The sequence below is a fragment of the Nyctibius grandis genome, chromosome 4 (assembly GCF_013368605.1).
Source record: "Nyctibius grandis isolate bNycGra1 chromosome 4, bNycGra1.pri, whole genome shotgun sequence".
Lineage (NCBI taxonomy): Eukaryota > Metazoa > Chordata > Aves > Nyctibiiformes > Nyctibiidae > Nyctibius > Nyctibius grandis.
The window spans coordinates 83743205-83865100 of NC_090661.1; the positions used below are offsets into that span (position 1 = coordinate 83743205).

General features: G+C 46.1%; 5 protein-coding genes across 14 annotated transcripts in view; 3 read left to right on the forward strand and 2 right to left on the reverse strand.

Moving 5' to 3' along the window:
* SCD (stearoyl-CoA desaturase) overlaps positions 1–13906 on the reverse strand; it is an 18098-nt gene extending 4192 nt beyond the window's left edge. The window contains exons 1-3 of the mRNA XM_068398664.1: positions 13838–13906; positions 9746–10031; positions 2889–3019 (exon numbers count right to left, since the gene is read on the reverse strand). Coding sequence (XP_068254765.1) covers positions 2889–3019; positions 9746–10031; positions 13838–13864 — 444 coding nt within the window. The 5' untranslated portion in view covers positions 13865–13906. The remainder of the gene's footprint in view (positions 1–2888; positions 3020–9745; positions 10032–13837) is intronic.
* A 21993-nt stretch (positions 13907–35899) lies between these two features.
* On the forward strand, positions 35900–56789 carry PKD2L1 (polycystin 2 like 1, transient receptor potential cation channel). Its single transcript, XM_068397434.1, has 15 exons — positions 35900–36194; positions 40137–40250; positions 41609–41736; positions 45697–45953; positions 46829–47053; positions 47414–47642; positions 48010–48180; positions 48904–49085; positions 52072–52192; positions 52847–52945; positions 53717–53838; positions 54166–54283; positions 54515–54651; positions 55424–55571; positions 56577–56789. The coding sequence occupies exons 1-15, from the start codon at positions 35900–35902 to the stop codon at positions 56787–56789; spliced, it is 2559 nt and encodes an 852-aa protein (XP_068253535.1).
* Positions 56790–67480: 10691 nt separating this feature from the next.
* LOC137662144 (broad substrate specificity ATP-binding cassette transporter ABCG2-like) lies at positions 67481–86852 on the forward strand. Of its 3 annotated transcripts, XM_068398235.1 has the most exons (17): positions 67484–67715; positions 68796–68939; positions 69995–70278; positions 70853–70912; positions 72209–72323; positions 74696–74848; positions 75621–75778; positions 76879–77030; positions 78217–78333; positions 79167–79432; positions 79982–80064; positions 80447–80536; positions 81844–81968; positions 82336–82490; positions 83103–83192; positions 84424–84536; positions 85452–86852. In XM_068398235.1, the coding sequence occupies exons 3-17, from the start codon at positions 69995–69997 to the stop codon at positions 85597–85599; spliced, it is 2109 nt and encodes a 702-aa protein (XP_068254336.1). In that variant the 5' UTR covers positions 67484–67715; positions 68796–68939; the 3' UTR covers positions 85600–86852. The 3 variants fall into 3 exon arrangements, with proteins under 3 accessions (XP_068254337.1, XP_068254336.1, XP_068254335.1); XM_068398234.1 differs by lacking the exon at positions 68796–68939; XM_068398236.1 differs by lacking the exons at positions 68796–68939; positions 81844–81968; positions 85452–86852 and having other exon boundaries at positions 67481–67715; positions 84424–84520.
* Positions 86853–87181: 329 nt separating this feature from the next.
* Positions 87182–109370, forward strand: BLOC1S2 (biogenesis of lysosomal organelles complex 1 subunit 2). 5 transcript variants are annotated; one of them, XR_011048087.1, is made up of 8 exons: positions 87182–87301; positions 88027–88143; positions 89018–89137; positions 89628–89732; positions 90269–90317; positions 90883–90997; positions 94056–95315; positions 109303–109370. XR_011048087.1 is itself a non-coding variant. In XM_068399789.1 (5 exons), the coding sequence occupies exons 1-5, from the start codon at positions 87250–87252 to the stop codon at positions 90298–90300; spliced, it is 426 nt and encodes a 141-aa protein (XP_068255890.1). In that variant the 5' UTR covers positions 87182–87249; the 3' UTR covers positions 90301–90814. The 5 variants fall into 5 exon arrangements, 1 of the variants encoding a protein (XP_068255890.1); XR_011048089.1 differs by lacking the exon at positions 109303–109370 and adding an exon at positions 91851–91976 and having other exon boundaries at positions 94056–95473; XR_011048088.1 differs by lacking the exon at positions 109303–109370 and having other exon boundaries at positions 94056–94128; positions 94751–95473.
* LOC137662981 (cytochrome P450 2H1-like) lies at positions 105991–120109 on the reverse strand. 4 transcript variants are annotated; one of them, XM_068399787.1, is made up of 9 exons: positions 120101–120109; positions 112281–112392; positions 111301–111450; positions 109532–109701; positions 108953–109129; positions 108383–108524; positions 107924–108111; positions 107325–107466; positions 105991–106834 (listed from the first exon to the last, which is right to left on the reverse strand). In XM_068399787.1, exons 1-9 carry the CDS (start codon positions 120107–120109, stop codon positions 106653–106655), a joined length of 1272 nt encoding a protein of 423 aa, XP_068255888.1. In that variant the 3' UTR covers positions 105991–106652. The 4 variants fall into 4 exon arrangements, with proteins under 4 accessions (XP_068255888.1, XP_068255885.1, XP_068255886.1 ...); XM_068399784.1 differs by lacking the exon at positions 120101–120109 and adding an exon at positions 113884–114060 and having other exon boundaries at positions 109541–109701; positions 112281–112443; XM_068399785.1 differs by lacking the exon at positions 120101–120109 and adding an exon at positions 113884–114060 and having other exon boundaries at positions 112281–112443.
* Positions 120110–121896: the final 1787 nt, after the last annotated feature.

Below are 121896 nucleotides of genomic sequence, written 5' to 3' on the forward strand. Positions count from 1 at the left end.
TTTTCTTTCCTTGGAAATCAAATAGTCTTAAAATGAAGGCCCCTCTTTAGAAATAAACACACCATTTCAATGACAATTATAAAAAATACCCCCCCTTCAGCCCCATAACCATTCTGTTAAAGCTGCAAAATCAATACAGTTTGGAAAAAGTCAAAGCTTTCATCATTTGTATGAAGAAATGATTGTTTTGGACATTTTTAAGAACAGATTTTAATGAGCCTGTACTCATTCCTTTACACCAAGATTCTGATGTGCTTAAAACCATGTATTACACCATCCTAGAAAACATGAAACAGAGATCCAAGCACACCTCTGTTGCCTGTATTACACAAGACGCTCCTTAATCTCATAAGTACATAGGACTTTTCCTCAAAACACGTTGAAGGTAGGACAGCAGCTTAATCATCCCTATTTCTTGCCCAGAAAGATCAAGTGACTTATCCACACAGGGAGCCTGTAGCAGAGACACAACTCCTCGAGTCCCTCTCAAGTGCTGTAACCACTCCTACTCCAACTGAGATAAAATGATTTACCTGCAGGCCATGCAATAAGGCAATGATAGACATGGGTCAGGATTCAACTCTCACTTGTTTCCAAATATGGGGAACTGCTGCCTTCCTTCCAGCCAAATCCTGAGCACCTCCAAGTATCACCAGCCCTCACTGATGTAAGCTGGAGCTTTGTCACTCAGCATCCCCTCAGAAGAGGGTGGCCCAGCAGCCTTCCTTATCCAGTAAGCAGAGAAGTACAGCCAGTACCTATCCTGGAAATGTTCACCTGTGACTCGAAGTCTCTCTTACATTCCAGACCCTACACAGCATCACGTAACGTGAGAAAACCCAGCCTGAAAGCTGACAGAGAGCTTGGGTTTACACATCTGTGGTGGCTTTCCTTGTCTCCTGGAAACCCTTCTGCTGGAGGTAGGAGGCACAAGTTTGGAAAGAGACCATGCACCCCAGTTGGAGCACCTCATCCATCATACCCTGTGCACAAACACAGATCAGGGTCTCAAAGTTGAAGAGTTAGAATCTTGACCCAAACTTTAGCACATATCTTTTCTACAGACCTTATTTTGGAACCACCTCTAAACTGCAACCTTGTCTGAAAATCATGGCTTTGTGAGACCAGCAAGAAAAGCCTAGGAGAATGCCTCCTTCCTTGGGAGTTTCCAGCTACAGGCTATAACAAGGAGAGCTTCTGCTGTGCTGCAGCTGCCTGGTCTTGTAGGTGGAAAACTCGACTAGGGGCAAAATTCCTGAATTCCCTGAAATCACAAGCCATAGATCTCTGAGCAGCTAACAGGCATTTTCTGGAGGATCTCAGATAAGATAATCTATAGTCCTCTCTGGCCTTAAAAGTTACCAGTCTAATCTTAGGAGCTGCTGCCACTAAGAGGAATGAGGTAAATCGAAAAGTAACGTTCTCTTGATCTCATTGAAAGTAACTATTAAAAAAAATCCACGGGGAATGGTACTAAATTTTCAGTAAAACTTTGGATTAGTTCCTATTGAACCTGAAATATCTGTCTGTCTCTCATCTTTGTCTATTCCTATCCCCTACAGCAACAGCTCAGCAAATTCTTTCCCCCTCTGCCCTATAACCCTGTGAAAGATGGTTTTTGTGTGGGACTAGCCACAATCTATCCTGTTCCCTTGCTGAGTGCTGGACCAGTAGCTGGAATCAACAGCTTGGTCCTTCCTCTTCCTCATGAAAGACTCTGGTTTGGTACTAACAGAGAAGAGGGAAGTGAATCATGTTTTAGAAAGGCTGAAAAAATCCCCACTCTGTTCTGATTACATGTCAACAAAGTGATATCCTTTATGGCTACACAGGGGGGAAAGGGAGATAATGTCTCTAAAATACCTGTTCCACTTGGGCTTTACCCTTCCCCCATACCTCAGCTGGAGAATTACTTAGGGGCACAGCACTGATACTTTTCCATTTACCTTCTTCTAGCAGAAAGTGCTGCACCCTGCCACCCTCGCGAGTATTTTCTACACACGAGCAAGCCTGCATGAAGTCCCTTCAAGTACAGTTGGAGGATGGAGTGCTGTTAGAGCTGCCTCACAGCAGCAAACCCGAGAGACCACAAGGATTTTTCTGTGGCATGCTAATCTGGGTTTTCACTCTAACTTCTTCTAAAGGGCCATCTCTGCTACTTTCTACAGTCCCTAAGGACTTCCCTATTTGTTTGCTTTGTGGACTGTTAAGTGCTCTCTGAGTGGTTAGGCAATACCCTGAGGTGCTTATCAGCTGCCTGCAGTCATTTGTGCCACTCTGAATGGGCCCAACCCTGCCCTCCTTGAAACATCACTGACCTGGGATGACTCTCTGGAAGCCAGTGGTGTGACTTATAACAGGGTTATTCCTAAACATCCCTCTTCCGAACCAGAGAAGCATGCCCCTAACTGCAAAATTTCAACAAGTTCTTGGTCTTTCTGCGGCAGCAAGTTCCACAGCCTGGCTCCCTGGGCTGTGCAATGTCTCCCCCCTTATCAGCCGTGCAGCAAGAGGAGGGTGAGGCAACCCGAACACCAGGAGAGCACTTAGCACTTCCACACCTCTTTCACAGGACCTGGAGCAAGCACAGGGAGACTACACCTCGAGGGAAGGGTACATTCCTGCTTTGGAGAGTTTTCCTACCCCTGGTCTTGGCAAACAGTCCTCTTTCCACCCAGTTCATCTCAGAGTCACCCTTTCACGACACAAGGTGAAGACAATGAGATGGACGCTAGCACCGCAGCGTTAGATGGAAAGGGCAGGTTGTTTCCTAACAAGAGGCAGTCGGAGAGAGGAACCTCTCCATCATCTTGTGCCCCATATCTGAGACAGGGATTCAGGGAAGCACTTCCTTCTGAGGACCAGTGGCACATTGAGAAGGTGCTTACCTGGAAGGCCACAGAGTTTGCAATAGTCAAGAAGATCCGCAGGGGCAGCGTGGCTTTGTAGGACCGATGGCTCCATAGGCGGTGAGATCCAGCTGTTATCCCCAGAGCACTCACCATGAAACACAGAATGGCTGAAGAGGAAAGGAAGGTGTTGGAGCAGTTAGAGCAAGTCAGCCGGCAGCAAAGTTTCAGGCAGAGCAACACAAAGGCAGGCCACCCCCCAAAACTGTATAAACAAGAGAAGAACCCATGGAGAACACAGATTGGGGCAATAAAAATCAATGTGAGAGTGCCCAAGCTACTACAGGCTTCCTAAGCAATGTAGGGCAAATCACTTCAGCTCTTCATCTCTGCCAAGGGAGGAGCCTTCCCCTTACAAGACTTGTCACAAGAGTTGGTTCTTCAGCATAGTGCCATCTGTCATGGTGCAGGATTGTCAAAATTGTATAAAGCAACTGCTTCCATACAGCCCTGTGGTAACAGCTCTGCAGGCCACCAGGGAACAGCTTCCCCCTTTCCTCCCACCCCGAATAATCAAGGATCTTGCTTTCCTATCTTACTATTCCTCACTAAATCTCTTTTGCATTCTTTTCACCTAGAGGTGGTAGATGATCTTACAGTTCTTCAGGGGGACAGCTCAAGCCCAGGGTTAGGTTTCTCTTCTGCTCCCTTTCTGAGCAGAAGCTGTCTAGAAAAATCTAACCTACCATCCCACTGAAGCCTGGACTTCACCTTCAGCTCCACCACCAACTTAAAATTTGCCCACAGGCTCCCGTTCCCAGTGTCTTTTTGATCTCCCCCCGCTGCTCAGCTCCTGCACCATTTACAGGAGAAAACTTCAAGGCCAACAAGTTATTGCAGGTCATGCCCACAGCAGAGGCAGACGTTGCTGGGCCCAGCTGACCTTCGAGGCTGCTTTATACATTCCCTCTCCACACAGGTCAGAAAGAATTCCTTGCCCCTCTGGCAGCTAGTAAAAAACCACATCCCTCTCCCTCTGGATCATGTGTTTATGTCTGCCCTGGTCTGTGTGTTCCCACATGTCCTCCTGGGACCTCTGGAATTTAACCTGGGTTCCAGCATCTGGTCCTAGAACTAAAATGGAGAAAAGACCCCAACAGGGTCATAGCAGCGTTACACTAGGAAGCTGGGGATGAGAAGAAAATTGGATCTGAAAAGTAACTCTTTCTCTAGGAAGGAAGGGTCAGGAAGTTTGGCAGAAAGACAGAGGGCATTCAACAGCTGGTTTGCCCTGCAAGCTGGGACACTGAGAGGGAAGGGTGCACATCTGTGCATAGGTCAACTGATCCACCTTCAGTCCCCTGGGGGAAGGGACACCTTCTTCCCAGTTCCCTAGGGGAAACTCTTGCCTTGGTATAAATTTGCAGATTTCAGCCAATTGGATCAATCATGAAAACAGCTCCTTATTCTTACTCGTAAATCCATGGATAGCAATCGCTGGTATGCTTGACAATACCATTCAGTCCAGCCAAATGGCTCTAATCAAACTTATCTTGAACCCAGAAAATAGATACTCTGCCAGACACTTGTCTGGAATCAGAGATCTGAGACATGCGCAAGGCACTGTCCGCCGTGTTCTTTCATTCAAAATAATCCAGCTTTTATTTTGTATCATCTCCTGCTCCCTCTTCCTTCTGTCACCTCCTTTTTGTTTTTCTACATTCCAGACCTAATCTCTTATCTGCTAAAAGCAGGTCTCGACTAAAAGCCAGTCTCAGCTGACTTAACATCCTCTTCTGGCCCCTTCAACTTGCATGAACCCTCCTCACTCCCAGCCCGCCGTATAACAGCGATCTTCCCTGTCTGCTGATCTGACCGTGACTTCCCATCTTCACCTTCTCCCTTGGCTTCCCCACCTGCTGCCAAATGCAGTGCAAGCCTCGGACTGTCACACCTCTGCCTCATGTCTCCCAGCACCTCTGCGGTCTCTCGGAGGAGCCAAGCAGTCACTGTTCATAGCTGATTTATAGGGCGTGAAGAGGGATAAAAGCGCATGCAAATGCAGCAGGATCTGGCCTTTCCAAGAGACAATGAAGCTGAGCAAAACTCAGAAAGCTGACCAAATCTGGAAGGGGAGAAGGGAGGGATGCTGGAGCAGGGTGTTTGGTTCGTGTCTCCCTTTGGCCTTACTGACAGGAAAGTACTTATGCTGAACACCTTGAAGGTCTCACCCAGCCCCATGGTGCTGACTTGTAAGTTATGAACCAGCTCATGACCAGTTCCCCGTTGGTTTTAGAGTTTAAGACTCATTTTAAATCAGTCACTGTCCCCACAGATTTATACAGGAGAGCAAACCTTGAAAAAGCACCTAACATATGACTCTGATTTGCAGAATCTCTCTGGCCTCAGACACTGCAATAACAACAAAACCCACTCCTGTATGTTTCAGACACTTCCTACTAGTGGCAGAAGCGTGAGTCACCACCATTCTCCCTTGAACATAAGCTCCTATACCCTGCAAACCGCATTTCATAAAACCTCTGGGCAACTTTATACCTATGGTGCACACTTCAGTAGCTGAGGTAGATTTCCAAGAGTGACAAGCAGTTTATGGCAGAGCTGAGAGCAGCATCCAGGAGTCTGGATTTAACCTCCAACCTATACAGACTCTATGAGAAACACCAGACAGGAAGTCTGTGGAAAACAACATCAGCTTGCAATGGATGTAGGGGGCAAATTGCTGGGGAAAGAGCCCAGCCCTCCACTGTGGGGCAAGTAGCCTTGACTGAAAGCTTTTGTTAAAAATTTGGCAGAGTACCGACTGCTTTCGGGTGGGGTATAGAACAGTCACGGCCTTCATCCAAAGCCCATGAACCTCAGCAGCTCATTCTACAACGGACACAAGTCTCTAATTATAATCCTGTGCTGCCCCCCTGCCCATATACAGCAGCCATAGTTTACCTAAGGAGCGGACACCTTCTGTGAGAAAGGAGCTGATTCTCAGTCTATGCATACATGGCACCCAGCCCCACAGAAACCCAAACCCTACTTGGGGGCTGTTAGCTCCATCAGCCATATCTACAAGTTGTTGTGACAGTGACAGGATATGGACAATAAGATTGAAATGCCTGGTGGAAAACAGAAGAATCCAGCGCCCTAATGATTCAGAGGGTTCATCCCTGCAAACAGGTACAATGATGATCATTGCATAGCCAAGGAATGAGCATCTCACAGGGAATGAAGAAGAAAATCGCCTCCAAGATTATCCACTAGGAATGAAAATGAAAAGAGAATAGAGAAGGTGAAATAAAGTAGCACAGATTTTCACAGGTGCCTTGGAAAGTTGCCTCAAACTGAAGGACTTAGGGACTCTATCAGCTGAGGTATCAAAGTCATCTTCCACACCATGCTTTGAAGTATCCAAGATCCAAAAGACTGTCAACTCATAGGTGATGTTCCCAATGACCCATTCAACTGGGATACAAAGAATTATGACCACCGGCAGTAATATGACTCAGTGCTCCAAAAATTAAACTCAAAACATTCCGGATTCAGTTATGTCTATATGACTCACTAGCCTTTACCTTTTCAGGGCCCAGATGCAGACCTCAAGTTATGATGGGAAGCCAGGAATATGCTAAAGGCATTGTCACCTGCAGTCAACACCAAGGATGTTACCATCAAGAGGAACCGTCACTGTTTTATAGACATTGTTGGCCAGGCCAACAGGGGTTAACACAAATGTCATTGGTCTGCTGCATCCGAGGGCCAGGAAGATAACCTGCAAATCATATTTCCAGGGAGGCTCAGAGCAGTTAGAGAAGAAACTGTCAATCACCTTTGCATGCTGCCCTTCCAGACTCAATCTCTATGCCGTTTAGCAAATGACGTGAAATCTGCCCATGATCCCCAAAAAGACTGTGCAAGACTTTGTCAAGTGCAGTGGAGAAGACAGTAAATAAAAGGGGAGCCGGCTAGAAAGCCATAGTGCTGGAAGGGCTTGGAGAGCTCTTGTTATTGTTAGCTCTCACCTAATCAACAACCCCGGCTCGTTCTGGGAAGCTCTGTACCAGAAAGAGATCAGGGGATACAATGCACGCAGCAACGCAGAATAGCAAACAATGATGAAGGCAGGGCTGGAGAGCTTGAGAGACAAAGAGGAATTAGCACACAGAGAAATGAAAACAAAAGAGGACACAGTCACCAATATAACTGGTTTCAGAGGGACAGGAACATCAAGGAGACAGTAGCCTGGATGAAGAGGGTATAAGCAGGAGATTGCTCCTTATAATAAAATATAGAAGATAGATCAGCTACCAGGCACCACCGCTGCCTGTAGCATCACAGCAGAGAACATCTGGGGCCATGTTAATTTTATGTTATATGTACACAGCCTAAGGAAGGAATGATCTGAAAAACAAAGAAACAAGAAAAAACCCCAGCAGCTCCGGAACTACCACCGGGAGAGCTGCTCTGCCATGAGCCCGTGGTGTATTGCTGGGAGCAATGCAAGTCTCTGCTGCTCTGTCCTTGTGTGTAAAATGGGAACCATAGTCCTCTCCTTGCTACCGGGGGTGCTGGGAAAATAATGGCAAGTCACTAAGAGGACAGTCACAGATGCCTTGTATCTGCTAAAGAAAGGCATGAACTGAGAAAAGGGCAATGCAAGAAGGAGCAAGCAGCCTTGCTGAGAACCCAGACCTGTGGAGGATCAGAGTATCCCAGCTCCGGTCAGCACTGGAGGAGAACGAACTATAGGGGAAAGCTCTGACTTGCCTGCAGGGTGTAGGGAAGGGTGGTCCTTTCCCAGAACAAGTGCCAGAGATGCAGGACAGGGAGCTCTGTGGAACTACTCCAGCTTTGGTAAGGCAGGATGGATCTTCAGCCAGTCCAAAACAGTGCAGTTACCCCAGACTTCGTGTCCTTCTCCCATTCCCAGAGCATCTGTCACTCCAGAAGCCACCAAGGAATCTTGCAGTGCCTCACAGTGGCAGGAGAGCAACTGGCACTTCACATCGGAGCGGACCAAGGGAGGGGAGCAGGAAGGACTGGCATTAGGCAAAAAGCAAGGCAGATTCCCACAAAATGACATGGGATGCCATACAGACATCCTGAACAGGCATGTGGTTGCAAAGACACTGCCTCAGAGACCATTTTGGGGTAAGGTGGGGCTTAGCAGAATGCAAAGCAGCATTAACCTTCTAGATCAAGATGCTGAAGCCCACTTAAGTATCTCAGAGAAGCTCAAGGGAGAAGGGTTGGATAGATTTGGAAACCACAGTGCATCTCAGCAGCTTGAAATGAAACCAGAAAACCCAACTCACCTTTTCCCTCTTCCTTGCCCCAATGTCCTAAGGATATTTGGCTGGGGCTGGAGGACCGAGGCTGTCAACTCAGTGAGTGAGAAGCCAGCAGCCCCTGCTGAGCCTCCAGCTGAGAGCCTGGGGATGGGACACACAGAGCAAGACCGGGAGCCCTGAAACGCTCCTCCAAGGTCGTGCTGAGGCTCCACGTTCTGCCCAGCCCTGCCACTCCGGGGAAAAGCGCAGCCTGTCAGGTTTTCACAAGCAGAAGGCCCAGCAAAATCTTTCATAGCGGCCCCTCGAAAGGCCATGCTGGCTGCACAGGGAACACGTTGGTGCCTCTGCTTTTGCAGAGGCTGTAGCCAGCTTCTGACTGAGTCCTGTAGCCTCCAGTGATGCTCATCCCCCAGGCCTCTGACTGTGAGAAGCTGAGGTGGTCCAGGAGGGAAAGAGTCAGTCTGGCCGTCCAGGGAGCCATGTCTTTCCCAGTCCAGTCTTCCCCTTTCCTGTGATGCTTGTTGCTCACGGCCATCGGGAAGACAGAATCTTAGAGCGTGACAGACCAGGTGGATCTCTCCAGGGCCTGTCCACAGCTGGGCTGGCCAGGACGCTGCTCCCGGATGAGCACTTTACAGGAGCACTACTGAAACCAAAAGCCATGCCAGCAGATCTCAAATTAGACTGTCGCTTTTCGTTTCAGGATGCTGTGTTTCACAGGAAGGCAGGGGCTGGATGCAATCTCGCAACCTCCCCACTGGGAGCTGTTTGGCTTCTTGATCCACACAAAGGCTCGTGGACAGTGAGGCTCCCCTGCGGCTTGGGCCCCAGGCCCAGCTGCCTTTCAAGCAGTCAGAGGAGAAGTTTGGTTCCTACCCAGGGCAAGGTCTCTGAGAAAGGGGAGCTTCGCCTAGCTACCTTCTGCTGGGTTGTGTTTTCCATTGGAATTTGCTGCCTGGAGAGATGGTTATTTATTTTTTGAAAGTTGTCAGGCTTAGTTCCGGGATGATGGGGGCTAATCTGTGCTTTTGTAAGAAAGATAAAAGACCTAAGCTTCAGACTTAACTCTTGACTTTTATCTTCAGCACAACTGTATTTTGTCTCCTTCCCCTCACACACATGTGGAGGCTCTTACCTCCCTTGGTAAGGACAGGAATGGTTCTTGTCTTTGGGCAGCAGCCCCATGCCAAATAACGTTCTGTAACTTGCCTCCCCCGCCACCCCTTAAAGTGCTCTTGCTAGTACCTTTCTTCCTAACTTCCTGGGACTGTCACAGTACTCTATCAAATGTTTTCTGTGCTTCATCCCAGAAGTGGCTGCACATTCAGGTGTGGGCTACTTCCAAGCCTAATGCCTGTGAATCTAGTTTGCTCTTTAAGCAGCCAAGCAGTTCCCTGCCAAATCATGCATGACCTTACAACAGACACTAGCAAGCCCTCCCATAGCTTGCTATGAAGCTGGCTGAGTAGCTGCTTCTAACAGAAGACCTCCATTTCCCTCTTTCTCCTCCCTGAGCCTGTGGGCCTGGAAGAAAAAAAATACCACCCAACAAACGGTTTTGCAGATGCCAAGAAACAAGTGGAGAAACATGCTTACCCCATGCCAGTGTCTGGATCTTTGCAGAAGGTATCAGCACCAACCCGATTATGGCTCCTAGATGCAGCAGGCTCATGAGGATGATATTCCTCCAGACATATCGCATGGGGGGCTTGGGGCCCTCCTTCTCCCGGTAGGTCTCATCAAACATATCGTCTATCATGCCCCGGTCTCCTGTCAAGTCCTCGTGATTGAGTAAGTCCTCCTCCACGACGGCATCCCCCTTCCTGGTCACCCGGGAGGTGACAGTGCCGACAGTGGTGGTGCTGGAAGCGGAGGAGAACTCCTTGGAGAGGCGGCAATGGACATTTTCAAGAAAGGGAAAAGGGAAAACAAAACAAGAAGTTGGTGGTTACCAATGCATGGAATTGAAATACAAACAGCAAGGCTGGCAGTACCAGGACCTGCAGCCTGCAGTTTCCCTGGCAGACTCCATTCCTTCAGCTGAGCCCTTGGCACCAAGAAGAGCCCGCTCTGGTCCCATGGAGTCATGGCCTGAGAGGTAGGGGGGCTGATCTTTCTGGGGAGAGGAGGTGAATGGTGGACAGGGTGCAGAAAGTAAAGTAAAAGACTTCAAAGCCAGTCTTTTTTCCACCAGTGGCTTTGGTGAGATCATTTGCAGGCTGCAAGGATTTTCATTTCCTTCAGTTTTATTAGTAGGCGTTTTTAGGTGGGCTTGTGGTCTGGGCTTGTGCATAAGCAGACAAGAATAAATGAAATCTTGTGAATGAACAAAGAGGTGGGAGAGAGAAATACAGTCTGAAATATGGTTTTATTATACATCATTGGGCTGCTCCTAAAATCCTGCCTTTTTGTGTCACCCCCCTAAGGATCACTGGAAGAACATCAGGAAGATCCACAGGGGGATTCCTTTGGGGTGCCTCCTTATCTCCCCCTGCCTCATCTTCCAGGCTAGGACATGGCAAGACCAACACACTTGGAGATCAGTGGACAGAAGCAGTTGAGCGGCGTGCTTCCAGTTAGACATCCTACCTCATGGCTGCTGCTCAGCCTCTTATCCCTCTCCCACTTCCCACCCACAGGCAAACTGAAGCATGGGAAGATAATCCTCTGAGACGAGGACAACAGCATGCAGTGAAGAAGTTCTAAGCAGCAAGTCGGCTCAGCCTGGCTCCCGGCTCCCTCCTGTAACCATGACACAACATTCCCTCTGCACACGCTTGTTTGCCCTGGCTGAGTGACAGCCTGCCCGATCAGGCGTGCATGACGAAAGGGGCAGGCAGGACTGACCCTAATGAGACAGGTCACTGAACCCTGAATCACCGATTTCCATCTCCATCATGACAGCCGCGTGCTTGCTGGTGCTCGCAGCCCTTTGTCAGGCCCGAGCCCAAGCGTTTGACTGGGCTCGACCCTGTGAGTGCCAAGCACGTGGGATACAAGCGGTGGGAGGGCACACCACCCCCATCCCCTCACCTCCCAGGAACCTGCCCGAAGGACACGTCCTGCTGCCACCCGTGCCACTGCCTCCATGTGCAAAGGGGCGCTAAAGGTCAGCCGGCAGGAACGGGAGAGCCGGGACCATGTGAGCGAGTGTGGCCAAGCTGGGAAAGCTCCTTTCCCAACAGAAATCTCTCGTGAATTAACAGCAGATTCCCACTCAGGCACCCGGGATTCATAAAAGACCACCATCCTGCCATGGCCTAGTTTCCTGAGGGAGGCATTAAAATCGGGCCAGGCAGCTTACGTGGCCGCCCCAACTCCTCCCTTTCCCAAGGGTAGAAAATAGAGGGTTACAGACATACCTTCCTACAGGGAGGAGCCGGCAAAGCTGACAGATTCCCCACATTTGGGAAGCAAAATGATCTCCACAGAGGGAGCCCTCTAAGTTTTCCCTTCTGGAATCAAAGGTTAGAAAGGAAAAAACCTGGACATGACCCATCCTGCTGCTTTCACTGAACCCAGGTAACTGCTGAGCTTGGGACCGGCTCCTCTGCATCCTGGCTATAGGCTGTCTCTGCCTGCTTTCCTAATTAATGTTTTGAGGGTATGATACTCTGAGCTGCTAGAGAATTTAGAGGCAATCCTCCCTCCAAAAGAACCGTGGGAAATGGCTTCTAATCCAGAGATCAGGCCAGGAAAAGTCCTGCCCATTCCAAAGTGTCAGATATTCTCATCTGGCATTTTAGCAGGAAGGCACAATTTTCTTCCTTGGCTGGAAGACAATCTACCAAAAAGACCTAAGACTTGTCTATGCAGGAAAAATTCCCAACAGAGATCTGGTGGTATAATTAGATGGGTAACGCTCCCCATATGGACATGCTGCTTCCAGAGTAAGAATGTGGGGTTGGAGTTGCATTTTTCTCCTCCGCGATAGCTTATGTCACTGTCAAAGTTGCACAGGGGCAGAGGAGGAGGAGGGAGAGCACAAAGAAAACAGAAGAGAGCAAAAAAACCTCTTCTTCCAGAGTTGTAGTAGCCACATGAGGAATTTTAATGGCATACCTATGCTCCTGGAATGAAACTGTTATAATCAAACTGGTCATTTCTCACATGTAAACTAACCTTAAATCAAAAGGGCTATAAAGCAGCTGTGAAACACAGCTCCACTATTACAGACTTGGTGGGGGAGCATGGGGGGAAGAGGGAGGGAGAGTGGGCAGCTATTTAGCTGGAGATCGGGGAAATGAGGAGGAAAGAAAGAGGACTTTTACCCCCTTATGGCCACAGTGGCTCCTGCAGCTCCTCCTGAGGAAAACGGGATGGGGATTGATGTGGGGTCTAGAGCTGAGAGGGGGAGGAGGCCCACTAAATCATTTTCATGAGCTCTCCCTCATTTCTCAATGACTTTGCAGCTCTCATCTGCAGAACAGATGTGTTCCCCCATCTCCAACCCCCCCCCCCCACCCCACCCTACCAGCACTGAACACACCATAGGTGATCCTGGCACCCAGCCAGCTTATACAACCAACTGCAGCTCAAAGGCTCCCACGCTGGGTTCAGCCTAGGGGCCCCAGGGCACTCAGTCTCAGGTCCGGTATACTTGAACATGCCCAACGTGACTCAGGGACAGGATTCTTTCCAGCCTCCAGGATATGCCCCAAAATACATGCCAAGACCATGAAACGTGGACTGCACGCTGCCCTTGGCATCCGTTTTGGGTCGGGAGGGGAGTAAAGTTCTTTACATCACAGCACCCCTGGAAGGTCACGGCACCTGCACAAAAGGACCGGGGGAGACTCCGCGTGCTGGCGACAGGCAAGAGAGCGGGGCTGTGATTTACCTCCACTCCTCAGCATAGGTCGAAGGGGGAAGGATGAAAGGATGAGAAGGCGAGAGCAGGAATTCCAGAATCAAGCCCCTGCCTCCCCTTGGGCAAAGGGTGGCTACCAGGAGGAGCAAAAATAAAATCTCTAAAGATCCAACAACTCTACGTATCTTCCTGGTGCTGGGTTGTTATTCAGGCCTTCTTATGCCAAAAATGGGCAGTCTCCCCACTGCATGTTTGCTTGGCTCAGGCAATGCAGACACAGTCATTCATTTCATCTGGGCAGCTGGCCGCTTTCACCTTGCGTCTGTCCTAGAGATGCTCCCTGCTGCAACATTTGCCTTAAAAACGCTGCAAGTGAAAGCTTTTTCTTATTAAAAAAAAAAAATTAAAAAAATAAAAAAAAGTAACAGTCTGAGCATTACCAAAACCCCCATGACCTCTTGGCACAAAAGACCTTCCTGAACAGCCCTTACCAGCACACTTAGATGGATCTTTTTAAGATAAACCTGTATTTTATGCTCAGTCTATCCAAGGGCACAGATTCTGTGGAGACAATCCCAGCAGCAGCTATCCCCCCTTCATTCACGGTCTCCCCATGAGGCTCGGGTGATGTCTCAAGTTAGCACCGAATGACTGCCTCCTGACGAAGAAGCGGCACAGAGAAGACAGACGCACACACACATGTGCATACGTGTGTGTGTGTGTGTGTGCGTGCACGGACACGCGTGGATGCCCAGACCTTTCTTCCCAAGGCGGCAGCAACAGCACAGCACTGCCGGAGACGCGGAGCCGAAGGAGGAAGGGGCGAGGGGAAGACAAAGCACCCGCACCCCCGGGCCCGCCGGCAGCCCCTCGCTCACCTCCTCCTGCAGCAAGTGCGCAGGCATGGGGCGTCCCTGTCTCTCGCTCCTCGGCGGCGGTACGCGGGCGCGCAGGTCCCCGGCGGTGGCGGCGGCGGGAGGCGGCTGGCTCTTGTCGGCCCCTCGCCCGGCGAGCTGTGCAGCTCGGGGAGGCGGGTGCCGAGGTATTTAAGCGGGGCTGCTTGCTCGGCGGCTGGCGGGGCCGGGCTCTCTGCGCCCCGGCCTCCCGGTGACCCCCTGTCCGCGGTTGGGATGCGCGGGGTCAGCGCGGCGGGCGGCGAGTCGCGGCGGGGGCTCGACTCTCGGCGTGCCCGGGAGGGGAGGAAGGATGCTGAGGAAGAGGAGGATGGCGAGGGCCAGGCTCTCTCATGATGCGAGGCTGCTTTTTTCTTTCCTTTTTTTTCTTTCCTCTTTTTTTTTTTTTCCTCCCCCTCGCGAGCCGATTGGCTGCGGGAAATTTGGTGCCACCTCGGCCTGCCCTCGCCATTGGCTGCCTGCAATCTGCTGTTCGCTCCCCGCGGCGCGCACCCTGCGCGCCCGCCGCTGTCCGCCGCGGGGAGCGCGGCCCGGCCGGCGGCCGGCGCGGGGGGATGCTGCGGCCCTCCGCGGGGCGCTGGGCGCTGGCACCCGGCCTTCTGCATTCCCCCTCTCTCCTCCTGCACGGGGGCTGCCCCTCAAGAAATAAGATGCGCCCGAGGGGTGTCGGGAGCGGCGATGGAGCCCCGCGCCCCTTCCCCAGCTGCCTGCGGAGTGCGGCGGGGAAAGAAGGGGCTTCAGCGTAAGACATCTACTCTGTACAGGGGGACTGTGTGGGAAGCATTAGATATATGTGTGTATATAAATCATACATCTCTGCAAAGAAAAGCACACCCATAACTATATCTGGATAAGCATGCATATCTGTACAGATGTTTATCTTGATAGGCAAAAACAGTCTGGAAAATGTTGGCCGTAACGTTTTAAAATGAATCCTGGCCATTTTCCACCAGAAAACAGTCTGTTTTGGCGGAGGGCAGAAGGAAAAAGAAGCAGCTCAGTTTGCTATCAGCTGTTTTCCACAACAACCTTCTCAGCAGCCAGTAATGCCAGCAACAGTAAAATCCGAGCTCTATCCCAAAGAGACCTTCAGCATTAAAAGTGAAGAAGAGAGCCCTTGCAAATAAAACCTTGCCGGTGGCAGACTGGAGGCAGCTCTCCTAAACCCACCATGTGGTCACCGTGCCAGGCACCCTCAGCTGCTTAGCAGCAAAGCTTGGGGTACTCTAGTGCCATCACCCCGGCCAGGACCTGTTTCAGCTCCTTTCCTCACTGACAATGTGTCCCATGTTCACTCTCTGCCCCCAGCTGACACATGAGACATTCTGGCAGTGGAACAAGGATGTCAAAAGCCATTTTGAAGTGTGCCCATATCCCCTCACACATGTCCTGTCTGGGCAGCTATCCTGCAGCAATGGGGCTGACCACATGAGATGCAGATGGACAACCAAGATCTAGCAGAGTCTGTCCCTGGGCTGATCCTGGTTGGACATAGTGGGGCTGAGTCAGTGCCAGCCATCAAAAGTGAGCTGCATTGTAATCACTGTGAGGGAAAAGTGACAATGAAAAATAACAGTAGCTCAGTTGTTCTCTGGATTTAGAGGTGTCCAGCAAAGGGGGAAAAATATGTCTCTTCTTTTTCATTTCACTGTGATGGATGAAGAGGTCTGAGGGTAGTCTGTGTTTTAGTTTTACATTAGGAACTCAAGTCTTGCTTACTTTCTGAGACACAGTATTAAAACAGAGAGCCCACGTCAGAAGGTGAGAAGGTGTTCCTAGATGGTGAAAGCTGGCATGAATCAGAGAGGGAATTCTAACCGTCCCTTTTAAGACTCTCTATTAAATGTTTGGTTAACAACACTGAGGGTGGAAGAACTATAAACTGTACGAAAAACTACCCTAAGGAAATCCGACTCCTGCTATTTCCGAAAGAAAAACAGAAAGGAAATAAATAAAAACAAAAGAAGATGGTACTCGTTGATTTTAAAAAATAGTCTGCAGCTCATGCCACATGGGGAAAATAATCTTAATGCCACGAACCAGGAGGAGAACTGGCAATGCTACTGGAGGGCGACAGGGAGGCTTTTGGGGATTCAAGGTTTGCAGTTTTGCAGATACTTTGTCCCACCAGAGCCCTTTCCTTTCCCACCGGTTTCTTTCCGCAGACGTGGAGCACAGCTAAGAGGGAACACACAGGGCAGCTAGACTTTGTCATCCTCTAAAATTAACACCATGTCTGGCTGCTCCCACACAACAGGAATAAGTTTTCTGAATATTCCCCTGCCAAGTTATCCTGGGAGGTGACCATCACATTATTTTATTGCACAGAGGGAGAGATGGATCTTGAACATTGTCAGGGTTGTGCTCACCTGGCAGGGTTCAAGTCTTAAGCACTAAGGACAGCCCTGAGGAAGGCCCTTCACGGCATGGCCAGCTTCTCCAGCTGGCATTTGGATCACTTTTGAAACAGGTTAATGCTTCTGAATGTGGCCACGAAGTTCAGGCATTGCCATCTTGGCAAGGTGTGCAGAGTGGTTTGCTTTCCCAGTGTTTAGATTGCAGCAGCTCCAGCCTTGCCTGTCAAAAGGCTTTTTGGCCCTTTGTGGCTGGAGGCTTGGCCATGCCAAGGCTCCCTCTCATGGATTGCTGCTGGCCAGGGCGATAGCCAGCACGCTGTGCACCCCTGGCCCCCACCACCGGGCCCTACCCATCTGAATCTCTGCTGCAGACTCCTGTCTCAGCTCTGCTGCTCAAGGCTTGAGACAAAAGGGGGTATCACTGGGCAGCCCAGGTGGGAAACCAGAAATGTCTAGTATAGACACAGCAATACGGCTTAAACTGGGCTTTTCCCGCTCTAGATTATCTATCCAGACAGGCTTTTCCTTCCTTCCAGGGACAGCTACCCAGCTGAGCCTTCAGCAGAAGTACATCGCTGGTGGAGTTCACCAGCACTGCTTAGTAAATATTCTGCTTCAGCCATCGTCCTCAGGAAACTGATTCAATTCTTCTGCATCTGGTGACTACTGCCTGAGGTCGTGGTCTTTCATAAAAGAGCTGATGCAATGCCAGGGCCATGGTACAGGGCAGTGATGAGCAGAGCCATGCGACGGGCAGCAAAGGCCATGAACTTCAGCACGGGGTTTCTTTCGAAAGGCATGGTCTAACGTAAGGCTGTTTCCGTCTTCCTGAGAAGTCCTCCCCACAGATTTGTGATCCAGATGAGGCACTGTGCTAGTGAAAAGCTCTTGCAGACTACTTTTTATCAGAGGGTCTCATAGTTTTTTATTGAGGTTGGGGAAAAGAGAGGCACAAACCAGCAGTGGGGTTTATCACAAGACACTATCTGTGAGCGGAGCCCATATGAGAAAGAACTGTTGCATTCCACTCCTGGGATGCACTAACCAGCCTGGTTTTGCTACCACAGTGACAGGATGCAGAGAAAAGCATCAAGGCTAAGCTAAGGACATTTCACCAAAACATTTTCCTTCCTACTCTTGCTTCAGAAAAAAAAAAAAAAGAAAAAGAAAAAGTATTGTTTTTCTATTTAGCAGTAAGTTTTGCAAGGAGATTTCATCTGGTGTCAACATCTTGGAAATTTTAGTGAACCTCCTGAGTTACCCCCTCCAAAAATGTTGAAAAAGCCACACACACAAAAAAGCTTGTTTCAAGGGCTTTGCAAGGTTTGTTTCATGTTGTTTGATTATCTTCTTTAACAGCATTCCCTGTCTCCCCCTTTTTATTTTTCTTTTATTTCACAACTGGAAGTTGAAAAAAAGAAGAGGAGACTCAAATAAAGAGGAAATAAGCTGAAAACTGGGGAAAGAGGTCACCCCTACCCCTTTCCTTCTACCAAAAATAAAAGTTTGCAAAAATTCTCCTAGGATTATTTTCTGCATCTCTTGCATTGTTTTCCTGAAGAAGTATGAAGCAATTCCAGCTGTAGAGCTTTTTCTAGGGACAGGAGAACCATGCCATGGGCCTTTCCCCCAAGGAGAAGTGCAGGGGTTGTTTTCTGTCATTTCACCAATCCTGCTTTCTTTCTCCTCCTTTCCCTCATAAAGAATCTGCTCTTCAAAGGCATCAAGCCCTCTGTGCAGAACAGATGAACACCAGCGTGGTTCACCACTGCTGCCAGCAGTTTCAGAGGTTAATGGTCTCCCTGGTTTTGACAGGTTGACTTCTGGGCACAGTTATGTGTTGCAGAGAATGAGGTGGGGGCCCACGGCTACAGAATGAGTTGGGACAAGAGCTGGCTTAAACTACAGGAGTTCAGAGTTAATGCCTGCTTGAGAGGTGACAGCATCTGCAAGTCTTTCAGAATTGTCAGTTACAGGAGTTCAGATACCAGGGGATCAGATGCCAGCTCGTGGGGTCACCTCCCTTGTTTAATGTTGCTTTCTCCCTCATGCTTTCTTTTGGAATCTGGTGACCCTGTGTTGTATTTTCACACACTCTTCCTCATCCAGGAGAGGTAGCAAATGGCTTTCCTTTTTGAAATGGAAAGCTAAGACTCTTGTGTTGTCATCTGGCTCCAGAAACTGTGACTTGAGGAGTCTGATATCATGGCATTTACCAAAAGTGAGATCTATGTTTACAAGAACTGGTATCATCTTGCTCACTTGCTTGTTTTCTATCACCCCTACTCCCTCCTTAAAACTTCATCTGTTGCTCCATAAATTCAGTAGATCCCACAAACTCCTGAAGATCCCCTGCTCCATCTTCACCCTTGAAGCGTGGCTGAGTTCATTATGGGTTACCGGGGCCCTTCAGTTAACAGCTGCTGTTGGGAGCTCCCAGAAGAGAAGCAGTGGCCAAACCCCCAGGTGTCTTCCGACAACTGCCTGGGGAAGGTCCAGAGCTGAAAGAAGCAGCTGGTGCTCACTTTGCCACCCCACTGCTGCTGAGTGGGAAATGTGGGGTTAGAAGGAGGGGATAAGGTAGCAGAAATCACTGGACTCTCATTGCCAGAGTCAGAAGGGAAAGCAGATGTAACTGGGGTGATGGGCCATGCCTCCAGGCTGTGACCAGGATGGCTAATTTCCCTGCCATTGGTGCAGTAATATTATCAGTAATCTTATCAGTGATAACACACTGATGACTGGGAGGGTGCTTATCTCTGCACTTTGCCCCATCCCTTGCTGCCTGACTCAGTGCCAGACCCCCTGCCCGTCCTTCTCCCCTCCTGTTACCCCAAACAGGCCTTCCTCCCAGTCCTCCTGCTGCCAGCATCAAGAACCCAGCCGGTATTGTCTAAACAGGGCCGTACAATAGGCAGCATTGTTGACACTGGATTTTTGCCCTCATTAAAGATGACCTCACAGCCCACCCCTTGGCCACTTCAGCCAGCCCCTCGGGACTGTAAGGCTGTCTTTTGAACTCGGGTAAATAAACTGGGAGAGGAGGGGGAGAAAGGGATGGGGAGCAGAGGAACACTGCGGTCTTTGTGTTGCCACCCTCTCTTCAGCACTGGTGCTCTCTGGTGTCTTTCTACCCACATCAGACATGGCAGGCCAGGTGCCAAGGAGCTGGCATGCTGAGCGCCCTTCCCCACCCTCCCTGGCCTGCGTTCACTGGGCAGCAACCCTCTGCGGTTCTGCAGCCTCCCTTCTTTGGGGTGCAGTTTGCTCCTGTCATTTCAGCTGTCCTTCCTCCTCCTCCCAGGCCTTCTGTGCCTTCCTTCCCACACCTGCGGCCCACACCTCCTGCCCCTTCTCTTCAGGCTGAGACCATCCTCTCAAGCATCCCCTGCTGCCAGCACCGTGGAAGTGCCAAGGTGGGACCTGAGGAAATGCCACCTCTGAGTGGCAGATCTTCTGACCCAGCTTAGGTGGTGTGGGCAGTGCCACACTGTCTCCTGCTCCATGGTGTCACCCAGCTTCAGATGCAGCTGACATATCTAAGATGCCAGCTGCATCTCAGGGTGGTTCTACATCTGTGTGGAAAGAGAGGTGATGCTGTGGGGCTGAGGATGAATTGCCACATAGTCAGCACAGGGGCAAATTGCAGCACGAGGGAAAAGTGACGGCACATCCAAGGTCAGTTTGCCACTGCTTCTATTGGGCAGAACGTGGTGTCCCACACCACTGTGTATCCTCTTTGTATGTGTGCTCTGCATCATTGCTTTCTACCCTGTCTCCTTGCTGCAGTAGCAGCCTGGGCATTTGGGGGCGGCCCAGCACTTAAGAGAATAAAAATGGTTTCCCAAAGTTAAAAATAACCTGGAGTCTAGAGATCAGTGAGGCATCTCCCAAGCTGCCAGCTGAATCCCAGATATTTCTTCTCCATCTGGAGAGTTTTCTGACGGACTCCTGTTAGGGGAATCAGGCATACCCTAGCAGGGAGAAAATGGTGGGGCTGCCCTAGGAACGCGTACATGCTGCTGGTATGAGAAACAGGCAGGACAAAGGGGAAACTTGCAGGACCCTCATCCCAACCTTCCCTACTCTAGGCTTAGCAGTGGCACACAAAGGAAAACCTCAAAGATGGGATGTGCCTCTCTCTGACTGCCACCCCCAACTTTGCTTACATCCATACCTCAATCTCCTTCAAAGTGAATGCTTTCTTTCCTCTTGGGCAACAGACTAGAGCAGAGAGCTGTCTTTGTATTCCTCCAGACGCCAGCCTTGCTTTTCCTCCTTTCCCTCTTTGCTTATCCCAGTGAAGAGCTATATCTTGTGAGCAGCATTTTTTTTGTCTGTAAAATTGGGGGGGTTATTATGTTCTTTGTCCAACTCCTTTCACAACTGAAAATCCTCCAGGATTCCCACTTGAGCAGAGTGCTTCCTCACCGTGATGTGCGACGGGCTGCAGCAGTGTGCACGGCTGGCCAAGGAAAAGACATTCAGAGTCCTGAAGAAGAGAGGTGCTACAAGCTGTTACATTTCTGGCCAGGAACATTTTTAAGTCTCCTTGCTGGGAATGAAGCCCTTACCTGCCTGCCTGGTTTTGCTGCCTTTCCAGGTCTTTAAAGAACCTGTCTACCCTGTCTCCTTTAAAGAATGGAGCTGGAAACACACTCTTTGCTTTCCACATCTACTTCCTCACTTAAAGGGCTGCAGACCTCTGGATTCATGTTAGTTTTGGTGGGTGAAATGCCCTGTGTTAACCTGGTATCTCCTGTTTGGAGTGCTAATAGGGGGAGAGATCTGTTGGGAGTGTAAAAGAAATCCTGGGCAGGTAACACTGACGGGATCCTGCAGCCCGGTATCTACTCTTAGCTATTTCTGATTACCTTTTTGAAGCGTCCTCCTTTTATCTCTTAAGTCTTGTGCCAGAGCTAACATAGAAGTCTCATTCAAAAAAATCAATCTACAAAGGCCTCTTACAGAGTCTGGTCCTCATGGCACTGGAGAGCTGCAGCAGATGATCGACGACCACATGCATTCACACATTCACACATTCACGCAGGCATTCGGTGTGTTCTGGAAGGCATGCGTTTTGCTTCATCTGAGCTGTGTTTGAGTGGGTCATGTTTGCAGCAAATTCAGTTATAAACTTCAAGAACAAGCCATGCTGGCACAGAAATTACTTCAACCTTCTCTAGTTGATAGTGCCAGGCGATTTTATCCCCGAGTCTTTGAGAAAAGTAGGGTAAGGGCGAAGCAACAGAATTGTACGGCTTTTGGTATAGAGTTACATGACATTATCACAACTGTTCTTACCCTCCTAATTTTACCTAGATGAGGATGATTGTGGAGGTTTTGGGAAACTGGCTAAGAGCACCCTCTTTCAGTCTGAGGGTTGCTGGAACGGTTCTGGGATCCATACCTGCAGTACAGCTACTCCGAATTTCCCTGCTGATATATGTGATGGAAGACAGACCAAGCTTCCTACTTCTGCAGACCGTACTAGACTAGGATGAGTGGAAAATGTGTTGGAGGTCACCCTGCCTAGATTTTCAATAAGATCTTGGCAAATGGGATACACAGACTGAAGTAAATAGGATGCAATTCCCTAGACAAGTACAAAGTTCTAGCTTGAGGGGAAGAGTCAACTGTCCAAACCTACACTGGGAGAGTAACTTGGTGAGACAGCAGTTCTGCAGATAAGGGTCTGGGGGCAACAGTGGAGCATGTGCTCACAACGTCATGCTGCTGCAAGCAGAGCAAACTGTAGATGTAGAAATAGTATCATAGGGAAGACACATGGAGTAACCGTCTGGTTCTACTTGGCACTGGGGACACCTTAGGTTTTGCTTTGTTTGTCCATTGTGCCATTCTGCTTTTTAAATAGTCTGTTGGCTCTGTGTTGTGCCTTGGGAATAACAGCTCTGCAAAAGGAATTATGTATAAAGGTTATCAACCCTAAACCTTGAAAAGCCTACCTGAACAGCAAAAATAACACACAGGGAGAATCCAGACAAACTTACCCTGTCCTGCATCAGCAAACCTTCGGTTGCGTGTGTGACACCGGACTGTGCAGCTCTGGGGGATGGATGCCTGTCAGGATGGCACCTCTCAAACCACTAGCAAGGGACTGCAATGTCATCCCCATGAGAATGTCCCCACCTGATCACAGCTTCTGTAGCATGCTGAGAGCACTCCACAAGGACCCCAGGATCCCAGCTAACATGCCTGAATGCTGGGGTACAATGAGTCTGGAAAGCACTGGAACACAGATAACAGCTAGCTGGTGTGCAAACACGCCACGCTACCAGTGACTGGTAGGACCCCTACTCCTCCTTCACCTCCTCTTTCTCAGTCAGTCAAGTTTATCCTTAAAGAGCTGGCTCAACCAGGTTGTTGGCTTATCCCTGAATATCAAGCATGTGTAGCATCTAATCCCAAAACTGATGCCAGCCTCTGGCTTTTCACATGGCCACCTGAGCCTTTCTTATCTTGTTTTCCTACCTGTAAAATGGGACCTTCATGGATTATTCGGAATGACATGTTCAGGAATGAGTAGAAGAAAACAAGTACTGTACATCATAGGACTGTGCGGGTTGAGTTGATATAATTGCACTGTGGACAAATGATCTTCATCTAAACACTGGTTTGTTTAGAGAAAACTGGTGGACTAAGGTAGAAAGGCGTTGAGTCATTTGCAGGAATCTGCCCCTCTGCTCCCTAGCCAGGGCTTAGCCAGCACCATCCCCTCAAAAAGCAGTGGAGTGAGCTCAGGACATGCTGGGGTAGGACTAGGGCAGCTCTTTGGTGCCCAGAGGGTCCCTGCCTTGGTTTCCAAAGATGTCAGGACTCCTTGTTCTGTCCTCCCTGGGGCTCACAGCTGGGTCTCAGGAGGTGCCAGGCCCCCAGGTGCATGGACCCAGCTCTTCCCCTAGTGCTGCTGGATCTATCACAGACATTTCTTTCACCCTTGTGGACAAAGTCTCTCCTCTTCAGCATGTGGGTGCTAATGTGAGTCTCATCCAGGGACTAAGGGAAAAAACAGCACCAAAACAGCAAACCAACAGCAGTTGACATCTGAGGGAGAGATATACTCCTGCAGCAAGTGTCAGAGATGCTCGAGGTTTTGCTCTGGAGGTCCCTGATCTCATTGTGTCTCATCTCTAAAGTTTGCTCCAGGCATGACAGGAACAGGCAGGGTGAGTTCCCCTGGACAAATATGAGTTACATGACAGTTAACCAGCGCTGAGGATGTAAATTGGAACTGCTAATCTGGTTTTATCCCCCCACTCCCATGCCTTGGACTTTCCCTAAATTATCTGCATGGGATACCTGCATAGTCTGCCCCTGCTAGAAAGCCCTGAGAGGTGGGAGTGTTCCCAAGGTCTCTTGCCTAGTCCCTCTCAACATGCAATGATTTAATTGCAAAGAGCCTAGCAACTTTCAGCAGGTGGCTGCTGGTGGGGACTTTGGTGCTGCCTTCCGTGGCATGTGCCTGCCCCTCATGCTGCAGCATGTGGGTGACATGCAGGGAACAGCAACCTGCCAGAAAAAGCTTTCCCAGGTGGAATAAATTGCACTCCCTTCATCCCAAACACCTGCACTGGTCCTCAGGCAGGATTTATAGCTGAGTGCTCTGCCTAGCTCTTGAAGAAGCCTGGCTGCCTCTCATCTAGTTGGCAGTTATATCTGTAGCTCTGTCCTGTCAGTTACAGGATGGGTCTTGTTGGGGCTATGCTGTCTCTGCCCATATTGTCTTTGTTAACCAGGGTGGCAGAGTAAGCAGTAATTGACTGAGTTGGGTAGAGGACAACACCAATCTAGTGTGGCAGGTGAGTGCTGGTGGTACTGGGATTCCCAGTGCTTGTGGCTGCTGGGGGATGTGGTCCCAGGCAGTAGGAGCCAACTGAGGATGGTCCATGTACGCAGGATGAACTGTACAAAGGGCACAAGGCAGCAAGTGCCCAGGCAGCTATCCTGCACTGTCTGGCCCAGGAGGCCTTGTAGAGCTGCAGCTGAACCTAAGTCAGCAGTGCCAGAGGGTTGCTAAATAAGCTAACAAAGCTTGGGCTGTGGCAGCAGGAGCAGCAGAGGTCACTACATGAAGTCACCCTGACACTGGGAAGGCACCGGCTGGAGAAATGTGCTTGGCAGTGGGCACCATGCCCTCAGATGGAGCAAATTTTGGGATGATTTGGAAAGGAGTGCGGAAAACAGGAAGGAATGCAAAGTGTGTGCTCAGCCTCAAGGAGCTGGCTAGTGATGGCCGCAGGAGAAATGAAGGGAGGCAAGGACAAGGCTGGAAGGAGACAATCTGCTTCCTCTCTACACTGAACAAGAGGGAATGGGGTTATGTTGTAGTAAATGAGATTAATATCAGGCCTAAATCTGGCTCACAAATTGTGCTGAGCCCGGCGGCGGGAGGACGGAGCGCTGCTGCCACCGTGTGGCCGGGGCCGGGCGGCGCCTCGGAGGTGCCGGGGCAGAGAGACCGGGGACGGCCGGAGCCCACCCGGCTTCCGGGCGGGGCCACGCGCTCCCCAGGCGGTCACAGGCAGGGGAGCGGGGTGGGAGAGGGCAAGGTCCCCGCTGTCATCTCGCGTGGGCCGTGCTGGTGGTCTGCCCTCGTCCTTCCCGTCAAGCTGCCACTTTTCTGTTCGGTGCGGTCCAGTGCTGTCACAAGGCCTGCAGTTCACGTGTTCGTAGAGAATTTTAAGTTTTGGCTGTTTAGGGGGAGGGAGGAGGAGAAATCGAGACACATACCAGGTCTGTTGGCTCCTGCAGGGTTGCTGAAGTCCAGTCAATCTGGCAGTATAGGACTGCAGCCCTCGAAGCATCCCACAGAGATCTCAGCTGCTGAATTGCACCCCTGTCAGAGGGGCATGTCTGAGGTAGGCTGGACACACATTGCTGAGGGGTTTGAACACCATCCTCGTGGGATGCATCCAAAAAGTCAGAAAAGGTCAATGATGCTCCCGGTGAGCCCCAAGAAGGATGGTCCTGTGACAGCCAAGAGCCACATGCTATAAAATACCTGGGAGCTGCCCGGCAAAACCAGGTGGTTGCAACAGTGACTTTGAGAGTTTTGCTAAACTTGTAAGCGTGTAATCAGTGAGTAGATGAAAAGCAGCAAAGTACAAATAATAGCTAATGAAGCCACACAATACTTCAATGCAAGATTTACTGTGAATAAACTGAAAAGAGCATGGGCTTTACCATGCTTTGGAGACTAAATGCTTAAAAAAGTGCTGGTGCATTTAAAGGTGAGAACATCAGAGGGAACACAAGTTCAGTAAGAGGGGAACAATGTCACAACAGAGACTTTCTTTTACAGTCTCCCATTATATGAATTATGGTACTTCGTCAGGAAGGTGGATGTGGTGATGCTGTTTTCCATAATGCTTCCTTCTGTTACCAAAGCTGATGGAAAGTCCCATCTCATCTCTCACTTCTGATGCTTCCTGTTATTTTTTCCTGTTCATTAGCCTACACTGTAGTGCAACTTTCATCAGTTTAGGCCTTCGCTGTCTCATAAACTGCTTCTCCTGTTCAATTAGCTCTTCCTACTTTTGTGGATTTAAACTGTTCCTTATGCTACCTTATCACAGAAGCATAGTGTAGGGAAGGCCTCTTTGGGACTAAACAGACAAGGTATTGAATTCCTGGATGTGGACCTCTCCCTGCTGGGGTTCAGCTGGAAAAAGGCAAGCTGTACCTGCCAAGAGCCTGGTGGGATGGGAGTCTGGAGGTCTTCCTTTTCTAGCTTTCTTTGCCTGCCATAGAAGATTCTACCAATTTCTTCACCTCTGTGTCCGCTTTTTTCTTTCTTATTCATGTAATCTCTAAGGTTATGCAGAGGCTAAGGATTTCTGATTACTGGAAAGGCCTTTATGGCATAATGATTTTCTCTAGTGTATAACACACCACTTACTAGATGGTTCTTTGCTTTGTGCACAGATATATTGAGGGAAAGCAGCAAGTGGTCTGTCTGAATAGTCAGTGGCTAGGGTGAAGTGTTTGGAGGAACAGGCCTTCCAAACAGGTGTTTACAAAACAGCCCGTGCCTTTTCAGGAGCAAACCAAGGAAGAATGATCAGCACCTCTTCCTGTCATCACACTTGTGCAACACGAGTTTGCAGCCTGCTGTATTCTCAGGGGTATTATGCAGGGACCCACCTGCATCTGGCAGATAGCTGGGTTCGGGAAGAAATCTTTGATCTCCAAGTCATGCTTTGTCTTTGCAGGGACACTGGCAGGTGTTTGCTTGTAATATGCTGTGGGACACAAGCTGTGTGTGTCCCTCTCCTTGCTGGCTGTGCTAAATTTGGGTCAAAGGAGTAGTCTGTAACCAAACACCCTGACACTGGCACTGACAGCTGCCCAGCCTACGGGAAGCTGCTCTTCGAGCACCTCGAAGGAAGCCACTTGACTCTCTAAGCGTGGGTCACCTCTGGGAGTGAGCTGCTGGTTGGTTCCCCTTCCCAGAGCCAGTCACATTGTACAGGAGGAGGTACCTTTTGCTTTCATGCAGATGTTTGCTGATGTTGGAGTATGATTGCAGGAAGAGAGGCTTACTTTGTGTAGGCTTGTCTATGAGGTGTAGTACAGAGAGTAAGAGAGCAAGTGGATGTGAATGGGTGAAATCTGTTAGGTAGGTAGTTTGTAAGTAGGTTTTGGACAGTTTGTAGGTACCTGTTAGGTACAACATAGGGATCAAAGCTGACTTTCTCTATGTGGTGCAATTGGATTGGTGTGGGAAGCTAATCAGAGGTGAATTTTTGCAAGCGTTAACTGCTATGCAATTGGAAGTAAGAAAGATGCTTGAGCCAAACCAGCAGAAAGGATGCAGCCCTGTAAACTGGGAGGTGGAAATGACACAAAATCTGCCGCCTCGTGTTGCCCTGCGACCCCTTCCCTCCCCCTGTGATGCAGATGGTGGAGGCTGCCCTGACCGTCCGCGGATGCCCGGGAGCGGGGACGCGCCGCGGGCGGGGGGGGGGTGGGGGGGTAGCGCCGCTCTGCAGCCGCCGGCGCGTGGCGCGGCTCGCGGGCCGCGAGGCGGGCCAGGTGCCGGGTTCGGACGGGATCGTCGGGGACACGCGCCACAGGCGCACGCCGCGTGGGACGGGCAGCGCGTGCCGCTCCGCGCGGCGGCAGCGGCGGGGCGCAGCAGCAGGTGGAAGGGCGATGGGGCGGAAGGTAAGGGAGGGGCTGGCGGGCGGACACTGAGGTGACTTGGTGGGGCCACCTCGGTACCGGCTGAGGGGGGAGGCTGGAGCGTGAGGGACGAGGTGGTTTCGGCAGGGGGAAGACGAGGGGCAGCCACGGGGAGATGCCGAGGTGCCTCGCCAGCCGCAACACCGCGGCCCCGGGCGGGGGAGGGACCAGGTGCGGCGGGAAGCACGAGAGTGGCTTTGAGGGAAGGGAGCCCCGGGCTGACCGAAGTAAAGTGAGTGCGAGGGGACAGCGCCGGGCCGGGAAGGTAAACGCTGAAGCGGCTCAGGGCGAGGACGGCGCCGCGGTCGAGGCGTGAGAGCGCGCGAGGGGCAGGGACTGCGGTACCTCAGTGAGGGGACGGCACTGAGCGGGCTTCGGCGGGAAAGGCCGAGGTACCTCAGGGAGGGGATGGTGTCAGGCGTGGCTTCAGTGGTAAATGCTGAGGTGACTCTGGCAGGGGATGGCACTGAGGTGTGGTTTCAAAGGGAAACGCTGAAGTACCTGAGTAAGGGAGGCTCGGGTAGAAAGCTTTAAGCGCCTCACATGGGTCAAGAGTGTGTTTAGGACAGAAAATTCTACTGAAACACATGACAGTAAAGTGGGGGAGAATTGCAAAACTCTGATCAGGCCTCCTGGGATGTCTGCAGGGTTGGGGCAGGGATATCAAGGTTGTTAATCCTGTCCTAAATATTTCTTTCTTTCTGTCTCTCTCTCTCTCACCGCCCCCCGCCGCCTCCTCTTCAGCACCTGATTGGATGGAAAAGCATGTGCATAAGAAGATCCTGTGCCACAACACAGATACCGCTCTCAGCTTCAGAGACCTGGAGAACCGTTCCCATCTTGGCATTAAACAGCCTCTGCTTACACACTTCTCCCAGGGACAACACAGATTTCCCCAATAAAATGCCATATTAAACCATAGGGTGCACACACTGCAACTTGCAAGCCCACTTCTGTGTTAGTTCACACCTACAATATTGCACTGCACATGCGATTTCAACTTGGCACTCGTTGTTGTAGTGTTTGACTTTGGTGAGGACAATGTGTGTTTGTCAGCAGCTAGTGTAGGGTGGACTCTTAAGGAGAAAGTGACATTTTTCATGCCAGAGCTTGTTGGTGTTGGAGTGTTATTGTGGAAGTTTTCATGCCTGTATTGGATGTTGGAGTATTATTGCAGGATGAGTTGCTTTGTGAAGGCTTGTCTATGAGATGTGGTAGTGAGAGCAGTGTAGAGCGGAAGGCTTGAGATTCGGACAGTGTGTTAGGTAGGTTTTGGAGAGTTGTCCGTTGAAGAGTTGGACAGGTACAAGTTAGGTGTAGGGAAGAGGGCAAAGTTGGCTTTGCCTGTGTGGTGCTATTGGATTGGTGTGGACAGCTAAAGAGAAGTGGGCTTTTGCAAGTGACCCTGAAACTCAAGATCCAGCTGGCAGCTATAGACATTTTCCCGCTGCCTGGCTGGGCTGAGGAGCGCCGTGTGTGGCTAGTGGAGTGAAGCACGGCAAGCTTGGACCTCCGCAAATTCCGGGGAAAGGGCACCAAGGTCTGCGGTAACATCTCATACATGTATTATGAATTCTCCTCTGTCCAGGTATATTGGGTTAAAAGTGCCACTTTTTCTATTTCCCAAATTATGTTTTAGACTGTACTGCACATTTTCAAAATAAAGCTTTTTTTCACCGCTTAATTCATATCACATTATTGTAATTAGAATTAATAGAGATATTAAAGCTTGTCCTAGCTAAACTGGAAGAACAGCAAAAGGCATGTGTAATTTTTAATGAAAATTCAATCAAATCTGCCTTCTCATTATCTTTGAGTGTTTTACTGTCATTAATTCCCTCCCACTGTACTGTGTATATTAAGGCCTGACATTCGCTGCTAAAGACAATGAATCTATGTTGAGAAATAACAGGAACAATACTTGGTGCAGAAATTTTTTTGCTATCTCGGATATCTACTCCATCAGATATTTTTTTTTTCTTTTAGGAAAAGAACACAACATGAAACTGAAGAACCATCTAATTGTGTCATTCTATACCTTCACTCCTGTGTTCTCTGCTTTATACTATATATAGCTTTTTTTTAAATTGCATTGAAAAGGATTTTTAGTTTGGGTCTTCATAGGCAGCCAGATATTCATTTACAAGTGCCTTCTACCTCAGTTCACCACGCTCGTGTATCATGTGATCATTGCACTAAACATTGATGGCAAAATTAGCTGTGCCTTATATTTCTCCTGCAAAACAGTTACAAAATAATGAATGGGTCAGGAACTAACTTCACAGTGAATATTTGAAGGAACCTACTGCTAATATTTTTTTAATTGTTATTTGGATTATTTATATGCAACAACAATCTCTACTTTCTTCTATCTTTTGCTATGCAGAAGGTGGTTGGGCTTTTTTACAGCTGCTTCAATCTCTTGTTGTAAAGCAAAATTGGTGTCTCCTGTGCAGAAGCAGGGTAGTTTTATTCATACCATATAAGCACCATAGATTAGCTATATAGAGGAACAGTTAAAAACAAACTAACCAACCAACCAAAACCATACAAGACTGCAAAGGCTCCAGCATGCCCACCCTCATGTCACTTTTCCTGCGAGCCTTTGAGGCACTACCCTGTGGGGTTCCCACGGGACAATGGTGGGAACGAGGTACTGAACGAGCTATGTCCAGGCATGTCCAGGGGGTGGTAATGGGGTGGTAATGAACTAGCCAATCATAATAAAGAACAAGGACTTTGGCTATGAGAAAAATAAGATATGGGGAAGTTGAAAAATAAGAAAGAATGCTGCACCTGCAAGATATAGCTTTTTAGCATAAGCCAATCAGAACTAATATAGAGGCGTGTGAACAAAGCATACTAACCAATCATAATAGAAATGACATGTACACAGAGTGTGTACAAAAATAGAATAGTATAAATGCACCCTCAATGGAATAGTATAAATGTACCCTCAGATACGTAAATAAAGGAGATCTGCTTAACGATCATATTGGTCTGCGTGCGGTGTCTCCGTGCCCTCTCGCGAACACTGACACTACCCCTGTCATGTTTAAGGGGACTAATTTGGCAGAAGCTAAACCCCCTTGTGTTCCAGCCTGTCCTCAGATATTAGGGGGGCTGGGGGCGGCTGATCTTAGCCTCTGAGTGATGCCTGATTTGACACCTTGAATTTTGGCTGAAATAGGCCAAAATCGGCACTATCACTCCACCTGCGTTCAGCAGCTAATACATTGAACTAACACAGGTCCGGATGCACTAATAGTACAGGGCCCAGTCACGGTCAATGAACTAACACAGATCCAGATTATGCCATAAATCTGGGCACGTCCACTGAAATAAAAGCCTCGCGACCAGTTCCACAATTAAGGTAATTTATTTGAGCAACAGGTACAGATTCTTTTAGATTGTTGGTGATGAATACACTGTCTGCAAAGCGCACTTAGGTACCTATGAACACATATATGTTGCAAGATGACTATATAGCGCTACTAGTACGATTACAAATACAAGCTTGATTTCTATGTTTTCTGCTGAAGCACCTGGTGTAACCAACTGTACGAGTCTTATCCAAAGGCATCCCTGTGGGTGGGGAAGAGAGGTTCAGCCCGTCGACTGATCCCAGAAGTCCGTAGTGATGTCTCCCTGACTTCTCAGCGATGCTATCTTCCCTACATTGCCTATTTCTTAAAGGCATTTTATACTATTTTCTATGTTTAGGTGGAGCTTGAGTGACTCTAGTCATACATACCTTTATTATTGATTGGTGCAAAATTTTCTCACTTCGATTTTAAAAGTATAGACTAAGAAAAATTCAGAAAGCATGTTCAGGGGCAGAGGGAGGCGGGTAGCTTTTGGGATGGAGGTGTGTTTTGGTAATATAATGAGCAAAGTTCATCCACAGGACATGATTTCACCACAATCGCTGGCTCAGCGGCCAGTGTTCTGGGTGGAATGGTGTATAATTTCTTGTTTCACAGTAGCTATGTGATTTATCAGTTACAAGGCACCATGGAGTTCCCATACCTGCCTCGTTTACACAGAGCCTGGTCACAGTTATCTCCGCACCGTTCCACCCTCCGTTCTCTCACAGTTAGCATGCCAAGCTCCCTTGGTGTGTGAACATCAAAGAATGCAGGCCAGGTTGCCCAGGGAACTGTCGACCATGTGTCGACCATGGTACATGCTGACCATGTCCCACCCTAGACACTTTCTTAGTTCTATAAGATGTGGATATAACTTTACTCTCAATAAGCGTGCCTCCAATAATTACTTTCAATAAGTGCCCCCCCGGTAGTTACTCCACAGTCCCCATAATTACAAACACAGCTAAACCAAACTGTATGATGCCACTGGGAGAAAAATTCTCTGTTACCGCCATCAGATTAGCTCACACCCCTGTGACAAGCTGCTGAAAAAGGGCAGGTTTGGATCAGGTGAAGAGACTGGTTACAGGCTCATGGCAATGCACATGTAGTATTCACAAACTTACACAGCAATTGCTAAAACAGTCATGAGCACTGGGCATGAACCTGGCACGTGAGTTCCTTGTCCCATCATCGCATTCTATCCTGTTTCTGGAGATCTTTGCACAAGATTATTTGAGAGCTATTTCTGAAGGATGCAAAGCTTCCAGAGTTGCAATGCCTGCCCTGCTGCTGCTGAACTATGGGTAAGTGCTATAGAATTTAACCTTGTTACAGTAGTGGAGTTGTTATATCTGTTGATGAGCCAAGTTATCGCTGTAAAGAAGACCAGGGCTGTGGGGAAAGTAATACATTTCATCATCGCGAAAAACATATTTTTAGCAATGCAAGCCTTTTATTTTTTTTAGTGAGAAAATTTGCAGAAACCTGAAGGAGGGTTTATACATTCAGAAGCAGGCCTGTTGTTTCCTAACTACGGCAGTATAATAAAGGATGTTCCTTGTTCTTACAGACTGCCTTTTTTGTGATAGCAGCGTTACTTCGTAGAAAGTATCGTTATGTTTTATCCTATTTACTGCTGCTCATCATTAGTGGCTCTAATGCTTTTAGTTGGGGGAATCTCGATGGAAAATTGTAGTGGGGGTGTTTGTGTGTGTGTGTGTGTACCGCAAGATAACTTGATTTTTTTTTTTTATGTCAAGTATTTTGTTTCAACTAGCCATTTGAATCAGCACTGACAACATTTGGAAACAATATACCATGATTAACATTATTTGTTGGATCTTTTAAAACATAACTTTTCTCCATTTCTCCTCTTCTCACTTGATTTCCAATAGATGCAATATTTTAATTAATTTTGAAAAGTCATTATTCCCCCCAGCGTGGAAGTAGTGTTTCATTCATGGGTGAATGCAAGCCAGCTGACAGGACGCTGTTCTAGCAGTGCGCTGCTGTAGCTCACTGCAAGACTTGAAGCGCTGGGGATGAATGGCTCACAGGTTACCTAACAGAGACTCTGGCCAGTGGACAGGGACCGGAGGCCTTATCCTAGCATCACACAATTCCCTGACGAGAAGGGCCTTTAGAGATCATTTAACCTATCTCCCTCCTCTCTTTCCTTATCATCTCCAGGAGACTTTCCCCTGACCTATTCATAACAACATTCTCCAGTAGCGGGGAATGTATCCCCTCCCTAGGTGAACTCTTACAAGGTTTTCTTCTCTCACCTGCTCAATGGCTCCCCTCAATGTCTAAATAAAATCTCCATCACTGTGGTCACAATGAACAAATCATCTCTTCTTCACAGTGGCTTTTTATACCGCAGAACCCTTACTGTGATGTTTCCTGTTCCTTGCTTCTGCCCCAGAACAAATTTCCAGGCTCCCCTCAGAGTTTCAGAACTGACTCTTAGAAACAAGCCAGTGAAAAAAGGAGCAGCAAGCCTGGAGTTCCTGTACCATAAATGCAGTGAATACACATGATTTTTCTTTGTTCGCCTGTAGCTGGGTGTGAGCAGTTCTGCTGATGTCCTTTTGCTTGGCAAACTTCTCTGTGCAGTGAATGAATGGTCAGTCCAGGAACTACTCTGACCCACATCATATTTTAAGGAATTTATTGACAGGAAAACTTCTGGGGCTGTGCTATCAAGAAGATGCCATCAGACATGTATCACTCCTTAGCAAATACTGGTGCTCCACATGGTTTTACATCAAACACCACAGAGGTCAACACATAGCATGGTGATTTATGAGGTCCTAAGGTTTGGGTCATATTCTCCCTGAGGTGACATATCTCCCTGCACCATTTAGTGTAAAATGAGGCAGCTTCCTATGCAAATGCATACCCTGCCTCCTAGCAAGGAAGTGCTTGTACCATTTTGCAAGCCAGATAGACAATTCAAGCCCCATCTAGACTCCCCTCCAAAACTGAAGTGTGCACTAACAGTACAGTTCAAATGTACTGGCTGAAAAGGACCTTTACAGACCTGCATAAATGAATGAGTCACCCCAGCCTGCCTGCAAAGTACTGCGTGTTTCCTTAGTTATAGGGTCCTCTTTGTTCTGCCTTGTGTTAGGCTGTTCAAAATCAGGTGACACAGACATGACCTGTCTTCTGGGCTAGGTGGGTGACTTGGTCTTCCAACACAGAAGCTCAGAGTCCTCCCTCTCACTACCTGCTCTGTGCCCTAGCCAGCAAGAAGGCAGATCTGCAATGTATTTGGGCCTGAAGGATGTAATGTGAAGTGGTGCTGTGCCACAGGCAGCGAGAGGTGCACTGTGGACAAAACCCGCGTGCTCCCCTAAAGCAGCAGCTGTGCACCGTAAGCCATGCTGCTTGCACATAGGCAGGGATATCTGCTGTATGGTCCCAGGGGTGTGACTGGATGCCTGGCCCTGCCACATGGCCTTTCACTGAGGTCTCATCCCTCAGCATTCCAGCTGCTGGGAGAGCTCTGCAAATGCTTTCCATTCATTCACCCCATTGACTCCATTCCACCGCTCTCATTTTGCGAGGGAGTAATAAAACACAACAGGCCCTAGTAATATCAAATTCAGTCCAAGGACCCAGCCCAGACCTCCAGTGACCTTCCAACCAGCTGCTGCTTTCTTAGTGCCCTGTGCCAAATTATGTCTTGCCTCACTGTTGCTCAAGCAGCTCAACACCATCATCATGTAGGTAACATCTAGGGGACAGCTCTGCACATCCCAGCTGGCCTGGCAACATCACCTGTATGAACATTATAGTCCAGAGGAAACACCCTTGCTTGTATCTTTGAGCCCTGTGGTCCTACAGGTGCAAGAGTCATGTTGCTTCCCTGGGTAACATCAGAAAAATAGCTACCGCCAGTACCCATGGAGATGCACCTCTTCCAAGTTATGCATTCAGGCTCGAGGAGGGATAAGGCTCAGGCTATACATTCATTTAGTACGTTACCACCAAGACAGAAGCCTGTCATCCCAGGGTTAAGCCATCACCTGATGCTCCCCTCCAGGGGTACACTCACAGGCCTCCAGCACCTGCGGCGCCAGGGACCACTTCTTGCTGCTGGCCAGGGGGGAATACTGGCAACCCCTAGCTATTATTATTTCCAGTTTTGCCTGGTGTAATCGTGTTTTTTTCTCAGGTTTGCCTCAGGGCCAGCACGCACTGCAGGGTTTATCGAAATTCTGCAAAAGCAGAAGAGTCCAGCCCCCGTTTCCCCAAATGAACACGAGAAGTTTATTCCTTTTTTTTTACTCCTGCTTTTAACACTGAGATAGCAAGGAGGATGCTGGGGAAACGCTGACCCGGATCACGTTTTAGGCCAAAACCCAGCTTCTTCCTGAAGTGTCCGCAGGGCTTGGCAAAGGGACTGCAACGCCTCCGAGCCCGAGCGGAGGCAGCTGCCCGGGGCGAGCTGCCAGCGCCGCCGGCTCCGCGCCGCCGCTCCCGGACACCGTCCGTGCTCTGCTGCGCTTCGCTGGGATCCCGGGAGCTCCCCGACCCCCCGAGCAAAGGCTCCCGGTCCGGCCCCTCTCCCCAACGGCGCTTGCGCAAGGTCCCAGCACGGCTCCCAGCGCTCGGTGCGCCCCGCGGGAGCCTCACCTGGAGCTGATCTGGGCTGCGGGCAGCCGGAGGCGTCCCATTAAATCCCAGCCGCCTCCTCCTCTTGCCCCTCCTCAACGCAGGGGCCGTCTCCTAGCAGCCTCCTCTTCCCGCAACGGCATCTGGGTCTGTTATCGCCGTGGGGAAGCAGCGAAAGTCTCCCGGACGTGTCGGTGTTCCTAGGACTGCCGGAATAATAGGGCTGACGGGGATTCCTAACGACGGGTAATGCCACCCCTCTGATAGGTGTCACCAGCTGAGCTGGTATAAAAGAGAGCGAGGATGTGTGCTGTCTGTGGGAAGTTGGTGGTGCACCCTCTCCTGGGTTGCTGGGGCAGACAAGCTGTTTGGTGTTGCCTGATTCCCTCTCTACTAGCTTACAGCTCCAGCCTGGGCAGGCAGTCTTCACAATTTCAGTTAAAAAGTACTTCTGCTGGCAGTGACTAGCCATGAGCTCGTCTCATACAAACAACAGAGCTGAGAGCCACTTTCGAGCCTCAGAGGAACATGAGCTGGAGGCAGTGGGGAAGAAAGCTTGGGATAATCCTGTTTACAATGGCTCTCCCTCTACCTCCTTGAAGATTCAAGCCATCTACAACCCCAAGTCCGTCCTGGAGAATCCCTATGAGAACTTTGAAGAGGTGAGGGATTCGCTGCCCTACCAGGAAAAGCAGAGCAAAGCTGTGAATGGGAAGACAAGTCCTTTCCTCAAGTGCTGTTTCTACGTCTTCAGAGGCGTCCGAGGTAAAGCTCTGATATCTCCCTAGAAAGGACTTACTAGCCCTTGAGAAAAACAGTGGTATGGGGTGGGGGGAAAGTGTGGGGATGCAGAAGGTAGAAACCCCATAGTATCTGTGTAGCCCAGGAATCTGCTCAATATAGACTAGCATTACCCCAGAGGTCATCTTTGGCTGACCTGGAGGGAGCATCCTCATTCCGTGTGCCTTCCTGTAGCTCCAGAGTCTGCCCTGTTACCTTTGCTACAGAGCAGGAGGTACAGTCAGATGTAGTGGTGTGCTCATGGTCATGCAACGAATCTGTTGGCAGAGCTTACGACAGAGCTTAGGTGTCCTGAATCCACAGGAGCCATCGCTCTGGTGATGAGACTGTTCTGTCTTTATGTGCATTTTCTAGATGGAGTAGTACTGGCCCCTGTGCTACAGTAACTTAGGAACTGATATAAATATTCACCAGAGGAAATCTAGCACTGTCAGGGCTGAAATGCAGAGGATAACAGAAACATATCGAACAACGCTTTGCTTGAAGAGAGCTGAAAGAAAAAGGTGCTAGTTTCCAGTTTAAAAGACAAAGGGGAATGTAATATTATGTAGGCTTATTCAGAGGCAGTCAGAAAGCTGGGAGCAAGTTAGGTCTCCTGTAAGGATACAGCCCTGGGCAAGGGTATTTGTTGAACAGTTTGTTATAGAAGGCATAAAGTCCTAATGCTGTAAAAACAGGGAAGAAAAAGCGATAAATTATTTCTTGGGGAAACTATTACTTTCTTGCCAATGTGTCTTTGTTCCTGACTTAGAAGAAAAGCAACACCAGGAGCTTTGCTTCGTGGTCTTGCAAGAATCTTTCTCAGAGCTGTACCCTGTAACAGTACGTGTGAGTGAATAGCAGTATAGCCTGGTCCTGAATTGCACAGCCCCTCTATGATCAATTCTTTCTTACTTGTCATTGCAGTTGCAATCTAACACTATTAGTTCACATGGAAGCCAAAGCTGAGGCTTTAGAGATTTCTCCTGGCCAAGGAGCAGTGCTGGGTGGGCTTGGTGGGTAATGACAGATTGCTCAGAGGCAGTGTATCATTTACCTGTTCTATTCTGATATCCCTTCTTCTAGGCGTTGTTTGAGACTTAAAAAGGAAAAACAAATCCATACTTTAACATCAAAATTTCATTTGTGAGATGCTGGGGTTGAAATTGGAGCATGCAAATGAAAATACCTGTCAGGACACTACAGTGTTCCCTTCTTCTGTGACTGTTGCAGCAGTGTGTCTTGCCAGCAAGGGTGGCAAATAGGGTTGTAGGACACAGCAGAGCTGGGAAGATGAGCTCTAAAGGCCAGTGCCACCAGAAGAAAGGCCTCTATCAGCCTCACAGAGGTGAGGACTTCTTCCTTGAAGAATTTACATCCTTCCTTTGCATCTTTATAGGTGCTCATTATTTTTCATTGCCTCTCCAGATATTGCTGATCTCTCTTGCCTCCCCCCCCACTGCGCCCCACCTTCCCTGTAGTCACATTAGTGTCTCACATGGAAAATGGAGGTAGTAAAGATAAGTTGCTTAGCCAAGGACAGTTTGTGGGGTTTTTTGCTTTAAAACCATTCCTCAGGATAACATGTCCATAGCTGTTCAGGGGTACCAGCCATAGTTGGCTTATTGAGTTCTTTTCTTGTCCTCGCCAGCTACAGTGAGTATCTGCTGCTCCTAGTGTCACTGCTCAGGGCTGTTCCTCTCTAAACTGTGTCCAAGCAACTCTGGGCCCTCTGGTTCCTGCCTGCCTCCTGCCACCTCAGCTGTCCATGGCCAGCCTATAGACAGGACTTTGCTGGGTATCTGGGTGGCACAGTGGCTGGTGAGGGGCACCCAGCTTCCCACTGCCCTTGGAAGGCTGTACCTGAGGCTGTGAGCTAGTTGCTCACCTGGGTCACAAGTCTGGTTTAAAAGCAGCCTTGGAAGATAATGTAGATGTTGCCATTGATTCTTACCAGTGGGAAGGAAAGAATTACAAACAAATTGCATTGGTTGCCTGTTTTTTAGATTCTGAGGTTTTTCTTTGCTCTGCCTTGTTGGTGCTTGGATGGTCATGCAAGATGCCATAAGGAAGCCTGAATGTCTTCTAGTCTTGAGTGTCCTCCTACCCCAAATGTCATGTCCAAAACAGCTGCATCCCCAAGCGAGAAGGTGGTGCCACAGGAGACACAGATGGGGACATGCTTCATGTGTGAAGCAGTATACTTCCATGGCATGTTTCCTAAAGAAACAGCTGAAACCAAACCTCAGCTGATACAATTTTACAATTACTGGATGCAATCTGGAAGGGTACTGGGCCAGCCTCATGGTCCTCCAGGTATAATTTTGGGCAAGTCTCTGAACCAAGTTTTCAAGGATATGTGAGCATCCCTGAATTTAGGTGTTCCCAAGTACACTTGTACTCCCAAAGCAAAGAAAGTCTGTGCCTCTGTTCCCAACATGTGGATAGTAGGGGTTCCCTGCCTCATGGGAAAACAAATAAACCTGTTAAAAGATTGTGGTGTAGTCATATCTGGAGATGAAGAGGGTCATTTAAAGTGACCTGAACAGATGGGTGGTTGTTGGCCCCTGTTTTTCCATATTGTGGAGGTTCCTGTAGACCACGTGCTACTCTCTCCTGCACGTGGGTTAATCCAGATCTTCTCCAGGCTCTCATTTCTGTTGCTGGTCTGGCATGTCCAGAACCAGCTACTGGTTTGTCTGTCCAGGAGTGAGGGTGGACGCTGCAACAGGCACTATGGTAGCTGAAGGTGCGAAAAGCTCTTCAATCTGTTGAGGTGCCAAAGAGCTATCGAAAGGACAGGAGTAAATGTGCACAGACCATTATATCACTTATGCTTGCTCCAAAGAATAAAGCCCTTCGTCCTCTGCCAGAGGTGACTTCAAAGGTGTGGCCTTTGATCAGCTTTGATGCTGGCTTGCAGGAAGATGATTGTTGTGTATTACTGGGGATGGGCATCAGGGCTGAGCTCTCTAGGAGCTGCAGAAAGCAGCAAGACTATGGGTATTATTGACATCGCTTCCATCACTAGGCTTTCAAGTGGAGGTTCTTATGCCTTTCAACTACAGGAGCATTTCAGAAATCACAACAGAAAGCCATTACAGCAAGAACAAACAAATACACTAATGGTGTCAGGCGGTTCATCGAACCCAAAATGTCAATGCTTCTTTTAAAAAAAATATTTCTCTCTTTTTTGATCAACTCTGGTGACGTTTAATGTGTTGCTTTCACTGTGTGAAGAAATCAGATCACTAGGTGGTGCAATTGGCATAACTGTATCAAAGTCAGCAGAGCTCCATTGATAGACATCCTGAAGGTAATTTGGCTTTAAATTTTATACTGCAAATAATGAGTTGGGTTATTTGATTGAGTCTTATGACCTACAAGAAATCTGCAAGAGTTTTTAGGTAAGGAAGGGACAAATATTTGGGCCCTGATGGTTCAATATACACCAAAAGGACTACTACTTATAAAGCTAACATCAGATGCAGTTCTGCTGTGGAAGTCCTGTCAGAAGGTCAGCTGTTGGCACACGGATGACTGAGAGGAAATTTTGTGTTTTAAAGAGTATTTGTGACAAAGACTGAATTTCTGCAAAGAGTAAGCTGAAAAACAGGCAGGAAAAGATCAGTCCATATTGAACTCAAACAGAAAACTGGAGAGTGATTTAGCAAAATAAGAAAGCCAATATATTTCAGTTTCAGTCAGCCCCAAATCTTGTGTTCACGCTGGAATGTTTCTTTTTAGGGGTTATTTAACACATTTTTACAGCTCTTAGTCAAGTTTTGAAATGAGAAGTAGTTTTGCTCTGAAAAATGACAAAAATCCAACTCCCAACAATGTTCTTTGAGAATGGGACTTCAGCTACTCACATGGCCTTTGAGAATGGCCCTCAAAACTCTCCAATTTCTTCTTTATGCTCAACAGGTCTGTGGGGCACTACGCTGACTGAGAACACAGCTGAAAACAGAGAGCTTTATGTGAAGACCACGCTGCGAGAGCTGCTAGTCTATATTGTGTTCTTGGTGGATATCTGTCTACGTAAGTAGCTGTCACATCTCATAGGTGTCTTTTCTGTGTGCAACGTGAGGGGACTAATGTGACATTTTATTATTAGGCGTCCTCACTCTGTTGTAGGTGTTAAATTTATTGTGCATGCACTCACTGCAGCAAGCAGGTGTGTCATTAACCTACAGAATAGCTGCTACACACACAATTAAAGTAACTAACTATTGCTCTAGACCTAATTGATATTGGTTAAGTTTAAGCAGTATTTTCTGATCCATGTTATCAGTTTTAGCCATAGAGTCCACAGTCCTGGGAGAATCTGCCCAGGGTCTTTTCTTAGTTTCACAGCAAATGTTCAAACCCCAGAGAGCAGCTCTAGAAACTTCCTGGGATCAAAGACATAGGATTCGGAGATATTTTTTCCCCTCTGGGACTGGAGGGGTGGCTGAGGTGATAAAGCAGATGGCAGCTCACACTGTTGTTCTTGGGTGGATTTAATGCATCCTTGTGCTGAATGCTAATGGGCTTTGTGTGGGTAGAACAATGGCTATTTGTTTTTTGAGAAGGTTCATTCATTATCACAAATGAGCACCTGTGGCATGGCACAGTGAAGAGGATTATATTTCATGGACCCTATGGCAGGAGAGATAGACAGACAATACCAACCTGAGTTACTATCACACTGGCCCAGGGAGACAGTGCTTCAGTCACTCTTCTTAAAGAACCAAGACACTCACACAGACGTACATGCGGTCACACACTGACTCATAGAGAGTGGTGTGTGGGGGGAGGGTCTTGAATGTCAGCTGCTTTATTTTCATGGTGCCCTTTCAACAGTAGGACATGTTCTTAGTGATCACCATGACAGATGCTTTTCTGCAGGAAGAAGCACTGGAGAGTTGAAACAACATGTTCAGAGAACTTAAAGCCTGCTCCTGTTTGAGGTTTCTTGGTAGACGAGAGCTTAACAGGAGCTTTCCACTTGGGAAAATGGGATGATATCTATACCTTTATGGTTTCAGATCAGAACTTTGAAATACAGATCATGGACTTTGTTCTGAGAAAGAAAATTTCTTTCAGAAATTTTGTCTGAGGAAAAAACTTGTTACCCAGGATGTTCAGTTGCATCATTCAGTGGTCTTCTCTGGCTTTTAAACTCATAGTCTGTCAGTCTGACAGTTTAAATTCTGGAATATGCAACAGATAAGTTTGTAAATCCCTCAGAAAGCAGAAAGCAATATGATTAGAGTTCCCAAGGTTTCTTCTATTGTGCCTTGCTCAGCTTACCTGTGATAGTATAAGCTACACAGAAAGTGAATATATACCTATATTTATATCAGGCTCCAATGTTCAGGTATAAGGGAGGACCCTCCTCTTGTCTCTTCTCTTAGTGACATATGGAATGACAAGTTCCAATGCCTATTACTACACCAAAGTGATGTCTGAGCTCTTCCTGCAGACCTCTACGGACGGCTGTGTCTCCTTCCAGTCCATCCGCAGCATGGCTGACTTCTGGGTGGTGAGTACAAGTGTAGCCCGGCATGGGGAGCCCTGGAAATCTCAGCTAGACTGGGATATTTAGTTCCCTCTGAATGTGCTACATAGTGCTTTCAGCAAGGCATTTTGCTGCCACAGGCTTTTGCCAGCTACTAGCAATAGTTACAACGTCATTTGCTCAAAAAATATCCACTGATTTAAAATATAATTTATCCCTCTGAGCACTGTGGCCAGAATAAAGGCTAGGCTCAGTGTTGTGTGTGCCCAGAAGAGTCCATTCCCCAGAAACATACCAGCTAGACACGCAGGACACAACAAAAAGAAATTGCTGTGATATGATGGTCATTGCACAGGTAGGGAGTACCAGCCCAGAGAGGCCAAGTGACTTACTCCAGATTTCCTTGTGGTAGAAATGGCTTTGAATCCTACAGTCCAATGTCTTCATGCTGGTGTCTTAGTAATAAGCCTATGTCCATTTTCATGGGCAATTGTGGGAACAGCATACTTAACCTGCCTGTAGTTCATGCCTGGGCTGGTCTGATCTATACATTCTTCATGAAGAAGCTGGATTAAAATTTGCACTGACTTTTATCGAAGGGAATAAAGAGGGGATAAGATGTCTAGGGTCTAACACATTTCTGTCAAAGAACTGGTGAAGGAATAACATGAGCCACAGGAAGAGCTAGAAGCCACTGTACAGCAGGAAGATTATGATGTGGTTGCCATCACAGAAACGCGGTGAGATGACTCTCACGACTGGAGTGCTGCTATGGATGGCTGTAAGCTCTTTAAGAGGGACAGGTGAAGCAGGAGAGGCGGTGGGGTAGTGTTGTATGTTAGGGAGTGCTTGGACTGTGTCGAAATTGAGGAAGATGGTGAGGATGACAAGGTTGAATGTCTATGGGTAAAGATCAGGGGGAAGGTCGGCAGGGCGGACATTATGGTGGGAGTCTGTTATAGACCACCCAACCAGGATGAGCAGATGGACGAGGTATTTTACAAGTGGCTGTCAGAAGCCGCCCAGTTGCTGGCCCTTGTACTCGTGGGCAACTTCAACTTGCCAGATGTCTGCTGGAAATACAACATGGCAGAGAGGAAGCAGTCTAGGAGGTTCCTCGAATGTGTGGAGGACAACTTCCTCATGCAAGTGGTAAATGAGCCCACTAGAGGAGGGGCCCTGCTTGACCTGTTGTTTGTGAACAGAGAAGGACTACTGGGAGATGTGAGGGTCGGTGGCTGTCTTGGGAATAGTGACCATGAAATGTTGGAGTTTTCGATAGTGGGGGAAGTAAGGAGGGGCGAGAGCAGAACTTCTGCCTTAGATTTCCGGCGGGCTGACTTTAGCCTGTTTAAGAGGTTGGTGGACCGAGTCCCTTGGGAGTCAGTCCTGAAGGGCAAAGGAGTCCAGGAAGGCTGGACGTGCTTCAAAAGGGAATTGCTAAATATTCAGGAGCAGGCTGTCCTGGTGTGTAGGAAGACAAGCCGTTGGGGAAAAAGACCAGCCTGGTTAAACAGAGAACTTAGGCTAGAACTTAAGGAAAAAAAGAGAGCCTACTTGCTCTGGAAGAAGGGTCGGGTAACTTGGGATGTTGCCAGGTTGTGTAGGGAGAAGATTAGAAGGGCCAAAGCTCAGTTAGAGCTTGATTTGGCTGCTATGGTCAAAGATAACAAAAAAAGCTTCTACAAATACATTAACAGCAAAAGGAGGGTCAAGGAGAGCCTCCACCACTTCCTGAATGAGGAGGGTAGTGTAGTGTTAAGGGATGAGGGAAAGGCAGAGGTGCTCAATGCTTTCTTTGCCTCGGTCTTTAATGTCAAGACCAGTTGTCCTCAGGAGACTTGGCCCCCAGAGCCTGAAGTTAGGGATCGGGGGCTGTGTGAACCCTCCGTAATCCAGGAGGAGACGGTTAGTGACCTGCTGTGCTACTTGGACACCCACAAGGCTATGGGCCCGGATGGGATTCACCCCAGAGTAATGAAGGAACTGGCAGATGAACTTGCCAAACCACACTCTATTATCTACCGGCAGTCCTGGTTAACTGGAGAAGTTCCAGCTGACGGGAAATTAGCAAATGTAACGCCCATCTACTAGAAGGGTTGGAAGGATGATCCAGGAAACTGTAGGCCTGTCAGCCTGACCTCGGTGCCAGGCAAGGTGATGGAACAGATCATCCTGAGTGCCATTACACGGCACATGCAGGACAATCGGGGCATCGGAGCCAGCCAACATGGATTCATGAAAGGCAGGTCCTGCTTGACCAACCTGGTCTCCTTCTATGACAAAGTGACCCGCTTAGTAGATGAGGGCAGGGCTGTGGATGTAGTCTATCTAGACTTCAGTAAGGCATTCGACACTGTCTCCCACAGCATCCTCCTGGACAAACTGGCTGCCGGGGGCTTGGATGGGTGGACTCTTCAATGGGTTAAAAACTGGCTGGATGGCCGAGCCCAGAGAGTGGTGGTGAATGGGGCAAAGTCCAACTGGCAGCTGGTCACTAGCGGTGTTCCCCAGGGCTCAGTTCTGGGGCCAGTGCTGTTCAATATCTTTATAGATGATCTAGACGTAGGGATTGAGCGCACCCTCAGCAAATTTGCAGATGACACCAAGCTGGGTGGGAGTGTCGATCTGCTGGAGGGTAGGAAGGCCCTTCAGAGGGATTTGGACAGGTTAGATAGATGGGCCGAGACCAACGGCATGAGGTTCAACAAGAACAAGTGCCGGGTCTTACACTTCGGCCACAACAACCCCATGCAGCGCTACAGGCTGGGGGAAGAATGGTTAGAAAGCGGCCCGGTGGAAAGAGACCTGGGGGAGCTGATCGACAGCCGGCTAAACATGAGCCAGCAGTGTGCCCAGGTGGCCAAGAAGGCCAATGGCATCCTGGCCTCTATTAGGAATAGTGTAGCCAGCCGGTCTAGGGAAGTGATCGTCCCTCTGTACTCGGCACTGGTGAGGCCACACCTTGAATACTGTGTCCAGTTCTGGGCCCCACACTTCAAGAAAGATATTGAGGTGTTGGAGCGAGTCCAGAGGAGGGCGACCAAGCTGGTGAAGGGTCTGGAGGGTCTGACCTACGAGGAACGGCTGAGGGAGCTGGGGTTGTTTAGCCTGGAGAAGAGGAGGCTCAGAGGTGACCTTATTGCAGTCTACAACGACCTGAAGGGAGGTTGTAGTGAAGTGGGAGTCGGCCTCTTCTCCCGGGCAACTAGTGATAGGACAAGAGGACACAGCCTCAAGCTTTGCCAGGGGAGGTTCAGGTTGGACATTAGGAAGAATTTCTTTTCAGAAAGGGTTATTAGACATTGGAACGGGCTGCCCAGGGAGGTGGTGGAGTCACCGTCTCTGGATGTGTTTAAGAAAAGGCTGGACATGGCACTTAGTGCCATGGTCTAGTTGACAGGGTGGTGTCAGGGCAACGATTGGACTCGATGATCCCAGAGGTCTCTTCCAACCTGGTTGATTCTGTGATTCTGTGAAATATTGCAACCGCTTATCTCTGACAGTCAGCCAGAAACCGTTTGTCAGTTAGCTTTGTCTTTTCCTGCTGTATTAAAAAAGTAAAATGAACTATGACACTGTTGTTTTTCCCCAGCTGTTTCCAGGGCACTGGCACACCCTGTTTTTGTAATTCACAGCTCACGCCAGGACAATTCCTTGAGACTTGTGCTCACTGAAGTGGAAGGGACAAGGAGGCTTGCAGGGCACTTGTCTCTTTACTAACCCAACAAGGTGCAGCAACCGTATTACAGGCCTGTGAGAAGCCAACAGTGACCCCACTGCCCAGCATCCCTCGTCCACCCTGTGGCTCCACCAGCCCTGGTCTTTCCCCTCCTTAGCATATATCCAACACAAGCTTCTACTACTTTCCATCTTGGGGAGTAGAGACGGGTGGGTCAGGTCTTACTGTCTCAAGGCCAGGCCAAGAAAATTCCTCTGATATGTGGGCTATGAAGAAGTTGTTCTCCTCTTCCTCTCTTGCAGTATGCACAAGGTCCCCTTCTGGATAATCTTTACTGGACAAAGTGGTACAACAACGAGTCCCTAGCAGCACATGGCACCCAGTCATACATCTGTTACGAGAACTTGCTGCTGGGTGTCCCACGCATGCGACAGCTGAAGGTGAAGAACAATTCCTGTGTGGTCCATGATGACTTCAAGGAGGAAATCTCCAGCTGCTATGATGTATACTCAGAAGACAAGGAGGAAAGGGCCTCCTTTGGACTCATCAATGGAACGGCGTAAGTACATCTTCTGATGTTCAGGATTAGAAAATCCATGATTTTTTTTTTTTTTTAGTTGCCCCAGATTAGTCCCTCCTAGTCAAAATAAGATCTGCTGAGCCACAGGATGCCAGGCTTGAGTTTTTCATATAAGGCTGGAATTCCCCTTGCAGTCAGTGGCAGCAAGTCCTTTTTGTATAACACTAAGGCCAAGTGTTTCTTTGAGGAAAAGCACAACAGAACGAGTGGCAGATTGGGACCTGTTGGGAAAGCCATGAAAAATCCAGCGGAGAATTAGGTAGAAAATGTTGTCTGGTTTTAAGATGGTGATGCTAAATAGAGACCTTTGCACCAGATCTATTAAAATGGGTGATGCTATCTGCTTCCCTCCTGGATTTCAGGAGCCAGAAAGAAGGGAGTGCATCTCTCATCTTGAAAACCTCTTTCTCTATAATAATGTGAGGTAGCTGCAGTTTAATAACTCTGCTTGCTGCATGAATCTTGGTCTGTGAATGGGAAGCTATTGTCCTTAAGGAAATAGGAGTGCAAGTGTGTTCTAAGCAGAGGGTTGTGTGCAAAGTGGTAGAAGGCAATACAGCAGATCCTGGGAGTAACCTCCATGCAAACACAACTGTGGCATAGCCAACATACCTGCAGAATTTCCCCTCCATAGTAGCATAAGTTGTGTTGTGTCACTGCTGGGAAGCACTAGATCAGAAATCTATCAATAATGAAAAAGTTATGTAGGCTCAGATCTGGAATAGGAATTAAGTGCCAACTCTTTAATTAAAAACTGCTCTGTTCCTTGAAGATATAATCTAATTTCTTCTGGCTACAAGGTCATATCCAAGCCTGGGACAGTGATGCCTCTGCTTATGGCTTGTCTGTTGCAGATGGAGGTACCATTCTGAGGAGGAGCTGGGTGGCTCATCTCACTGGGGAAGACTAACTAGTTACAGTGGGGGAGGATACTACATAGACCTCAAGTTGACCAGAGAAGAGAGTGCTGAAACCCTGCAAGCCTTGAAGGAGAAGTTGTGGCTGAATCGGGGGACACGAGTTGTCTTCATTGATTTCTCAGTGTATAATGCAAATATCAACCTGTTCTGCGTTCTGAGGTAAACCGAGTCCTACTGAATATTCTTTTGCCTCTTGCTTCTTCCTCAATGCCACAGTTTCTTAAAATGCAAATATTTTAATATGGTCCACCAGGGGGGTAGGACTTAGTGGTGTCAGTATATGTTGCATAGATTAGTAAGAAGACTTGGTCTTCCTGATGTAACCAGTCACACTTCACCTTTCACCCTTTCCTATCATGGCCAGTGAAGCAGCAGAGATAAGGCTGCATAAACACATGCATAACTCTTCCATTCGCAGTTTGGTGGATAGCTCATGCTCAGGTTTGATGCTTCTCAAAATTATCTAAGAGCCTCCCTCTCCCTGTTTGTAATTATCAGAGTTTTCTTGTCCCCTTCAAGGTTAGTGGTTGAGTTTCCAGCCACTGGTGGTGCCATTCCCTCCTGGCAAATCCGGACAGTGAAGCTTATACGCTATGTCAGCGCATGGGACTTCTTCATTGTTGCCTGTGAAATTGTCTTCTGTGTCTTCATCTTCTACTATGTGGTGGAGGAGATTTTGGAGCTGCGTATCCACAAGCTTCAGTACTTCACTAGCATCTGGAACATCCTGGATGTGGTTGTCATTCTGGTGAAGATCCTTGCACACTTTTTTGGGGGGAGCAATGGCAGAGAGGTGTAAGAGCCAAAAGAAATGATGGAATGGGAAAACTGGTCTAGATAAGACAAGAGCTGGCATGTGTTTTGCTCCAATAGCAAAATGAAGTAGCAGAGTAAATGGACACATGCTCTTCTATCAGTTGTTAGGAGAAAATTCTTTCCTTGGAGATGCCTGAGAGGCTGTGAAGTCAGGGCATTATTCAGTGCATTAAGACCTTATTTCCATCCCTCACCAGTAGACTGCAGTTGTGAAGTGTGATACCAAGGAATTCTGTGACACTTCGATTTCTGCAGAAAGCATAGGCACAGCAGTCATTGCAGACTCTTCCTCTTTGCAGCTCTCCATCGTTGCTATTGGGTTTCACATCTTTCGCACCATTGAGGTGAACAGGCTGTTGGGAGAGTTGCTGAAACACCCCGACACCTACGCAGACTTCGAGTTCCTGGCATTCTGGCAGACACAGTACAACAATATGAATGCAGTCAACTTATTCTTTGCCTGGATCAAGGTATTGTAGGGGGTCTGGAAGGTGCTAGGCCTCCAGTCTCAGACCTCTTTCTCTAGATAGCTTGAGAGTTGGCTCTTCCCCCGCTCTGAGTGGATGAAAGTAATAGCTATATAACAGAGAAGGATTTTCCTCAAAGTTGTATGCTCGGTTTTGCAGTAAATCCAGACAACTTTTCATCCTGCATTCTGAGGCCAGTTATTTGGAAATAATGGACAGGGAGATGAGCTCAGATATTGTCGTGTAAAAGTGGTTTTAGAAAATGCTGAGCACAATATAACTTTGTCTATCCTGTACTATTTTAGTATTGCGGAGGATAATCTGGCAAACCATGTTTTCCTTTCATGATGGCTGCCCAGCAACTGGAAATGACTCATTTGTTGGCGTGGACTTTGCATTTCAACCAAAGCATCTTGGCACGGTGGAAAGCCATGCTGTACTTGGGGCTCCTCATTAGCCTCAAGACATTTGTCCTCATAGCAGTTCCTCCTTATATTTTCCTTTAACACAGGGAACAAAGTCATATGTTTATGATCCCACAGGAAGATGGTGGCACACCTGGGACAAATATCCGGAACACTAGGCCACATTCCTGTAGCCTGGCTGTCTTCTTGGTACTTTGGTACTATAGTGAACCCCTCGTCTTAGGAAGCATGGGCATATACAAGAGAGACTGATGTAGCTTGTGATTTGACCTAACTTTGTCCCTGTTCGTTCTTTTTGCAGATATTCAAGTATATTAGCTTTAACAAAACAATGACCCAGCTCTCCTCCACACTGGCACGTTGCGCCAAGGACATCCTGGGCTTTGCCATTATGTTCTTCATTGTCTTCTTTGCCTATGCCCAGCTGGGTTACCTTCTTTTTGGGACACAAGTGGAAAACTTCAGTACCTTTGTTAAATGCATGTAAGTGTATAAGTCAGAACCATGTTTCCATCATTTCATCAAAAGAATTTTAACTACTTTCCAACCTATCCCCAACTGCAAATCTGAATGTCAATCAGACACCTGTTGTATCTCGTAATAAAGCCACAATGGTTCACAAGTTGCTCACAGTCCTCCAGCTGTGACATCTTCATGCACAAAAGAATGCAGTGAGAAAATTGAGGGTTACAGAGAGAATTCTGGTTGTCTGGTGTTCATCAGCAGGGACACAAGCAGCTGATCCTTCCAGAGTTTGAGATTCCTTGCAGCCCTACAATTCAATGGAAATCCCAGCCTTTTCCTGGGAGCATTTAGTGAGAAGCTTCAGTTTGCTGAAGCCTAGACAGCTTTCCCTTGATGTGGAGCTGTTAGGCACACCAAGGGTACTCAACATGCAGAGTGGTTTAACATCTTTCTGCAGAAAAGCCTCATAGCTCAGCTGATAATTTAGTTTCTGTTCCACACGACCTTCTGTCAGCTTCTCACCTGCTGTGGGTCTGTAAAGGCAGTAGAATGGTGCTGTCTGACTGTCACTGAGACCCTGGCAAATTTCTGGTTTTATACACAAGCAGATGACTTTAGGCCTAGTTAGGTTAAACTTCTCTGTAACTTTGGTGGTGAGAACTAAATAGCTCAAAACAAGTGTTCTGAGGTGGGCTCAGAGTGGTGGGTTGGTTTTTTTTTTAATAAGTAAGAGGTCCAGATAGAAGCTCCAGAGTTTTGAAATTTTCTGGCTTCCTAATACATTTGCTGATCACATCATTTCACTCTGCACAACAGCTGCATGAAAACTTTTCTGTTTTTCATCAGGTAGTGCACTTTAATTCAAATAAAGATTTGGAAGGAATACTGTTCGTTGCTACAGGGTTTTCACAGGGAAAAGCAGAAGTAATGCATTTATCTTATCAAAATGATAGCTTTAAACACTGAAATGAAAAAGTCAGAAACTTCATATTTAAATTATTTATAAATGTATCTAATTTTGATAAGATAGCTCTACTTCATTTCTGAAAGTCGGTAGTCAAATAATGTGCTAATTTTAATACAAATTCAGCATGAAGCTTTATAACATATGCTGTGTAATAGTCTAAATAAGATTAAGTAGACATTTTCAAAGCAAAAGAGATAAAAATTTCTTACTGGAAGGATACATTTCAACATCACTGAATCAGGACAATTTAAACCAAAGAAGATGAAGCAATGCCATATTCCTGTTCCTTAGACCTGAAAACCATTCCCAGCTCCCTAAATAGTCCAAATGCAAGGAATCTGAAATGGAGCTTTGCATTTCTCAGTCAGGATTTTCAGGCTCTGGGATCTCAAGGTCCTTTTCCCTGTACATGGCTTCAAAGTCTGTGTCTGTCTTTCTGTCTGTCTTTGTCTTTTTTTTTTCCTTTTCATTTTTTTTATTGGAGGATATTTTTTTACAGGAGTCATTTCACTGATCAATGTCCAGAGAAGTCCCACAGATAATATATCAAGATACCTGAGGTGGGGCATGACCAGTGGGTGTTGAGCACCCACAGAAAGGGGGTGTTGGGGGAGTGAGTTAAGATACTCTGTCTCAGACAGACTTTCAGTCCATGGGCCTGCTCAGCCAATGTGCGATGTTACGGGAGGTACCTGCTACAGCAGCAGTTTTCAGCTTGTGTTCCACAGACCTCTGGCATGCAAGTCCTGCCTTTAAGGAGTCTACAAAAGATGACTCAGATAAGGAAATTTCTGATCAATAGACTTAAATGTACTTCATTATAGGGGCTATGAATTGCAAAAGATTGAAGAGCACTGTCTGGTACTAACAACCTCTCCACAGTCTCATGAACTCTCTAGCTAGAGAAGGCTTCAGTGAGTCAAATGCCTTTATAAGGGAAAATTCAGGTTGTTTTTAACTCCTGTTTAGACAAAAACACACTTTGGACAACCAGAAATTTGTGTGGAAACCATGTTTTCCTTTCTAGCCAGCTCTTGCTCTAACCAGATCAATTCCATTCACCCCTGAAATGCTATGAGTACATTTCACTCACCAGTCAGATTGCATGACTTAGATCTGTCAGGGACCAATGGCCCTGACAGAGCCCTGCTTGTCCCCTTGTCTGGGAAAAGTCGCTAGTCCCAATCGGTCAGATCGAGACCCTGCTCGCCTAGTCCTGCCTGCTTGGACCGAAGCCCTGCCAATTCCCACCAAGACCTGCCTTCTGGCAGTGCCCCCTCCCCTCCCAGTGCACTCGAGAGCAGGAGTTCCCCTTACTGAGGGTTCGCTTTGATCCTTGAGATGAAGATAAAGCACAAATGAGGCATGGTATTGATGCACAGTTAACTACTTTTACTTGGGTAATGATGCTTTGATAACCAATGAAAAGGAAAGAGGAAAAGGAAAAAGAGAGAATAAAAGGAATTAAGGAGGAAAAGATAGTCACCACCCAGGATCCAGCAGTGTCCCGCAGGTCCTCTGTTTGTCTTCAGACTTCTGGTGGGCCGACACCGTGTCTCGGGGGTGGTCTTCCTTTATAACATGTAGGTAAGGAAGTGGGTTCCATCCTCTTAACGGTGTCTTGGCAACAGTATGGTGACAGTTTTGTACATGTGCATACGTCTCATGTGCAGTTCACGCCCTTTAGGTCTCGCTTATCACTCAGACGTCGCGTGGTTGTCTACAGTAAACAGGATGTTCTCGGTGGGCTGCTCACTCAGCCTGGTGATGGTCGGCAACTGATAAGCAGGACAGTGGTGTGCTGCATCAACAAGCTTGTGGGTTTCATAGTGCCACTGTCTTGTTTGTCAAACCAGTGCGCACAAGCAAGCTTTGAGACAACTACTTTACATTTCAGTCTCTCACAAGATCCAGCTCTTGCTTGTGCCTGTGACCATCTGGGCTGCAGGCAGGTTCAGGGTTCACTTCAGGACTGTCTGAGGAGGTAGGATAAATGTACGTGCCTTTGTGTGACCTTGTGCTCTTCCTCTCCTCCAGCTTCACCCAGTTTCGGATCATTCTTGGTGATTTTGACTACAATTCCATTGACAATGCCAACAGGGTCCTTGGGCCTATTTACTTCGTCACCTATGTGTTCTTTGTTTTCTTTGTGCTCCTGGTAAGCAAGAAAGCCCTCCTTGCCCCTGTACTGACAGCAGTGTTTGACAGACCCCTCCTGACAGTCCCCGAGTTAGGTGCAGCGCAAATGCTTAGAGAGAAAGGAAGGTTCTGTTATGACAGCTTTGCAGTGCAAATAAACCAAAGTAGACAAAGAGCACATCATTGCAACTGGGAATTTGATGATCAGGGCGATTAAGGGTCATATTCCCATCCTTTAAGGTGAAGACTAAAACTGACTGGAAATACTACTGATGTGGCAGCTGAATTCAAGGGAATCAGTTCAGGTATTCTGTAGTGGGCAGTGAACAAAGCATGGGGGACAGTGTCTGGCTTCCTAGGCAATGGATGGAGAGGGATGTTCATAATGACCAGGTTAAATACCCAGTGCTAGGAATCCAAATGTAACCTAAGATCTTGCAAGAGAGGCTACCAAAGATGGTATTTGAGCTGGGAACAAATGTACCTTTGGCCACTGCTTTAACTGCAAGGCCTTCCCTTCACCCACTTTAATTTGCCTAAGAGATACCCTATGTGGAAACAGCTCCTTGTTTAACTGAGCCCTTCACATTTATGCCTGTCTCTTGCTTCTTCAGCTGCTGGAGCAGGCAAGATGCCTCATGCTTATTAATCTCTTTTCTTCCCCTTTTTCTAGAACATGTTCCTGGCCATCATCAATGACACCTACTCAGAAGTCAAGGAGGAGCTTTCAAGCCAGAAAGATGAGCTGCAGCTCTCAGACATCTTGAAGCAGGTGATAAATAGTGAAAGCTGTGCTACTTTCTAGCTAAATTCTGAAGCATTTTCTGGAAGTCCCTGACCTATGTGGAATTTACTAGAGAAAAACAGTGATTGCCAACTCCAGATCCACCTTCGTGGTGCACACAGGAGACTCAGTTCCTTTCTGGAATAAATCAAGCTCCCAGATCCTTTGGCAATGGGAAGATGAGAAAGCAGGGGTTGGGAGAATCCTGTTACTTGAGCACGCTGGTAGTGTTTCTGAGAGACTTTTCTTCCCAGGACAGTCTCTAGACAAACCTCTTCTAGTCCTTGATAGAGTGTACTTTGATCAATAAAATGGCAGGTCCTATTTTGCTAAGCTGAGCATGTTACAGGAATGCAGATCTAGTGGGTTACATCTGGATTTCCCATGGGCAAATTTCAGAAAAGGTCCTGAAAGTTCACAACTCTGTGCTGTAGGACCAATATTCTGCGAAGTGGTATTTGAGACATTATCTTAAACAGCTGATGACTGGGAGCTCAGATAAAGGGAGGGTCGGGAGGAGAAAAGCAGAGAGCAAACTTTGTCATGGAGACCCTGGCTACTATGTTGGTGTCGCTCTGAAGGCATGATCCTAGTTTAGAGATGGAGCTCATTCAGCAGCGTTGTATTTTTGCTTCTGTAAAGCTTAAAATCTCCCTGTATTACTTAGCATCTGCTCACCCATATTGCATTGTTCGCTCTGCCCTATTTTTCACTGTTCTGCCTGCGTGATTCTGTGTCCATTTGCACCTTTGGTAACAGAGCTACAACCGGACACTCATGAGGCTGAAGCTGAAGAAGGAGCGGATTTCCGATGTGCAGAAAGCACTGCAGAATGGAACAAAAGAACTGGACTTTGAAGACTTCAAGAACAGCTTGAAGGAGTAAGTGAGCCAGCTTGAGGGATGCCTGCTTATCCCTTTCTCTTGGTCATACAGGTAACTTAAATTCTCTGTTTTTCAAGCCTAGGAGAGCAGTTAGCTCACATCTGGGCAATGTAAGAATCAAAAAAAAATAGTTATCATTTTTCCTCACATGTTTAATCTCCTGTTCTAGATGGGTTTGTGTTGCTATCTCTTTCCCATTTGGGATGTTAGGTTTGTCACTGGCAGGAAGAAACGATACACTGATTTCAAAAGGTGTGCACCTGCACTGTTAGAGCCTAACAGGGTAATTCAGTGCCTTGAGCTTTCTCTTTCTATTCTTTGCAGACTGGGCCATGCAGACCATGAGATCACAGCAGCCTTCTCCAGGTTTGACAAAGATGGCAACCACATCCTTGATGAAGAGGAGCAACAGCAGATGAAGCATGACCTAGAAGCGAAAAGGGTAAAAAAAGGGCAAGGAAAGAAACCCTCTGTTTGGTAGAGATCACTCCAAAGTGGCCTCAAGAATCTTTGGGTTTATGGCATAAACTAGGCAGGCAACTGAAATACAGCTCCAGCTCTGCCTGGATAGCAGCTGGGTATATCCCTGTCTGTGAAGCTCTGTGTTACTCACAGTGAAGCTAACACGGAGTTAGTATCCAACTTTGCAGGAGTTTCTTTATCTATCTTGTAGGTTGCTCTGAACACAGAGATTGAAAATTTGGGGAAATCCTATGGTGACAACGACCTGGATGAGAATCTGACCTATGTGGAAGCAAGGAATAACCACGTCAATAAGGCCAGCTGGGTCTCCAAAGAAGAGTTCCAAATGTATGTTTGTGCTGACAGTAGTTTAATCCCTCTGCAAGGGGTCTGATTCCCTGCTTCTTCCTTCCCTGATGTAACTGTTTACACTGGTGCCGAGCAGTTTCAGTAAGATCTTGTCCCTTTTTATTTTCCACCTGTAAATGAGCAGGTCAGGAGAGAACTGGGACAGTTCTTGTAATGTAGTTTGCTTGTTCTTGTAAAAGATTGAGTTAAGAAATTTTGCTTTCTGCCTCTAATCTCTGCAACTGTCAGCTGGCCACAAGCAATATGCTGTCGTGTTTCAGGTTAGAAGGTAGACAGATAACTGGGCTGGGGGAAGTTCACACCTTTACAGAAGGTCCTGTGGAAATAAATATCCTTGATTTATAGCCTAGTTGGCCTTCATCCTCCAGGTCTGAGAATAACACTTGGCAGTTTCTTCCACAGAAGGAGCATGGGATAAATATAGCACAGGGGATCAGGAGATCCTGATCCTGCTACTGAGAAGCACTGAGCAATCCACATAGGGCCATATCAAAGGAGAGGCAGGAGCAATATTTAATGATGGGATTATATTGTGATGCAGACTGGTTGGGATCCATCCTAAGCAGAATCACTGATTACAGATGAAAACAGTGTAGCAGGGAGTTACGTCTTCAGTGGGTATTAATCGGTTCTCTGATGTGGAGCATTCACTCCTGTTTGAGGTCTGGACCATTGTCCATAAGATTTCTGCTGCAAATCCTGCTGTTCATCATAAGAAAAAGCTTGCAAATGGTCTCCGTGTCTTCCTCAGCCTCCTGCACCGTGTGCTGCAGCTGGAACAGTCCATAGACAGAATTGGCTCCAAGATTGATGGAGTGGTGAACAAGCTAGACGTGCTGGAAAGAAACAAGCTGAAGAGGAAGGACCTGTTGAGCACGCCACTGGATAATGTTAGCAAGGTTGGTAGCCCTCCACCATGCTTCAGGGTAGGTGACCAGCCCTGCTATGTGATTGGACCTGGTATCATCTTTGCTTTTCCAATCTCCATTGACATAAGACAAAAAGGGTTGGGCAGGGTCAGCATTTTGTATGATCAAGCCTCTTCTGTTCAAGCACAGTGACAAAAAGCTTCTTGCTTTCATGTTCCTCTAGTTAACCATGGTACCCTTAAACACACCTTCCAGCTCCTTTGAGGCCAAGCTCACTTCTGTGGCAGTGGATGCAATTCACTTGTCACTTTGGTTTCTTTGCACCTACTTATCCACAGACATCAGAAAAGATCATACTGTCCTTCCCAGCAAGAGCAGCTCATGATAATGTTGTGGACTGTGATCTTAACATCTTGCCTGTGGATTATTTATCACACGTGAGGTGGAAGAGTGTTAGTGGTGTGCCCGTAATACCTCACTGCAGACTTGTGACTTTTGCCAAAGACTGCCTGCATTCAGTCAACCAGCATATTTTGGGTCTTCAGCTTTAAAGTCAATGGCAGAAAGGCATGTGAGAGCCATGTCGTTACTTCATGTCTTCATGGCTTTCATAACGAGAATAGTCCACCAGCACACAGTGACTTAGCTGAGTCAGAAAGAAACTTCTCTTTTGCAGAGTAGTTTTGTGATCCCTTCCCATCTGAAAGAGTAGTTTGGAGGGTCCTACTTCTCCTGTGAACATGCCCAAAAGATTATTTGAGTGTTTGCTTGCAGATTTGCTTTGCCCTGGGATTTCTGTGAACGTTCTTGTAGAGGGGAAAAAGGGATGACCGTCTAATGCTTCACTGTACATTCATGAGTGTATTGCAGCAAACAGTATATTGGATCTTTAATGGACAGGCAGGTTGTACTGATTTCTGGAAGAGTGTGGGAAAATATTTAAGTGTCATTCACACCTTGTCTCTCTCCTGGAGTGTTGCTAAACTTCTTAGTAGCTTGCTAACAATGCAGGTCACTCTTTCTTCTGGTTCACAGGAGGAAGAAACCAGTCAGGAAGACCTGCTTCCCCAAAGCCTAGACCAGCTGGGGAAAGAAGAAGCAGAAAGCTGGGGAATGAAACATCTACAGGGAAACAACCTGAGTGGCAATTCTTCCCAAAATGGAGTCTACCCCATCTTGCCCAGGTCAAGTGTGCCGGGATCTCGGGTGCCCAAGAACACCCAGCCACAGTCTGATGTGCGCTTCTAGCGAACAGCCCAGTGCTCCCAGGCTGCCTCCCACAGTACTAAGTCACTGTCAGTTGTTTCCCCACTGTTAGAAAAATCAGGACAGCTGGATGCAGATACCACTGTTGCCAGGAACTGGTGATGTGAAAAATCAGGGATGCTCTTTTCTGGTATAATGACGTGTAGTGTCACAGAGCTGGAACTTCTGGCCCCTGTAACTCTGGAGTAGGTAGAAATTTGTTAGTTTTCCGCCTCTGAACCGCTGATGCAGTCTTTTTATCTATCCTTTCCCAAAAAGTAGAGACCCCAGAACTCTGTGAACACTTATGCCCAGAGTGGCACATTGCAGCTTGTTCCAACACACACAATTGTCTGCAGGACAAAGATGTGGTAATCATGTAAACAAAGAAGAATACAATAACTAGTGCGAGAAGGAAAGGAGAAATTTAGTTATTTGTGTCTACCTGGTTACCAGCAGTTTTGTTCTGTTGTAGTTTGTTTCCTGAATGCTTTGGTAACCCTCTCTGTACCTTAGATTCAGGTGTTGAGAAAAGAGGATACTAACACCTTACTCTGGATAACTAAAATGAGAGTTGGGAGGAGATCTGAAATGTCATAAACAGAGAAGCAGTTGTTACTGGTAGAGTCCAAGGTCTGAGTGTTAGGGAACAGACCTCTGGTTGTATGGTTTCTAACACAGCTGTTGACACTAAGAAAACTCTTTTTGTTGCCTATTTTCACACTCCTTAAATTGCATTTCAAGGTGCTTCACAAAACCAGCACCGTATGTACAAAGCTGTGACACTTCTCATTTTTGTCAAGGAAACAATTTCGTTTGCGGTTGTGGGTGCTGACACCATTTCAGTTTAGGAATATTGTGAAAATGAGATGAATGTTAGTTTTTCAGTCACATGCAAAATACTTCTTTTCCAGGCATTTTTCACTTTGCTGAGACTTCTCTTTCCTTATAGTTGGTGCAGACTATTGCAGCTATTACAGGGCCACTGTAAATGTATTTCAAATATCTTAATCGCTGGTATTCTACAATAGTTAACCTCAAATAGGCTCTGTAGGCTTAAAGCCAATGGAAATGCGAGTTTTTCCTAGACCACTGCTAACAACTCATATTAATGCTAAACTGTTTAGTGTGCTGTGCAGCGATAGGTTTAGTGGGGACATTGTGCAGTGGCACTTTATATTGCCACCTTTTCAAGATGGGTGTGTCACTGTGTTCTGGGGGAAGGCCTCCCTGGGAATGTCTGAAGGACCTCAGGATCAGGCCTGTCCCCAGATGGCCCTGGCTCCAGGGCTGTCACAGCTACAAGATATCATTGATAAACTGAAGCAGAGGGTCATTCAGCTGCCAGAGCCTAGCAGGAGCTGTGAGACCTTGTCACCCAGCCCACAGGGAGTTTAGATTTCAGCCAAGAGCTGCGGATGCAGGAACAGCAGGGTCTCACAGCTCACTTCCCATCAACTGCTCATGCTGTTGGGGATAAGACTTATCTGTGAGACATTGCTGTGGTTCTTGACTCCCAGTTCCACTGCATTCACAATTGAGTAAGAGCTTCTTACCTTCAGCTTTTCCAGCTGAACTCAGAACACTGATGTTACTTATTTCCTCCTACTCTCAGCATTGAAGTTATTGTCTTATTAAGAAGAAAATGGCCTATGTCAGGAGAACCTCCTGAAATAGGCCTTTTTTTTTCCTTACAAATTTTAATTAAAAAGAAAATCCATATGCTAAGTTGTAATTGAACAGAGGAGCTACATGCTCTCTAATAGGCTTGAAGAGTGCACACAGCCCGTTGCAGTTAATGAATCGGGTGCTCTGTGTCTTGAAAGGCACAGAGGAAGCTTTTTCCTTAAATACATTTTTAAGACCTTGTTTTAGATCCTGGCTCAATAGCAGACTATGGTTATTGAGGCCTAATTGCAAAATCAAAAATATAGGTTACTCTTTTGAAGTCTCTGAAGGAGTGACTGCCTTTTCCAGACACTCAGGATAGTGGGTGAGGTCCTGAGTCTGCATTACTGCATAGAGATCAAATACTTGGGATGCTGATCTGTGAAGAAGTCTGATACTGTGGGAGAGATCCAAGCAGCAACTATCTGCCTCAGGTAGTTGATCCTGTACTGGTAGAATCAGTGGAAGATACGTTCTGGCTGAGGCTCAGCTCCTTAACATAGCAACAACTACTGTGAGGACAACAGGATCCTGAACTCTGGTCCTGCCAAGAAAATGAAGGTGAAAGTGGTTATCTGTAAGGCCTGGCTTTATAAAGCCTCAGATTTCTCACAGGGAGAGTGTTGCTTGGTCGTTCAGCTCAACAGAAAAGGTGGCACAAGACCTCCCTCTTTGCATTGCACTGTGTTTCTATTCCCCTCGTGAGCTGTGCCAAACATCTGCAGGACCAGCCCCACAGATAACTCACCCACTGAGGTAGGGATGCTGCAGCCACTGCAGCACAGCACAAGAACCCCGCTGTCACTACACACCAGGAGGCAACCTCCACCTTTCTGCACAGGCTCCTTTCTGCACAGGCACCCCCATAAGTGTCAGCGAAGGCAGGGGAGGCAAGAGGACAATGCTGTGGCAGCTGGGCTCAGATCCACGGGGCAGTAATCATCAGCCTCGGGCAACCAGGTCATAGGCAATGTGGGATGCTCTGTAGGGCAGTAGGAGGAGCAAAATGGTTATGTTTGCGCTGCAGGGTTTGTTCATGCCTGAATCTGGGGAATCCATCCTTTCCCCTGTAAAGGGAGAGCATGGGGCCCCCATGGGTCTGCTGCAGCTGGGAGAGATGTCTGCCCCTCACTTTGCCAGTCTGTGGCAACCACAGGAGCAGCAAGCCCAGCTTTCCAGGGCTTCTCGCTTCCCACTGACAGGAACGGCCTGGCAGTCCCATCTTTTTTGGGGCAAGGGGTGGCAGTCAGCCTGCCCTGTTGCAGAGCCCTGAACCAGCTCTGGCTGGGATCAGACAAGAACCACAGGCTGCAGTGGTCTCGTGGGTGTCTGGTCAGCAAGCTCCTGTCCCCATTTCTGGCAGAAAGTGCACTCCCTTCACCCTGTGCTGTGATTTTGGCGGTGCCAGTGCTGCTCAGTGTAAAAGAAGTTCTGTCACTGGTGTATGCCTGTGCCTGCATTAGTGTCTTCTCTTACCTGTACATCTCGATGCAGCTGTGTCTTGTTTGTTCCTGTCAACATGCCATCGTGCATATGATGGGTCCTAGAGCATGGCAAGTAATTACTTGTCCCCTAGCTATCGCTTGTGTGTAATTGTCAATTGTGTGTTGAAGCTGGTTGAGAAATAACATAAATACACTTAATGGTAAGTTCATACAGCTTCTCTTTTCAGACGTGTGTTGTTAGGCCTCCCATCAGGAGCTGGCATTATTTAGATGATATATGTCTCATGGGAAAGTAAAGTATTTTTTCCTCGATAGCTGGTGCATGGCTGTGTTTTGTTCCTATTTGCAGACGGTCGCCTTCTGAACTGCTATATCTGGCTGGGGAGCCCCTGTCTTGCAGAAGACAGCTGTGCCTTGAGGTGGTTAAAAATCTTCAGAACGAGGTTTGGAAAAGCATAAGGCGCTCTGAAGAGATATCACCACCATGGTTATTTGTGTTGGCAGTTGCAGTGGCCAGGGTCCAAGCCCCAGTGTGGTAGGTGCTGCGTGTGCTCCAAAGGGGAGGCTGTCTTAAGGTGCTCTCGGATCCATCCAAGGAGGAAGAAAGCAGTGCCCTAACCACAGTGTCAAAGCACAAGTGAGGCACAGAGACATTCATTGATGTGCCCAGGGAGGGGCACGGCAGAGATGTCTGAAAGCAGTCTCAGGACTCTGGTAAGGAGCAGCCCCAACCAGCTGTGGCCACGAGCATGGAAAGCTCCTGTCAGTGTCTCTTCTCTGTGTCTCCAAGAACGTGGTGCATTTGTCTCAACAATGAGCAAGCCTAACTTTTCATGTTTTAAAGGAAAACATAAATCCCCAGATTCCTCCCAAATACAGCCCAGCTTCTGGAGTCGCGTTTAGGTTAGCAGTAGATGTCAGCACCGCTCGGCCCTTTCGCACCTACAGACCCTTCTCTGTTCCGTTTTCAAAGGAGGGCGGTAGGAAATTTCCTGTTTGTTTTACTGAGAGGCAGAAAAATTACTTTCTCAGTGGCAAAAAGAGAGAAGCAGAAGACAGAGTTTCTGAAATGCACTTTATGATACTAGATCCTCCCGTTTGAGTATTTGTTGCAAACTTTGTCTATCTCGGGCAGGTTACAGTTTTTCTCTCTCCAACCTCTAAACAGGGCTAGTATGGGTTTTGCTCATTTTTTGCAGTCTTGTGAAGAGTCCTTAATAAGTGCTAGAATTAGCCTACAGCTGCTGCTAACTGGTCAGCCTTTAGCACAGGAGGTTGTTGGCTGGAGATGGCCCTGCCCCTGCCTCTTTTACAAACACATCCTAGCAGGAGTCACTTTTAAAGAGCAACATCAGGAAACAACTATAAGTGTTCATAGAGCTTACCAGCAACTAGGGAAAAGGGAGGGGAGAAGCCAGCATCATCTGATGAACCAGCTGATTACAAACCCAGATGAAGTGCCATGCCATCCTTTTGCTAGTCACAAAAAGCCCTAATTCAAGGCTTCCAAACCTGAAAGCAAGGAGCCTGGTACTGGGAGAGCAGTAGAAGTAGGAGGACTTTCAGTGGTGCCAGGTCCAGCCCACCTCCTAAGCTCAGAGGCCAAGGGGTATGTTAAAATGCGTATTCCAGGTTTTGGAGAGAGGTGGCAGAATTCCACGCTTGAGGAACTAAGAAGCCTTGCTCATGGCCTGGTTTCAGAGGTGGCAAATGCCAGGCGTAGCTCATTGCCAGCCAGCCATGCTGTGCACATGCCAGGTGCCCAAGCGGGTGGCAGAAGGGTGCCAGCCCCCAGGGCGCGGTGAGCTAGGGCCAAGCCCTGGCCGAGGAGTGCTGAAGGAGGAATGCAAATGCACAGCTGACAAAACAATGTGGATGCTTGGGACAGGTCTCCAGCCTGAGGTCACATCAGGCTTCACTGAGGCATGCCACAGCAAGTTACTAAGAGAGCCTGTGTGCCTGGCAGTGACAGGGGTCTACAGCACAGGATGGCCCAAACCAGCTCTGGATGGTGCTGTATCCTGACCACTGCCGTCCCCAGAAGATACCAGTCATTTCTCTGCTGGCATGCTCATCTCTAGGTGCCAGAAAGCACAACAGCCTAAGAAACAGCCCATCAGTGCAACCTGCAAGGCAGGAGCTTGAAGCCAGCTGTGCTTGTGCTGCCTGAGAAAGGACTGAGAAGCCATCCCAAGTGATCATTTCTGTTGGCTGTGACTACCTGTGGGGTCCTCTGCTGCAAAAACCATCAGAAATAACAGAAAATGGCTAACTCAGACATAGGAAAACTCCACATACATGCAGACATGCACACACATTGCTGTAATGAGTTCTCATGCCTCCTGGGATCTTAGCCTGGTGACCATGGTTTATTTTCATGTGTGCCTTTTCGTACCTTTCAGGAGATGACAAGTGACTCTCATTTACCCTCCATTCAGATATATCTTAGCTTTTCTGTGATGATTCTCTACCCCTCTCTGCCTTTTCCAAATTACTGCCAACTGTCTCCTGCCCTAGGACACTGAGCTGCCCTTCAGTGGTTCCTGGGTAGCTCTGGACAACCTCTGCCCCTTTTGCATGCACTAGTCATCTCCACATAGACAGCAGTTTCCAAACTAGGAGAGAAAAAATAGGTCTGGAGAGGAGCAGAGCAGCACTGTCAAAACAATTGAGATGCCTTGGCCAAGACAAACACCAGGCAGTGGCTCTACTGAAAGAAATAGATAGATATTGAGATGCCCCTGGGATCTGTGGAGCCTAACCAGTTGGGCAAGCTGGAAGGTGAGTACAAAGACCTCTGGCATAAGCAGCTTAGGACTGTGGAGCTTTTTCCTGTGGCATTACTGGGCGAGCTGTGCAATCAAGTGCTTCCTTCTTTTTGTTCTTCCCTTCATCTATGTTACTGCCTTCATCTTTAAGTCAAACATCTAGTCTGGCCTGCTGCTTTGGGTTCTCTTTGATAACACTTGCTACCTGGTGATTCCCTGTCTTTCTGCCTCAGTTTCCCTATTGGTGAACGTGATTTTCCCACAGCCTACATCAGAGTAGGGGCCAGATGAGATTTCTGAGCCTTTGCACTTTGCCTTTTTCTTTCACCTAACATGATTCTCTGCCCTGTGTTGGAAGGACATGGCATAGTAGTTCTCTGTCAAGGTTATATAGCACTGTTAGGCATCTAGGAAGGCAAAAAGGAAGGGGGAAGTTATGGACAAGACAGAGCTAGTTTCGTATCTCTCCTCCAGAATACAATCTGTTTACTGTCACACTATCTCACATTCTGCTGTTGTGCAGTGTCCCTTTGGGGAAGGATACTGCAACTCTGGGTGTACAGTGCCTACTGCAAAAAGTCTGTTCAGGGCTGCCGCAACAAATACTAATGGCAGCAGCTCAGGCCTTGGGAGTCAATAAAAGTTAAACAGTTTTTAGGAATGGCTGGTGGGGCAGCCTGGACTTTGCTCCTGAAGAAGGAGTTGAAATGTCTGTGTAACATCGTGTCTGTCAACATTCATGTCTAGGGAGGGAGCTGACCTCTGGAGGGCTGAGTTGGGACAGATAAAACACTCTTTAATCCTGTTAACCTCCTGCGGTCACTGAGGCCCTCAAAAGGGAAGCAGAACGATGGAGTGCCCATTCCTGACTTGCAAATAGCAGTGCAAACTGTACTTGAGGGAGTCCTGTCCCAGGAGCCTGGGCTGAATGTGGGAGAATCTTGCACTGTGGAACTTGTGTTGCTGCCCCAGCTTAGCTTAGTGCTGCTTCTTAGTCTGCAGTCCCAGGCTTTGTCCTAAAGGTGTAAGAACATGGGGCAGTCACGACCTGTGTCTCTCCAGATCTGCTTTGTGAGAGAGGACATGGGGGCTTCCTTTCTTCTTAGCAGGGACACAAAGCTTACCTCCCTAATACCTGCTATATAGCTTGGCTAAGATGTATCCCTGGTCTAGGTCTCTTTTCCCAGCTTTCTCATCAGACTTCATGGTATCTGCTCCCTCTGCTTGTGTTATCTCCCTCTCTTAATCTATCTAGACTGTGAGGGAAAGGAGTGTCTCTCTGTATTTTTATTGTCTGATTACTTGCTTTACCCAGATAACACCCCTGTGGAGTTCTATTCAGTAATAGTTTAGCTATTTGTGATTTCTGTCAGAGTCAAGCCCATGATATCTCAGTGTAGCACACTAGTTAAATACTGACTTCCTTTACTGTTAGATTTGCTTGAATCCTTTCTTATCTTTAACCAGTTAAGGATTTAGTGCTACTATGAATTCAGGTAATGGACTAAATGATTAACAAAACTTGACAAAGTCAGAGTTCTTCTACATGATCTACAAGTCTTGCAAAAGCCAACTTCCCCAAGGCAAGCAGCACTTTAACCAAGTAAGGGAGGCCAGTCAGCACTAGCTTTGACATGATGAGCAATCAGGGGGGAAAAGGCAAGATGAGATGGGTTTTTTTGTGCCTAGGGTGGTGAATTTGTAGAAGCAGCAGATTCAGCACATGTGTACACATCTGTACAGAGTAGGTCTTTTAGAATGGTTTGCTGGAGCTTTTGGAGAAGAAGAGCTAGGAAATATCTCTCATGCACCATGTCTGATATTGCTGTCTTCTGCACTGATCTCAGAGCTGCTTTTGTACAGAGGGAAGCGGGATCTGCTTCTTGCTGCATTCAGTAGAGAGGGCAATAGTACTCATCAGCATGCAGTTCCTCCTGCACGTATTTCTCCTGCACTCTCTTGCTGGCTCAAGTCCCTGAAATATTTTACGAGCTTTATGGAATTCAGCATTAGGCAGGATTAAAAAACAACCTGGAACCTCAGGGCAATGAAAACAGCATCCTAAAGAAAGCAGTGGAGGAACAGATCTGAAAATTTTGTGTCTGGCAATTCTGCTAGACAAAGCCATGTCTGACCTGATCAAGTGGTGGCAAGTCTTGGCCCATGTGGAAAGCTGGACTAGGGGGAACCCTCAGCACCCCCCTCAAACAGATGTTTTTGTGATGCTGTGGCTCAGGCTGCAGGAAGATGGGAAGAAGAGACCAGAACCTTCAGCAGAGAGTGGAACTCATAGTTCTGAGTAACTTCTCATCCACTCTGTGTGCCGGGGCACATGCAGGACATGTCTAGTGTGACCAGAACGTGTAGGAAAGGAGCAATGTTCAAATCAGCTGCAAACAAGAATGATGCTTTTCAGCAGGACTCCTCAAAGCCTGACTTTCTGCTAGGTCCCTTCCCCCATTCCCAGGACAGGATCATGGTCTCTCCTGCTCTTGCGACCCTGTAATGGCAGACAGATCAGAGGCTCAAGGCAACAGGGGCTAAGGAGCAAAAGCAAAGACCTCAAACCTGTGCTAAAACCTGCATGAGATCTGAAACACGACCCAGGTTGCTCTTGCCTTGCTATCACAGTGTATCACGGCAAGGCCTGTAGCATTATCTGTTTAACATCACTTTGTAGCTTGGTGCTTGCTAGAGCTTTATGCTGGGCTAATGTCTTTCTGTAAAGACCACATCTGTTAATCAGAAGCAAAGGCCAACGGTTTAAAAGGCAAATGCCCCTCTCTGTGGAGGTGCAGCAGAAAGCAGTGCTGGCAGCCACTCACAGAGCGGTGCAGTGAGAGAAAAATACCATGTGTAACATCAGGCTCTCCTCAGGCTTGTTACGAGTATCCGTCTTAGATAAACACACCCTTGGCCACTGTTTTCTGCCCCTGTACTGGCAGAAATCTATCTCAGCAATAGTATGAGCTAGATCAACTGGATCAGTAAAACGATACAGTTGAAAAATACTCCCAGATGGGGTAGGAGATGGAACAGGCTGAGGAACAAAAGGCCATTGAAGAAGCACAGAAGACTGTTGCTTCAAGAATGAGCTAGAGGAAAGCCAGAGGCTCCAGCCAGATGCTGTAGTTGGCAGATGTGGCTCCTCCCCCTATCTCCGGTCTCTTGTCTATTTCTATGCCATTGGGATGTGCTTAGGCACAGGGCAGAGAAGCGGTTTTTCCATTCCATGTAGTGTGGGAGGAGCAAAGTTTTTTCCCAAAATTGCCAGCATGAAGGCATCCATCACCTCTGTCTGAGGAGCAGCTGAGCAACTGAAACCAACCGTCACGAGTAACCTGAACCTCTACCTGAACCTCTAATCGTGCTCCTAAAGTGAATGCTTGTCCTGCGCCACTGTGCAGGCACTATGCGGAGCAGCAAGTTCACGACTCAGAAAATGCTCACCTCTGCTCCCAAGCACACAGACTTTTTTTTCTTACTGTCCCAGTCACATGACGGGAAGGTTGCCACTGCAGCACGTTGAGGGGTAGTGAGTATTCAGGTTTGAAATATTCTTGGAGACAGAGAGATGTGCGTGCTTGGTGAAACACTAGAGCAAAAGTCTTCAATGTAGGCAGATTTTTCTCAAAAAAGGAAGTTAAATCACAAATGAAACATGAACTCAAGTCCACTTCTGACCTGTAGAGTGACTGAAGATAACATCCTTATTCAGCAAGCCTGATCCTTGGGTGTACCAGTGGCAAAACCTGCTCTCCTGACAGATCTCTAAGTCGATTTCAATACTCTCATAATCCCACCTGCTCTGGACTGTTGTCAGCCCTGTAGAGTAATGCAGCTGCATGAGATGTGTCTTCTGTCTAGTGCATCAACATACCTGGAGGGAGGCAGGTGTTGGAAAAGGGATAGGTGAACCTTTGGACTTTTTATTACTGCTATTGATAGGGTAGCTAGAGGTATGCTTTGGCTTAGCTGAGCCTTAAATTGATCTAGCAAGAGGTGTTGTTAGAAAAAAGCAATGTGTACAGAACTGCAGAGGGTAGTCAAACTGGAGGCAATTAATATGGTGACTTGACAGCACTTATATAAATCATATTTATAAACCATAGAAGTGGTCCTTTCCTGCATTCACAACACTAAGGAGTCTGGGGAGAGCAAGCCTATTTATAAAGACAATAGTGCTTGGGAACAGGAGGCCAAGGAGAAACCTTGACAACAAAGGAAATCTGATCTTCCTGCTTTCACATATTCTCCTAGCTGGGAACACATGGTGGTGCAGAGAGGCAGCCCGATGGACAACAGGTAACCCCAGTGGGCTGCCGTGGCCCCCTTGGCCCCAGCGGGGAAACACCTGAGGAGCACACAGCCTGTGAAGGTGTGAGATCAGTGCGGCAGTGTCACCCTTGGAGTGCCTCCCAGGACTGCCTCTGGCCCCAGCTGGACTGGAACCATTCTCTGGGTGTGATGGCCTTTCCAGAAGGTGGGAGGGAGGCAGAGAGATTGGGTGCTGCCTCCCACCCCCCAACTGTACCCTTCTGTGCCAGGGATGTGCAGGGGCCGCGGCCAATTTACTGGGCGTCTCATTCATGCCCGATGCGCCCGTTCCCCCCTTCCGCGGTTTCCAACAAGAGAACGATGCTGCTTCCCCGCCTCGTCCTCCTCTCCCCGCCCCGGGAGGGCGGGGTGACAGCGCGGGGCAGCCCTCGGCATCCCGGCGCAGTGGGGCTCCACCGCCCCGGACCCAGCGCCGCCGGCCGGGGAACCGGCTGCCCCAGCGCGGCCCACGCAGCCGGGGGCGGCCTGGCTAGTGGGCGGCACCGCCCCGCGGGTCGCGCAGCCGCGGGCCGGGCCGCGCTACCGGGCGTAGCGGGGCTCCATCACCGCCGCTGCCCCTGCCCGCATCCCGGCGGGGTTTGCGTGACAGCGCCGGGCACTCCCCGCCGCCGCTTTATGTAACCCGCCGCCCGGGGCCGGTTATAAAACGCCGCCAAGGCAGCGCCGCCGCTAGAGACTCGCTGCTGCCCGGAGCGCTGCGGCAGCCGGAGGTAACGGTGCGGGCCGGGCCGGGCCGGGCCGGGCCGGGCCGGGCCGGGCCGGGGTCTGGGGAGCACGGCAGAGGTCGGGTCGGGTCGGGTCGGGTCGCGCCTCCGGCTTAGTACTGGAACCGGCCCGTGGGGCGAGGGCGAGGGACTGGTGAGGTGCTGCTGGTGCCTGAGCCTACCTGTAGCCTCTGCTAAGCTTTTCTCATCCTCCCATCACCCTTGCACATACCCGCACAGTGGTTTAGCTTGCCAGTGCTTATCAGTAACTTTGCAAAAACCCGTATAAACGGGTTTATGGTGTAATAAACTACAGAACCTATCCGGAACAGATGTGAGGTACACAAGACAGTCAAATGTTCAAAAGTCTAACCAGGTCTTTGCCCCTGGTGTCACTGCCATCCTGACTTTTTTTTTTTCCTCATCTGTTGTGCAACCTTTCAAGCATATAATCTTACTCTTACTGATATAACCAGCATATCCTTTCTTGCTTCCCATAAGCAAGGCTTTCCCAGGGGTGACCAGCCTTAGAGTTCAGGATGTGTCCATGCTAAACAAGCCTTCCTTCTTCCCACCACTTTTACTCATATAGGAAAAATCTACTGCAACTTCTTGAGCTTCAAGTAATGGGAAGAGGCAGAGAAGAAAGGGCAATTCCTGTTTCTTTAAATCTGGCTCATGTAGATCCAATTTCTTAAAAGGATGACTATCTGTCTCCCTGAGAAATCCACTACTTCTGCAGTGGTGGATATTGTTGGTCCTACTGGTTATCACGCTCTCAGTTCTAGGAGGAAAGAAGTGCAGATGGTGGGAAAAGGGTGATTGGTGGGATACATTGATCTTCCCACAAAACTCAAGTAACCAGCAACAGATGTCTTTGTGGACAGTTCTCTCTCCTTGCTCTCTTAGTTAGCCTGGTGACCACCTTGGCTTTCTGCAAAATCACAGTAAGTTTTTAGCTTTCCAACAAACACCTTCATGCCAGCAGCTAGAAGGGAAGTAGATTATTAGACTAACTCGTGTTAGTCCAACTTGTCACATTCAATTTCTGGAAGGGGCATGTAGTAATTCCTCTGTTCTTTGCAGTAGTTCCCTGGAAAGGGGACAGGAAGGTTTACAGCTGTGAAGGCACCTGGCTAAAAGGCAGGGTGCAAGTTATGCCCAGGCCTTGCACAGGCTGCAGAACTTGGGGACTGCAGGGATTCCAAGTTCTTCAAATGCAACACCAAGGCAAGAACTTTAAACCTTTTCTTTATTTTAAATGAGTGAAGGGATCCAAACTTGGTCTCCATCAGTTACAGTGACAGAAAGGGAAGCAGCCCCTTGACAAAAGAGCTCTGCTGCTGTAACTAATAAGTGAATTGATATTAATGTTTATACCCATATTGATGTATTTCCTACTATGTATGCTCTGATGCCTGGACGGGGAGAACAGTTCCTTCCCTTTGCCATGTCCTCCCTTTCAGGTGCTCCTGTTGTGAGCTGCAGAAGCAGCTTATCTGCTTGAACCAGAATGCTTTATAACTTTGCCTGCGATTACAAATAGGTACCATATTTAATTTTCCCTAATGTACCAGTTTGTACCATGTTTTTCCTTACTATGGGATGTCCCAGATCTTCACCTGTGAACTCCTGCTATTCGTCAGGGTAAATGGTGCCCACAGACAAATCCAAATTTCTCTTCCTTCTTGTAGCTGGGAAGTACCTTGATACTTGTGACTGAAACATGATAAGCAACATATGTAATTGCTATTTTAATCACATTGGTATCTCTGAAACAAACTTGTGCCAGCAAACAAGGTGCATGTGACTGGTCTTTATTTTCATAAGCACAACCGTTTTTCTTCCTGTGGTTCTTCATACAGGTCATCAATAGGTTTTCTCTGCTGGCTTTGTGGGGGAGCTAAGCATGTTACACCTTAAGTAACTTAAGGGGATCTTGAGTCTCTTTAGCTTAAGTGGTAGCAGCTTGCATTTCTAGTCCCCACTGTGTTGATCAAGATGGTGACCATCACAGATGGGCTTGGATTTTACCTCATTAGAGGTTCTTTGAGCTAGCATCATTTCAAGAACACACATCTCATTCTTAAAGGCTCTATGTATTGTTCTAAATCTGTGGGTTTCTGTGCCTTTGGGGACTACTGGATGTCTTCCAGTGTGGATGTCCATCCTTTTGGAAACTTGACACAAGTAAGGATTCTGTGGTGTGTGTGTGACCTTGCTTTTCTAAGACACTTTCTGCAGAAATCTTTGCTTGCATGTTTTTGTGTTCTTTGTCTCAACAGATGGGAACTGCTCAGAACAACAATGACCTCAAAAAACTCCATGCAGTGGAGCTTGACCTGTGTAACAAGGACATGATGGCAGACACATTTGATCACAGCATTATTTCTGTTGGAGAAGAGGAAGGAGCGGGCAATTTCCAACGTTCTTTTCCAACACGAGAGTCCCTCCGATCTCCTCGGGGCTCTGTTGTGAGTTTCCATAACATCCAGTACTCTGTTAAGCAGTCCAGTGGATTCCTATGTAAACGGAAAACTGTGGAAAAGAAGATCCTTCATAATGTTTAGTAAGTTCTTGCTTAAAATACCGGAAGGTAGGAATTAATCTGCTGCTGTGAATTGGTGACCTCAGTGTCACCTTCCAGATCCAGCTGTGCTGGTAAAGAAATGATTACCCTCCTGCCAGTCTGCAGTTCATGTGAGCACTTTCTAATTTGCTTTTAGGCAAAGTAGCTGGGATATAGCTGAAGCAGTTTCAGTTACTGATCTGAGCAAATCACGACCAAACTTGTGTGAATTATTCTGTCAGAAGATCTGGGGGTTACTTTAATGATGGTTCAAGCTGCAGTGGGAGGAAATGCACAGCAAAGAGCAGTTGTTTCTTCTTTTCAAGACTCAGCTCAGCAGGGAAGACACTTAATTTCCGTGTTTTATAGAATGCTTTTTATGTCCAGCTCTGGTTCTGTTCTGACTGGCAGTCTGGGACAAGACTGGAAAAATGCTTATTGATTCCAGATTTAAGGAGAAGTTTTTAATAATCTCTAAGTTTTCCTTTCAACAGCATTTTGTACACAGCTTAGCTCTACTATGAGCTGCGTGTGAACAGTCTTCCATTTGGAAATAATTCTTTCCTTCTTCCAGTGGCATTATGAAGCCAGGCTTGAATGCTATCCTGGGGCCAACAGGGAGCGGTAAATCTTCGTGAGTACTTTCTTCTGCTCCTTCAAATGGACAGTCAGCTGTGCAAAGAGGATTTGGGGCTCCGAGGGTTGGGGAAGATGAAAGGGACCCACAGGCTCAGATCTTTGCATGCATGTGAGAAACCTGGTGATGCACTCTGACCTTGTCGCCCTCTGCTGTCGGCTTTCCTGAAGTTCTTGCCCTGCAGTGGTGTTGCGCCCCTCATCTGCTCCAACTGGTTGTCCATATTACTGCAGTCACCTTTAGCGGTGGCCTGAGTTAAGATACCAGGCTGAACTGAGGTGACTTCAGCTCAGGTGTAGGCTCTGTCCTAGACCTGTCATGGGGTGGGGAGTGGGGGGTAAGCTCCTTTGGGGGCAGGAGGGATGTCATCCCCTGTGAAATCATGGCAGCAAGACTTCCTTGAAGATGCTAGGCCAAACCCCTCTCTGACAACTGACAGGAATATGGTGTAATGTCAGTCTGTAGGATGCTCTGGATCGTCACCCCAACTTGGTTGTGGCCTGGTGGTGGGGGTGTGCATGTGCTTGAGTTCTTTGGATGAAAGCACAGAGAAATACCATGCAGACTGTCTCTGGTCAGTGCTGATGCTGTTTTCTCTCCCATTTAACCACAGTAAGAGAGTTCTTTGTCACTCTCTGCCTTTAAGAATGTCAGAGACTGGCAAATATGGCCAGGGTTCACACAGGTGTGTCTTTGTGGTGATCCTTTATCTTCCTCTCTAAGGAGACTGCTGGCTAATCAGGATGTTTTCAAGAGCAGCACTTCATCAGGGTGGTGTTTACTTAGCTAGCAGACAGGCTGGCCTCTGTGTTGGCAGTAAGGAGAATCCAGTGGTATGTTAAAAAAATAACTTTATAGAATTAATCTTAACTCGTAGTCCTGTTTATACCCATTTGGATTAATTTCCTTGAGATCAAAGTAGTTACTTCTGTGCTCCCCTGGCTGGAGAGCAGACTGCAGCTACTTGGCAGGGTGCTTTTGTCTGTGTGCATTTGAGGTTAGCTGTTAATATGAAGACTTTACATCTGTAGGGGGTTGACTGCTGTGAACTGTGAGGGTCTGTATGCTACAATACTGCTGTGGCACACCTTGCACTGGAAAAGCCTGTACCTACACCAGGCTTTCTGTACAAAGAGCTAAAGCCCCCAGAGCAGAAGCAGCTCCTTTCTGTGCCCTTTGGTTTTCAGCATGCCATGAGCAGGCTGTAACTGCAGTCCTGACTGGTGGTACTTACCCAGTCAAAGGTAAAAGCACTTGTTATGGCAAAACCTAATGCCTGCTGTTTGTCTGAAGTCTCCTAGATGTGCTGGCTGCCAGAAAGGACCCAGCAGGCCTGTCTGGAGAAGTGCTTATAGATGGCATCCCACAACCTCCAAATTTCAAGTGCATCTCAGGATATGTTGTGCAGGTGAGTAAATGCCTTCAGTGGAGCCTTGGGAGCCCTTGCGAGGGAAGACCATGTTAACATGAGCAAAGCTTGAACCATTAGGTTAGGTAATATTTGATGATCCTTACAGAGTCTAATTTGATAACTCAGATGTTACAGTATTTAGTATTTTTCTGGGATATTGAAGACAGAGAATCAAACTGTTACTCCAGTCAAGTCAAGCACGGAGGTGTCTGTCTTCCCAAAGCCACATGGATGCCCAAGCCACTGGGCTACTGTGGCGGCTTCTTCGGGCTCTGTCCTGAAGTTCCAACAAGGGTTTAAAAAAAAAAAAGTGAGAAAAAAATGCACAACACCCAAAATCTCTTGTTGTAAAACTCAGAAGCAGTTCTAGCTGGCAGAAGTACCATCAAGCTATCAGACAATAATTCTAGGAAGTAAATAGATCCCTGATGTTCTTCCTCTGATTCTGGCTGGCTGGGAGGGAGCTTCGTTCCATTCAGAGACAGGAAAAGCCGGCTGAATCTGCGGAAGTAGGTGGAGGCCTGGACCAATAATAGACCCTCAAAGCCCTGGGGGAGCTGAGGAGAAGGGGATTCTTGGCAGCCATATGAGCAGCCAAATCTGGAAACCATCCAGGCTTCTGACTGCAGGCAGATGTGAAATAGGCAGCTTTTCTGAAAGGGGCCTGCTGGGGGGCGCAGGGAGGATGCATGTGACGAGACTGATGCTGAGTCTTGATCCTGCAGGTCAAACATGCCCAAATCCTCAGTGTTTCATAAACGGCCAGGAGGTTTCTTGCAAGTGGTCCCAGTTTGAGACATTTGTCTCTCAAATATCCAAAGCAACCAAACTTAATCTTAAAATGATAGGCAATTAGGTGAGACATTAAATGGTCTCTCTCCCCTCCCACCCCTGTGCAGTACTCCCTAAATAAAGAAAGACGTCCCAAAGACTACAAACAACACTTAAGGCCTAAATATATAAATACATATGTGCTTATAGGGTCAGTTTTATGCAGATGAGCATATAGACATGCTAAGTCATGAGTTATCCCTATAAAACTGCTTGCGGTCTCTCCACTCATGCCTTGCAAGTGAGGGTGCCATGCCCCAGTTTGTTAGTTTGGTATTAAGGTAGCTTAAATTCACAGTTTAGTTTCCAGTGTGTTCACCAAACAGTTGTACTGGTGGATCTGAGGATGGGGAATGGGAGGCTAGGGTGAGAGACTGAGGGTGCATGGGGAGGGAAGTGACGGTAGGAAATTCCTAAACCAGCTTTGGCAGCAAAGCCAGTTTATTGTAACACTACACCCTGAGTATCTGTCACATACTTCTAGCACAGCAGCATGTTCAGTCTTCCTCTGTTAACTCCAGTGCCAAACATGGTTGGCTGGCACATCCTTTGTGCTGCTCATCAACTACATCTGATGTGGAAGGAGTCCCAAAGCAGGCTCAAAACTGCTGCCCTGCAGCTTAGGGGCTGTGTCTTCCAAAAGGGCACTAGATTTGAAAGATGCCTGATTAACAGGCATGTTTCTCAGCAGCTGCCCAGTGTTGCAGCCCTTCTCCCATCGTATGGTGGGATTCAGAATTGGCTCGAATATCAAAGCAGGGGTGATGGAGAGGCAGGGAGCTCTGAATGGACCTGACATCAACTCTGTTTGGCTCATGGTTGTTACAGGTTGGTGTAGATGTTTGTCAGCTGGATAGATTTGATTCTTACTCAAAACGCATGTGACTTGAAGATTTTCTAAAGGGGTAGCCCTTAGAATAAGGTCCTGTGCCCAAGAGTTATAGGTAGTTGAGACATGGAAAAAATCAGGAGCATCTTGGTGCAATACTCTTCTTTCTCTGAGGAGCTGCTGCCAGCAGGAGCTGGGGAGAGCTCCTTGTTGGCAGCTGAACTCGGCAGATGCTCTGGACCCCACAGCAAGATATGGCTTGTAACCGGGAACAGAGCTGACTTGGGTGACTCCCTGAATGTCTCTACCTTGAAGACTGAGCACTAGCAGTGTCCGTTGGCTTCAGCTGGACTGGCAGAAGTTTAAGTCTTTGCAAAACCAGCTGCCTGCTCTGCCTCCCTTTGGCTGGTAAGGAAAATGCACGTGCAGTACAAAATGGTACTGTCTGCACTTGAACTCCTAAGCCTGAAAGCAGGCTGAGGTGGTGCTTGGTGTAAGCTGGGAGCCTGGAGAGCTGCATTCTCTCCTTGACTGCTACTGAGTGACCTTGAATTTCATGTCATCTAAGTTTTGAAGCAGGGCTTGTCCCTCAGTCTAGTTTCCACTGTGGTCCACAAACAGCTTATATAGCAACTGCCACCACAGGGACTCTGGTGCCCAGTCAGGTACCTAAGTAGGCTTTCCAACTGTCCATTTGTACTTCTTCTAGGATGATGTTGTCATGGGCACAATGACAGTGAGGGAGAACCTGCACTTCTCTGCTGCCCTGCGACTCCCCAGCTCCATCAGTGTTGAAGAGAAGGAAGAGCGAGTCACCCAGATAATCAGCGAGCTGGGATTAAGCAAAGTTGCTGATGCTAAGGTGAGCAGTGAGGATACCTTTCTTGGAAATCATACTACCTCTAGAAACTGAACTACTTGACTCTGGGCAGTATGGTGTACAAAGTGCAGCTACACTAAGCTAAGCAAGAACCTGACTAAACCATACTGTACACAAGAAATCAGTCTTCAGCCCAGAAGATAACTTGGGAAGAGGTATGTGTATTTGCTTCTAAAAGGGGGAGATTTTGGTCCATGTCCAGCATGTTTTATAAGTTCAGAGGGGAAAGAGTTGCCTAGTCATTGCACCTTGGAAAGCTGCTCAGTCACTTCCTGGCTTTGTGGGATAAGACAGGGAAATTGTTTTTACAGTGCTGAAAGCTCTGAGGGATGGAAAGCTGGACTGTGATGGAGAAGTTCTGTACAGAGCTTGTTCCTCCCAGCAGCATTTTTACTCTTACTTTACTTTTACTTTACTTACCCCACTCTTACTTGAGCAGCAGGCAAGCTACCAACAAAAGGCATCCCTGAACACCAATGCCACCTCTGACTGCTGTGTCCTTATTCTGGCTCCTCCTTGTCAGTGTCATCCTTGTTCCCTGAAATCATAAGGTGCCTGGTAGCTCTGAAAATCAAGTTCTGCTTATTGCTACACAGTCCCTCACACTGAGTCAGACCCATCATCCGTTGCTGGCCCTGGAGTTCACTAATGGGACTCTGAAAATGGAAAGGGCTGCTGGGCGTGGAGATGCCTGAACTGTAGAGCATGCACTGACTAGGTCTTTTTGCAAATACCTGATTTCTTCTGCTTCTAGGTAGGAACCGAATTCATCCGAGGAGTGTCTGGAGGGGAACGAAAAAGAACCAATATTGGGATGGAGCTCATCACAGAGCCACCAGTCCTTTTTCTGGATGAGCCAACAACTGGCCTTGACGCCAGCACAGCCAATGCAGTCCTCATCCTCTTGAAGAAGTAAGAATCAGTTCTTCAGGGCTCTGCTGCAATTTTGTTGTCAGCTTATTAGTAAAAAAAAAGGAATGCTGTTATGACTGAGTAGCTACAGTGCTCTTTTTTTAAAAAAAAAATAGACAAGTGGTAGTAAATTATTTATTTGGGTCTTGTCCAAAGCGTTTTGAAGTGGATGGGAATCTTTCCACAGCAAGTATTGGACTGGAGCCCAAAAAGCAGATGTAGCTTGGGCAGCTTCCCTTTGCCACAAAGAGGGGTGGACTGGGAGGTCAGGCCTTGTAATTGTCATTTCTTGGCCTTCCAGCTGAGTCTATTACAAAGTCTCTGCCTCCACTCTGGCAACAGCCTTGAACTCAGATCACACTGCACCTGCAGATTTACCCTCAAAGTTTACCCTCAGTATTTACCTTCATCTCCTGTGTTTTGGAGATGAACTGTCTTCTGGTACAAAGAGGACCAAACAAGGCTTATTTAATGAGAATGAGTTCCTAACCCTCCTCCTGGGTTTGTAGCGTGTTGTCTGGTTTTGCCTGGGGGGATGTTTTGCTCTGCTGTTTGTGGATAGAGGTCTTTGATCAGCAAGAATACTTGTTGGGCATCAGTGCTAAAGCACTTGAAAGAGCGTCTGACAAACCTGAAGGAAAACTACTTTTGATTTTTCTAGAGAGTAAATCTTGAGCAGAAGAGCTAAGAGAAATCTCAGCTGGCCAGACTTCCACAGCCTGCTGTGTAAAGCCTGGTACTGCCATTGAGTGCAGTAGGACCATTCCAGTTAGTCAAGTTGAAGCCTGGTATAGAAAACATGTAAGGAGAGTTTATGTACAGCTGTGGCCTCAACCTTTGCTAGCTACAGACAACATCATACTTTGTCTACACGAACTGCAATGACAGTCTCTTGTAATGATGGGTGCTGTCTTGAAGGTCTTGCAGGCAGCATCTGATATAGTGACAGAGAAGGGGAAACTACAGCTTTTCTGGGTCGAGACCCTGAGAAGTTGAGAAGTATTTGTCTTGGATTTGGATACTTATTTTTTGCTTGGGTTAACATGACCTTTCTGAAATGCAGTGTGGTGTATTTGAGAGATGTTTTGTTTCTATTTCAGGCTCTCAAGAAGAGGGCGAACCATCATATTTTCCATCCATCAGCCCCGCTATTCCATATTCAAGCTGTTCGACAGCCTGACACTACTAGGTTTGGGAAAGGTGCTGTACCATGGTCCTGCGAAGCAGGCCCTGGAGTACTTTAGTTCTATTGGTAAGTCTTCTGTGCCAAGAGCAAAGGCAACTGGCTAATGAGTTTAATCTGTGGGTAGATTCTTATCCTAGCACTGGATAACAGTCCTGCGCTGTTTTATCACTAGGATACTAGAGGCTGTACACATACAGTCTAAACAGTGTTATGTTAGAACGGGAAAAAAAAACCAAAAATGATAAAAAGCATGGTGCTCTCCTGCCTTTGTTCTGCCTTGCATCAGGACGAAAACCCAGAATCGCTTGGACATTTAGAAGCATGATGCACAACAGACAAGATGATGCTTGTAGTTCTACCAGGCCTAGGTGGCAGACCCAGCGGGTTTTGAACCACAGCCTGCAGACTCGATCAGCCCCTACAGATTGCTGCCAAGAATCTGCTCTAGTCCAAATGCAGGCAGGTGACAGAGAGGACAAAATCATGGTGTGTCTTAAGATGGGTTAACAATTGCACTGTTGGGTGGTTGCCCCCTCTCCAAGTACAAAGGGTGAGGGTTTCTGACCATAATGGACAGAGAATGTGGAGTAAATTTCCAATCTAGTCTAGATGCAGCCATGGACACACTGGATTGTAAGCTTTCCCTGGCTTTAAGGGAAATGCTTTAACCAATCTCACTACTTCTACTCCTCCTCTTAGTATCCCACCTCACTTTCTTTCTGACAGGAATGCTATAGAATAAGCATCCTTGCCTTTTTTTTTTTTTTTTTTTTAATTTCCTCCTTGTCCCATAGCTAGAACCATATTATAAGAAGCTGCTCTTGGACAGCCCTTCCTCTTCCTTGTGACCAAGGAAGCACAAGCAAGAGCTGAGCTTCTAGAGCAAGCACCTGAGGCTGTAGAGCAGACATCCAGCAACCTCTACTGAGGAACTGTGTGTCTTTCAGAGTGGGATGTGGTTGAACAGCACTGGGAAGGAGGCAAGAGTTGTCCATGCTGAACTGTGTAGAAGCAAGTTACAGATTTCTCCTCAACTGAAATCAGTGGAGAATAAGCAACTTTGAAGCTCTGTATAGATACCTCAGATTCAACATCTCCTAAATCCATTCTACTGCTGTGAACTAATGCTCATGGAAAGCAGTGAAGTTTTTTTGTAACAGGGTTGTGGAAGAGTGATACAGTATTAGACCTGACATTCCAAGCTGTGCTCTGTGCAATACAAAAATGTTGCATGTTTGGGGTTTTTTTTAAGGATATGAATGTGAACCCTTCAACAATCCAGCTGACTTCTTCCTTGATATCATAAATGGTGATTCAACTGCTGTGGCAGCAAGCAAGGAAGATCACAGACCTGTGGACACTGGAAAAGGTAAATTGTGAAGGAGAAATCCACTGCTGGCTGGTGTAGAAGGGAAGTTGTATGTGGTGATGGCAAGCTCTTATTCTATGGGTTTCCTCCAGCCTAAGGGCACTTAATTATCTTTTTATTTTTCCTACTAATAGATATACTTTGCTTTGGGCTTCTTTAAAGAGCTCAGAAGACTTTTAAAAGTAAATGTAGGAGAGCAGTGATAAATATCAGTAATTTACAAAACCTATGTGGGAAAGACTGAAAAACTAGAATTGCTTAGTCTCAAGAGACAGATGACAGAAGACAGAAGTTTTCAGTCACATAAGAGGCTGCTGCAGAGAAGACAGGGTAGATAGGCTAAGGGGTAATGGATTTACAGGGCAGTGAGAAAAATTGGAACTAGATTAGAAAACAAACTCTCTAACAATATAGTGAGTGAAATGTTGGGAAATATTTGTTTGGGGATGCTGTACTATATCCATGACTGAAGGATTATAAAGGAATAGTTTTTGTAATGGTGCTTTTGGGGGGTGGGGAAGTAGATCAGAGCAAACATTGATTTCCCCAAAATTCAATGAAACAAAGGTTTTCTAGTGCCTCATGCTAAGAATATGGCCATTTCCGTGCCACAAAGAACAGGCAGATTAGCTAGGTTCAATTAAAACCGTAGGGAACCCCTCTCACTCAAGCTAGCCTCTTAAGCTCAAAGCTAAGGCGTGAACAATTCAAATTCTCTGGGCATTCCTGCTTTTTTTTATTCAGCCTCCAAAGTGGCTGAGCATGTTGATGGGCCATGTCTGAAGGTAGGGTTCATGAGGAATCACAAGCCATATCTTGTCTTTCTCACTCAGAGGTGAGTAGTGAAAATGGAGTGGCAGAAGATAACATGGACAGCAGTGTGGTAGATGTGCTGCACCAGAAATATCTCAACTCCAGTCTGTATCAGAGCACAAAAGAAGCACTGGCGAAAGTGGAGCTTGGACAGGGAAGCAAGAAGAGAGTATCCAAGCAGGGGCATGAGATTACCTATGCAAATGGATTCTTCACACAGCTGTACTGGGTGTCCAAGCGTTCCCTGAAAAACCTCATCAGGAACCCACAGGCTTCCATTGCACAAGTAGGTAACAATTGCTAAAAGTCTCAGACTGCCTCTGCTCTCAGTCCCGCAATCTGCAGTTTGTAGGACAGACTTGTTTTCAAAGGCAGCTAGGGAAACAGGAAAGTCCTGTGCCACTGCCACTTAAGTGGACTGAGATGCCCAGCTACGTTTGTTACCTTTGAAAAAAACCTTCCATTTTACTTTAGCACAAGGACTACTGCACTGAAGATTGGGGAGTGGGGGGAAATACTCGATTCTCTGGTTCACATGGGGAGCTTCTAGGGTGATGTTAATTTTGTGCCTTACTTGAAATTTTAAGCTGGGTTATTCTTTGAGTATGCTTCTGTTAACCTTTCCCAGCCACAGAAGATCAGAGGAAGGAGAAAACTGAAGAGGATAAACTCAGAAAATTTGCTATAAGGCTTGTAATTGCGTATGTCGTAGGTATACATTGACTCACAACAGCAAAGTTTTAGGCAAGTGGGAATCTTAAACCCTGCGTATGCCTTAATAAGTTTGCCCTTTATCTGAAGGACTCCCTTTTCCCTTTCTTCTTTCCACTTCTAGATTGCAGTGACCATAATTCTAGCCTTGGTTGTGGGTGCTATCTTTTTCGGTGTAAAACTGGATCGAAGTGGCATTCAGAATCGGTAAGTTGGAAAGCCACAGCTTTGCTCATTTTTCTGTCTGTAGCAGACAGGTTTTGGCCACAGGGAAGGCCTTGGGATCCACCTGGACCACAAAGGAGGGCTGGGTTCACATGCCTCAATGCACTGCACCATGGTATTGCTGGAGGTCCTAAAGAGACCACAGTTCTATTGGGCTCGCACAGGTGTACAAAGAAGATGTGAAAGAGAAGATAAAGGAATAAACCTGGTTTTACAGCTAAGATCTAGAGTAGCATGATTAAATATCTCCATTCTGTGGACAGCAACAGAAAAGCACTGACTTGATGGTATGATGGTGTCTGAGGCTGCCAGTGTTGATCTAGGCTGATTCCTCGCTTTTTGACAGTTCTGTTTTGCCTTCTAGGGTTGGATCCTTGTTTTTCATCACCACAAACCAGTGTTTTTCCAGTGTCTCTGCAATTGAGCTGTTCATCAGAGACAAGAAACTATTTGTGTAAGTAATGAGGCACTTAGTCTGTCTCATACCCTGGAGTGAGGTGGGGGGAGTATCTTACAGGTTAAACAAAATGATTTCCACCAAAGGCTTGATTGCTCCCTTCCAACATCAGATTGTAATAGTAATGCTAAATTGGTTTGTAGAGCAGGGAGCTGAAATGCTAAGAGATGGGGGAAGGAGGGGAGAAATAAAATGCTTTTACTTTCTTGCTGTGTCACAGTTTGAGAAGTGCTTTTCCTACCCACTTTTGGTAACAGCTGTTTTTGAAGTCTGCATGTGAATACTGCAGACTGTGAACCCTGCCTGCCCTCTTACTGATAGAGTTGAAACGCTGTCTTGCAATGGTCCTAAAGTGGTAAGACTGTGCAAAGATGGAGAGAGTTCTTGAAAAAGCTTTGCAAGGGATGCTCAAATGAAGAGGGCTGCTGGCTGGCTTATAAGAGCTCCCTAATAGTCAAGTGCAGCTCTCCGTCTCTATATATATATATGTGTATGTGTGTATATGTATGTAAATGCACATATATATTATATACACACATGCACATATACATACATGTTGAAAATGTAGTTTGGAACAGCCTCCAGCTTATGGGATGAAAGGGCAAGAGACAGATCCTATGCAGTAAAGAAGAAATTGGAATTTGTGCCTGGAATGCACATGTCCACCCACAGGTTGCTCAGAGCAGCTTAATATTGCCCCTAACAGCTGCTCAGGAGTGAATCTCCTTCACACTGACATTTCTTGCCAATCTGCCCTGCTTACCAGCTTAGCTTACCAGCTGTGTCAATGGGGATTTTTGGCACCTCACCAATTAAAGCATCTTTTCATGAGCTTCATTAAGCAGCAAAACAACCATAATGACATTTAATTGCCCTGTGAACTGGAGCTGAGTTGATGTCCTAAAGGTGTTTTCCCATTTTTGGGTATCTTTTCTTCTCCCCTGGAAGCAGCTGTATGAATTAGCTGTGGATGAAGTGTTTCTCCAGTTAATAGCAGTCTAATACTTTCCCATGCTTTTGTGTCAAGAATCATTCTCTTTGAAAAGAGATTTAGGAGCTTTTTTCCAATATGTTACTTAGCAGTCACATAGCCTTTCATTCACTTTCCTTGGAGGGCTCTAGATCAGCCCTGACTTTACAGAGTGGGAAGTGATAGCACAGAGAATATAAGCAACTTGCATATAGAGAAGGAGTCAGTGGTAGAGCGAACAGAAACCGATCAGGATAAACCAGACACTCATGCTGAGCCCGCTTCCTAGGTAACCTCTAAACCTGTACAACTCCCCTCCTTCCTGTCCTCGCAGCCATCAGTACACCAGTGGATATTACCGTGTGTCTGCCTACTTCCTGGCCTTGATGATAGGAGATCTGCTGCCCATGAGAACTGCTCCGGTCATCATATTCTCATGCATCACTTACTGGATGATTGGTAAAGAATTGATGCTTTTGTTGAAACTGTCATCTTCCAACACATTTGATTTCTGACTTAGCCAGAGTTTAATTCCTATATCTATAACATGAAATTAGTTGAACTTTCAACTGATTTAAGTGCTTGGCATCAAAACTTCGGAGGACTCTGGGGCAGGGGCAGAGACACCAGCAGTCTAAGACAGGGACCTGCTTGACCACATCTTTTGGTAATGCTCTTTGGGCCTTTGGAGCATGCATAGTTCCTGCCAACTCCAAACTTTGTCTTTCTTCCTGCTTTACCTGTCTTGTATAGGAGTCCAAGGGTACCTCTCTGGGATTCATAATGTGGTTGTTTACTTGACTCTTTCCTTCCTGTTTTTTGACAGGATATCAAGCTGTTGCGGGACGGTTCTTCTTCTGCATGCTGACCCTGACACTGGTGTCCTACACTGCCACGGCCATATCTCTGGCTATCAGTGCTGGGATGGATGTGGTGGCTGTGGCCAATCTGCTCATCACTATTTGTTTTGTCCTGATGCTTGTAAGTATATTAAGGTGTGTGTGCACCTTTGGTGGAGATGAGGAAGCAGCTGAGACAGGCTGAGAGGACTGGGTTGAGCCAAAAACACTTGTGATGAAGCACAGCCTGAAGTGTCAAGTTTAGCTATGAAGTCCAGTTGTTCTAAGATGTAAATGAGCAAACCTTGTTCCAGGCAGGAGAGAGCACAGATGAAAGATGTAGGTCAGAGGAGAAAGCTGAAACAGTAACAGCCCTTAAGGTTCCCTGTGGTTTCCTTCTTGTTTCTCCACTTCCTCACCTCCCAGTCATCCTTCTTTAGCCTCTGGCTAGCTCTACCATAGGACACAGTCCTCCAGAGCAAGAAGTTGTTAGCATGCATGCTGCTTGGCTCACATGTGGATGTAGAAAACCTTTCTGACCTCTTTTCAAGTGGTTCAGCTGGAGTACTTGGGTGTGCTGTTGGACCAGCTGGCTGGAACTGCTGCAAGGTTTGAACCTCGTGCCTGTAGGCACAGGCATAACAGCAGTAGGAGGTCCATCTGTCCCAGTGCACCTCTGCTGGGCAATCTGTGCAGGAATGGCATTGTTTGCAGTAAACAGAGTTTGTGACTCATCATTTCTGTTCTATTTCAGATCTTTTCAGGCCTCTTAGTAAACCTCCCTTCTATAATGGGCTGGCTGAACTGGCTCAAGTACTTCAGCATCCCCCGATATGGCCTCACTGTGAGTAGAAAGTAGCATCAGTCTCCTGTGAGTAATGTAGCCACCCTGCTGCTTCCTGGAGAGGTTTGGAGTATAAATGAAGTTCTCTTAAAAGTCAGATTTGGTTTCTTTCCTTTCATGACCATGGTAAAAGAAGAACAAACCAGCCAACCCCCAAAAAGAAGCAGAAGTTAATCTCTGTGTGAGAGGTGGGAGGTCTCAGAGACTGAACAAATCCTTTGTGCCACAAAATTAGTGCTGCTTGGACAGCAGCACAGTGAACTGTCCAGTGAGGCACTAATTCCTAGCCTGAATAGTTGATCCCTATGGTTTGGAATAAAGTCAAATATTGTATGGCCTCTCCAGAGACTGCTGTTTGGGTGGCCAGTTAATGACTGTCCAACTGGTTAAAGGATTTACCATAATGCCTGAGTGTCTCAGTCTTCAGTGTGGCTTCCTCTGAAGTGAAATATGACTTACTGCCATTTCTGAATAATAAGGAGCTGGGGTACCAGAAAGCTAAGGGTGCAGCTGCTTGAAACACAGTAACTAGACATAGCAGGTCACCCACTGGTCACAGGTGGGAGTTGTGCTTCCATCTCCTGTCTTCATCCTGGCCAAGCCTATTTGGGAGGAATAGTTTCCTACCTTTGAGTGAAATGAATGCCAGAGCTGGTGCAGGGTGGTGTGGGCAAAAGACCATGTTGCCTGGCAGTGGAAGAGAAAGGTAGAATCAGGGAGTGGGGGAGATGTGTGAGACCTCCCCTGTTTGGGTATCACTGAGATATATTATCAGTGTTGCTGAATGTGGAAGTGTCCCCTGAGACTGCAGTTAGCCCAGGTTGCCAGTGCAAGGGAACCTTTCCCCTCTTGCCGTGGCTGACTGTGCCATCTACTTCAGTGTGCTGGTGCTGGGGTGTCTGCAAGCAGTCACATGGTTTTCTGGGTCAATCTACTGACCCAGATGGAAGTGGATGAACAGGAGCTTGTAGCTGGGGAGACAGAAACCCATGGCTAAATCACCGAAATGTAACTTTGAAGCCAAAGACTCAGACACCAAACCATCCTGCATGTAGAACTTGGAGCAGTTCCTTAGAAAGGCAGTGATTAAGAACAGCAAAATAAAAATGAACATACAATTCCAAGAATGGTGATATCTGTCTTCTAATAATCAAGTTCCTTGGAGGTGTTTAAGTTTTAGCACCCCAAATCACTAACTATGTAAAAATCTGATGTCTGCCTCTTTCCCTAGGCTCTCCAAGTGAATGAGTTCAGAGATCTCTACTTCTGTGGTGAGAAGAATTCAAATGTTACAGTGTCTGTGGGAGATTCAGGCAGTTGTCCCCCTGATATTTCAGGAGAAATGTAAGTCTCTAACTCATGATGGTTCTTGGGCCTGAATTGTGATGGCTTGCTTAAAGAGAAATCTGACTGTTTCAAATTTTTATGTTCACAGAATAACCACTCACAGGCCAGTCTCAGTAGTATGTCCCAAAAGGATGTATTTTAGGATTGTATAGTAAAACTTCACAATTACCCAAGAGTGAAGCAGGGATGAAACTTTACTCCTAAAAATAGGCAGATGGGCTAAATTAAATTTTGTTTTTTATAACCTAGCCCTGGCTTATCAGGTTTCTTAAACAAAACCAGGGTCAATTAGCAATGGAAATGCAATGTGTGGACAGCTACAAAGTTGTTGGGAAGCAGTAGACCTGTGATCAGAAACATACCTGCCCCTCAGAGCTTGCTTGTAAATATTAAACTCCCTGTAGATACAGCAGAGAGCCAAGGTAACATTCTCCCGGTGCTACTGCTCCATTTGATGTACTCTTGACCATTGATACCTTAAGCTGTAGCAATGCAAGTATTTCATGACACATGCTAGAGGGCTGGCAAACTGAGGTTATTGCAGGGAACAGTGCTAGAGCACTGTTTCCACAGCTTTTGGACCCCAAACCCCTGCAATGGACCTCCAATGATTGCTGTGTGAAAGTAGTGTTTTTGTATTTACCATGGTTTAATGTGGTTCTGAGGTTTACTCATAAATTGCCAGCTATCTATAAACAACAATTACGATAGTACTGAAAAAATATGAGAACCAGAGATCTAGATTTGTCCCTTAAGCTTTTTTTTAGTGATAGGTTATGAAGTTACTCTCTTGGTGTCACCTGTTTTGCAGAGTTGAGGGTAGAAGAATCTTTGTGGAATGGGAATAAAAGTAACTACCTGAAGACTTGCACCACATAGTAATACCAACTTCTGCCCCATGCTTTTCTGCAGGTGTTCTGGTGAAGCATACCTGTGCAGCCAAGGAATCACACCTACCAACTGGGCAATGTGGGAAAACATAGTGGCTCTCTTCTGCATGACTGTTATCTTCCTTATGATTGCCTATGCAAAACTCCGGTTTATGAGAAAGTTCACATAGACTCCTGCGTTGCCTTGCTCTGCAGCTTCTCCAGTCATAAAATTGCAAAGCTTGTTAGGGCCTACTGGAGATTGCCAAAAGATTTCAACTGACCTTACTGGACTTCAGATGGGAACTCTGTCCCCTTGTTTCTGGAGCATCATCTCCACATGATTGTATGATTTTGGTTTTTAAGGAGAAATGCATTAATGTACATTGCGTAAGTGATTTTTTTTTTTTTGAGATAATATAATTCTCGTAATTCTTTAGGTACACATCAAACTATATATTGTAAAGCATTATTCTCCTGTGGCCAACTTGTATAGGAAATGTTCAAAGGGACACATTTTCCTTTGAACGTGTGAGCTTCTCCATCACAAATGGTGTAAGGTGATGATGGCATTTATGCATTGATATGTTGCCCCTTGTTAGTGCCTGTCACGTCTGAGGAGGGCCAGAGACCATTCACAGCATGTTGGAGATGCATTTGAGTTAGAAGTCAGTACAGGGAATGAGCACTCCTTGCCAAGCAAGAACAGTTATACTTTCTTTTAGCAGAAACAACTTTTGCTCGGTTAAAAACTAAACAGCAGTGGTGTAACACATCTAATGTAAGAAATGTGAGAAATATATACTGTTGTACTGGGTAAAAAAAAAAACCACAACCACAAACCAACCAACCTCCCCCAAAAAAACAGCAGGAGCAAAAAAGTACATTTATTTCTTAAGAGGAAGGGAGGAAATTCCCTTTTTGTTTTTTAAATAAAAATTTGTATACTTATCAATGCCAGATCTTTTTAACAGACTTAATGCTTAACTACACCATCTATATATAGTGCTACTTACACTATGGACTGAAAAAAACCATATAGACACTGCTGTGGCAACTACAGCAATGCTTACCACAGTCACCACAGGACAGACTGTAGCGTGCTAGCAGCTGTCTCCTTACCACATCATTAGCAAAAGTAGAGCTGCTTTTAGCTGCATTAAGACCCTCAGATGCAAGTGGACCCACTAAGCCAAAGGAAAACATCCTCAAACACAAGGCTAGAGAGTTTGCTTGTGAGGGCTGGGCTAGCTGCAGCCCTTCAAACTGGCCTGCAGTGTGAAAGTGCTTCTGGTGCTTTTGCAATACGTGGTTCAGTCCTGGTGCTAGAAAGAGTGAAATAAACCAACTGACAGCACAGCTACATCAAGCACAAACCATGCTCTTTCTGTGCTGTTTCACTGCCTTTTACAGCTGGTGAAAATTAAACTCGTGCCACGATTTACATCTGGGTATTTGTCTTTCTCCTCCTGCCGTGATAAAGGCTGTTTGTTCTTGTGCCCGCACCTGAAGCTGTCACCCATCAGACACCTGCTCCACGCGGTACCGGAGGCCGCCCCTCACGACGCGGCCAGAAGGGGTGGGGGGACCGGGCTCCGGATCTACGCGCGGGGTGTCTGTCAGGCCCTGGCTGCTGCGTGAGCCGGCGGGGAGCGGGCCGCGGCCGGCAAGGCGGAGCCATCCCCGCCGGCCAGGCCCAGCGCTGAAGGTCGTGGCCGACCCCGGCCGCCACCGCCCGGTCCGCCCGCAGTCGCGCATGCGCCGGGGGGCGAGAGGCGGGGCCGCGACCTTGCGCGGAGTCGAAGGCGGAAGCGGGCGCCGCGGGAGGGGGGCCTGTCGCCATGGCGACCGCGGCGGAGGGGCTGCCCGAGGCCGGCGCGCAGCCCGCCAAGCGTAAGGGGTCTGGGGCCGGGGCCGGGGCCGGGGCCGGGCGGGGCGGCTGTCTCTGGGTTCGCCCCTTGGCCGCCTGGCGGTGTCCGGGCCTAGCGCGGCCTGCTCCAGCCGCCCCGCGGCGGGAAGGGCTCCGGCGGTGCGGTGGGGGCCGGCTGCGGGGTGGGCCCGCGGCTTCGCGAGTGTCGGCCGGCCGCTCCCCTGGAGCTCGGGGCCTGCATCCCGCCGGGCGCTTACCCCCGCGTGCCTGTCACCCCCCCCCGCCGCAGCTTCGGCCGGCGGCAGCCGGGGGCCTCGGGGCAGCCTCTGTGTGCAACGTGTCGGGTTGAGGAGGAGGTGCTGAACTGCTCCTGCGAAGAACAGAACAAGGACAGGTTGCGGTAGAAATGGGTTTGGAGAAAAATCAGTAGAGTTGTGCACAAAGTCACTCCAAAGTTCTCCCGAAATTCCTTTCCTGTCGTCTAAGCACATGAGGGGGCTGATGTTTGCAAGTGCAGTCAGGCGATGTGCCTGTCCCTTAAATGCTCCCTAAAGTATTATTTTGAAATAGTCTTGATGCTACTTCAAGGAAACTGACTAGGTTTGTTATGCCTTAGTGTAAAGTAGACTTATATGGAAAGTAGGTGTAGTCATTTGAAGGGAAAAAAAATGGGTCCATTTAATCTTTATGGTGTGTTTCTATAGCTGCTAACTTTCCCCTAACCCTGTAATGTCTGTACCCTCATTAGAGGATCCTGCTGTGGAAACAGCGGAGGAAGCTAAGGAGCCAGCAGAGGCAGACATCAATGAACTCTGTAAAGACATGTTCAACAAAATGGCCACTTATTTAACAGGTGAACTGACAGGTAAGGCACTGCAATACTGACCTGCAAGTAAGCTTTTGATTATTTTCATTTTCTTTTAAAGGAATCTGTGGTGTAGTTTGTCTAAACTATACGTAATGAGATCATATCTAGCAAGACTGGAAGTTCAAGTCTGGCACGTTGCTAGACTACTAACAACACTGAGATTAGTCATATTAATGAAGTCCCAGAATAGCACAAATATTTTTCAAAATAATTCAGTATGATATAAGCAACTTAAAATATTTTTAGTCTTGCAGAAGCTTGTACATGAAAAAAACAACCAAACAAAAGGGGTCTAGAAGGTCCTATGAAGGACTAGAAGAGAAGCACAACTGAGGGTGGAATATGTGCCGCTGTTTTGTTTCTGAGTGAGAGCAAGGATCATACACATGTTTTCCAACATTCATGCTTTAGAATAAACTGCTGTGCAACATTAACTGGAGCAAAGTAAACTGCTCAACAAGTTAGTGGATTCCATAGGCTCTTAACTTTGAAAGCACTCCGCAGCACTACTGATTTGTGTGGATTTGAAGGGTATATGGTACAGATTACCAGTCTGGATTTATGCTATCAGTTTTGTAAACATAAGTGTTTAACTGACAGAATAAGAGTAGAAATGTGAGGAATTGGTCAATTTTTCTCTCTCAAAAAAAAATTGCAAGTGAATAAGTATTCATCAGCCCAGTTGATTTTTTACAATTCACAAAATGTCATCTCTCTTTTTGTAGGGCATTATACTAATACATGTATTACTATCTAAACTATTCTTTGTTACATTTGGCTATTGGTTTGAAATCTCTTATCCTCTTGAAGAGTCTGCACCCAATTCAAACCACATCAATTTTTAATTAAAATAAACTCTATTCTTTTTAAGCCACCAGTGAAGACTACAAACTCTTGGAAAACATGAATAAGCTGACTAGCTTGAAGTACCTAGAAATGAAAGATATTGCTATAAACATCAGTAGAAATCTGAAGGATTTAAATCAAAAATGTAAGTAAACCAAATAAGGTAGGGTATAATGAATGGTACACTTGTTCGGGAAATGAAGCATCTAAGAGTCAGATAGTTCACACTCCATTAGGTGCCGAAGGAAAGAAAACTGAACTAGTCATGCTGCTACACAATGCTGATCTTGTATATTTCTTTACAGCTGTAGACTAAGTAGACTAGCATAAGAGAAAACACATCTGAATTATGTCCTGGTTTACCCCAAATTTTGGATCTGATAGTAAATAACACTTATTTTGGTTCATATTGTATTGTTACTTGTGTTGAGTCTAGCCGGTACTCTTAAACATTTCATACTTCCCTGGAAGTTGGCTATTAGTATCACCACTTGATTTTGGGGCAGGGGAAGAAAGGAGCTTTTAAATTGTTATATCTGAAGAATGTCATGAGAAATTCTTGTATTTCAAGTGTGAACTGTTTCTTGGAAGTGGATTACTGAGAACTGACAGATATGATTTTCTGCTTTTTTAAGATGCTGCTCTTCAGCCATATCTGGAACAAATCAACCTAATTGAGGAACAGGTTGCAGCTCTGGAGCAGGCAGCTTATAAATTGGATGCATATTCCAAGAAACTTGGTAACTATTTTCCTCTGCTGTTACTACCTAGCAGCATAGTTCCGTGCAAGGGGATTTAAAGAGGCAAAGTAAGCTCCTGTATTTAATAGCTCTGAGCTGCAGGTTGCCTGTGCTGCTTTTGAGCAACTAACATTGTATGTGAAGTGGTAAGTGTTGGGAAAAGATTAATATAACAAATTATATGAAGGTGGACTAGTACAAGTATTATTGAACTACAGCTTATTAGTGAGGCTTGATTTCTCATTTACAATATGCGCTGACCCAAATTTTAAAGACAGATGTTTAATCCTGCAAATGGAGGGATTCATAAAATTCCCCCAGGCACCCAGGTCCCCTTGGCTTAAATTAATATTAGTTGTCTGACTTAAGCACGTTAATTCTTAAAAATTTTATTGTACAATTATATTTGCCTAAATGTTTTAGTAAAAAAAGAGCCTGAGTGACACTGTAAGTAAACTTGAATTTTAAGATGTATAGCAGCTTACAGGATCTTTTACCTATCCAGTCCTAAAATATTGTTATTTTTCCTTCTGCAGAAGCCAAGTACAAAAAACTGGAGAAACGATGAAATTACAAATCTTTAAGGTGGAGTTGCGCTATGAGTCAGACTGATTTCTGCTTAAGTTGCATAACAGCAGTTCTGTATGTTAACAAAGATTTGGTTACAGCTAACATCAAGACTGGTAAATTTTTCTATCTGTTGAATACAGTAGGCTGTATTCAGGCTTAAGGCTGAGTAGTATTTTCCTCTTGTCAAGAGGTTCTGTTGCCTCAGTTGTTCTGCAGTGAAAAGTAGAAGCCTGTCCCTAACCCATGTGTTGATATTGGCTATCTGTGTCTTAGTCCTATGTCCCACATGAATATTCTAGGAAAAGCCCTCCATAACCTATAAAGACACTTTCCCTTAGTAGCAGCAGGACATAAACTTCCTTTTTTCTTTCATGGAGCTCTGCGTTGAGAAGATACCTGGGCCTTTGGAGTTAAGAGCATGGTATTGAGAACAATTCATTTTGGTATCCACCTTTATCTGTTGAAGTAGAGAGACTAATTATTATAAATTTACAATAAAACAACTTGCTGCATTTGTCTCTCTGGAATCTCAAATTCCTGTTGGAAAGATTATGTAAGTTGTCTTTTTATTTTTTCAAAGGGTCTGTTAATAAAGACAAACTCCTTCCAGCTGCTGGAGAGCGTAGAAGAGAACATGTTTTAAACTCAGCGTCAAGTATTCCTGCAATGATATTCTTTGACTGTCTGGACTTCAGGTGAACTTGCAAGAAGTATTGCATTTCATCACATGCTCAGTTAACTTAGCAGATCCTTTCTCTACTTTACCAATTAATTTTGATCCTAGTAGTTTTTGAAGAGGCATGCCCAGCACAAAAAGCTGCTTCTCTACCAGATTAACAGTGTTCCAAATTGTTAATTTAGCAGAGCCCTTCTTACTGAACAGGTACTCCTACTCCAAGGGGTTTTTTTCTGTACCTATTGACTCTGACTAGTTCAAGCTGGCTTTTGAGTGAGTTGCAGTCAAGGATAGTACAAGTGCTGATGTAGGAAAGAAGTTCAGACTTCCTACAGGCCGTTTAGAAGAACGTCTAGTCAAGTGCCAATGTGGTAAAGATCATAATGCTGTCAGTCAGTGTACAGCCATTGTAAATAGTCAAGATAGACACTTTTCCCTAGTGTTTTTTCAAAGCAATGAAGCAGATGACCTTTGAGAGCCTTCACCATCACTTTAAAAATCCTGGGTTTAAAATAGAAAATACTATTCTGCATGGCCTTGATGTAGGATTTGAGAGAGGGTTGGGTTCACTTTGAAGAAAGGCCTTTTTGGAATGGGCATCTTTAAAGAACAGGATTAAGTGTCCCAGAGGTATCCAGCTGTTTGCATCTTATTGCTTTTATCCATAGTTAGCTCACTGATGACTTTTCTACCTGTGAAAGCAAATTAGACATTTTAGTATTGTTATCAAAGCAACATCCTCCAAGCCAACAGGCAGCAGTACCAACAGATGAGTTATCATTTCTGTGTTGGAGGAAATTATACCATGTAGAACAGCAGCCTGTTTTAAAATCTGACAGATCATCATCTCAGGATTCATGGTGTGTTCACAGTTCTGCTGGACAAGAGGATCTAGCCAGCCAGATCTAAAATGTTCCTGCATAGAGACTGGCATTTGAATGACAGCCTGAACAGTGGCCTGCTTGGAGATCGCTGATGCTGGGAAGTGGTACCACAAGGTGGCAGACAATCTAAAAGTCCTGTTCCTCCAGTGTTTCATGCATCTGTAGATACAAAAGAGCTAGATGTGATTCAGCCAAACTCACCAGTGGTTTTGATAGTACCATCCTGTATTTTGCCATTGTGGAGCAGAATCACAGATGTTTGGCTGCGGATGTAAAAGCTTGAGGGTGCTGCTCGGAGCTCCTCTGTTCCCTGGAAGAATGAGGATTTTCATTATAGCGTATAGCACTTGCATGTGACTGGGAGCTTAGTCCATTATCCCCTGTAAGTTTCCTCTGTGGCCCCTACTCATCTCTAAGAACAGAAAAGTTACTGATTCATATCAGGTTGGAAGTGGTTCTGGGTAGGTGGACGTTATCTAGAGCTGACCAGCCACTGAAATGCTTACTAGGGCAGGTTGTTCTAGGATTGAAACAAGACCACTGATCTTCCAGCCTGGTGATCTCTTTGATTCCCAGCTCTTTCTGGGAAGATGGTGCTAGAGGCACAGAGCAGATGCTGGCACACAAAGGGGTTGTTCTCTGCTGCAGGGATGCAGCTGGCCCTGCACTCTGGCTAGGTGCAGAGGCCAAATGAAGCAGTGACAAAGTTGTATCCCAAGGAATTACAATGGAGAGCTGGCCTGCAAATCAGTTATTTAACATAGAACAGAATGTGGCCTGGACATGCTCCGTGCTTTAATGGCAGCACACTGCCAATGTAGTTGCAAGTCCACTCCCTTATTGGATGTGGACCATATGCTCAGACCCTCAATTGGAGACAGACTTCACAGATCCAAGCCGAGTACGGAACTGGATGTATGACAGTCCTGCTCCGTGTTAAGATGAGTCCCAGTCACCCTCCCTTTTCCATAACACATAGTGTCCACATTCCAGTTGGGATGCCAAAACTCATAGTTTCAGAGTAAGAAGGATTTGCTGTCACTGGGATCACAACAGCAGCCTTGCTATGTAAATTCCTGAAGTGGCCAAGAACAACAACACGGCTCTTCTCTGTTTTGTGTTTACATCCTCTAGCACTTCCAACTGCGTTGGACCCAGTGGGGGACATTTTCATCTTGAGACCATGGGGAGGCACATAATAGTGAAGATTTTTCAGTGCTGCTAGTCTGTCTTAAAAGAAAAGAGGAGACAGTTATGTGCCTCACCCTTCTTAAGCATGGTTTAGTGTACCAAGCTCATCCTGCGGCAGCAAGACTTCCATTCCATGTGTGCCTGCAGCATACTATGTTGCCAAAGGCAGCTATGGACATGGCAGCAGCCCAGTAGGAAGTTTTTCTAACACGAGTTAGATAAAAGGATTGTCAGTGTTTGGACAGAAGGGATTGCACTCAAGGATAAGCTAGTGTTAGCAATGCAAGAACAGATTCTCGGGGGCACAAGGGCTAGAGTTTTTCCTCTGCTCAGCAGAGAACTGGAAATTTGTGATTAAACAGATTGTGACTCTGCGAAACACCACTCTTGAGTACACACGTACTAGCTGTAAGCCCTAATCAGCACTTCTCAGGTGTCCAAAGACGTCTGAAAGCAGAGGATGCTGTCAGTGTCATAGCTAAAATTGGAATGGTGCCCTCTAAGACAGCATCCATGCAGCTATTCTTAACAGGTATTCCTCTTCACTCCTCAAGGCCAAGGGGATCAAGGGGACTGAGTGACAGTGGGTAGGTAAATATGGGCACATGAAAGTAAAACCATTGTATATCATCCCCTCTGTACTTGCCTCACCCGGAGAATGCTCAGTCTGCATGGAGCCTCCTGGCCCACCCCATCCCACTTCTTCATAGTCAGAGGCCCAGTGTCTGGTTTGTATGTTTATAGCAGGGCAAAGAGCAGGCTCAAGAATAGGTTTAAATACACTCTAGTGACACTCCTGTTTGTATCTGGTTTTGTAGAACTGCTGGCTTAGCCATGTCTTGTTTTAATCACAGGTGCATTTGATAGTTACTTTAATGAAGAAAGGCACTCACCACATGCCACCCAGTATGGTGTTGAAAGGTCTAGGAATCTGTGTGATCGGGGCGTAGAAGATTTCAAAGAAAATGTGTCATTTCTCTGCTCATTGTCTTTCCTTGACAGGATTGCAGGAAGGCCACGAGAGGGCGATGTGTCAGCAGAGAAAAATTCCACAAGATAAAGCACTAAAGGCAAAGTAAGGACCAAATCTTGTTGCTGTTGAAAAAGATGCTTTCCTACATATAGAAAATACAATGCTATTTTAAAACCACAAAGATGAAAACCTCCAGGAACTCTGAAGATGGAAATCCATCTAGCCATGCATTGCCAGCAAGTGCTTGGTGTTTTCAGCTAAGAAATAGAAAATTCCTTCACAAACTCTTGAATATCCCACCTCCAGGAAGCAGAAATGGGAAGAGGAGCTTGTCCCACGAGTGACTCTTTACTGGGAGGAAATTTTAGAGACTGACTACCTGGCTGGCTGGATGACTGAGCAACAGTGGCGTCCCAATTAGGCCAAGAGCTGGCAGCTGTTTTCTCGGTTCTATTTCTGAGTAACCATTCCCCTCCCCACCTGAAGGCCCTCTGTGTGACTGGTAGAATCCAAATCATGGCAAGGATGGCAGGTCCTTGGAGAATAGCACCACAGAAAAGACATGGCTAAGTGTGTGTGTGAACAGCATTGTACTGGGGAAATATATAATCCAAAAGCAGAGGCACAGCTTCGTTGCTGCTCATACATTTCACTTGGAGAGTCCATGAGAAGTTCTAGAGGAGGTACAGGGGGAGACTAAATCTCTCTCTCTTCTATTTTGCAGCACTTAGGTGGAAAAATGAGAAAGCAGCGGATACTTGAAAGGAAGAACACGGAAGAGAACAGAGGAAAGGGAGGGCTGACAGGTGAGAATCAAGGGGCAAAGTGAGAATCAAAGCGGTCTGTGCAACTGCTTTGGAGCTGAAGCAATTTTTGAGGACTTGGACTGCAACTGCAAACCAGGGAGTGGAAATCAGCCTAGCAAATACAGCTCTTTAAGCAGAAACAGGAGACTTCAGTTCCAGAGGAGGATTTTTTCTCCAGCACCTCAAGACAGTTCTGCCCAGCTGCTCTAACAGGATATTCTGAAGTCATCCAACTTTCAGAGCAGTACTTCGTGGAGATGTCCAGAGTCTTCAGAATGGGCTCTTAAATCATTAATGGAAACTGCAATATGTCCAACAGCTGAAAAACAACTCTTCTAGAATGGAGTATATTTTTCAACCTCAAACTCTGTGATCAATAGAAATGTTCAAAGATATCCAATGGGATGTTAATCACAAGCGTATATAATGGCCAGAAGATAAATACATTGTTATATTTGCAGCATCCCATCAGAGGACAAACATGTAAGTAATAGGCAGAAGACAAGCGTGCTGTGAAAGTATGACAATGCTTGTTAATGCAAGTTTTGTTAATGATTAATGTTTGCCCCTGCTTTCTGATATTACAGTAGAACAAGGGTGATCTTAAAAAAGGTCACAAAGACTTAAAAATTAAAGCAGTTCATCCAAGTTTATTGGCAGCAAGTGATTTTTTTCTAACCAGTGTGTTTAACCCAGAGGAAAGGAGAGTAGCTATTGGTTACCTTTGCACTGTTGTTTTTACTGTAGGCTTCATAAAGCAAGGCTTTCAGGATGCAGGTTCAGCTCTTCCTGATCCCACATTCCTGTTCCACGTTGCAATGGAACCCCTGGGAGCCACAATCAGTTTCCTGCTGGTTTGCATTGTTTGCCTTACTGTCTGTTGAGTGTGGGGAAGATGTCTGAAACAGGGAAGCTGCCTCCTGGGCCATTTCCTTTGCCCCTCATCAGAGACATGCTGCAGCTGAAGAATAACTTGCCTGAGGCGAGTGGATGTAACTTAAAAGCTGTGTTCTTTTTTGGTAAATTGTTTCAGCTCAGTAAGAAGTATGGTTCTGTGGTCACAATATGTTTGGGCTCAGCATGTGCAGTGGTGTTGTATGGACCTTATGCTGTGAAATAAGCTCTGATGATAGCTGTTGCACCTTGTAAGGTCTGGGCTGTGACCTGTGGTGGCATCCTCACACAGCTTTCCACCCTAATAACTGGGTATGTCATACCAGTGGGACAAGTATATCCAAAGATAGCCAGGACTACTTTTCACTGGGGGCCATTGCCCTCCCTCTCTCTCTCCCTCCCTCATTTCCAAACAGTTGAACTAAGAACAAAGGAAATTCAGGCAAGCTGCCATAAAGAAACCAGGCATCTCTGGTTAAAGAATCAAGTTAAAGAATTTTACTTAAAGGCACTGCATAGGGAGTAAAGAGAGCAATGAAATACAGACATAATATAGAAAATCCATGCAATAAAATAGTATGAACTGTTTGCAATTTGAAATATAATATGAAATAAAAATAAGAATCAATTTGAGAAGAGTGAATAGCTGTTCAAATTTAAAGGTAAAGGTTGCTTTGAAAGATGCTAAAAAGCGTTTAACCTGGGAATTATGGCAGGAAATCTTTTCTGCCTTACCTAAGTACAGAGGCCAGATTCCAGCTGAAGGACAAAAGCCAATAGAAAAAACAGTTAATTTTTGCCTTCTAAAGTTTCTTATGACTAATGTTCCCTGGACTGTGCAACCTAAAGCCTTGCTAAAGCTTAACTGCCCATACTGGTTACTCATGCTTCTAACCTACAACATGTACAATTGTTTTATTCTATCATCTCTAGTGGTTATCATATGCTGTTCCCGATAAAAGAGGACACATTTTAGCCTATGAAGAGAGTTCAGATTAGCCTGTATGGGTCTCAGAGCTTGTTACTTCTCAAGGTCATTGTTAGGGAATAAATCCCCTTGTGCAGGGTTTTGGGGTTTTCCCTTTACTTTTCAAGTAGAATTTCAGACAGCAGCAAATGAAACACATCAGGAAGCTGAGGCAGGGAGTCAACTGGAACAGAAATTAGATGCCACAAGCTAGGCAGTAAAATGTGTCATCTATCCTTTGACACCAGTTCTGTGATATCCTTGATCTGAAAAATGAGTAACCAAAGTGTGTTCATGTGTGTGGGAGACTATTAAGAGGGCCACACATTGCAGAGAGTGGAAAAGCTGTGCTCTTTGGACTGAGAGTCTTCAGTGAAAGAAAGAAGCCAACTGAGGCATACTCCATAATAGAGCTTGAAAAGGCAAAAGCACAAGTATGAAAACTCTCCTTGGGTCCCTGAGCTGCAAGAAAGTTGGAACCTTTGCTGCGTGGGTGTCACGGTTTAAAGCTGGGCCAGCTATTAACGAGGTGGCAGATGCTCTCTGTTAACCCTCTCCCCCCCACCTAAGGGAAAGGAAAAGGGAAAAGGGAGAGAGACTTATGGCCAAACCAGGACATTCCACCCCTTATTCCATACCATTCACGTCATACTCAGATCACCACTACCTTTTCATTTTCAAATATATATACACATATCACTAGTTTATGATTCATCTCTATACAAAAAGTTCATTAAGTTCATTTGGTTCAGGATTGTGGGTTTCCATCTGGCTAGCAGTCTCTCAGCAGTCTCTCTGGCTAGCAGTCTCTCTTTTGTCATGGTTCGTGCCCACGGGTTGCAGGTTAAAGATGTCAGACTCGAGGAGGTTACTGGACGCCACTTGATGAAGCTCCGGTCTCATCACCACTGTCTTAACCTGAAAGACACTTATGCAGTAACAACATACAGTTCAGACTTAAGTAGTCTCACCCAGAATCAGATCACCTTCAGGGACACATCGGACTTCACCATCTTGCAACATCACCCACCAAGTACATCCAGGTCCCTGAGCAAAAGCAATCCCACGAATGGGTTTACCTTTGCCCGTTACAGGAAGAATCCAGACAGATTTTCCCAATAGATTCCTTTCATGCACCACCGGGACTTTATCTCCTTCTGCTGTATGTAGAAGTTCTGACTGAGCAGGGCCAGCTCGATTGATAGATCCCCTGGTGTTAACTAACCAGGTAGCTTGTGCCAGATGTTTATCCCAGTTTTTAAAGGTTCCACCCCCCATTGCTTTCAGGGTAGTTTTTAACAGCCCATTATACCGTTCAATTTTCCCAGAGGCTGGTGCATGATAGGGGATGTGATATACCCATTCAATGCCATGCTCTTTGGCCCAGTTATCTATGAGACTGTTTTTGAAATGAGTCCCGTTGTCCGACTCAATTCTCATGTCGCCACAAGATTTGCTTTTCGAGGCCCAGAATAGTGTTCCGGGCAGTGGCATGGGGCACAGAGTATGTTTCCAACCATCCGGTGGTCGCCTCCACCATGGTAAGCACATAACGTTTACCCTGGCGGGTTTGAGGGAGTGTGATATAGTCAATTTGCCAGGCCTCCCCATATTTATATTTCAACCACCGCCCCCCATACCACAAAGGTTTTAACCGTTTGGCTTGCTTAATTGCGGCGCATGTTTCACAATCATGGATAACCTGTGCAATAGAGTCCATGGTTAAGTCCACCCCTCGGTCACGAGCCCATCTGTATGTTGCATCTCTCCCTTGATGACCTGAAGTGTCATGAGCCCACCGAGCTAAAAATAGTTCACCTTTGTGTTCCCAGTCCAAATCTATTTGGAACACTTTAGCAGCTTGATCCGCTTGTTGGTTGTTTAGATGTTCCTCAGTTGCCCGACATTTAGGTACGTGAGCATCTACATGACGTACCTTCACGACTAGTTTCTCTAGCCGAGCAGCAATATCTTGCCACAATTTAGCAGCCCAAATAGGTTTACCTTTGCGCTGCCAGTTGCTTCGCTTCCACTGCTTTAACCACCCCCACAAGGCATTTGCTACCATCCATGAGTCAGTATAGAGATACAGCCTTGGCCACTTTTCTCGTTCAGCAATGCCTAAAGCCAGCTGGATGGCTTTTACCTCTGCAAATTGACTTGATTCACCTTGTCCTTCTGTGGCTTCTGTGACTCGTCGTATGGGACTCCATACAGCAGCTTTCCACTTCCGATGCTTTCCTACAAGACGGCAGGATCCATCGGTGAACAGGGCATACTGCTTCTCATCCTCTGGTAGTTCATTATATGGTGGGGCTTCTTCAGCACGTGTCACCTCCTTTTCTGGTGGCATTCCGAAGTCTTTGCCTTCTGGCCAGTCCATGATCACTTCTAAGATTCCTGGGCGATTAGGGTTTCCTATTCGAGCCCTCTGTGTAATTAATGCAATCCATTTACTCCACGTCGCATCAGTTGCATGATGGGTAGTGGGAACCTTACCCTTGAACATCCAGCCTAGTACTGGTAATCGAGGTGCCGGGAGAAGTTGTGCTTCAGTACCAATTACCTCTGAAGCAGCTCTAACTCCTTCATATGCTGCCAGTATCTCTTTTTCAGTTGGAGTGTAATTGGCCTCGGAGCCCTTGTATCCTCAACTCCAAAATCCTAGGGGTCGACCTCGAGTCTCCCCTGGTACTTTCTGCCAGAGGCTCCAGGTAGGACCATTGTCCCCAGCTGAGGTGTAGAGCACATTTTTAACATCTTGTCCTGTACGGACCGGTCCAAGGGCTACTGCATGCACAATCTCTTGTTTAATCTGTTCAAAAGCCTGTCGTTGCTCAGGGCCCCACTGAAAATCATTCTTCTTTCTGGTCACTTGATAAAGAGGGCGTACAATCTGGCTGTAATCTGGAATATGCATTCTCCAGAAACCCACAACGCCTAAGAAGGCTTGTGTTTCCTTTTTGTTAGTTGGTGGGGACATGGCTGTTATTTTGTTGATCACCTCTATCGGGATCTGGCGACGCCCATCTTGCCATTTAATCCCTAAAAACTGGATCTCCTGGGCAGGTCCCTTGACCTTGCCCCTTTTTATGGCAAAACCAGCTTTCAGAAGAATTTGGATTATTTTCTCCCCTTTGTCAAAAACTTCTGCTGCTATATCACCCCACACAATGATGTCATCAATGTATTGCAAATGTTCTGGAGCTCCACCCTTTTCTAGTGCAGTCTGGATCAGTCCATGGCAAATAGTAGGACTGTGTTTCCACCCCTGGGGCAGTCGATTCCAGGTATACTGGATACCTCTCCAGGTAAAAGCAAACTGTGGCCTGCACTTTGGTGCCAAAGGAATAGAGAAAAATGCATTAGCAATGTCTATGGTGGCATACCACTTGGCTGCCTTTGACTCCAGTTCGTATTGAAGTTCTAGCATGTCTGGCACAGCAGCACTCAGCGGTGGCGTAACTTCATTTAGGCCACGATAGTCCACAGTTAATCTCCATTCTCCATCAGACTTTCGCACTGGCCATATAGGACTATTAAAGGGTGAGCGAGTCTTGCCAATCACTCCTTGATTTTCTAATTGTCTAATCAGTTTATGAATGGGGATCAGGGAGTCTCGATTGGTGCGATATTGTCGTCGGTGCACCGTGGCAGTAGCAATTGGCACCTGTTGTTCTTCAACCTTCAGCAACCCCACAACAGAAGGATCCTCTGAGAGGCCAGGCAAGGTAAACAGCTGTTTAATGTCCTCAGTCTCTACAGCTGCTATACCAAAGGCCCATCTATACCCTTTTGGGTCCTTGAAATACCCTCTCTTGAGGTAGTCTATGCCAAGGATGCACGGAGCATCTGGGCCAGTCACAATGGGGTGCTTTTTCCATTCATTTTTAGTTAGGCTCACTTCGGCCTCCAATACAGATAACACTTGAGATCCTCCTGTTACTCCTGAAATGCTGATAGATTCTGCCCCTTTATGATCCGATGGCATTAGGGTGCACTGTGCACCAGTGTCTACCAGGGCTCGATACCTTTGTGGTTTTAATGTGCCAGGCCATCGAATCCACACAGTCCAATAAACTCGGTTGTCCCTCTCCTCCACCTGGCTGGAGGCAGGGCCCCCCCTAATTAAGAAATGGATTCGTGCTGCTCACAGGGACTGGACCTTCATTTCTCCTATTCACACTTGGGAAAAAGTGATTTGAGGCCCATCTCCCCTGACTGGGGTCCTGCTCACTGGTAACTGGAGCAGCCATCCTCCTAGAAAAATTCTCTCTGGTATTTCTTTTAGCTTGCAACTCACGTACTCGTGCCTGTAGGGTACTGGTAGGTTGTCCATGCCATCTGCTCATGTCCTCCCCATAACCACGCAGGGCAAACCACAGGATACCTCGTGATGTGTTCCGTTTCCTTTGAGCTGGTCCTGTAGGAGAGCGTTTTCTCCTAACAGCTGCAACGCGCGCCTGCGTAGGTAGAGAGTCAAGTTTATTCTCGATCATGGACAGTTTGTCTGACAGTTGTTTAAATGAGTCCTTGTTCTCCTTAGTCAGTTTTTCCACAGCCGAGATGCGTGCCTGCAGTGGGGAAGAAATACTATCTTCATAGTGTCGCATACAGTTAGCCATTTCGCCCACAGTAGAACGTGCCATATCATCTTCTCCCCATACTAATATTGACAATGTATGGGTATATGTCAGTGGAGCATTCTTCACAACCTTCCGGAACATGGATTGGTTGCATTCCACTTCATCAGGATCTACAATGTCCCGTGGGTGTCTATAAATGATCTCTTGCACAGCCAGTTCTCTAAGGTAGTTAATACCTTTTTCTATAGTGGTCCATTTGCTCAGGTGACTCATAACATCATCTTTATAGGGATACCTGCTCTTTACAGCTGACAAGAGTCGCCTCCAGAGACTGACAGTGTTTGACTTTCTTGCGAGCGCCTTATCAATACCACCATCTCTGGACAGGGATCCCAACTGTCTGGCTTCTCTGCCATCTAATTGCATGCTGTCTGCCCCATTATCCCAGCATCGGAGCAACCAGGTAATAATAGGTTCACCGTCATAACGGCTGAAGTCTTTCCTTATATTTCTCAGGTCCTTCAGGGATAAAGAGTGGTAGGTTATCTCTACATCCGAGTCCTCCTCTTGTGATAGTTCTGCTTTAGAAGGACCTTTCTTCTGTGATGGGTCTGCTTTAAAAGGACGATCGAGGAAACCCTCATCTGTGTTGGGCCCTAACTCTGCCTGAGAAGGGCCCTCACCTGGGTCATATGATGGCTCTGCCTTAGAAGGCTCTGAGTCATCATCCTTCACTTCACGAGCTGATTTCTTTTGGTATTTCTTCCTGGTTACAGGAGCAATTGGTACAGATTCGATAGATGCTGGAGTCTGAGTAGATGCAGTGGCTGTCGTGGGAGTGCTGAGAGTCTGAGTAGCTGCAGTGGCCATCTTGGGGGGTGTAGCAGTTGTGGTACAGGCTGCTGAGGTTTCAGTGGGTTTAGTGGCTGTAGCGGCAGTACACACTGTAGGATCTGAGGTGGCTGCATAACACCTACAACTGTCCCTGCACCGATATTTAATCTTATCCCACATCAGAAAGACATTCAGGACAACCAAAAATAAAAACATGCCACCTAGACAGCACCATCCTAATTTCGCAAAATCTAGTGGAATCAGCTTGGCAGAAAAGGAGAAGGTACTATTTCCCAAAGTAAAACTGGAAGTGTAATCATTAACAGAATCTGCTAAAGGACGCCTGGAGCGCGCAGATGAAGTTGCTGCTACTGATTCGCGATTAAAGCTGCCCATCATTGTGTCATAGAGATAAGAGATCGGAATAGTAACTGCCCAGTTTATCACAGCATAAATCAGTATCAAACCCCATACCAAAACAATACATTTCGACCAGCGCCCACTGCTAAACTGCATGTAAACATTCATGAGAAGCAAGCAATAACACAGTGCCCACGGCAGGTAAGGCATCATTGCAATACTCAATTGTGAAAGAAACTCCATAAAAAGATGAGATAACACAGCATTCAAAAATGACATCACCATCTTCACTATCTGTTTTAACTTTCCAACCCCTTGTAAATCTCAAAGGAAGAAATCTGATATTCTCTCAGCTGAGCTCTCCGGGTCTCCTCCCACCAGAGCCAGGATTCAACTTATCAGAGCAACCTGCTGGAGCTTCTCTTGATCCCCACGTTGGGCACCAATAAATCTGTCACGGTTTAAAGCTGGGCCAGCTATTAACGAGGTGGCAGATGCTCTCTGTTAACCCTCTCCCCCCCACCTAAGGGAAAGGAAAAGGGAAAAGGGAGAGAGACTTATGGGTTGGAAAGTTAAAACAGTTTTAATAAACTATAATAATGAAAAAGAATATAATAACAATAATAATAGAAATAACCAAATATATACAAATATGTACAAAACCAAGATCAAGAGCTTGGAAATCTTCCTCAGGCAGAGTTGCTCCCCCCAGCACGGGCAGAGGGGAAAAGGCAGTACCTCCCCCCAGCACAGGCAGAGGGGAAAATGCAGTAGCTCCACCCAGCACGGGCAGAGGGCAAAATGCAATAGCTCCCACTGCCATCACACCTGCAGGCTTTTAACTGGAAACTGGCAAAGCTGGTACCAATCAGTGGGAGACAGGAGGGCCCCTCCCTCCTGGGCCCCACCTCCAGGAGGCAGTGGGTTAGTGATAAATAGGAAAGTGAGAATGACGTGTGTGGGATGGAATACCTCGTTGGTCAATCTTGGGTCACCTGCACTGTCTGCTCCCCCCTGCAGCTGCGACCCCCCTTTGGCTCTTCACTCGTAAGCAGTGAGGAATTTAGCAGTGACCTTGGTTTCTCTAAGACTATTTGGCCTGGTTTGGGCCAAACCAGGACAGTGGGTATCCCACAGCACACAAGTATTGTGAGTTACCGTTATGACCTATGTGAAAAACATCTCTGGTGTATTTGTGGGCCAAACAGAAGATCCGTTTAGAAAGGTGAGTCCCAGAATCAAAGTTCTTCAGTGTTAATCAGTAATCCAATAGAGAGCTTCATCCTCAGGATAATGCAGCGCTGGTGAACCTCAATATATCCTGTGTGATACAAAGCCACTTTCAGCTCTTAGGCCTCTTGACAGTCATATATAGCTTAACATGCTACTGTATGGAGTTATCAAGGGAGCACTGACATCCCTAGAGGTCAAAATATACCTTTGAAATTGTAACTAGGAGAATCACTCGGAACCTTGATGGGTGTGGATAAAAACACTGTTTTCATAACTTTTCCTTTTAAATGCAGCTTCTACATGGGAATTCACAAATGTCTCAGCATCCTTCCCTGCAGCCTGCAAGGGGTATGTAACATATACATACACATGAGGGTCTGTTATGCACTCTGCCCACGATTTTTTCCTCTTCAACAAAAAAAATTTAAAGATGTTTGAGTTGAGTTTACACCTGGCTCATCCAAACTGCTTGTATTCACCCTTGATCACTTAATCTCCCTTGACCCACATCTATCCTTAATGTCCATACATACAATTAATCTATGTATGTCATGTTAATTTATAATAGTAGCTCAGGCAAGTGCTATTGCCCTGTTATGGGGAAAGTGCTCAAGTACATTTGTTTGCTTCATGGATTGTTTCACTGAGCTCCTCACTTGGGACACCTTTAGTGGGTTTAAGAACTTGCCAGTTCTTTTCTTCATTAGCGCTTGCCCAGCTGACTGCTGCTTCTGTAACTGCTTCCCAACTTCTTAGAAATGTCTTAGAAACTTGAGCTCACGGAGGTGTTTATGTTCGGTGAGAGGCATTTGGGAACTAATAGCAACAGTGCACAGAACGGATTAATCGAGTTTGAAAGCCACTTCTTCATGTGGCCAAGTGACAGGACATTGTGTCAGGTTTGCCATAGAAAGTTCTTATACCCCTGCCTAGTCCTGCACATGAGCAAGCCATGCACTGTCTGTACAGTCCCACTAGAAGAAAAAGTCTAGCCAACATTGAGTGCTAGCAGGGAGGGAGAGAGCAAGCAGCATAGCTTTGTGGGAGATGTGGAGCTTTTCAATGATTGATAGTTAATTTTTTAAACTGATGTTTTTTTCAGTTGAGTGGGCAACAAAGGTTGATGAGATAAATCCTATTCATTAAGCATTCTAATCTTTTTAAATCTGATCCTTAGTCTCCCAGGAGGTCATAGTGTTACTTGGTGCTAAATCAAGTTAACCCAGAGGAAATGTGAGCAGCTATTGGGTACTGTTGCATTGCTTTTTTGTACTACAGGCAACAGACACAAAGTGAAACTTCCACGACTCAGCTTTAGCCCTCCTCTAGTCTCAAAGCCCCGCTGTGTATCATGGTGGAGTCTCTGGGAGCTAAAGCTGTTTTCTTGCTGGTTTGCATTGGCTGCCTCCTTGCTTTTTCAGTGTGGAGGAAGATGTCTAGAACAGGGAAGCTGTGCCTTGGGCCATTTGCTTTGCCTGTTTTAGTCATGGCACAGCTGAAGAGGAAGTACAGAGTGCTTTCTTCTTTTTATCTTGTGAGAAGACTTGTAATAGTTGATCCTTTTTTTTGGTGTGTGGCGATAAACTGGATGATATTTTCATATTTCTTTCTTTCATTCGTATTTCTGTGGTTTTGTGACATTTGTGGCTTTTGCCTTTGCAATGCCATGCTACCAACTCATGGTGTATCAAGCTTAATACTTTGAAAGGAAAGAAGTTTTGGCTGTTTCACACAAACAGTTAATGCTATTGTGGTAATATTATAGTTGCTGTCTTTTGCCACGTAGCACAGATGCAGTTACATTGCAGGGAATCTGATCAAGTTAGGAAATGCCAGTTCTACATCACTACGTGTTTGCTTGGCAACTCATGTAAACTTTTTTTATCTTTTTTTTTGCCTGATTGTAACATTGCTGTAGTGATCTTTACGCACTTCATAAGTGCATAAGATATAAGTTGCCATTCATCTAGTAAATGAATGACACTGGGGGGATTCCAGTATTATTTCACTTGTCCTCTTTTGTCACAATGGACAGCTCTGTAACCACAGTCAGGGTCCTGGTAGGTCTGGTAGGGTCTGTCCAGCCTTCTCCCACATTGCTACTGAGAATGGAAGCTTTATAGGTGATTGACCAGCTCAGTCGTGAAGCCATAATACATTTCATATAAATGAGTGAAATGAAACAGTCAGATATGTACAAGTCTTGGAAAACAACTGGGAGTGTAAGCTTTGTGGAGGCAGGTTTTTCACTAAAACCTGTTCTGGGATCTTAGAAAAACAACAATTCAGTGTACTACTTCTTTATTCTTCCATATAAATTGTAATTTCACAAACCTTCATTATAATCACACAAGAGAGGACCCATCTGCCCAGTCATCAATAAACTCCGTCCCCACCACAGGAGACAGTATGTATTGGAGCAAGAATACAGTAGATGATCATCTTCTGACAGAAAAAAACCCCACTGTTCTATGCTTACCTTTACAAATAGGTCACAAACAAACTGAAAATACAGAGGAGAGAGGTACCTTAGGCAGAGTCTGTGAAACCCTAGAGTACAAGCGTCTGTTCCTGCTATGCTGAGAGGATCAAGCAATAGGGACAGCAGCAGCAGGGCTCTCAGAGCACTAGTCCACACACCCTGACACGTCAGGATGTCAGGAGCCAGATAGGAACCTGAGCTAGGTGAGGTAGGTGCAGAGGAGAGCCTGTACAATTTTGCCCAGGGATCTGTCTCCTTCCATGTGCAATTGCCTTCTGTCTCTGTTTAGAGCTGGCTGTGGTAATTATAAAAGCACCATATAATTTTCTTTTCTAAGCATGTTTCTCTCCATAAAGTATCTAGCAAATGATTTGAGTGTTTCAGTCTCAACAGATGATTGGGAAATGACTGTCATTCAACCAGAGCTTTCATGAGTTTGGGAGCTCACAACTGTCTTCACTTGGCTAACGTGGAAGAAAAGAGACCTCATAAGGTCGGGGCATATTTGCCAGAGGGCTGACTAATGGGGAAATGTCAATGTCCTTGTGATCCAGAACAGGTTTCAAGGTAAAGTTCTGCAGAATGGCTGTTAAAAATATGAATATCTCCATCCGAGCCAGACCTTCTCCTGCACAGATGCGTTTTCCTGCAAGCAAAAAATAGTAAGAAGTGAGGTGGAGTATTTTGTTGGTAACTTATTTTAACCACTGTTCCATGAAAGTTCAGACAGCTCAAAATGGACAGGCAGCGCTGCAGCATTTTGGGGAAGCAAATGAATTAAATGGGGGGCTAAGTGCCTAGAACAACATGAGAGTGCTCAGTGGGCTAAGGCAGTTTGAAGGCTTCAGTTTCTCATGTTCTGCTGCTGCTGTTTAATGATAAGTTTGGAGAGAGAGAAGTTGCATGGCTGAGTCCCACTTCACACATCTCTTCCTGGAGAATGCATTGGAGGAGCTTTTGTGATTGCTAAAAAAGGAAGTCAGCTGAAACTCTAGTAAAGGGGTTAGAGCTACCCAGAAATTACTCTAGCAGATCACCAGACATCACTGTACAGATCATGGTGACAGGGCCACTAAAATCTTTAAACAGGTTCTAAGGGAGGATAGTCTAGGATCTGAAACAGAAAGAGCTCTTACCCGCAGAAAATGGCATGAAGTAGTCACTCTTTTTAAAGGTACCGTTTGCATTCAGGAAATGTCCTGGGTCAAATTTTTCTGGATTTGGAAATTCCTTGCTATCCTGTAGGACGGAAGTCAGCATAGGGAATATCATAGTGTCCTGAATTAACAAAAAGGAGAAGACAGTTAAAGAGGAGACACGCTAAAGCAAAGTGGCATCAAGAAGTTCCCAGAGCTGAATAGAAGGGCAGTCAAAGTTTAATCCATTTAAAAAGAGCATTTAATGAGTAAAATTGTGCGCCATTGGTATGGCAAAGATTTTTTTAAAATAAATTTTAATAGTGAGTCTGATTAGAGTATTTAATATTGCTTCCAAGTACATTAGAACTTCGATTGCTTACATTAATGTGAAAAAAAAAATAGAAAGCTCTATCTCTCTCTTCACACAGAGGATGAAAAGTCTTTTTTTTTTTTTTCAAATATGAGAAGTTGGACTCAGCAACTTCCAGAATCCCTTTCCAAACAAAAATTATACCAATTCTATATCACATTTCAGTGTGTTTGGAAATAAAATAAAATACAATGAATAGACCTTTCTCAGACACAGTGGAACAGACCTTGGGGATAAAATAGTCTCTGAACTTGGTGTCTTTGATCACAGTATGTGGGACATTAAATGGAAGGAAATCAATGAATCTCTGGATTTCATGGACCACAGCATCTGTGTAGGGCATCTGGCTCCGATCTGCCATGCAGGGGCTTCGGTCTCGGCCAATCACACAGTCAATCTCCTTTTGAATTTTGTCTGTTAGGAAATAAGTAAGTGTTGAATGGACAAGTCCCCCATCTATTTGCCTAAACCTCTCCCCATATTTACAGCAAAACTTGCTTTTAGCACACCAGGAATATATGAACATACTTATGAACAGAACTAAGACTGATACACATCTCTGCACTGCAAATACATGTTTCCTTAGACAGTGGACAATTGCCACGTATGGTAGTGACAGGAATTGTTCAAACTGATCCCATGACCTACCAAAAAGCTTTCAATTATTTATTTCCTTTTCTCTTACCTACTATCTCTGGGTATTTCTGGAGAATCAGAAGTCCATATCTCAGTGTGATGCTGGTTGTACCTGTTCCAGCAAGGAACAAGTCGAGCGTGGTTCTGCTCAAGGTCTCAATGGTGAAATCTGAGTGACCATTCCCTTTCTCCTGGAGGAAGATTTGGCAGACCGTTTTGAATAACACAGCTTGTTTAAAAAGGAAAGTCCTGTACCCATAATGTATGTTTGTAGACACATCTAGTGTCCTTTCAAAAATACCACACTTGTTCTCCAAAACACCAGCATTTATGGTACTTTTTCTGAATAATATTATGAACCTTTTTCAATGTGGGAGGAGTGTTGAATTACATCAACCAGATTGGTCTTCAGCTTTCCTAAATTTGGCTAGTGCTGTTAATTCTGTGTTTAAAAATCCTTGTTAAGAAAATGGAGAGGACAGAATGAAGCTGATGTGGCAAGAAAAGCAAGTTCCCCTTTGTATTTACAAAAGCCCAGTGCCCTGCCACAACTGCAAAGAAGCTGGGATGCAAACAGTGGTTTTCTTATAATCCAATAAATCTCTCGCTCTTACATTACCTGTTCCATTTTGTTAAGAAAAGCATCGACAAAATCTCGAGGACAAGTGGGATCCAGGGTTTCCTGGTGTTCTGCTATGATTTCTAAAGTAAATTGATCAACTTTTTGAATATTTTTTATCAGTTTTTGATGAGGCCCAGGTAAATACTCAATGACAGTTGGGAAGAAATTGTATAGCTGTAAAAATGAAATGATGGAAAATATGGATTAATAGATTAATATGGATACAATAGAATGTTCCCCTAACTGTAACTATGAAAATGGGGCAATTAAACTGTTTTGGAACAGTACGTCTTTATTATTCAACTGGATTTTAATGCCTTTTACTTTATGTTTTTACTGTATTCAAGGAAACACTTCACTTAAGCAAATTTTGAAATTATATCCTTCTTCGGACCTACAATGGCAATTCCATAAGGTAAGAAAGAAAACAGGAATCGGTTATTTAACTGCCTTTTTGGCTTTCGAAAATTTTCTCCAAATTTAGGAAAATTCACCTCAATTAAAAATGAATAACATGAATAAATATTCATTAACAAAATATTATAATCATTAACAAATTCATTAATTAAATGAAACTGTACACACCTGTGCTTGTATAGAGTTCTGGAGCTTGTTGTTTTCCTCTAGCAACTCAATTAAAGTTAGAAATTTCTTGTCCTCATAGTCAAACCGATCCCCAAAGACGATGGAGCAGATGATGTTGGAAACAGCATGGATTAGGAAGTTGCCAGGATTGAAGGGTCGTTCTGCAACAAAAAAAAAAAAAAAAAGATACCTTGCTTCCAGTATTTCAGTCATCATTCCCTCCTCTGACACTACAGGGAAGTTTTGCATCCACTTGAGACCCAGAGCTTTGCAGACCTTTGAAAGGATGGTGAATGGCTTATCCAATTTATTCTTCTCTACTTGAAGTGAACTAATTTCCCTGTTTGAATGGTTTAAGTATCTCTTTTCTCCTGTTTTCAGCAGAACACTGGTGTGAGTGGCTTGGTTCCTCTTCAGCTGAAACATGCCTGTCTGCCTTATAAACTGTTTATTAGAAATGCCCTAAAGATTCCCACCAAAACCCAATGAAACCATAAGGACTTTGCCTGAGCTATGTCTTTAAGTTATTGTACCCTGTTTATGAACTCTATTAGTGTAACCTCAGTTGTATAACCTCTCTTAGGGGTTCAGATACCTGTGATCAAAATCTAGTTTTGATAGCACATCTGCACAAGCTTCTAAGGAGAGAACTACAGTGTGAGAAAAAAGTGAGACTAGACCCAAGAAGGAAAAGAAAGGTGTAATTGCAGACAGTGATAGGGTGCACCTCAAGGTTTCAATAGGAGAAACAACAACATGAAAAGGTGTAAAATCCTAAAGAAAAAAAAAAAAGGAGTCAGAAAATGGCAACTTGACAGCATTGAGGATTAGCCTATTCCAAGGAGCAATGTCACCAACCCTTCTCTGCCTGACTCTCTGGCCACTGAAGGCTCAGCAGATGTCTTACCAGAGGTGGTGAGTGTATTAATGCTAAGCCTAGCAGATAACTAGTCCTAGCTATTTATTATTTGTGTAAAGTGTAAATAACAGCTTTATACTTTGCAGTTGTATATATCTTGCTTGAAAGCCTTTTAGTACACAGTAAAAATGCCGTAACAAGATGAGCCAGAGATGGAGGCTTGGAGTAGGGCATAAGAAGTACAGTATTACCATATTAGTGAAAGGATAAGAGCGATGCAGGTGAGAGTGCTTTCTCTGATTTGTAGCAGGAATGCTTATCTGTGAAGTCAGACTGAATTTTCTAGTGGCTCATGGGAAACAGTGATGCTTCAGCATCCTTTTAGTTCCATGTACTCTTTCCACCTTGCAGAATAAGAACACAGTGAAGCCTGTCTGTAGAAAGGAAGCCTGTGGTCCAGGCTGGTACTGTGCCAACCTCAGGAGAGGTACTTAAAAGTAACATTGTCTTATATACTATCAGTAAATGCATTTATAGATTGAAACCAAGGTTTGAAAGGTTGAAACCTTATGCCCTGCCCTCAAAAGCAGCTTATAGTCCCTGTTCCCATTGCACGTCCCCACCAATACTGGAAGATATTGTCTAGCATTCAGATGGACTGAACTCGGGTTAAAGGATGCTTTCCAACACCGATCTCCTACATTTATCCCTCCATACTGTCACAGTGCCTTTAACTGGCCCACTCCCAGCTGTGATAACTTTGCCTGTTGGAGCAGGGAGTAGGAACAGCAGTCACATGCCCACTTCTTGGGTCATAGATTTGGTGAAGCAGCCCTACACCCCTCATTGTCTCATTGTAGATACGCAGGGTGTCCCAGCAGGCACAAAGTCCATGTCCTACCATGTGTGTTCCTTATCCTCTCCACCAGAAAATGAGCTTCCTCCTGGATTCGCTCCTCAATGCTCTTCTTCCCCATCCCAAAATCACGCAGGGTGGTGAGTGCAAATCGTCGGAGCTGCTTCCAAGTCTCCCCATTGCTGGTCACAATGCCTGACACAGGAAGGAAAAATAGACCTTCATGAGGAGACAGATTTTTTTTTTCCCCCTGAATGGGAGCTACACAGTAAGTACTCAACATGCAGAGACAACTCTCAGTTGCTATATGTCCAAAAACCTAACAACAACTCTGCAATTCTGAAGGTGACAAATATGATCCGTCTATCACAGCACTTTCAGTAAAACTGAGTTTATTCCCAGAAAAACTACGTTGGGATGTAAATAAGTAGGTAACACTGGTATTGAATTGAGCATGGCCCCAAGCACTGACATAACTGCCCAAATGTTCTCTTCACACAGCATATCATTATTGACAATACTATGAAACCTATAGTACCATGCAATAGATGCTATTTACCTAGTTAAATGCCATACTGGGAACTGCTCTGGTGAATAAGCTCAGGGCCTAATCTTGAATGTGGGCCTTACTGGGACAGCCTATATTAGCTTGTCTTTATTGTGCTGTGGACTTCCCTTTTGCTGATTCCTTAGCTGTATGTATATTGTCAATATTTTCAGAAATGGGAGAATGAGCATAAGATCTTAGAGGCACATTTAATGAACAAAATTTTAGCCAGAATGTGAAGTATGCTGAAAATAGAAAGGCACTCAGTGAAGCTACCCTGGGACCTTAAACGGTTCTCCAGGGCTCCAATTTACCCAAGTGTCCAAGTAATGAGTTGGGCTTTTAGTCTTTTATTGCTTATTTGTATGCATGAAAATAGTAAATGAAATCCATCATTCACTCCTCCACTGCCCTCTCAGCTGTGTTCCTGAAGCACTGAAAGCATTAGCTTCGTATGCTAACATTACCAGGGACGTACCTGTGCCTTGGAAGAGTTTTCTAAGCAGTGGTAGATTGCCTCTTCCGCTGAAGTCATCTGCCTGATCAATCAGAGCTTCTTTCACAACATCATAGCCATACAGCACCACAATCTTTCGTGGGCCTAAATATATTGTGAAGACGGGACCATACTTCTTGCTGAGCTGTAAGAAAGAGGAACATGAAAAACAACACATCTGAATGTTAATCATGTGAAAAGAAGTTTGTAACGAAAGGGTCTGAGGGGTAATGTGCCATTGTCCCAGCATCACTGAGACATGGCCTTGATCAGCAGTAGTGTAGAGATCTTTCAACTATGAATTACAGCCAGGGGAAGATGGAATTGTACAAGAAATAGAAGATATGAATGGAAATGGTGAGGCATCAAGTCCAAATCCCAGAAAAGAAAGTAATTCTTCATAGGGCTGGCAAAACAGTCTGGAATGCCTTTCTACAGGGCACAGTAGGTAACAGTTTACATGGGCTCAAAAAGCAATTATATGCACTTATGGAAGCCAGTGCCTAAAGGGTTTTTGAGCACAAACATACCACAGTTGTCTCTAAAATCTCCTGGGCCACACATCTCTGGAAATTGGATGAGTATATCAGCAGAGAGTCACTGCATCCTTACACTAATCATGTACTCTTTCCCAGGCATCTGCTTTTGGCTACAATTGCAGAAGGATTCTTGGGCTGCTTGGTCCGACCTGGAACACTTCATCTTATGCTCACTTTTTAAAAGTAAGCTAGATGTAGTTCCAAGATTTTTATGGTGGGAAACAGAATCACCTAGTGCTCTGAAACAAACCAGGATGCCTGAGGGTGGTCACGGTTTTCACTATTCACAAGCACCAAGGCAAAAAGCAGCTCATATCAGTATGTGTGCACCTGACAATACACATGGTAATGTCAGCCATCACCATAATTTTGCTCTGAAGAACCCAGTGACACCCCTCCTTCCTATCCATCTGCCACCCTCCCCTCACAATCCCCTAAGGACCAGGCACTCCAGCTGAACACCCTCCACCTGTCCCCACCCAGGCCTTGCAACACATAGGTTTTGTTTGACAGCTGCATGACACTAGCCAGGGGAGGGAACAGGCAGCACAGTTCATTTCCAAACTTTTTTATTTCAACCCCTTCACTTGCTACTTCCACTCCCAGGGGATCCTACTTATCTGCTGGGGAGCAGAGGCAGCAGAATGGAGCAGGATCCTCCCCAAAAAAAGGCCAGACTGTGTTGCTGGAGTGGTGAGGAGTTGGGCACAGGAGGAGTATAGTGAATATTGCAATAGCATCAGTGCCTTGATTGCAAATCCACTGCAAATTGCAGTACTGCTGTGAGGTCAGCACAGGACTCATCATTATTGCAAATAATGTGCAAATTATGATTATTGCAAATATATAGACTTAGATATATAGATTATTGCAATATATACACTTCAGAAGCATGTATTTCTGGGAAACCTTTTGTTTCGGTTTGAGTCTGACACTGGGTCAATGTGAATTAAGCTCGTGAATTAAGCTGAGACAGTCTGGACTGGACTTTGTTCTGTTTTATATGCAATGGAGACAACATAGGAAAGAAGGAGACAGTTTCTTACCTTCTTCAAGCTTTCAGACAACTTCCATGGGTTCAGCTGGAGTATGTTTCCAACAATGGGGAGTGTGATGGGACCAGGAGGCTGCTTCTCTTTTGGTGATATGCTTCTCCATGTGGCAAAGAGAAGGCATGAGATACAGACCAGCAAGAAAATAGTGGTCGTTCCCAGGAGCTCCATGGTGGGCTGAGGAAGAGAAGTAAAGTGTCAGCAGAGCCTAATGTTGGATCTGTAAATTCATGCCTATTTATATGCTGTGATACCAAAGCACATGGATGAAATGAGCCAATAGTGCCTCCTTATTCCTGCTGAGATATGAGATTACTTATTAATCTGCTCAAGATAAGAATGAACAAACTAGGGATGAACTCCTTGTTTGCATACTGATTTTTTTACCTCTCCAGCTTGTGTTCCTTTAGGTAATCATTCACGTAGGACTGAAGAAATCATGTCCTAGTGTTGTCAAACAAACTCATAATGCAAAAATATTTAGAGCCTAACTGCTATGTATGTGCTTAAACTCTTGCTGTTTGCCCTCATGCATAGGCTGACATCTCCCTGCCACTCTGCTATCTGAGCACAGTGGAGGGAGGTGTTGTGGTTGAAAAAGTGCATCACTCCAAGTTCTTCCTAGTCATTTCACCTCCATTTCTGGAATGCAATTATGCAGTTGTACCCAGGTTACACCTGCAGATTTTGAGGCATATACTCAACTTGTCCTAGTCTGATGGTTTAACCAGACAAACCATACTATCTACAGCATTTGCGTGGTCACAAGTTCTCCCCAAACCACATATCCCTGCATCAACCTGCAGTCTCCTTCATTTCGTGAAGTTTCCAGAAACTAGTTGAAGATCCATAGAATGTGTGAAGATCTGTGAATGGTAAAGGCACCCTGAACAGAGCTTAACAGACTGATTGGTTTAATTAATATTGATTATTTAAAACAATGCAAAATATTACATTAAATATTATGCTTCCCACTCCTCCTCCCCACAGGAATCCAAAACCCTATAAACAGGGAAAGAACTGTGTGTGTTTTCTGTCAGAGCAGTAGAGCACAACAGTGATTCAGTTACCTGAGACTGAAGAGCTGATCCCAGGACTGTTGCCCAGTATTACCTGTACATCATACGTAGTGTCTGTAAAGTGCTAGCGATCTGCTGTAAACACTGTACTCAGACTCCTACAGCCCCTTGGGTCTAATGTGCCTCCTCTGCCATTCCCTCCCCCACTTTCCACTCAGCCCCAAGTACAAGGCATGGCATTAGACTCTATATTTCCTTTTTATGTGACTTTATGTAAGGAGTTACTGATCCTCTCTTGGAGCACGTTTAAACACTGTAGCTATAGCAAGATGATTAGAACAAGTCAGGGAAGCTTGGAGGAAACATCACTGTACAAGAGGATGTGGAAGGGGCTGCACGTTCAGCAACCACTCAGGCTTGCTGCTGGCCAGGGCTGGGTGGACGATGTCTTCTTAAAACTAAGTAGGTATGAGAAGGAGTCTGAATAACAGGTACACCTTCCTAAACTAGACACATAATTACTAAATAGCATAGCTCAGGTTTCAGGAGACCTGGGAACAGTAACCCAGTGAAGCAGATAGGTGTACAAGGTAAAAAAAGGAATTTAGTATGTGCAAAATTATACTTATTTTCTGACACTGCTTAAGTGTCAAGAGCATGAATTACTCTTTGGTTATTACAATTAATGGTGGTCAGGCAGTTGGACTAGATGATCATTGTAGGCCCCTCCCAACTGAAAATATTTCTCCTCTTCTCTTCTCTTCTCTTCTCTTCTCTTCTCTTCTCTTCTCAACTGTGCAAACTCCAACCTCTTTCAAAAGTCTTCTGGGCTATTAGCTCCAGTTAAGCACTTTGTGAAGTCTGGCTAATACTTGTACATACACCTTAAGATATTCATCATTTGAATCCTTTCTCACTGCTGAGACACTATATGTTTGATGTGCTTTAGTGAGGAAAGGAATAGGCAGGGAAGGCTGGCTACAACAGGTTTTGGTGGGGAAAGGTCTTCCTGATCTCATGAAGACTGTAGGTCAAACTGCAAAATTATCAGCAACATTAGCATCTCTTTAGATAGATAGGCCAAATTTCCCATCTTCCCTTAACCTTTACAAGGACAAAGCCTTTCTACTCTTTCTCTCTGCTAGGAGGAGGCTGGGAGGTGATTGGGAGAAACAAGACATGCAAAAGGAGTGTGCTGTGCTAGTCTCCCTTCCTGCTGCCGTGGAGGGCAGCCCCTGGGCAGACAAATGCAAGATGCTCTACAACTGATGAAGCCTGGAAATCTGCCAGCACTCCTAGAGAACATCTTGAACCCTTTGCTTTTTAGCAGATAGAGGTCATGGAAAAGGAGACTGTGTCAGCATTTTTACTCATTTTTTCCTCCATTGTAGGCTGGATATTAAGAGGGCTCTATTGCAAGTAGGAAGCCCAAAAAAGCAAACCAAACATTAGGCATTATTGAAAAAAGAATAGAGAACAAAAAGGGCACCTCTTTACACCACTATACAAGCCTATGGTGGACCTTCAACTGGAATTCTGTGTGAAGCTGCGATTCCAAAAGGATGGAGTAGACCTTGAAAAGCCTTAGAATAAGGCATTTAGGATTACTTAAAATCTGGAAGGTTAAATGCACTAGGTGTCTCTGGGCTGGAAATGATATGAATGAAGTGGATATAGCAGACATCTGTGAAACTGTTAAGGGTTTGGAGAAGGTAAGAAGGGAATGATTGCTCAAATTGTCTTCCTGTATAGAGCACTGAAATAGTAATTGGCAGGTTTTAAACCACAAAAGAAGCTTATTCTCACACCATGCCCTTAAGCTGTGGAACACCATTTTGCAAGATGTATGTGTCCAAAAGGTAACTAGACAAATTCATGGGAGAAAAATCCATTGAGGGTACTCAAATACAAAGATACTACCAATGGCTCAGGAATCATTGCAGGCTGGAGCAGTGTGAAAGCATATTCCTCTGTGGTTGCCATGCTTTTATTCTGTTCCTTGGGAACTCATTTTTAAGCCACTGTTGGACAGGATTCTGGGCTGGCTTGACTATTGTCGTGATCAAGTACATGCATCCTCAGACTCTTATGTTCTACATTATAATGTGACATTTTACTGAACATATTCATTGAGGAGATTAGCAGAGTAGCCCATGGAAATCATCTTGCCTGTTCTGCTGTGAATAACAGCATCTCAGCTGCTAAACTCTTACTGCTTTCAGATAGAACTTTCCTTAGTGCCTTGTAGAAAATCACAATATCAATCTCTGCATTATTTCTGGCAGCAATCTGACAAAGGATCTGACATGATCAGCATGTATTAAGGTTCAGGGATAACGTCATCATTCAAGAATTTGTGTAACACCCATATTTGTAACATGCTACACAGTTAGTACTAGAGATAAGATAAATTACATCATTAGTTTTCAGATCACAGAAATGACATTTGACCAGCTAGCTCAAAAACTTGGTTAAATATTTGTGTATGAACTCACCAGACCCAAAACATAGCTCAGCTGAAAAGGATGAAGCCAATGAAGTTCATCAGTCATTTGCAATACATAGCGAATTGTTTGTTTAGTCTCCAAAAGGCCAAGGAAATTGAACTGATAACAGCATTCCTGTGACCTGTACTATGACTCCACCAACAGTAAATCACTATGTTGCCGCTATAATCCATCATCTTTGAATAAAGCCAAGATGCTAGCTCTAGACTATGGTCAGCATTAAGAAAGAACAGGCTCTTCCTCAAGTCAGGCAGAAAAAAGTCAGGAAATTGGAAAAGTCTGTCCCAGTGCTATGCATGGTAAAGAGAGGCACAGAAGTGAAGGCTCCCAAATTACAAAGAAGATGGCTGAGCTTAGTAGGGCTCCTGAGATTTTTGCTACCATCTGGCTGCATGGGCAGTGGAGCTCCTCCTGAACCAGCTGCAGAACCACCATGATGTACAGCACGTCATCTGAAAGGTCCATACCCTGGGAGATAAAGAAGTCAAGGGGCAAATTTATCAGATGTCCCCAAGTGTGACATTATCATCACAGGGCGGAGTGCCACCCTGCCTTTCCAAAGGCTGAGCAAGGAATCTGCAGTACAAACAGGACCTGAACACGGACCTGCTGAAACGTGGGCTAGGGCCTTTACTAGAGGCATTCATCAACTTTAAAAAGTTGCTTATCATCATTACAAAAGCTAATGCAAACAAGTAACTTGCTCATAGTCTGTATGTTCTTAAAACACTGCATATCATAAAGAAAAAATATGATGGACAAATACACCAACTGACAATTTAAAATTCAAGAAAAAAATCAGCATCATCAAGTAACAAAACTTTGGTTACACTTAGTGATCAAGTAACTACAGCAATAAGGAAAACAGATGAGAAATCATGCATTTAAAACATAAAGAAAAAAGTAACTGATGCTAATGCCAAGTGATACAATGTATACCTTCACTATGCTTTTCAGTTCTGACAGAGACAGAAGCTAAAGAGAGTGCAGAGAGCCCAGGGCAGGGTGGAGGGCACTGCCTGGGAGGGAACTTTCTTTTTAAAAGTCAGTGCCAAACTGGTGAGTATGCAGTGGGGCTGTGAGTTACAAGGACAGAGACAGGTGAGACAGGAAGGACCAGTTGTTGCCTTGGCCAAAGACCCCTAGTCATTCCCTATCTGAGGGCCTACACCAGCTGCATGGTGATAGAGGGAAAAGGAGAATTTGCAGGGTTGAGGGGGAGTTTCTGGGATGTCTTTTCCACTCATCACAGTGCAAGCCAGTTATGAAATGCTCTGGCAGCACATGGTGAACTGACACCTTTCATGACCTGCGTCCCACGAGGAACAAGAACTTGCATGACCTCACAAGCAGTACCTGGGTAGCAGATGAACAGGCAGTGCTTTCCTGGCAGGACACAAGCAGCAATGGCTTGGAAGGTAGCATCAAAGATGAACTTGTCAATGAACCAAAGCCAGGGTTCACCTGGTTAAAGCAAAATATTTGTGTACTTCATGCTAAAGTGAGATTTTCTAAGCTAATCATTGTATTTGAGTTTCATTTATCGTTTGATAGTGATTGGTTCAGAATCCACAGGGACCATTCTCTTCTGTGGCAGCTGTCCAGATTTGAGTCTTGATTCTCTCACGTCATCCCACAGCCAAAGCATGTAACAAGCTCTTCCAGTCTTCCTCCACTACAGGTTTCATGCGTGGGACCACTGGGTGAACAAGGCCCAGGTAAAGCCTCTTCTGCTGCAGCTCTCATCCCTGCCTTCCTTAAATGTTAAAGGTGGCTCATCCCCTCCTCCCAGCCATCATCTTCTGCACATATCCCCTCCACTGGAAATGATGGTGCTTAATGCATTCTCTCTCATGAACATGAAAGATGTCCCCTATCCTTTGGCTTAAACTCATTTGGAATAGTGGAAGAGGAAAACATCAACTATGATTTATTTTCCCCACCTGAGAGGTGTGAAATATATGACATTTAAATGAAAAACTGTCAATTAAAAAAAAAAATCTGGATACGTACCCCTACCTTCTTCCTATGTGGCTGTCTAATAGAGTTATTAACTGAAGTAAATTTCCCCGTAGTGCTAGGGCAGAAGATGCACAGTGATCCACATGTGGTACAGTATAATACATTCTGTTGTTATTCAATAGCTCAGGTGATACAGCTGCTGGAAGCAGAACAAAGTATAAATAAGAACTAACCAGACACATTGCACAGCCTATCTGATATTTTGCAAGGACTTGGCAAGAAGGATATTTGATTTATCAGTGCACATGGGTTGGTTAAATGTTTCTTAATGAACTCAGTTAATCCAGGCATCAGCTGAAAGGGTCCAACATCAGACTTTCTAAATAGCTTTCATTGAAAATTAAGAGTGAACTTCCATGACCTCTTTCAATGTACCTTTCAATGTACCATGACCTCTTTCTTTGTACCTTTCAATGTAAGGTACATTAGCTTTTCAAACTAAAAGCAATTAAGGAAGGATTATTATTTATTATTTGATCCAGGTGTACTGGAGGGGACCTATAGATCAAGTGAGGGTGAAGGCCTACCTAAAAGTACTTCAGCCTTAATAAAGGAAAATTTTTTTAAAAAAAAAAAAAAGCACATCACTATCCTCTTTCTACATAAAGTGTTTTTCCTATGTCTGAATTGAGTTTCCGCAAGCTCTAGTCTCAATACCTTGACTGGATTCATCCTTATGATATTGTGAGTTGTGCTGCTATTGGAGGCGGAGTAATTTGTTTTGCTTTCCATGGGTCATCTGAATATATTTTGCAGACTGCAAACTCCTGCAATAGGTAAAACGAGACAAGAGGAAAGGCAGCTGTAGGTAAAATACGACCCCAGAAAAGCAGCTCCAAGCAGCATGGGTCCATCATCATTCCCTGGAGGAGATGTGTCAGAGGCAGAGGTCTTGGAGTGCTGTTGACAGGAAACCTCAGCAGAAAATCCTGGTCAGTAAGCAAGAACTATCCGGGTGTAGCAGGTAGACAGGGTTAAAGAAAATATATGGCAGAATAAAGGCAGGATGAGGGCACATCCTGTGAGCAGCAGGTCTCTCAGGAGCAGGGCAGTGGCTCCACTTCTGAGAGCCTGCAGGGGACTATGGGCTGCAGAGGGGGAAGAAGCAGGGAGAGATACTAGTAGATGTCCAGTCAAGGGATCCTATTCCATTCCTTAGACCCAGCCACACTCTGCTACTGGAAAGCAAGGGACTTACAAAGGTCAAGGAGGCACTTCTGAGGTGTTTCTCCTTCTGCCATGAAGGGAAACAAATCCTGGCTGACATAAAGAGCAGTTGAAAGTAATGAACAAACTTAGATGAGATAAAGCATGTATTTATAAAAACAAATACAGCTATATGGATATTTATAACCATGGTATACAAATTTTACAAGTTTTTTAAACTACTTACCTCATTGTTTTTCGTTTAATTTTTTATTGATACATATGGAAATTTGCCACCTAGTGGTGTCATGGATATAAAGCCTTGCTCTATCAGTGTGATAATCTGATAAGTAATAAACTGATAAATTGCTTATGGCTGTGCTGGGCAAAAAATAAGAAGAATCAAAAAAGCAATACTAATTGCTTTCTTTATATGCTTCTCCTTTCACTTCTCTCCATTTTTTTCCTCAACTTCCACTGGCAAAAAAAATATGGGCCTTTTCTTCTAGCTCAAAAATTAAAATAGGCTCCACAGCTGCATCCTAGATAATTGTCTACATGCTCACTAGAATAAATGGAGTCAGACAGGCATGTCTTGGGGGGGGGGGAGTTTGAATCATAGGTGAGATTAAGTACACCCTTTAAATGCTCATTTATGATCACTGATGACTGTAAGACTAAAATCATCAATAGTTGTATTGAGACATTTTTGGTTCTAAAAGTAGAGTTCAAAACCTAAAAGGAACTAATTGACCATATCACTGTGAGGGTAACCTCTGCAGTTAACCATTTTTTTTCCCCTTCATTTTAGTTTAGCAGCAGAATGTTGCTGCTGGGAGTAAGCTCTAAAGAAAGGTAGACCAAGTCATACACCCACAGCCAATGATCTACAGCAGAAAAAGAACCTTTAAAGAACCCTGCCTAGGAATTTTCTTCCAATATGGTCTTGCATTTATCTAGGAGACCTTGGAGAGGCTGCTGTTCTACCTCTAGTTACACAGAGGAAGGCCTTCCTTGCCGTGCATCAACATCAGACCAATCAGTCATGCTACAAATATTTGCTTTCCTTATCCTTCTTTTTGCTCCCTGAAGACTCCAAACGTATTTTTTATTTCTCAAACCAAAACCATAAATAAGAAGCCCCACTGACAGGTGGTGCTGCACAAGGACGATGCTACATCCATGTCACATTTTTCCCCTCTTAGAAGAGAAGAAATACGCACAAGAACCTGCAGGCCCAGGGCCCTAGAGATGCATCAAGGTAATCTCCAGCATGACAGGACATTTCTGGGCCTCTGACTGCACTGCTTATG

Excerpts from the sequence above, each read along its gene's own strand:
- PKD2L1 (XM_068397434.1), top strand. The coding sequence starts at position 35,900 with ATGAGCTCGTCTCATACAAACAACAGAGCTGAGAGCCACTTTCGAGCC. Across the intron at positions 41,737-45,696 it reads GCATGGCTGACTTCTGGGTG|TATGCACAAGGTCCCCTTCT; the intron begins GTGAGTACAAGT and ends CCTCTCTTGCAG. Across the intron at positions 47,054-47,413 it reads AACCTGTTCTGCGTTCTGAG|GTTAGTGGTTGAGTTTCCAG; the intron begins GTAAACCGAGTC and ends GTCCCCTTCAAG.
- LOC137662144 (XM_068398235.1), top strand. The coding sequence starts at position 69,995 with ATGGGAACTGCTCAGAACAACAATGACCTCAAAAAACTCCATGCAGTG. Across the intron at positions 74,849-75,620 it reads GCAAAGTTGCTGATGCTAAG|GTAGGAACCGAATTCATCCG; the intron begins GTGAGCAGTGAG and ends TTCTGCTTCTAG. Across the intron at positions 83,193-84,423 it reads TCCCCCGATATGGCCTCACT|GCTCTCCAAGTGAATGAGTT; the intron begins GTGAGTAGAAAG and ends CTCTTTCCCTAG.
- BLOC1S2 (XM_068399789.1), top strand. The coding sequence starts at position 87,250 with ATGGCGACCGCGGCGGAGGGGCTGCCCGAGGCCGGCGCGCAGCCCGCC. Across the intron at positions 87,302-88,026 it reads CGGCGCGCAGCCCGCCAAGC|AGGATCCTGCTGTGGAAACA; the intron begins GTAAGGGGTCTG and ends TACCCTCATTAG. Across the intron at positions 89,138-89,627 it reads GAAGGATTTAAATCAAAAAT|ATGCTGCTCTTCAGCCATAT; the intron begins GTAAGTAAACCA and ends TGCTTTTTTAAG.
- LOC137662981 (XM_068399785.1), bottom strand. The coding sequence starts at position 114,060 with ATGGAGCTCCTGGGAACGACCACTATTTTCTTGCTGGTCTGTATCTCA. Across the intron at positions 111,451-112,280 it reads AAAACTCTTCCAAGGCACAG|GCATTGTGACCAGCAATGGG; the intron begins GTACGTCCCTGG and ends TTCCTGTGTCAG. Across the intron at positions 108,525-108,952 it reads TTCTTAACAAAATGGAACAG|GAGAAAGGGAATGGTCACTC; the intron begins GTAATGTAAGAG and ends ATCTTCCTCCAG.